The sequence below is a fragment of the Arvicanthis niloticus genome, chromosome 11, assembly GCF_011762505.2.
Source record: "Arvicanthis niloticus isolate mArvNil1 chromosome 11, mArvNil1.pat.X, whole genome shotgun sequence".
NCBI classification, from domain to species: domain Eukaryota; kingdom Metazoa; phylum Chordata; class Mammalia; order Rodentia; family Muridae; genus Arvicanthis; species Arvicanthis niloticus.
Window position 1 is genome coordinate 69835340 of NC_047668.1, and position 106980 is coordinate 69942319.

The 106980-nt window shown below is 42.3% G+C and overlaps 1 protein-coding gene across 4 annotated transcripts; it reads left to right on the forward strand.

The window, feature by feature from the left end:
• The first annotated feature begins 9735 nt into the window (after window positions 1–9735).
• Window positions 9736–105534, forward strand: Plekhh2 (pleckstrin homology, MyTH4 and FERM domain containing H2). 4 transcript variants are annotated; one of them, XM_034514443.2, is made up of 30 exons: window positions 9736–10014; window positions 18265–18394; window positions 36392–36454; window positions 46240–46389; window positions 48534–48617; window positions 49153–49234; window positions 53435–53620; window positions 54990–55948; window positions 58753–58828; window positions 60324–60418; window positions 60947–61091; window positions 63463–63590; window positions 63692–63802; window positions 64241–64327; window positions 65870–66028; window positions 72460–72540; window positions 75175–75354; window positions 78955–79063; window positions 80589–80701; window positions 81674–81853; window positions 83204–83301; window positions 84795–84972; window positions 85761–85916; window positions 87282–87379; window positions 91250–91391; window positions 97274–97419; window positions 98256–98385; window positions 100615–100698; window positions 102463–102597; window positions 105155–105534. In XM_034514443.2, the coding sequence occupies exons 1-30, from the start codon at window positions 9842–9844 to the stop codon at window positions 105338–105340; spliced, it is 4644 nt and encodes a 1547-aa protein (XP_034370334.2). In that variant the 5' UTR covers window positions 9736–9841; the 3' UTR covers window positions 105341–105534. The 4 variants fall into 4 exon arrangements, with proteins under 4 accessions (XP_034370334.2, XP_076798506.1, XP_076798505.1 ...); XM_076942390.1 differs by having other exon boundaries at window positions 9926–10476; XM_076942391.1 differs by lacking the exon at window positions 58753–58828 and having other exon boundaries at window positions 9742–10014; window positions 54990–55121.
• Window positions 105535–106980: the final 1446 nt, after the last annotated feature.

Sequence of the window (106980 nt, forward strand, 5' to 3'; positions counted from 1 at the left end):
AAAGCGTTTACAAGGAAATGATTGGATAGAAGAAAAGAGGAAACAATGTAATTATATTTTTTGAAATGTCTATTTCTTGTATGTTTTCTTTGGTTAGCTGGTTTTTAGAGAGAGTCTTTCTGTGTAGCCCTGCTTGTCCTGGAACCCATTAGTAGAGCAGGCTGACTGTGAACTCAGAGATCAGCCTGCCTTTGCCTCCTGAGCACTGGACTAAAGGTGTGCACCACCATCGTTTGGCTAAATGTGTACTTTTTTTTTTTTTTAAAGTAAAGCTGGGCTGTGGTGGTGCACACATTTAATCAGCAATTAGGACTCAGAGGCAGGCAGGTGGATCTCTATGAGTTTAAGACCAGCCTGCTCTACAAAGTGAGTTCAAGGATAGTCAAGGCTACACAGAGAAATTCTGACTCAAAAAAACCCAAAATAAATAAATAAATAAATTTTTAATAATCTCTCAAAAAGAGAAGTGGAGTTAGTCAGGCACTATAACATGACCCTGGAATCCCAGCCAGTAGGGAGGTTAAGGCAGGAGTTTAAGATTAGCCTGGATAACATATCATTTTCTGTCTCAAAAAAAAAAAAAAAGACAAAAAAAGAAAGCACAGATAGTTCTCTGATTAGATACTACAGGACTTGTTACTGGAAAGAACAGAAGACTAGAGGATTGACAAAGTGGGGCCTGATTAAGAGGCAGTAGTCAAGTTGGTAGCCAGGAAAGGTGGGACATCTGAGGCATTGTTTTATGGTTTGTATTGTGCTTGTCAAAATTGTGAGATAATGTTTTCATTTGTTTTGTTGTGTAGGTTTCGGTTTCATTTTATCTAACAAACATAGCAATCTTGCCTGGTTTGTGGTTTTGTAAGATGGTTACTGTCCAGCAGGCCACTCAGGACTGCCTGTGATACATTGTACCCTTTCCTTAACACCCTGACGGAATTGTAGTGTCAGACTCACATGGAGATCTTAAAATATGATTTTTCTTTGAAAATTTCACACACATATATAATGTATTTTTATCATATACACAAATGGTTCTCCACCTGTGGATGGTGATCCCCACAGGGGTTGCATTTCAGATATCCCGCATACCTGCTATTTACATTGCTATTTATAACAGTAGCAACATTGCAGTTATGAAGTAGTAATGAAATAATTTTATTGTTAGGGGTCACCACAAACACAAGGAACTATATTAAGGGGTCATAGCACTAGGAAGGCTGACAAAGGCTGATACACACCTTCCCTGCTCCCTTCAGTTCTTCCTGGACTGCCTCAGCACATTCCTTTCCCAGTGTCACACCACCTCTTCCTCCTCCTCTTCTTCCTCCCCCTCCTCTTCCTCCTCTTCCTCCTCCTTCTCCTTCTCCTCTTCTTCCTCCTCCTCTTACTCTTCCTCCTTTCCCTCCTCTTCCTTTTCTTCCTCCTCCTCCAACTCTTCCTCCTCCTTCTCTTCCTCCTCCTCCTCCTTCCTGTAACCCAATTCATGCTTTCAATATGTGGATAAATGTTCGGAAATTTATTGGAATGTGGGCAAGCTGCCAGGAATCACATTCCCATGGGAAAATGATTCTCAGGAGCGCCAAAACCAATACCTTCTCATCTAAGGAGCAGAGCCTTGTGTGTCCCTCTCCCATTCGTGAAGTTTTGACTGGCTTGATCTTGTGTAGGTCTTGAGCAAGCAGCCAGAGCTTGTGACATAATGGCCATGTCAGATGCAGAAGACAGCATTTCACAGCACTGCCCCCGTCCTCTGGCTCCTATGTTCTCTCTGCCTCCTTTTCCAAGATGTTCCCTGAGCCTTTCACGGGTAGACTCGCTACAGACATTTAGAGTTGACCAGACACCTATTCTCAGCACTGTTGTGGGGCTGGAGGAGCCATAGGGAGAAGGCCTAGAGAAGAGTGGGGTCAGGAAGTGTCCAAACTCCAGCATGTATCTGGTCATGAATTTAGCAGGAGTAGGATTACCACACATTCCCAACCCCAGGCCTGCATGTCCCAGTGTACATAGACCTGTGCCCCCACCTTTGTCCCACTGAAGGAGATCATATAGCCCAGTAGCCAGGATAGACTTCTTCATCCCTCATAAGGTCAAGTCCAGCAAGCACCTGGAATTCCTTCTTATGCAAATGAGGCATCCCCAGCACTCTGCTTCAGAGCAAAGAGGTACACTCTCCCTGATAGTCCCTACTCACCCTTCAAAGGTTTAAATAGTCTTTGTTCCTCCCAAATAAACCAGCTGCTCAATGAAGCTTTCTCGAATTAAGTCTGTTTCTGGTCCAGCTCACTCATGGCCTGCTGTTTCCATCACTCCGGCCTGTGTTCCAGTCTCGGTTTCCCTCTCAACCAGAGCAGAGAAGGAATGGTACCAGACATGAGTTTCTGCATTAACCTCTGCCCAACTGCTTCTCTGACCAAGGCTGAGGGCAGCACATCTATGTGATTAAACAAAAATCCTGAGAAGGCAGTGTGACAGGGAGGCCATTTAGCAAAACAACGTCCACAAGTTCCTTTCCCCCTCCCCCATCATTATCAGATTTCCAGAGCTGTCTCTGTCTTTTTTAATTGAGGATGCTCAGGCCAAAAGATGCTACTTCTGCAACTAAGAACAAACGGCAGCCCTGGATCCTAAGCATGTAGCTGGAGGTTGAATAGATAGAAGTCATGTTCACAGCCATCCGGGTGAGTCTGGGTCAGCTTGGGCTATATGAGGCTTTAAGAAGAACTTAAAACTTCTGTTTGGTTTTGTTTTGGTTTTGCCTGCACTGGCAGCACACACTATGATCCCACTTGTCCTGTGGAGGAGGAGGGTTTGGAGTTTCAAATAGAATTCTCTCCTCTAACAGATGTGTCCATCCTTTTGGCACAGCAAAATAACATTTTCATCTACAAGGTTCATTGTCAAGTACTACACGACAGAATTGCAGAAATCTGTAAAAACTCCTATTGTATTTTAAGTAAGTTTGCAGTTTTGTGTTATGCCCTAGTCATAGCTATCGTGTGGTGAAATGTGGCCTGCTGGCTACAGACTGGATGAGCCTGCCAGTTTCCAATCCAGTTAGACTTAGAACCAAAATGAATGATCTTCTATTTAAATTAGGGTTTTTCTTTTCAATAGCATTAATACAAAAGGCAAATAAGTGCTTCTTAACATGATAACATAACAGTAGAGTTACGACAGAAATGCTAAATCTAGTAGTGTAGAACCCTATGGTAGACAATTAACAAGCCACTAAAATGCTTTCAAATAATACTTCAAGACAAGGAAAATTCTTACAATAATGTGTAAAAGCAAGACAAATATGTCAATTTAGCCTAATTTCATATTAAGAGAAAACATAATGTATGTGTAGAGAAAAAGACTTAGAGGCTAAGACACAGCTCAGTCAGTAACGTGCTTACTATGTAACCACAAGGACCTAGGTTCTGACCCTAGACACCCACATAAAAAATGGGATGTGTGGGTACACATGCCTCAACTCCGGAAATGGGAAGGCAGAGGCAGGGCAGGACTAGAGTTTGTTAGCCAGCCAATCTAGCCAAATTGGTAAGCTCCAGGGATACAGCCTCAAAAGACAGGGTAGAGAGACTGAAGAAGACACTGTTGCTTGGCCTCCAGGTATGTGTATACACGCATGTACACACCAAGTATGTCTCACACACACATACATACACACACACACTCATGTCAAACACACACATGAACATCAAACACACATCCAAACATGTTAAACACACACGTATACACAAACACACACACACACACACACACACACACACACACTAACGCACGCACGCATGCACGCACGCACTCTTTACAAATGATGGATTTAAAGAAATTTTAGTTTTCTTTATTTCCTATAGTTTTTACGTCCCAATGAAAACACATTAATATTATTTTTATAAACAGGAAATAAAATGTTAACAAAATGTCAGTGATCACTTTAAAATATTTTTATACCAATTTAGTATGTAACAGAGTCTTAGCACTGAAGTTCAAAGTGGCACTATGAATATTGTTAACTAAAGGAAAAGGCATTAAAAACAAGATGCAAGCCAGGCAGTGGTGGTGCACACCTTTAATCCCAGCACTTGGGAGGCAGAGGCAGGTGGATTTCTGAGTTGGAGGCCAGCCTGGTCTACAGAGTGAGTTCCTGGATAGCCAGGGCTACACAGAGAAACCCTGTCTCGAAACCCCCCCCCCAAAAAAAAAATCCCACCAAGATACAAATAATTACTTTTTCACTTTAGTTGTTATTTCAAAATGTGGTTGCCAAGTCGTCTAGAGTTACTTTGCAGAGAATTTGGCGTGTTGTGTTCAGTCACTGTGTTCCTCTGTGGTCCTTTCTCATGTTTTTTTTTTTTTTCCTCTCTCTTTATCCACCTATCCCTCTGAGATTTTCCCACTGTGTATCTGCTACTTTTCAGATAATGTTTCCTGCAGGTTTCTATCAAATTTCTAACTTCTATCAAGCACACTAGTACCATACTTGAATCTGATTGGTAGAACCAAATACCTTTTTATTCAACTTGCAAGTTACTAAAAGCTTCCATTGTACAGGCACTAGGGTAGAAGAAACTTTAGACAGACATCCCTAGTTATGTTGAGGTGGATCTTGCTCAACACCCATGTTAGCTGTTAGGTTTGAGACTCTCAGTGGAAGCTACATCTCAGAACCTATGACTGCCGGGAAGGTTCAATCTCCTTTACAGACATTACTACAATCATCACTGGCTCATTCACATACTCATGCTCACAGGTGCATGCCTGCTGAGTCTACCCCTGCCTCTGATACTGTAGTAATAGGGTCCTTTGATAAACTCTGACACTGTAGTAACAGGTTCTTTGGTGAACTCTGATACTGTAGTAACAGGGTCCTTTTGATTAACTAAACCTTGTTCCAGTTCAGGTCCCAGCTCTTCCCTTGTTAACGTTTCCCCATGTGTTTTAAAGATCCTGCCCACTTTGTAGTTACCACACAACCCACAATAATGTTCTTTTAACATGTCCCTTTCTGTTAGTCTTTGGGGATGCCATGGTCAGTTTTGCTCTGTTTTCTGTTCTTTTTCTTCTGGCATAAGCTGTCATGTTATGCAACCCAAAACCAAAGGGAAGACTTTTGTCAGCTAGAATAAAAATGTCTGCAGTAGAATGGCAGTGGTATGTACATGACATCTGTGTGTAAAACAGACACGTATAGAGGTCAGAGGACGACACCTTTGTGGAGTTGGTTCTCTCATTCTATCTTTACATGGGTTCCAGAATTAAGCTCAGCTCACCAGGATTGTACTGCAACTACAGGTAAAGTGCCTTTACCACTGTGCTATCTTCTCAGTCCCATATCTGTTACTATACCACGGGACACTGGTTTCTAACATGACTTTCATAAGCAATATCTTAAACAAAAAATAAACTGCACAAAACAAACAACAAAGCACCTTTATGAGGTTTTACTAATGCCCACTAAACTCTCATGAGCTCTGAAAGCTTTGAGCTTAGCCTGTCACGACCGATGGGTGCTGCCCACAGACACAGTGATAATGGGGATACAAATCATCCTATGGGGTGAGGTCAGAGTGTTTGGTCTCCATCAAAACCAAGGATTGAGAAAGTCATCATGCCCCAGGCACTGGGGTATACTGCTATACTTTGGTTACACTTGTCCTAGAGTTCATGAGATAGAAACTTGGTAACCAGTGGAGTAGTGTTGGTGTGCTGAGATCCTTAGGATGTGGGCCTGGGCGAAGGTCATGGGTCATGGAGGTTGTTCCATCATGAATGAATTTGTACTGTCTAAAAGAGGGACAGGTTTGTCATGTGTGCATTTGTTCCCTTGAGGCAAGTCAGTTTTTAGACTCTGACCTTTGCTGTTCTAATGCCTTCTGTCTTATGGAACTTCTGTCTGCGTCACACATTTCGCCATGACGTCGTCTGCCATGTTTTGATGCTGCAGCAGTTCTTAGTAACATCAGAAATGTTTGCATGATGCACAGATATTTTATCACCAAAGTCCAAAATGGAGTAAGACACCAAGCAAGCTGTCTTCCTTGGCCACCATACCACTGGGAGAGCCCCGTTGGTTGTCTGGAACCCTTTTATCCAGAAGCTTCTTTTTATTTTAGGATAGCTCATAACAAACAGTATTTTGGACTCTGAGATGAGGGGTTTGAGGAAGCGTTCACTGGTGCTATGTGGGCCGAGTGGCACAGTGTAAAGCACAAATGTGGGTTCGGAGTCAAAGCAGCAGTGAGGCTGAGAAGTGCCACCCAGGTGAGCACACCCAGGAGTACCTCGAATTCCTTCTGCTTTTGATCTTGACTGAATTTCTGATAACTATACTTTCAGAAATCTTTCACTGTTGCCAATTTATCTCCACTTCCACATTTAATTACATGAACCCGTATCAGGCGTAGCCCATAGTGTAAGAGCTATCGTATGGCTAAAATGTAGTTACGTTCCCGTCCTATGTGCATCCTGTGGGCTTCCTAGTCCCCACAACAGACCATGGGATCCCGACTTCCTTTTAACCCGAATCCCGTTATAGTGTGAGAAGCCCTTTCTTCACAGCCTCCGATGGGGCTGGCTCACTTTCCTTCCAGCGCTCTCTGGTATTCTCCATTCACGTGCTCCTGGTGCCGTGTCTGTGTCCTTCATTCAGTCCCCCTGGTATATTAGTTTCCTCTTAACCACAAAGCCTGGCACCTGCTGTTCTTCCTACCCACAATGTTCTTCTTATCATCCCTTGATTGTTCCTCAAGATGAGGTTTTTCAGACCTCATCTCAAAAAAAAAAAAAAAAAAAAGTCAAAAAAGTTGTTCTTGACCTCTGAACCATGGTCATTTCCCTCACGGCACTTAGTGGTGTATATGTTTAGTGAGCATTCATCTTTCTTCCTACAGAGGATCCAGACTGATGGATTTTGCTCCCCTTTGTATTCCTCATAACTTAACACAGAGCCTGGAATATCTCAAGTAGCTAATAAAATGCATCCCCGCTGCCTTCGTCTATCTTTCAACAAATATTTGTGGTGTATTTGCTATGTGCCAGGCACTGTGTTACAAGCTGGGCACACACTAAGATGAGGACCAGTGTTTCTGCTCATACATCTCTTACAGTGTAGATGAGGAAGTGGATATGACACTACCACAGAAAACATACTGTAACTACTGAGGCACATAGGCGACTAAGACACACAGGCCTAGGAGCAGTTAAGAGGGCTGATCAGGGATTTCTTTTTATATTCTACTTAATATAGAATACCATAATGAGAAGCCACGTTTTCTTTACAGTGGTGGTATGTGTGTATGATATATCCATGTGGGCCTGTGGGTGTGTGTGAAAATGTATACATGCTTGCATGGAGGCCAGAGGTCAAGAGCAGGTATCTTTTGAGACTGAGTCTTTCACTGGACCTGGAGTTCACTGATTTGGCTGGGTACCCACTGAGCTCCAGGAGTGTGCCTCATGTCCCCGGAGTTGGGGACCACCTGCCCAGCTTGTACATGTCAGCTGGGGACCCCAATCCAGGCACTCTTGCTGTGTGGCAGGCACTTTATCACTAAGTCATCTCTCCTGCCCCTAAAACTACCTTTGAATTGTATCTCATAAAACACTCAACTCACCCATTTAAGTTATACATGGTCATGGCTTTTAGTGTATGCAGAGATGGATAGTTATGGAACGTTCCAAAGACAGTTTCATTACTCCCCTCCAAAACATTTCACTTCCCTATACCAGTGGTTCCCAACCTCCTGTGAGCCTTTAATATAGTTCTCATGTGGTGACCCCAACCATAAAAGTATTTTAGTTGCTACTTCATAACTGCAATTTTGCTAGTTATGAATTGCAATGTAAACATCTGTGTTTTCCAATGGTCATAGGTGACCCCTGTGAAGGGTTGTTTGAGAACTACTGCCCTAGACTAACACCTAGACTAACATCTTTCTCAGCCCAGGGTAACCATGGATGTACTTTCCATCTCTGTGGATTCATTTCTTCTGAGCATCCCATATTTATGGAATTATACAATATTTCCAATTTTGTGATTGGATCCTTTTATTTAGTGTATTTTCAAAGGCTTATTCAACATGTGGCTTGATTTCTCTCTCCATCACCGTGTCTCTTCAGTCTGGAGTAGCCCAGGCTGGCCTCAGATTCACTACGGAGACGACAATAATCTTGATCCTTCTCCGTCCAGCTCCCAAGTGCTGAGATTACAGGCTTCCCAGCTTCCACTTCTTTTTAGTGCTGAATAATATTCCATTATATCATGTGGAGCTTGGGGTTTTTGGTTGTTTGCTTTTGTTTTGTTTTCCACAGCCAGAAACAGGAAGCTATTGCACTTAAAAAAAAAAAATCTATAGCCAAATTCAATTTGTCATGTTTCTAGAAAAAGGTGACTGTAGGTAAATGTTGACTGAGCCTTACAAGGTTGGCAGTCACGTTGAGAAAGCTGCTTTTTATGAGTGAATGTATTCACTCGGCTCACTAGTCGATTTAGTATTTCTGACTCACAGACGGAAGTGAGTCTATTTTGGCATCCTCTGTCTTTCCTCTTGTTGGGTCTCTACTGACTTGCTGTGCTAAATTATGCAAGTTACTTTAACTGTTGATTTAACTCCCGCATGCTCTGTGAAATGAGCCCAGTCCAGCCTGCTTGTTTGCCAAGGCTGTTTGGAGACAATTTTTCATATGATATGCATCATCAGCTCCCACAGAAGGCAGAAAGAATTTGCCGTGTGGGGGTTGTCTGGGATCTAGTCCAAAATTAGCGCTCATCTGGAAGAAACATGGACGCCTGGTGCTTGCTTGCTGGCCTTATTTGTTTTCACATATGGCTTTCCCTCTAAGGAACTTTACAAAATTTATCACTTTAGTGAATTTTTTTCTATATAAGGTTGGCTTTTTCTTTTGGAAAAAGACTGAAGTGGAAAAAGCGTTCTGATGCCTTCTATTAGTTAACTGTGTATCAAAGAGAGTAATTTGTCTGACCTAGTTTAGTGACCTGGGGAAGGATTACTTCTAACATCCAGAATTTGTCCCTCCCCTCCTCTGTGTTCCCCTCCCCTCCCCTTCATTCCCCTCTCCTCCTCCCTGGTCCCTTCACTTCTCCCAAGACAGGCCTCTCTAGGCCCCTGCTTGGGATGTGAAATCCAACTAGATTTATCATTCATATGCTCATGCAATATACTTTTGTGCGGTTTGCAAAAGAACATCACAGATTCTCCCTTTCAAACGCTCGCTGGCTGATGGTTGCAATAGCAGATCAGGAGAATGTGTGCATGCCAAGAGCGCCAAAACAGGGACGTTCTGAGGGCAAAAACAGGAGCAGAGGTTTCCACTCTGTGGGGCAACAGTCTGGAGACTGTCACTGGGCTGAGAGGAGAGATAGAACTTTTAAAGGTGGAGCAGGAAACAGCATGTCAACCTTCCCAGCTGGATTCCTCAGGCCTCAGACCACAATCACCCGAGGTGTGAGGAGCAGCTGTAAAAACTAAACTTACACAAGCACGAGGGAGGTTTTGCAGGCTACACATGGAATCCGTTCCTGGCTATTTAAGCACCTGGAAGACAACACAGGCCCTAGGCAAAGTGCACACTTAACACTAGTAAATATAGAAAGACGAAGGATTGGCAAGAGGAGAGGGTTCATGCCTAGAGACTATGCAAGAGGATGGTCTACAGGTCCAATCGAGGCGAAGGGAATGGAAAAAGAGGTGACCAAACGCATCATCAGGCCTTATAGTCTAGGTGTGGGGAAGGCAGTGGGAACACCTCTTGGGTCAGAGCTCCTAACTCCGAGGGGCACCGGGAGGAGCCAAAGTTATAAACACCTCCTCCAATGACGCCAGGTGGTCGGCTGCGCCTTCCGATTAGCTATTCCAGCCGCCAATCCCGCAGGAGGCGGCGCTGTCCTGGTCTCTCTGGGCTCCAAGTGCGGCCGGCGCGGGCTGAGAGCCTGGAAAGCCGGTGGAGGGTGGCAGGCGAGCCGGGACATCGGGCACCGCCGCAGAGGTAGGCAGGTGGGCAGAGCGCGGGGCCAGCGGCCTCGGGGACCGAGCCTCCCGGGTCCCTGATCCCGGGGACCACGCTGTCCCGGGTCTCCGGCGAGGAAGGGGGCGGCGGGGCCGGCGGAATGGGACAAGGATGCAGCGCAGGACGCCGCGAGCCCCTGCTCGGCCCGGGTCCCGGGTCGCCCGCACGAGCCGTCTGGGCACTGCTCTACGTACCCTGGGCTCCTGTGACGTTCTGTTAGAAAAGCGGGGTCCGGGCTTGTGGCACGGCCGGGGGTCGTCGGGCAGGGGAGCTGCGGGGCAGCCCCGCGTCCCCGCGCGCCTTTGGTTCCATCGGCGATGCTACAGTTTGGCCTGCGCTTCTGAAGAGCTTTGCTGCCAGGGGACCCGGGACCACAGTTCTCCAGCATTTCATCTTTAACACCTCCGCTTGCCCGACCGCCCGACGCCAGAGCGCCCTAAGGTGACATACCCCGAAATGAAGCCGCTCCCGGGAGGAGGAGTTGAGGCATTCTGCCTTGCGGAAACTCTCCTCTGGCCGGGCTACCTGCGGGTCATTGGCTTCTGAGTGTGTGTCCAGGAGAAGTGTGGAGGAATAGGCTGCTCTGGGGCAGTGCCACCGAAGGGCTGGCGTGGCCCAAGCAGGGCTAGGTGGTGGTAAGGTTCTTTAAACAAGGCATGCTGTAGTCTAGTTAAGAAAGACATCTTTTCTGCATTGGGGGCTGGGGGGGGGGGGGACATAACCCACAGCCCAAACTGTTCTAGAGAATATATGGGGTTTAGGCGTTTATCCAATTTTCATGAGTGTGAGCCTAGGTAGTATCCTTCCTTCCTCCCTCCTTCCCTTTCTTTCTTCCTCCCTCCCTCTCTCCCACGGACTTTCGTCTTTTTAAACCTCCCCCCCCCCCAACCTCCTTTTAGGATTTGGAAAAGAAACAGGAAGTCAGCGATTCAGAGAAAAGAGCGTTCACTCCACAACTATAAACAGTTTATTTTGTGCCAGTAAATATTTCCAAAGTCACTGAAGGTCTTTAGAAAACCTCAGCTTTTGTCTGCCCCCCGCAGAGCAGGTAGATCCCCTTAGAGTTCAAAACAGACAGGGCATTTTTAGAAATGGATTATGGCCCCCAGAGCCATACAGTTAAGTCACTAGCGACAAGGAAACTTGAGAATTCACATTCGTTACCAGCCAAGGTGGCGCTCTGCTGAGTTACAGCTTCCTTCTCCTTAGTTACAGAATTGCAGAGTTACCCAGGAAATCTCATGTCTAGACCTGGAGACATCACAAAACCAAACTGAAGTCTTGAATTTCTTTTATTATGACTTAATTATTGGGCACCAAAGATGTCAAATGCATGTTTGGTAATCTTAACGCTTTTCTACAACACCATATAAATGTATAATTACCACAACTAATGACAAATAGATATATTTATCTTTGAATTTTCTTGTATCATTACCTGGGTATCTTTACCTAGCCAAGTTCTAGGTAAGAGATATGTACTGTACTTTTCATAGTCGAGGTTACAGTTCTCTGTATTGTTATTGGTGAGTTATTGGTGAGATTCCTGGCAGGGATAATAACTAATAATAAATGGTTACATCTGTAAATGTGGTCTTAGTATATACCCATTCTTTGTTTGTGTATGTTCTTTTTAATTGAGATACAATTCACAAACCATAAATTCAACCTTTGACATTGTATAGCTTAGGGGACTGGGGCATATTTGTGCAGTCACCACTATCCGGTTCTAGAATAATAGAATAGTTTTCTTCATCCCCACTAAGAAACTGTAGGCCAGTGCTTCTCAACTTGTGAGTCGAGACCCCTTTGGGGTGGAATGACCCTTTCACAGGGTTCACCTAAGACAATCAGAAAACACAGATTACGATTCATAACAGTAGCAAAAAATGTAATTATAAGTAGCAACAGAAACAATTTTACGGTTGGGAGTCACCACAACAGGAGGAATTACATTAAAGGGGCAAAGCTTTAGGAAGGCCGAGAACCACTGCTCTAGGCCTGTTCGTAGTTAGTCACAATTGCCTTCTCATCTCCTTGGCAACCATTGACCTGTTTTCTGTCTTCAGATTTGTCTGTTGTGGACATTTCATACACTATGTTACCTGGAGTTCTGAACCATAGAATAACTTGAAACATCATGTGTGTGTATGTGCGTGTGCGTGTGTATATGCATGTATGTATTTGTACTAGTTAGTTTTCTATCGCTGTGACAGTTACTGTGACTAAAAACAACTTGGGGAGGAAAGGGTTTATTCTAGCTTACAGTGTATGGCTCATCTGTGAAGATAAGTCAGGACAGGAACTCAAGTAGGGCAGGAAGCCGTGGGGCAGGAACTAAAGCAGAGAACATGGAGGAAAGCTGCTTCCTGGCCTTCGCATCCCATGCTCAGCCTGCTTTCTTGTACAGTCCAGGAACTGTCCAGAGGTGGCACCACTCCCTGTGGGCTGGGCACACACTTCTTTTTTGTTTTTTGTTTTTTTGTCACTCCAACACAAAAACACATCATTATAAAACCCTAACCTTTCCTCTCTTGCCTACGTCAACCATTAATAAAGACAATGCCCTACAGACTTGCCTCCAGGCATCTGGATGGGGACAGTTTTCTCAGTCGAAGTTCCTCTTCCCGATGACTCTAGCTTGTGTCAACTTGACAAAACCCAAGGACCAAAATAATTAACACCTTGTCGAATGGACACAAAACACACCACTATTAAACCACAACCGTTCCTCTCTTGTTGTTCCCAAGACGTCATGCTAATATTAAAATAACAATTATAAAACATTCCAACTTCTAAAGATCCCATAGTCTTTAAAAAATTTCAACACTTAAAATTCCAAAGTCTCTTTAAAATATTCAGTCACTCAAAAAAATTCAAAGTCTTTTAACTGTGGGTATATGTAAAAAAAAAAAAAATGTTACATACTTTTTTACTCCAAGAGGGAAGAACTAGAGCACAGTCACATTCAGTTCACACAAAACCAAAGTCACCAGTGTAATGCTCAGTGTGTGGCACTCACCATCCTCTGGGCTCCAGGGGGCGTCAGCAGCTCTGCCTGCCTCTGTGGCACATGAGGCCATTTCACTCCATAGTTTCTGCTGTTCCCTGGTGGTTGCCCCTTCGTACCGCTATCTCCAATATTCCGCTGTAACAAGCGCATGGTGCCAAGCCTCACCCAACTTGTCTCCATGATCACTTGAAGCTTGGTGCTTCTACTGCAACCGAGGCTGCACCTTCAACAGTGACCTCTCCTGTCCTCTCACAGTGCCAGGGCTCAGCTGCTTGATCCCTTCATGCTTTCAAAACAAGTTCTATCTGGGTGACCCTTTATACATTACCAAGTGTGTCTGCCAGCATGAGATGCAGCCTTGGCCTTCTCTGGACCACAGCTTCTGTGTGCTGACCCTGAGGAAATACTCCCAGGAAAATTTACCTCAGTAATGCGGTCTCTTAATCACTGGTAAAATCTCAGCTCCAGCTAACCAGCATTGAATGTCCAAGTGAAGCGAAGGTTTAACTTCAGTGGTTCTGGTCCCTTCTATCACCGCTGATTCTTTAACCCCAGCTGCCCAGATTCTTAATCCAAAGTATTGAATGACCCCAATAAAGTTTTTAAGGTTTAAAACTAACTCTGTTAGTGGCAATTCATAAATGTTTGTTGCAATTTTCCTCTTCACCCAGCTAGCTCCCAAATACTTGAGACTGGACCATTATATTTATATGACAAGCTGTAAGGGCACACCGACTGAGCAGGGTTTTTCTGGTTGAATCCTCTAAACTAATCTGGCTCCTCCCAGTCAAAATCCCAGTGATACTTGCATTTTGGTACGAAGCTGGCTCTCTGGGCTCTAGGTGTTTTCTCATGATGTCTCCCCATGGCAAATCCCACTTTCTCTCTTGCCTTCCCTCCTACCCTCGCTGGGAAGAAGTCCAGCCCTATTCTCTCCCCTGCTCAGTCATTGGCTGATCATCCTTTCCATTGACCAATCAGGGAACAAATGGGAAGCAATGCTTACACAACCTTGAGGCAAGAGATACTTAGAGTAAGGACTGCAGCCAGATATGGGGGGCACAGAAATGAGCACTTGAGAAATACAAGGATACTTTGTACACGTGTAACTTTTACACGATGCACAATAATGTTATGCCTACTGTACTCTCAAACTTCCTTCTTGAACGTAACAAGCCACGCCTCCATCGTCTTCACTACTTGTAACAGTGTCATCTTCCAGTCTCAAGAAAGGCTCGCTGAGCTCTGAGCGCTCAATGGCTTTTCCAAACTCCTTGCACGACCCTCTTTAAAACAAACAAGAACAAAAACAAAACAACAACAACAACATAGCATGGGAGCAGATGCAGAGAACCATTAGGCCAAACTCGGAGAACCCCAGAGAAGAGGGGTCAGAAGGTTTATAGGAGACAGAGGGGTCAAGAACACCACAAGAACATAGCCCACAGAATCAACCAAGCAGGGCTTTTAGAGGCTCACAGAAACTGAACTAACAACCAGGGAGCCTGCATGGGTCTGAGCTAGGTCCTCTGCATATATGTTACAGTTGTGTAGTTTGGTCTTGCAGAACTCCTAACAGTGGGAGCAGGAGGGTGTCTCTGTCTCTTTCAGCAGCTCTTAGGATCTCCTACTGGGTTGCCTTGTCCAGCCTTTACACGAGAGTATGTACCCAGTCTTATTGTAACTTGTTAAGCCATGTTCCATTGATGTCTCTGAGAGGCCTGCTCTTTTCTGAAGGGAAACGGAGGAGGGTCAAGCCTTTCTTCTGCAACTGGATATCCAGTGTTCTACATCATATGTTGAAAAAACTATTGTCTTTCCTGTTCAATGGTCTTGGTACTCTTTCAGAAACAAATTGATTGTAATCACAAGGTTGTATTTCTGGCTCAACCTTATTCTGCTACTGTCTCTCTTAACTATCTTGAGTACTGTAGCTTTGTATCAAGTTTTGAAGTTTGAGTATGTGACTCTTTAAGCCCTTCAAGCTTGTTTTGGTCCCTTAAATTTCTAGGTGAATTTTAGGATAACTTACCAACCCCTTCCCCCAAATCAGTTGGAATATTCACAGTTATTGCATTGCTCAACCATTTCCAAGTCTTGTCATCTGCAGAGTGGTATCCATAAACACTCCATTTCTTTATTTCTTTAGACCCGATATTGTCCCTTGATGACATGTAGTTTTCAAAGTACAAATCTTGCCCTTGTTTCATTGAGTTCATTCCCAAGTGTCTTATTCATTGTCATGCTAGCATAAATGGAATATTCTATTAATTTGGGGGTTTTTTCTTTGCTAGAGTATAGAACTTGATTTTTGCATATTGATGTTCTCTGAAACATTACTCAGTAGTTCTAATAGGTTGTGTCTGTATATGTGTTTTTCTTAGAATTTTCTAAGTACGTGACCTGCATCTACGCACATCCTCTGAAAATAGTTTTACTTCCTTTTAAAAATCTAAATCTAGAAACTGTTTGTTTGTTTGTTTGTTTGTTTTCCTTACCTGGTCCAGACAGGTTTGTCTGTGTGTAGCCCTGACTGTCTTGGAACCCAGGGATCTGCTGCTCTTAAAGGCACCACCACCACTTAACTGAAACATTCTATTTTACTCTTGCCTTGGCTACATCTCTCATATAACGGAGGGCAGAAGTAGTGAGGACAGGCACCTTTGTCTTTTGTTGAGTTTCAGGAGGAAGCTTTCAGTCTCTGTTGAGTGTATACGCTGTGAGCTATGGGCTTTTGGAGATTCCCTTACCAAGGGGAAGACTTCGCTTTCTATTGCAAGAGTGTTGAATGCTTATGAAGGGATTTTGGATTTTATCAAACTCTTTTTCTGTGTTGTTGAAATGATCATGTACATTTTGTCCTTTATTCTAATCATATGACACGTTGCCTTGTTTTGTTTTGTTTTTTTCATTTGTTGAAAAGTATTTATATTCTGTTGATGCTATTTTTTTTTTTTTGGTTTTTTAAAGACAGGGTTTCTCTGTGTAGCCCTGGCTGTCCTGGAACTCACTCTGTAGACCAGGCTGGCCTCGAACTCAGAAATCCGCCTGCCTCTGCCTCCCAAGTGCTGGGATTAAAGGCGTGCGCCACCACCGCCCAGTGATGCTATTTTTTAAACTATAGGTCAAGAATGTAAGTTATTGGCAAAGAACTGGTCTACCCTCAAGAGGGTTCAGATCTCAGCAAATCAAGACAAACTCTTTACACTGGGACATAAGCAAGTTATTCTAACCATAGAGGAAAACTTACCCAGCGTGAAGTAGATTATGTTGCGTGAGATAGAACAGTCTCCATACTTTTCTGCATAGTCGTTTGAATGGTTTAAGAATTAAGAGTGTCTCTTTTCTTACAGCTTTTTATTGTTTAATATTTCATCTGTGTTTTTCCCCCTGATCCTCTATAAAGCTAATGGAAAGATGAAGTCACAATAGAATGTACAAATTTGCGATACCAAGATGAAACATTAATAGTAAATGTGAATATGGTAAATGAAAATGTCGTTCACAAAGCTAATATTTAAAAAAAAACTCAGAATAGAAATCCACAGGGGTGGGATTTTATAAAAGCTGGAGAATTTTCTCCAGCTCTTCATGTTTCTGTAGTCTGTGGCCAGGATGCGGAGGTGTCTAAAAGTTTACCGTGGTTACAGGTGATTTTAACAAAAATTGCTGCCTTTGTAGAACAATTCATTTGTATTTGTTTGTTTCTAAATTATGGAATGATAATTTCATTATTTAAGTGAAAGCTATCTCAAGCACAAATCATTTATTTTTGTGCTTAAAAAAATTGTCAAGCTAGTCTTTGGTAACTTGAAGGATTTTTGTTTGTTAGCTTGGTTTTCTTTTGCTAATTATGTAGTCTTGTCTGGCCTGGAACCCGGAACTTACAGAGGAGCCCAGGAGGGCCTTGAGTATACCATAATCTTCCTCGGAGATTATTATAATCTGCCTCGGCCTGTCTCCTGCTAGGATTTCCAAGGGAGCTTGCAATGCAGTTTTTACGATTTGGCATATGTTTAGGGAACAGGATATGTTACAGTCAATACTAGGGAATTCAGAGTATTTGTCATCATGTGTTCTCTTAGACTGGGGGCTTGGTTCCTTTGGGAAATCCATTCCTAATGCATATTTCATGAATTCATGGCAAAGGTCACTTAGAAATACAATCAGTCCCCAAACCATTAATAAACGTTCAGAATTACTTTTATGAATCCCAGAGCTAGAAGCATCCAGGCTGCTGAAATCAGTAGTCCTTTAGACTTGCAGGACAGCCTCCCTGGTCTAGATCTTCCTCCATCCGGTGAAGCTTTCCCCTGGAATTAATTTTCTTCAAAAGGACAGTTGATATTATAGAAAACACCGAGTTGCCAGGCAGTTCAGTGGTGGTGCATGCCTTTAATCCCAGCACTCAGGAGGCAGAGGCAAGTGGATGTTTGAGTTTGAGGCCAGCTTTGTCCAGAGAGTGAGTTCCAGGACAGCTAAGGCTACACAAAGAAACTCTGTCTTGAAAAAATACAAAACAAAAATCAAATCAAAACATGTCCAGATTTACTAAATGCAGATGATTCTAATTTCCATCTTTATCCGTTTCCTCTTTCTCCCTGAGATGAAAATGTATTTGTCAGATCTCTAATAACTTCCCTGGTTAGATAAGCAAGAGGCTTTCTGGCCTGAGAGACTTAGCTTGGACCCAGATGAACCCAAAATGGTATCAAGTCATCACTCTAGTGCAAATCTAAACCGTAATTCTAGTGCAGGTGTGGTATTTCCATAGGTTATTTTGTCATATTATCAACACATTGTGGTATGTCTGCAAATCCGAGAGTGAGTGTGAATTATTGAGTGGCTATTTTAAAGACTTACCTGTTAATACACAATAGTCTGCGTCTGGGTTGTGCTATCGAAGGTCAAAGTTCTATGAAAGCAACGCTGGCTCATTTGCGCCTCACAGCTGGTCCTCAAAGCTTGTGATTGTTAGCACCCTCTGTCCTTCAGCATGGGTAAACCGAGACAGAAAATTAAGCACCCCAGTGTGGCTTCCGGCCTTGACTTCTCATCTGTCATTTAATTCTTCAAATCTAGCTAGTGCTGTCTTGATCTCAGAATCTTAGACTTGTGTAGAGATGGCATTCAGTACATTGTCTCATTTCTTGAATCATCGTCAAGGCTAATGTATGTATTGACCTCTCTCCCACTCCCCCTCCCACCTCCCCCAGAACAACTATGGAGGAGCTTTCTGAGCCAGAAGGACCAATCGATTGGAAAGAGCGCTGTGTAGCTCTGGAGGCTCAGCTCATGAAATTCCGAGTTCAAGCAAGCAAGATCCGCGAGCTCCTAGCAGACAAAGTAAGTCTTCCCCAAAACTTTCATTACTGTTGGTTATCAGATCCTTCTTAATATACATTAAGTGACCTCATTACTCCTGGGGGAACAACAATTTTAAAAATAATAAATATAGTTTAACTTTTTATGAAGTATTTGATATAGTCTTTCACCAAATATGGGACAAAAAATTTATTTGTGAGCACCAATTGAATATGGGAATATTAACATGTTTGATGAATATAGATTTGATGTACATAAAGTTTATTCATTCCAGAGAGAAAGCTATAATTTATCTCATTTTAAAAAGAAATGTAATAGTATTTTGATTTGCTTTCTGTTGAAGAATATAATTTTAAACCTGGTACAGTGCCGCAAGCTTAAGGCCAGCCTGAGCCACACAGAAAAATCCCATCTCAGTAAACAAAAAAGTAAGCAAACAAAAAAATAATTTAAAAGTAATTATAGAAGAAAATGCTCTACTGATAGTAAAATGTGCTTATAATACACTTGAAAGAATTTGTCTGCTTAGGAATTTCTAATTAAATGTTATAAAATTATTGTTGAGGCTTGAATTGAGTTCAGTATAGTCATATTCTTCTATTAATAGTAATATAATTAGATTTTTTGTTACTGGATTGTACACACACACACACACACACACACACACACACACAAATGTCTCTGATTCCTGGGAACGTGGCCTCTAGACTTAGCTGTCTTTTATAATATTGTGTTGTTTTTTTTCTAATGCTATGATGAATACCATTGCCAAGAGGAAATTGTGGAGGAAAGGGTTCATTTGTCTTATGTTTCTGGTTCAAGTCCATCATTGAGGGAAGTCAGGGCATGAATTCAAGCAGGAACAGAGGCAGGGACCATGGAAGAATGCGGCTTCTTGGCTTGCTTCAGGCTCTTGTTCAGTCAGCTACCTTTCTTATTTCTCAGGGCTACCTGACCAAGGTGGCACTGCCCACAGTTGGCTTGGGCCCCCACATTAATCAACATGCCCACAGGCCAGTCTGATGGGGGCAGTTCCTCACCTGAGAGTCCGGGTTCTCAGAACACAGTTTGTGTCAAGTTGACAAAACAAATCAGCACAGATACCTACATGCCACATGTGACCATGGAACATTTCGACTAGGCTTGTTCAAACTCAAGTGTGTTGCAAATGTAAAATATACCCTGGGTTTCAGAGATTTTACATGAAAAAAATAAAACAGTTCAGCAATAATGATTATATTGACTGTGTTGAAAGTATTTTGAATATTGAGTTAATTGAGCAATATTATATTTTTTTGCTCTGTATTGCATGTTCTAGAGAATTTAAAATCAATATGTGGTTCTCATATTTCTAGATAATGTTATCTAGATAGATAATATCTATCTATCTATCTATCTATCTATCTATCTATCTATCTCTGGGTAGATAGATATTCCTAGTAACTGATTAGATCTATCTATCTATCTATCTATCTATCTAGATATCTCTGGGTAGATAGATATTCCTATAGGTATATATATATATACCTATTTATAGGTAGTTTTTGTTTATTTGTTTGTTTTTAAGATTTTTAAATTTTATGTATGTGGATGTGTTGTCTGCATGTACATCTATCTGTACACCAGAAGAGGACATCTGACCCCATGAGACTAGTTACAGATGGTTGTGAGCCACCATGTGGGTGCTGGGAATTGAACTCAGGACTTCTGAAAGAGCAGCTAGTGCTCTTAACCGCTGAGCCATCTCTCCAGCCCCACAGTGTTGTTTTAAACTTGAGTTCACATTCTTTTGGGACAGAGACTGGCACATGTGTCACTTCTCCATAGAAACCTTAAGTCTTTGTTTCCTGCTAGGCAAACATCAAAAAAAAAAAAAAAAAAAAAAAAAAAAAACCCCAGTAAAGCATCATTTTGTTGAAACCTTTGCATTTCTCATCCTTAGCATCTTTTAGGTGGAAAGACTAAAGTGGCCCCCCTCAGCCCAGTTAATTTTAGGGTAAAAATTAAGGCTTGAAAAGATTCCAGTTTGAATATCTGTAGCTAAGGGAGATGTAACTCAAAGTCGATTATCATTCATGGGCTGTTATTTTTTTCTTTTTTCAATATAAGAGTCATTTCTCATGTTGAAAGATGATTTATCTAGTATTCTTCACAAGCCCAACTATCTAGACAGTGATTTTATTTACCTCATCAGTGATTTCCTGTGGCTAACCCTTGTCGACCCAGTTGTTGCCTTTGTTTCTCGACAGCTGACCCTGTTAACCAATGGACTAAATAAAAGTTCTGTTTGTTGGTTCCAATTAGTTAATTTTATATTTTAATTTGTATAGCACCGTTTTTAACCCCCCTCCACCCACCGTATGTGGGTGTGTGTGCACGCATGTGCATGTGCATGTGCATGGAGGCCACAGAACAACTTCAGGTAGTGGTTCACAACCTGTGGAGTATGACCCCATTGAGGTTGCATATCAGATATCCTGCATATCCGGTATCATATCATAAATCATATTATGATTTATAACAGCAGCAAAATTACAGTTTTGAAGTAGCTTTGAAATACTTTTGGGACTCACAACATGAGGAACTGTATTAAAGGGTTGCAGCATTAAGAAGGTTGAGAACACATATGAGCCTTGTTTTTCTGAAACAGGATCTCTTCACTGGGATCTGGGGCTTATTGGCTACTTTGGTGGGATGGCCATCGAACCCCAGGGGTCTTTTGGTCCCTCCCTCCCCACTGCTGGGGTGATAGATCACACCAGCATACTTAGCTTTTTACATGGATTTGTGGGACCAAATTCAGGTCTTCATGATTTCATAGCAAGCATTTTACTGGCTGAGCCATCTCCCCAGCCCCTATTTTGTTCTTTTAAAAGTCATTACAGTAAGGTCCTTATGAAGATATTTTTTAATTGTATAAAAGTTTTGTTTTCTCTGTAAGTACAATTATAAGTTGTCCTTTTGATTATCGATCTATATACTATTGTATTTACTTTTTTACTGAATGATTATTTAAAGGAGCATTAGTTCAACATCACAGTGTTTTAAAAATGTCTAATTTATAACTCCGGCTTGAGGTCTAGGCGATGGATTCATTCCCATGTGTTTTACACACTGCAAATGACTACGAGTGCCAGTTCCTCATGGTTCCCAGTAAACACACTCAACACTACAGTGAGATGAAAGATTCCATTATGAAATATTATTCTCAGGTTTAAAAATTGTTTTTGGTATCCATCTACATTTTAATGAAAATGCCAACTATTGACTCATCATGTGTTGAATATTTTATAGGTAAAGTGTACTAAGTTCATCTAGCAACTTGTGTAGGTTTAAATCTTGTCTCTGTTTTATGAATTAGACAACTGATAGTTAATGTGGCCAGTATTTATCCTAAGTGATTTGTATATTTAATCTTCCCAATAATTTTATGAAATAGGTATTAATATTATCCACATTTGTACAAGGGGATAATTAGATATAAAAAGCTATTTACCTTGCCTAGGTTTATACCAAAAAGAAAGTGATAAAGCCAACACTTAAACCCAGATTCTCTGTCTTTTAAAGCCTAAAGTGATTTGTCGTCAACTCAGGTTGCTTTCTGGTCTGTCTGCCAACATACAACAGATAATATCCATCTCTCAGTGTTAGATGTATATATGTTTGGAGCATTAGCCGTTTATGTAACAGTACATATTTCCAAAGTAAGCCCTGTGGCATCATGGGTAAGTGCCAGAGGGAGTCAAATGCTTCGTTCCTGAAGTCTAGTCGGCTCCGCCTACAACTTTAGCTTTGTGTTGGGGCCAGTATGCTCAGAGGTCCTCCCTCATAGTCCTCCACACCTTCTCCCCACATGGAGGTAGCCCGAAGGCTGAAGATTCCCGAGAGAATACTAATTTGATTCTTTAGATCTTTGCCAGAAATTGTAGGCAACTACTTCCTCCTGTAACAGTGCTGGTCCTTAGCTTTGTTTCATTCTCTGTGGCATACAAGCAGCTAACTCCGAGCACCAGCCTTGGCTCCCCAGCTTTGACTATGGCCATCAGCTAGTTTAAACTCTACAGGAACTCTATGGAGGTGATTGCCATTGTCTCTAATCTCTGGATGGAAACATTAGGGCTTGAAATAAATGGTTGGCATGTTCACTAGCACACAGCTAACAAATGGTGAGCTGCTGTGGAATCACACTTTTCAGACTTGTCATGATACAACTCAGAGAGTGTTTGGTGCATGGAACTAACCCACTGTTGCTTTCTCCCGTCCTCCCCTCTCTCCCCTCCCTTGTTATATTGAGGATTGATTTCAGTGTCTTGCAATGTTAGTCAGGAGCTCTGCCACCACACTAAGCCCTAGCCTCCCGTAGTCTCCATGAACAGATTATACTTGTGACATACAGAAAGACTTGAAGGTAAACACAGATCAATACCAAACATATTTCTGAATTTTTTAAAGGAATAGTATGAGATAATGGCAGAGTGTTTTTATAATTAAATATGGATTTCAGATAAGTAAGTGAATAGAATACAGTATGTGAGGCCTTTTTTAAAAGAAGGACTTTATGCACCTATTTTTTAAATCACAATTTTCAAGTAACTTAGAATATTGAAGCATGAGAAGAAAAAGGGCCTCATTGAAGTCTCGGGCAAGTGCTGCTGGAAATGGGAGAGGTCTCTGGAGGAATTTAAGGAATGGTGTTGGAAATATCCTTAGTATGCCAAATATAAACTCTTCAGAGAAGCTGAGACGGAACTAGTCTCCCCATTTACAAGTTAGTTTTCTGAGGCAGGGAGGGAAGGTGGACAAGTTTGTCTTTGAATTAAAGTGAAATGTTACTTTCTATGAATTAGTTTCCCAGTGAAAAGGGAGGAGAGACTATGAAGCGGGTCCCCTTTAGACATCACCGTGGTGACTGACTCTTGCTCTAACCTGATGTAGCCTCAGCATCTGGTCTCTCCTGATGATGGCCTTCTTTTCATGAATGTGATCCCCCTGAAGCAGTTTAGGACCTTCTCCTAGGATCGAGGAGTCACTGGACATCAGAGCACATCCAGGACAGTACTGCTAGAAACCACTTAAATCAGACACTCATTCCCTTATGTGTTCAGTGCATCTAATGATGCACAATGCTGACTGGAAATTCCATGTATAATAGTGAGATCTTGTAGGCTATTTTAAATATCACGTTGGGGGGTTGTTGGATGAAGATACTATAAGAAATAAAAATGTTTAATGATAAGAGTCTTTAATGAATTTTATAGGAAAAAAACCAGAAAAGCCCTTCTGAGAAATTGTGTCCACATCACTAAGTGCAGACTTCCTAAAGTATTCTGCCTGAATTAGTTTGTGGGACAATTTATCTGTTCACAGGGCCCACTATTTGTGTGGTGCTGATATGATCCAAGTTTAATGGCAAAATTCTTGTCTGCTACTTGTTGCTAAGATCACTGTGGCTACAGAGAACAGTTTTTGAGTAATAAATCAAGCACAAAGCTTAGAATTTGATGCCAGTTTATAAAATGTTTAACCGTATTTTCACTAAAACTTTATATGGGGAAATTGATCATTTCAAATTGGCTTGGTATATGTTGAGTAGACTTGGACTAAGGATTACATTATAATTTACACCATGAAAGTAAAATATGATGTGAATATGCCCCATGGGTTTTAAGTGTTCTGCAAAGTTGTTATTTAGCTCAAATGATTATAAAACAGAAATACGCAACACAAAAGTATTACCTGTCAGTTTATCACCGTGTTTGAACTGGCTTTGAATATATATTATTGTCTGTAATTTAAGTTCTGATTCCCTTTGTTTATTACATTTATTTAGCAAACACTTCTTAAATTTATAACACTCATCATCTTTGTCTCAGCAATCATTGTTTAAATATTTGCAGTAGAGAGGGGCAGGAAGAAGAGAGAGAGAGAGAAAGAGAGAGAGAGAGAGAGAGAGAGAGAGAGAGAGAGAGACTCTATTAGATTATAAATGTAGGCTTGAGTTCCAAGACAGCTAGGGTACACAGAGAAAACTTGTCTCAGAAAAAAAAAAGTAGTCTTTTTGGGCTGTATCACTATCCCTCTGTTCTTTCTGTGATAGGTTCCCTGATATATAACTTAAAATTCTTTCTATTGGGAAAAGGCTCTCAGTAAAGTTACTTGCTGTGCAAGTGTTAAGAGCAGAATTTGGATTCCCTATCACTCATGTACAAGTTGGGGGTGGGGAAATCAGAGGCAGACACATCCCTAGGTTTCACTGACCCGCCCTCCTAGCCATTCAGTTAAGGGACCATGACCCAAAAGATAAGGAGAACAAATGAGAGAGATGTCTGTTTATTTCTGGCCTTCACACACACATGTGCACACATGCGTGCACACACACAACTATGCCAACAAGTATGTATAGCACACACACTTAATTCTCCCTTTTACGACTATTCACCAGACTGAAGGTTACTTTGTTACTTTCTGTCGCTGTGATAAAACACCATGACCAAAGACAACTAGGGAGGAGAGTTTGTTTGGCTTGTGGTTCCAGTGGTATAAGACCATGAGGATGGGGTGAAGCACTAGCGCTCATGGTGGAGCACTAGCGCTCATGGTGGAGCACTAGTGACAGGTAGCAGGCGTGGTGGAAGGGACAGGAAGTTCAGTACTCACATCTCGGACTGCAAACATGAAGGAGAGACTGCACTGCAGTGGGGATAGCTTTCTGCTTTCCAAGCCTGACCCCGGTGGTGCTTTCTTCAGCATGGTCACACCTCCTAAACCGCCCCACCCCAAACAACAGCACCAACTGGGAACCAAGTGTTCAGTGTCCGAGATTATGAGGGACATTTCTCAAACCAACACAGTTTACCAAGGAAGCATTCCTAGGCTCAGAGAGTAGTGCAGGATAGAAGTGAGTGCTGATGATTCAGTTATGATCTTTATGGGTGTATGTGTGGGATAGTTTTCCTGTGGTTCTGTGTTACCCTACGCTGTGTGGGTAGTTGATGTGCAGCTGCGGTTCACTGAGAAGAGCACCAGGGAGAAGGAATATCAAAGCTGAACTCCAACACCATTACTGGCTAGCACACAATTCCGCACAGAGCAAACTCAGTGTAGATGCAGTTTCCTGTATTCTGATGGGAATACTTGCTACTTTGCACAGTGACCGTGAAATCGTGTATTTGAAAGTTCTTGGTTCTCCAACACTATTAACATTTCTAAAACGCTTGCTCCATTCCCTGATCTGTCTTTCCTCTGAGATTATTTTCCTCTTTCTGTGGTGGTTTCTTTTCTGAGAGGCAAGCTCTTCCCACATGCTAGCTGATCGCTGGTGGTCTGTTTACATTTAAGTGTGGGACATCTGCGAACTTCCCTGGCAGCTGTGTAGACATGGCTGTTGCTGGCCCACTGCCGACTTTATTTTCTGGTAAGTGTGCAGGATACTGCTGTGAGCTCGTAAATGTGACAGTTGTTGCATGAACACACTCCAAACAATTTATTCAACTTTTTAAGAGAAGAAAGTTTTAGTTTTTTTTAAAACAGGAAATGAATGCTTAGTTGATGGATGTTTGGTATATGAGGATCAGGGAGACAGTCACAGGTCTTCATTAATATAATACACCCTAGTTCTCAGCATGATGCATATTTTTCTGCTAGTCGTTGCAGGGTTCTAAGGAGCTGATGGCCTTCAGGAGGCTCAGGACCCTCAAATATAGGCTGTGTTTTTCCATCATTCTGCTTCATACATTCAGGGAAACAAAGGGGTTACCCACAGAGCACCAGGAACTGGAAGCCTTAATGCTTCTTGGAGGCAGCATTACAAGATTTTTTAAAAAGAGGGAACAGAATTCTCTTCTAAAGCCCACCATGACTTTTTCAGTGCACGCGCGCACACACACACACACACACACACACACACACACGGCACATGTTCTGCATGTATCATGGTACATGTGTAGAGGTCAGCAATCAAATGGTTACAGCAATCACTCAGTGCTCTCCAACCATGTGGGAGCTGGGAGAGATTTAACTTAAAGTTCTGAGCCATGTTCCCCCCAATATGAATTTTGTTTGAGAGGTCATAAGGATAGTTTTATTGCATGCTACATCTCATGTAACCTTTCTGAGGGATTTCAGCAGGCTGTGTTCCATTAAAAGGAGGGGGCAAGCTCAGGCTCCGGAAGACAGAGTACAGGGAGCAGGTGGCCCAGGGCAGAAGAAAGTGGACGGCTCTTCCAAGATGACAGATGGGCTGTGGCAGAGGGTGACAGTTTACACTAGCACGTCAGAGGCTCTGGGTGAGCTCCTTGAGAGATAGCCGAGACAGTGGCAGGAATTTGGAATAACAGTGTGGTTATTGGAAATTTCATTTTAAGAACTATATAAAGAAAAAAAACCCATTGAATTCTAGGAGAAAAGCTATGTAGCAAAAGTGAAAACCTCAGTTGACACATGGCTGAATGTCACATCAGTCGTGTGTGTTGTGGCTCTCATACACAGTAACGGTGACAAGATCCCAGAGTACGTTTTAAATAAGGGACTGTTTGAAGAAACCGAGGCAATAGGAGATGTGACTTGTATCTAGATTGATGGCAAGGAAACAAAGGGCTAAATCTTCATTTTTCCGTTAAGGAAATAAGTAGGAAATTATTTTCTAAAAGGAAGGTCAACAGAAATAGAAGCATGCTATTTAGAACATGAGGCAAATATGAAAAGAATTGGCTAAAAATGTCCATTGTACTTATTAATAAGTCTTGGAATTAGTTGATGAATTTGTATATTTATAGCTTTGAAAAACATAGAAGTAAACAGAAAAACCAATTTGTGAAGTAAATAGATTTGTTTAGTCTTTTGATAGGAAATCTGAATATTTCCAAGGATATTTCTTTGGTAATTATTTAAACACAATCATTTTTGCTGACTTCTCAAAATATTTGAACAAAAATAAAACCTTGTATGACATAGTTTTATACATCATACATAGTATATACAACACACACACACACACACACACACACACACACACACATGCACAGCTTTCCCCTAGGGCTGGGATGGAACCTACCTACAGCCTCACACTTCATAAACATTTGCTTTCCCATTAAATTCCACTCCAACTCTTCCATTTATGTTTTGATGTTGGCACACTTAGAATTATGATTGTTTTGTTTTCTTGATGAATCATTCCATTTATAATTGATCCTATTACTCATAAAGCATTGGCACAGAAGTCTCCATTGTTTTTTTTTAATATTCTTGGTATGTTTAGCATCCTTTTACTTTCAATATCTTTATAACATTTTATTTGTTTGTTTAAGACAGGATTTCTCTATATTCTGGCTATTCTGGAGCTCACTCTGTAGACCAGGCTTGCCCCAAATTCATAGAGACCTGCCTGCCTCTGCCTTCTGAGTGCTAGGATTAAAGGCAAGTGCCACCATGCCTGGCCCATGATACTTACTTGAGGTATTATCTTTAAGTATCTCTTTAAATATATCTGAAATTGTGCCTTGTTTTTCTTTATTCCCCTTTGCTTTTGACAACTGCCAGCCTATGTAATGGATGAGGAACTGGTCTGACAAGGGGACATGGGGAGTTGGCCTATGATTAAGAACTTGGCAGAGCAACACATTAGGATGTTGATGGTGGGATCTGAAGAGCTGCTGGAACCATAAGCATGGTCCGTAGCTATTGTCTGTCAGAAAGCGCTCTTCAGGAACTGAATGGATTTCCAAAACAAAGACTTGTTCTCAGAATTTAGGTAATGCTGTGCCTTTGTTGGGAACTAGGAGACACTGAATGTTTAAACCCACTCAAAGTATAGAATGGAAAGATGGCAGGCAACAAGAGTTACTTTAGCTGTCTTGTCTTCAGGAAAATGAGTAGTTTTTTCCAGTGTTACCACAAAACCATGGGCTTTGAAAGGTTGTGGGGTGTGGGATGGGCTGAAATAGGCATGGGTAAGATGAGTAAATACAACTGAATCTCTCTCCTTTGGAGAATAATTCACTCACAACTCTGCGGGCTACCAAGGCTTTGCAACAGCAAGGCTGAGGGTGTGTGGGTGTGCACGGATGTGTGGATGCCACCGATCAACAGCAGGTTCTCTCTCGCCCTCTGAAGTGGAAACTTAGGGATTCTTTGGAAAGTCAGTTGTGTTGGGTGGTGTTTTGATAAGACAAATTCGAGAAGTAACGTTTCATTGAAGCGAACACAGGTGAAAGACTAGGGCAGATTGGTGAGGGAACGTTTCGCTGAAGTAGACGCCGGAAGGAGAGAGGATGTTCTGCTAAAGCAAACAGGTGAAAGGACGAGTGATAAAGGAGTCTTTCCTAACAACACAATGGATTAGTCTACCTTACGCTGTGTAATTGAGCTCTTTGTCGGGACTCCATAAAAAGAAACGCACCAAAAAAACTTTTTGCTGGCATGTTACAGTTTCTTGTCACTTCCTCGGACTCAGGCTGATTGGCAGAGTGATGTCAGCTGAGATAGACGCACATGCTGAGGCAAGACCTGTGGAGGACACATGATGTTTGGAGGGATATAAAAAGGACTGGACGGACAGTGACAGAGACTGAACTTGTCTTGCATATAGAGCTAGCTGTGCTGTGTTTGCTGGTCTTGCTTCTTCGTTGATCTTTGTTTCTCTGAGAGAGGCACAGCTGAGAACTTTTTCTGGGCTTCCAGTCGGCCCTGGTCCCTCTGTTGACTCACGCTGAGGCTGAGGCCTGACTGTCTCTGCTAGGTAGTGCTACTGCTGTTGATTTGTGTTTGCTATCTCATCTCTACCGAACTACACTGTTGCTATATCTGTCTATAAAGTGGTTGCGAGTGGATTGAACTATCGCTGCTGACCTGTGAACAGAACTTTCATTTTTCAGAAAACACAGATGGGAATTGCTCTAAAGAACCATTTCTAAACAGGTCTTCTTCCCCCATAGCCTTTCTTTTCCACTAGTCTGGTTGGGTGGTGAGCTAAGAGGGAGGTTAAAATGTTTAAGAACCATCGGTAAAAATAGACTTAAAAAAATTAAAGTTCCAACCCTCCATCTTCTTTCTTTGAACTGGCCTCTTCTTTCAACCTAGGACTCACCAGTTCTGTTACTGTCCATCTATTGAGGTCTAGGAAGCCTCCTGTCTCCACCCGACCCCAGGCACGGGAGCTACATTCATAGTCACACCTCCACATCTCTGCTCTTAATCTTAAGTGGGTGCTCAGGGTCCGCACTTAGGCCCTCAGACTTGCACGGCAAACACTCCACTCACTGAGTCATCGCTCAGCATTTGCACGAAAAGAAAACATATAGATTGTCTTTCCAGAAAAGTCTTTAGGGCTGGAGAGTGGTAAAGAACACTCACTCGACTTGCAGAGGATTCTGGGTTGTTTCCCAGCTCTCCCACACTACACAGCTACAACCTCCTGTAACTCCAGTTACAGGATTTCCAACACCCTCTGACCTGTGTGAACACCTACATGCACGTACGTAGTACATGTGTCCTCACACAGCCACACATACATATACATATCAAGCAAGCAAGTAATAAAATTCTTTTTAAAAAGAAAACTCTGTTGACATTAACCTGCCATTGTATCATCAATAGTTTATCATATGTTTAGCCTGGAATGCATCCTAATGACTTAAAATAACATTTTTAAACTTCAAAAAGCATTAGTTTGAGAGGAGCAAAGCAGACAAGGGGTCGCACCCCTTACCAAAAAGCTATCTACCCACTGGCAAAGGAAAATACATTTTCTCCAACGGAGTGCTATTAGATCTGGCCTGTGTCCAGTAGTCACTGACCAACACAAAATGAGCTCCACTTTTCTTGAACTTTTATTTTTTGCCTTTCTTTTTTCTTTTTCTTTTTTTGTCTCATTCGTCTTTTGTTTGTTTGTATTTTTGTTGTTTGATTGTTTTAGTTCTTGGGTTTTTGGTTTTTTGGTTTTTTTTTTTTTTTTTTTTTTTTTTGAGACACAACACACACACAGTTGGGTGCGTAGGGGGTTGAGTAAAATTCTGGAGGAGTTGGAAGAGGGCAAAGATCGTGATGAGAATGAATTGTATGAGGTAATTTTAAATAAAAAATTCAAAACAGGAGAAAAACAGCACCTGCGACTATTTTTAATACATTTATTTGGTGCCTATGTGTATGTAACACTTTATGGATTGGAGAGTCGCAAAAGCTCTGCAATTTTCATGAATGTACTTGCAGGTGAGCCACTGGTTTCTTTATACAACACATATGGACTGGGAGCTAAGAGAGAACAGCCTTCCTGTAGCTGGTCTTATAAAGCGCACTGGGAAACACTATCATCTTGAAGAAGGTTGTTTATTTTTTGAGTTTGTTTTCATTCTTACACACATCTTTAGCTGACTTCACCAGCAAAGCTATGACATCTTTTCCTTTTGTAAGGTTTTAAATAGTATGATGCATTTCTTAGATCCAAGGTCATTAAGCTAACATTTCTCAGTGACTAATCTTTGCTATTTTATGTCCTTAAAAGAAATTGCATATTTTATCCAAGTTGTCCAATTATTTTTGCTCATGATACTCTGTTTTCCCCCAAGTTCTGTGAGTCCACATTTGGGCCCTCTGTAGGCTTAGATGTTTTAAAACCTACTTTTAATAAAGGCTTTCAAACGCTTTGACCATTCCCCCTTCTAGCCCACCAGCCAAAGGTAGGGGAGAAAGGATGGTAAGTAGGACAGGGGGATGTGGACCTGTTTAGAATGAGTTCCTTGGTGGGTGATTCTAACCTCCGTTGTCAGGATACCAACAGTCCAGTTCAGTAGTGTCAGGATACCTGACAGTAATCAGCAGCAGTGGCTCAATCCAGCAGGAACAGCCAGGCCTCTGCCAAATCCGCATGAGTCAGCGGGAGCAACCAGAACTAGCCAGGACACCAGGAGAAGTTCTCTACGGTGCCTCTCTCAATGAAGTGAAGATCATCGAATACTCGAGACCAATGAAGAGTTGCAAGGCTAGTTATGCAAGCACCCCATCACTGTCCATTGAGTCCTGTTTATCTCTCCAAACATCACATGTCCTTCCACGGGTCTGCTTCAGCAAAACACCATGCGAGTCTGTATCTCATGACACAACCGAAAACTTAGACCTGAGCCCTCCTTGAATTACTGACATTGATCATTTGTGGTTTTGATGTTTGCTTTATCAGTTGTATTGCTCTTTTATTGAACAGTTCTTGAATGTATTATTTTTGCCTTTTCTCCTCCCACTGTAATCTTTATCAGCTTCCTCTGTTTTGTTGGCCTTAGAGCTTATTTTGCTCTTCTTCCTGGTTAGTTTAGCTTGTGAAGACTCTTGGCTGTAAACAGTTATCTCGCTGTGTGATCTCACAGTGATTACATGATCCTCAGTGGCGTATCCCACAAAACCAGTTTAGAATCTTCTTTAATTGTCTGCTTTCACTGAAGCAGCCAAATTTCCTTTGACTATTACAACCATAACAAGTGACTGTTGTGTCTAATGCAAGAAACTTCGATCTTTTCTCTTCCATTATACTTTTTTTTTTTTTTTTTTGGTCTTTAGTAATAAACTTTACTATGTAAAAATAGCTGAAAACCATGTCCGTCCTACATTACGATGTTTGTGCGGCTGCATACTCAACCCAGCAAAAGGTGCCCTGGCAATCCTCCTCCAAATCTCTGTCCCGTGTCCATCAGCAATGGTAGAGTGGTCTTGAGTAGAGTATTATTATTATTACTATTTTAACACCCCCACCACAGTTTCCCCTCCCTCTTCTCCTCCTGATTAATCATCATCAGAGAGGCTTCATCCAGCAACTGATGGAAACAGATTCAGAGATCCACAGGGGGAGGAGCTGCATGGGGAAAGTGGGATTAGAACACACACACAGAGAGCAGAGGGCCCACACCCTCTGCAGGTGGCCGCCTTAGCTGCTGTGCCACCACTACTGCTGGTTTGCTAGTGACTCCTAACAATGGAAGCAGGGCCTGCCTTTCACTCTTTTGCTGGCTTTAGGGACCCATAGTGAGTTGTCTTCTCCAGCCTTACTATGAGGGGAGGTGCCTAGTTTTACTGCAACTTGATATGCTGTGTTTGATTGATGTCCTGGGAGGCCTGCCCTTTTCTGAAGAGAAATGGAGGAGTGGATGGGAATGGCATTATACTCTTTTAAAATGAAATCAACTCTCCCATTACTTATCACTTAAGATACAAATTACATGACTCAAAATTTAATTATATAAATATAGACAACTAGACAGCTCCTTGGTATATATATATATATATATATATATATATATATATATATATATCTTATTCCATAAAAACAAATACACAATTTTTTCTGTATAAATAAAATTAAAATATTCATTAACTTTTTTTTACAAACTTTTCTGGTAACATTATTTACATGTCATTCCATATATAATTTATATTTGTCTATTTTTTTGTGGCTGGGAATCAAATCCAAACCTTTCAGTATGCTAGCAGGACACTCTATCACAGAGACACACACTCAGCTCCTGCTTTGTCTTTAAATATGTCATTGATACCTTTTCACACATATGTTTAAAAGTTCTTATTGGAGATATATTTTTCAACTCATGGAAGTGTGCCTCATGTGTGTATCATCTAGATTAATGCTTATCAGCTCAGGACCAGTCAGCCCATCTGGACACAGATCTGTAGCTCCCAGAGTTATAAAGTTTCATCCATCTACACAATTTATAATAACTATAGAGTATCTAACTGTGTGAATGTGTTACTATTTATATATATATTTAGAGAAAATATTTTGTTTTTAGGCAGTTCTCTTTTCTCTTTTCTCCTTTCTCTGTTCCCCTTGCCTTGGTGAGTGGTGTGTGTGTGTGTGTGTGTGTGTGTGTGTGTGTGTGTGTGTGTGACTGGAAGTTAAATCTAAGGCCTATGCACGCTAGATAAATGTTCTGTCATTGAGCTGTACCCTCAAGCCAGACACTGTCATTTTTGCCTTCCAAATTATAACACTGCTAATCCTATAATCATGGCTTATTAGTTTACTTTTTAAATGGGGGTTAGTTTTTTGAGATACAGTTTCTCTGTGTAGCTTTGGTTGTCTTAGAACTCACTCTGTTGACCAGGCTGGCCTCAAACTCAGAGATCTGCCTGTCTCTGCCTCCCAAGTGCTGGGATTGAAGGTGTGCACCACCACTGCCTGACAACCATGTTTTTAGTTACTGAAAACCTAAACCCTTTCACATCGAGGTCCCCTCCTCTCTCATTTTCATCCTCTCATTTTGAAATAGAGAAGGTTGTACTATCCCCATTTTATACACAGGAATTACAGAACCCAGTGGAAAACTCTTGGTAAAGTAGTATGGTAAGAACCAAAACCCAAACCACTTGTGTGTACTTAGTGCATTTGAACATGAACCATCTCAACTTGTAATTCATAAAGCAATGCTTGTGTATGATAGAAATACACTGCTATAAAAGGTATTGTGTAAAAGTTGAGCACTTATTAATACATGTAGCAAAATCTCTTCTCCCCCCCCCCCCCCGTTTTCCAATAAACTCAGTAATTTGGGAGGAGCTAAGGTGGGAGGAGCGAAGGAGAAGGGAGAGGAGTGAGGGAAGAGACATAGGAGCCATGGAGAGCCACGCATGTATCGAGGGTGGTGCTGGGTAACAACTTACATCTAGGTTAGTTAATTGGGTAACACCTCCAATTTTGTGGGCAACTTGTTAATTGAGCGTTTCTAATTATATAAAGCCTTTGAATAATAATTAAGCATTAGAGTCTCATTTCTACTGGGTACCGTGTGGATGGCGGGATGGTCTGGGCTCAGCCAAGCATTGTGGAGACAGCATGGTAGATTGGCAGAGCCATCTCCCACACTGGAGTCTCGTGGGTACAAGGCCTGGTGCTTTGGCCAGCATGAGCCGCGGTCAGAGTTGAGCAGTGGAGGGAGTACTCCACCTCTCATGGCCTCAAGACTTGCCTAGTCAGAAAGATGGCGCCCTGTAACAAAAAGCAAAATTGGGTGACAATGTTTAAATTTTAACTGGAACAAATACAATTCAATGTTATGCTAGATGTCTTACTACTCAATTTTAATGTAAATATACAAGGATAAAAGTTATTCCTTTTTACTGACAACAAATGGAAACTTGCTGTATTAAAGAAATTATCTGCCATTACACCTTCTTAACCAGTGGAGTCTGGGTTCTAATTTAGATCTTGCTTCCAAATTCATGGCTTTCCCTCTTTTCCTTCCTACTTTTTTCTTAATATTTCATAGACCACGTTTTGTTTAATTAAAAATAACAAAAGTTATGATTTTAATTAATTCATTTAAAGATACAGGCACACATACATCTTTTCACACCTAGCAACAAATTTTGCCTACTTGTATATCAAAGTATATCAAACACATAGCTAGAGTGCTATGTGTTTGTATGGAAGGGCATGTGATCTAACCATCTCTGGAAATAACTTCTCAGACACAAGTATGCTTTACTAGTCTCCTATCTAGTCACACTGACAATCAGAACTAACCATCACGGCCATTCTTTGACTACACAGACTTACAGACCTTTGTCATTTCATCAATAGTCTATGACACTCAATCTACCATGTATGAAGACTTGTACTAGGTTCACAACAATAGAGACTGAATTATGCCCTTCCTGTTAGCACTAGAAACAAAACATTTTAGTGAATCTTTGTGGGGGTATTTGTATGTATGTGATGCACGCGTGTGTGTGTATCTGTATGATGTATGTGTGCATGTTTGTGTAAGTGCAGATATATGTGGTTGGGTTTGAGGTGGAGTCTTTTGTTCACTTCAGGATATACCAGACTAGCCAGTTCAAAAGCCTATGTAGAGTCTCATTCTGTCTCGCATCTCCCCGTAGGAGCACTGTGCCAGCTTTACATGGGTATCAGGATCCCTTTTGAAATGTTGAGGCCTTGGCTGGGAAGTGGGCGAAGGTCTTGTGTGAGACCTTGTGTTAAATGTGAATCTGGACAAAGCCCAGAAAATGGTCCCAGTCAACGAACCCTTTAAGAATGAAGCGTCGCTGGCTCGAGCCGTGCTCCTGAGGTTGAGAATCTGTAGTGGGGTGGATAGGAAGCATGGGATGTCCACTGGTTGGGGCTGGCTTGCCCCTCTAGCCAGTGAGGCACAGCGCTTCTCAGTGGTCGCTCTGGGAGAGGGCGGGGCTGACCGGTTGGTCCTCCAGGGGTGGGGGCGGGGACTGCCCTGGGGTGTGGAGAGTGGGAAGTTAACCATGAGTTCTGGACATCCGAACCAAGAGTCCTGGAAAAGAGTGAAAGTGAGCACAGAGCTGACAGAAGACCACTCTTTAACTTGGTCAAACTACAGCCTCAAGAGAAAAGGACTTGAATTTCACCTCATGGCTGTGTATTCAACACCTGGCACACATTCCTTAATCACTACTGGATCTTTGAAAGACTTTTGTATTGTACTTTCTGTATTTATTTAGGTATTTGTGTTTAATACTCTTTCTATTCATTTATCTATAAGACTACATCCAGGCTGCCACAGCTTTGACTCACTGGATAACCATCCAGTGAGTTTGTGAGAATACATGCTTCCCTGGTTTAATTATGGCTTTTTTTAAACCAAAAAACAAACAAACAAACAAACAAAAAACTCCAAACCCTGCCTAATAAGGTATTCTGTCTTTTTATTGTTCTTAATATGTATTGACCAGTAATTTCTAATCAATTGATGAACACTCGTGTAGTATATGAAATACCGTATTGAAGAAGGAAAACATGAATGATAACAATTCTGTGAACTACCAAACAAACCTTACCAAGTCGCCAGTTAATGGACTACAATGTTCAAAGTATCAAGACTGGCATTTCATCAACTTTTAATATCAAGTGCTTTTGAATGTTGCTAATTGTAATTCATATACAATGGACTACTTCATTTATTTTTAAGAATTGTTGACATTGTGGGATTTAAAGTCTTTTCCAAAAAGGTAAACATAAATATTTGTGTATTTTCTATCCCCCCTCACCTACAGATGCAACAGTTGGAGAGACAAGTTATCGATGCAGAGCGTCAAGCAGAAAAGGCCTTTCAGGAGGTAGAGTATGCTTCAGTCTTCCCCTGCCTCGATGCAGACAGAGAGTGTTTCGCTCAAAATAGGATGGCTATCAGCCTTCTTGGATATTTTATAATTTTGTTCAAGAGCTCAATTCATAGAATGGGAAAATGTACTCTATTTTGTTCCTATATAGATTTTCCAAGAGGGAAAAAGGATTTTGATAGACTATTTAAGCTTTTTAGAAAGTCAAATGTGACTTTGGATGGAATCCTAAGAGCAATTAGATTTTCTATGTAACCTGCATATCCACTTTATGCATACTAGTAAAGTGTTGAAAATTATGTGAATCGAGATTGGAGAAAAAGGGTAAATGTAAGGCCATGAACAACAGTCCTCAAAAAAAAAAAAACCCCAACTATTTTAAATCATTTTACTGAAAATTAATAGAGAAACTTGCTTACAATTAGTAAAAATGTACAAAATTCATATTTTATTTACTAATGTTTACTGGTAAGGAAAGTCAAATCCCTAAGTTTAAGATTAGTCTGAGAGGAAACTAGAAATCTGCTTGAATTGTGGTATTAAGATGATAATTTTTTCTGTAATTTCATTTTTTTAAAATATCACTCTGAGTCTTTGGATAATGATTTAGTGAGTCATGTGACCCTCTCTGGGCCTTGAGAACAATGAAGCGGACAGCTTGCATGTGCACACCCAGCCTGGACATTCTTTAATAATATTCAATCTAGGGGCTGGAGAGATGGCTCAGCTGTTAAGAGCACTGACTGCTCTTCCAGAGGTCCTGAGTTCAAGACTTAGCAACCACATGGTGGCTCACAGCCATCTGTAAAGGGATTTGATGCCCTCTTCTGCTGCGTATGAAGACAGTGTGACAGTGCACTCGCACACATGAAATAGCTTAATCTAAAGCTTCTCATTTTATGAAAAGAGCCGTATCACAGTTGTTCAAAGCCAGTTTCCAAAAGCCAAAAACTCCAATACAAAATTCTTTCTCAGAAATGCATAGTATAGCCGAGAAGATGGCTCAGCAGCTAAGAGCACTGGCTGCTCTTCCAAAGGACTCAGGTTCAATCCCCAGTGCCCACATGGCAGCTCACAATTGTCTGTAAACCCGGTTTCACAGGATCCCGTACCCTCACAGACAAACATGCAGACAAAACACTAATTCACATAAGTCACACACATACACATTCACACACAGAGTGAAAGAGAGGAGGGTGAGGGAGAGAGAGAGAGAGAGAGAGAGAGAGAGAGAGAGAGAGAGAGAGAGAGGAGAGAGGAGAGAGGAGAGAGGAGAGAGGAGAGGGAGGAGGGGGAGAGAAGAAGAAGGGGAGAGAGAGGAAGAAGGGGAGAGGAGAGGAGAGAGAAAGGAGAGAGAGGAGAGGGAAAGAGGAGGGGGGAGAGAGAAGGAAAGAGAGGAGAGAGGGAAATGGAGAAGAGAGAGAGGAGCTGGAGAGAGGGAGAAGGATAGAAAGGGGGAGAGGGGAGAGAGACAGGAGAGGGAGAGGAGAGGAAGAGAGGAGAGGGAAAGAAAGGGGAGAGAAAGGAAGGAGAGAGAGGAGAGGGAGAAAGAGGAAGGGGGAGAGAGGAGAGAGAGAGGGAGAGGGAGGAGAGAGGGAAAGGGAGAGGAGAGGGAGAGAGAAGAGGGGCAGAGAGAGAAATGCATAGTACACCAGTGGTGGGGGACTTTAGCTCCACCATCTGTCTTCAGTGTCTTTTGTTTGTTTGCTTCAGTGGTACCAAGCATGTTTCTTCCTTTAAACTTGAGACTAGACTAGATTTTACATAGCAAGTTGTCAAGAGTGGCCTAACAGATTTCTAAGCAATACCAATTCAACCTAACTCTTGATTTCTTATTTATATTTGAAGAGAAATCTCAAAATTGCATTACATGAAACCTCAACCACATATAAGAGTAGAGAAAATAGTGAAATGGAGTCTCTTGGGCGTTTGTTAACTTGCGGGTTGTCTTATCAGTAGTCACTTGATCCCTCCACTTGCCCCTACACTGGATTACTTTGAGGAAGCCAATACCAGACATTACAATTGCACCCATGAGTTGAGTAAAATCAAGGCAACCAATCTAGGACTCTTACAGATCCCAACAAGTGTCATTGCCATGTCAAAAACACTAGCAGAAGTTTCTCAGTATGCCAAAGACCTAGATACCACTCAAAATTCCCCCAAACATCTCATTATTGCTTCTGGTTTTGTTTTTTTAATATTAATTTTATTTTTGAGTGTGCGTGTATGTATATGTGTGTTTGCGTGCGTGTGTGTGCATGTGCGTGTGCTTGTGCGTGTGTGTGTGTGTGTGTGTGCTGGTGCCCACGAAGACCAGAGCTGTTAGAGCTGGCTGTTGTGAGTGCTGCAGACTGAACTTGAGTTCTCTGGAAAAACAATATTATTTATTAACTGCTACCATCTTGCTAGCCCTGCTTTTTTTGGTTTTTAATTTCATGAAGTTCATATAACATAAGATTATTATTTAGAACAGATAATTACAATTATCATTTAATCAGCATCTCTGTTTAGCTCTATTAATTATTGCCACCTTTCACGATGAAACCTGTCACTCCCTCTGCCCTCCACCCTGGCAGTCACAGACTGCACTCTGAATTTGTGAATTTACTGACCCTGCATAGAAAAGTGGGGCCTTGCTATGTGGTCCAGGCTGGCCTTAAACTTATAATCCTGCCTCAGTCTCCCCAGTGTGGGGTTACAGGTATGTATCACCACACCTAGATTGTCTATTTCTTACATAATTGTTCTTATAATATGTGATCTTTGTGTCTGGCTTCTCTTATTTAGTAGGATAATTTTGATCAATTTTCATATATATGTCACATTTTGTTTATTCAACTATTGATGGGCATTTCAGTTGCTTCTGCCTTTTGATTAGTATGACAAGGGGGCATGCACATGCATTTATTTGAGTATCTGTTTTTATTTCTTACTATATTACTTATAATACGATATATTTATGTGTAATGAATATTATAATACAATAAATGATAATATTTATTATTAAAGCAGCATATGTGTATATGCTGTTTTCCTCACTTTAAATGACTGGCTTATTCAAGTTGAGATCAGAACTAGACTGACATATTTTGTTTCAGTCTTAGACTTTATTCGGTGTGGTTCTTTTTCTCTCCTTTGTCTCAGTATTTGTTGGAGAGATTTGTTGGTTTACTTTTTCCTCTCAAGCTTTCTCCATCCTAAATTTTACTTATACTTTCCCACAGTGCTATTAAACATGCTCTTCTGTGTCGTCTACTTTCAAATATAATGAAATCTAAACATTTCCCCCCACTTTTGTCTCGCCTTTTTCTTTCTTCCTCTCTTTTTTCCAATACTGCCTCTTAGGTGGTAGCGTACACCCATGTCAGGACACATGATTAGCTAGCTCTCTTTTTCTGATATTGGCAGCCATCGATGATTTGCATAAACTTCTGTGGATATTTGTTCTTATTTTTCTTGTTTATGCCTTGAAATTCCTATGTCATCAGTTGGCAAGTAGTTTCTTTAGTAAAGGGTGGCAAAGGAAGACAAGTAAATGTGTCGGATAGCATGCCCACTGGCAGTGGATGGGAATTGTAAATGCCAGCAACGCCATCTTTGCTATTCGTTTTAACTTAAGCTACCCCTGCTCTGTTAATTTGAAAATTGTAATCTAAATTCTCATCATTGGCTTAGTAAATAGCTAATCATAAACCACTCCAGTTCCATAAGTCAAATCCATTTCATTTAGAAGTTCATCTCTTGATATCTTGTAATCAACCTTGCCTATAAAGTAAATTTATCTTATGAAGATGGCCCATTGACTCTCTCAAGGTAGGAGAAGATGAGGATGGGCCATCCCATGAGAAAGACCAGTGTGGCACAATTGTAGACACTCCTGTAAAACTGTGGTCCAGGTAGATACAGAGGCTAGTTCTAACTCAGTTGTTTTTCATGATTCTTGGAGAACAGTTACTCCAATTTACATACATGTAAACACTTAAAATGAAAACTCAGGGTTTGAGGTGAGCAATTTCCCTCTCCTCCCCCATCCCTCCCTGTTCCCAGAGACAGTGAGAAGAGATGGGGGAATATGAGACCAGATGTTGCCAAAGAGAATCTGAAATATAGATGGAGTTCGTGGTTGTCTACCTTGGGATCAGCTGACAGCTTTTCATCTCTGACTGCTTGCTTCAGCTTTCTACCTATGAGCTATGGTCCAGTCTTGTGCCTGTCTCATAGGAGTCTGTAGAAATTGAGTAGGTTGCTGGAGTAAAGTACCTGGAATGTTTCAGAGCACATATTAGTGCTAAGTAGGAGTTAGCTATTGTGAGGATTGAAGCTGATTTAAGTGAAGTGCCTGGCACACAGTCAGCCCACAGTGGATGGTAGTGGCAGAAACAGTATTAGCAGTGTATGGGTTTGTGTGGCTTCCATATGTGCAGGACAAGAAAAAATAGCACTGGGAGTTATGGGTGGCTCCTCAAACTTCCCTGGAGTTCAATGAATTATTGGAAACATTTACAGGACACAAAAAACTACTTCACACTCATGATTGTGGTTACATACAGGGAAAGGAAACATTTAAAATCTATAAAAGAAAAGGGCATCATAGGCAGTGTCCAGGAACACTGAGGTCCACGTTGCTAGTTGCTGTCTTCCAAGGAAATCATGTAGGGCTGCACTTGCTCCTCCCATCAACGTTTCATGAGAAAGATTTGCAAAGCATTGCCAATGTGAAAACCACAAAGCTTGGTGTACAGGGCATCAGCCTGAAATACTCATGTGGTGGATCCTAGTTACTAAGACTCTAGCTTTCCCCATCCCTCTATCCCCTGCCAGAGTCACACTGGTACGGTATGGCCAAGACCGTGGGCGAACAGCAATAGATATTCACCATGGTAATGATTTGAGTGAGAATACACACCCACAGGCTGTGTATTTGAACAGTTGGTTCCTGGTTGGTGAAGTTGTTTCTGGAGGTTTAGGAAGTATGTCCTCCCTACAGGAGATACGTCACTGGCAGTGGGCATTGGGATATTAAGACCTCAGCCTACCCCTAGTTTGCTCTCTCTGCTTCATGCCTTCAGTTCAAGACGTGAGCTCTCAACTTGCTGCTCAAGTCACCATTCGTGGCTGCTATCATACCTCCCTGTTGTCATGGTGAGGGACTCTTATGCCCTTTGGAACCAAGTAAGCTCTTCTTTCTTTTAAGTTGTGGATATGGAGTTTATCACAGCAATAGAAAAGTAACCGGTAACACCCATTAAGCATGTTGTTAGCACTGATGTTCTGATGTGCCCCAGATGGCAGAAGCTTTTATTTATAAGGTGCTTTTATTTATAAGGATGTCCAAGGGCTCAGAGGTTTCCTTTGCCTCAGACCAGTTAGAGCCCTGCCCTTTATTTGGGATCTGAGTAGTCCCAAGTCTGCTTGAGCTAGTTTTTTGATGAAGAGTAGCTTAGGGATTTCAGGATCTAAGAGGTTTAGGGGAAGGTTGAACTGTATAATGAGAGGAAGCAAAGAGGAACTTACCAAAAGGAAAAGAGAAAAGCCCCCAGAAAGCAGGGTATATGTGTAGATGCTTGTGAGAGTTTGTTTAAGCCAATTTGAATTTGTTGGGTTTTTTTTAACTATTTATTTATGCATGCATGCATGCATTGGTGTTTGCCTGCATGTCTCTGTGAGGTATGTGTGTCAGATCCCCTAGAACTGCAGTTACAGACAGTTGTGAGCTTCCATGTGTGTGCTGGGAGTTGAACCGTCCTCTGGAAGAGCATTCAGTGCTCTTAACCGCTGAGCTCTGTCTGTGGTTCCTCTGTCGGTGTTTGTTACTGGTCAGTCTGAGGAGTTAAAATTCCTGTATGGCTAAGGTTAAATGAATGGAAAAAAGAACTGGGCTGTTTTCTGTGTGCTTGTGGTAGGATATTTTAAAAAGGCGTCTTGTTTCTTCTGTAAACTCTTAGCATTCCTGTAGACATCTTATTCATAGTGATTACCAAGGAAGGCTGGGAGTCCTGGTTATAACAGGGCCAACTGGCAAGCAGGATGCCGGTGACTATTTTGTGATTCTTTAAGAGACTTTGCACACATTTGCCAATATTTTTCTTGCTTCAGAAAGTTGTTTATCCAGAAGTAATAGTCACCTGAAAAGAGTTTCCGATGACAGTGGTTCATCCAAGGATCTTTGTCATGTTCATGCATAACACAAGAACACGTTCCTTGGTTCCAGGCGCTAGCTGTCCAGAGCTATAGCAATATAGTAATTAACCTTCGCTAAGTAATGAAAGGGCTGTTTCATGTGACATCTAAGTGTGATTGCTCTGACTTAATAAAAGCCTGTCTCTGGTCTCATATGGTTCTGGGTACTCAGACCTTGCATTACTGTGACAGAAAACTTGAGAGCAACTGTTTTCAAGAGAAAGGTCATTTTTTGGCTCATGGTTTCAGTCTGTGGTCAGCTGGCTCCCACAATGAGGCAAACAGTATGGTGAAAAGAGTGGGTGACAAACAGAGACATTTATAGTATAGCCAGGAAGGGGCTGAGTGCGGGGCAGAGACAGAGACAGACAGACACACATGGAATATATAAGAATGCCACCAGGGAACAAGAGCTTCAGATTCTAGCTCTCAGATGATCCTGCCTCCAGCCCACCTTTCCACAACAATGCCATCAGATTCCTCTCCCACCAGTGGCTTAATTCATTACTGAAGTCAGAGCTCTCAGGACCGACCACGTAGCAATGGCTGGGTCTACAGGGTTAGACTAAGCCTTCTATATGAACACTTTGGGAGATACTTTATATCTAAACTGTAACTGTCTTCACATTTCCCTCTCTCTGGCGTATGTACATCGTGTGTGTGTGTGTGTGTGTGTGTGTGTGTGTGTGTGTGTGTGTGTGTACCTGCTCATGCGCATGTGGCAACAAAAGGTCAATGTCAAGTGTCTTCTTCAATTACTCTCTTCCTTTAAATTCTTTAAAAATGTATTCTTCGGTAATTGTACAGATGAATTCCTGTAGTTAGATCATATCCACCCATGCCAACTTCCCGACTCCAGTGTCTCCTGTGCCTCTCTTTAACAATCCCGTCCCCTAACTCCATCGTGTCATCTTCTCCCCCACCTTCTTTTCCTTCTTCCACTCTTTGTCCAGTTAATCCAATTACACATACGGACCACGAGCGTCTACCTATGGAATCCACACATGACTAAAGAAAACTGACTTTCTGGCTCCTAGTGATCATCAACTGTCAGTAGTCACTCAGCTAAAGGCGGGGCCTAGCATAGCAATCATTTTCCATGTTGGATGATTGGCTTGATTGTGTGGCAGCAGCCACAGAGGCTATGGCAGGAGTTAATGAGTTCAAGGGCCTTGTCCTGCCCAGAGGACATATGTCACATGCCTCAGCAGTCTTCCAGGACCTCTGTTCTTGCCATACCACCCACCCTCCGACCTCGGTGGGAGGAAGAGCTGTGTGTAAACATCCTGCTTAGGGCTGCACACTCTACAGTTACTCACTGCAGAGCTGTGAGTCTCTTAACCTCAGACCACTGCATAGAGAGGCTTCTTTGATTGGGTTGACCTTGTTTTTGGAGAGTCTCTCACTGAATCCACAGCTCATGGATTTGGCTACACTGGTGGGCAGTGAGCACTAGGAGCTGCTACGCCCAGCTTCTATGTGGGTGCTGGGGATCCGAACTCGAGTCTTCATGCTTGGGCAGCAGACACTTAGCTGACTGAAGCTCTAACCCACGGTCTTTCTTGAGGTCTACCTTCTATTTATTCTCAGAGAGAGGCTGACATTTTTGGTGCTACTCTCTTCAACTTCTATAGCTACAGAATATCCTGCGTATAACTGGAAAAACTGTTTGGAGATTGGGTATTTGCTATTTTTCTCCTGCTGGGCTATTTTTCATGGCAGATCTCTTAGGGTAAACCTTTGTCTTTAGTATGAATTTTTATGGCTTATCCAAAACAAAAACAACAACAACAAAAGAAAATTATTACTTTATGTTAATTATGTTTAAAGCATCTAAACCTAAGGCCACTTAAATTATTTAAAAAGCAGAATGTGTTTTCTTCCTCTGCTTTTGCTTTCAAAGTTTCCAGCTGTGTATGTATGTGTGAGTATGTATATGTGTGTGTGTGTGTGTGTGTGACAGTGTATGAGTATGTGTGTGTGTATGTATGTGGTGTATGTATATATGTATGTGGTATGTGTGTATGTGAGTGTGTGTATGTGTGTGTATGTATGTCTTTCTCTGTGCATTTGTGCTCTATGTGTTTCTTCTGTATGCATGTATATGTAAATGAGTGTCTGAGAGTGTTTGCATATATGTGTGTGTTGTATGTGTATGTGTCTGTGTGAATGTATTGTGTGTGTGTGTGTATGTGTACTGTATGTGTGCATGTGTTATTTAATTAGAACAATTTTGGCATTTGAATCCTAATTACATTTACAGTGAACCCACAGATGAAACCTGGTATTCATGTTTAAAAAATAAAACCAAACTTACCTTTACGACTTTCCCCTAAAAATATCCTGTAGTCACACAAGTCCAAATTTCAGCTGACTTTAAGATTCATTACATTTCCCCCTGATATTATTAAAATGATGGAAAATTTGTTTTGTTTGAATTATCATCTACAATTTCTCAAATACATTCATGTTATTTTTCTTTATGTCTATAATCATTGAGCTTCTGATAAAATTACTTCTTACCTATTTAGAATATTATGATATATATTTATGGAATATTGTATAAATTCCTTTCTTATTTAGACCTTCCCATGAAGTCTTGGGTGAGGCTTCTAATACATTAGGCTCTTGACCGTGTAGGGATTAGGTTTGTGATCTGCAGAAAGAGGACAGGGACAGAAGGTGGTAACAGTAAGTCGACTTCACTGAGCTGGGTAGATTCACAGTGTGTGGGGGTGAGCAGATGCTGCACACGTGTCCTTTGAAGATTCCTTATGCCTCAGTGTTCTTTGCAGAAGATGCAAGCAGAGTCTGTTTTAGACATTAAAAATGCATCGCTCACCCTCCTGGCTCACACGTGTTACAGTTACTAACTGTATATGTACTGTTGGGTCACATGGTGTGCTACACTTATAGTCTCTTGTTTCCACTAGACTGTAACTTGTATGCAGGAAGGGATTTGAGTGTCTGTTTTATGCACTGATGCTTCCCTGGCCTGGAACTGGAAAATATTAGCAAATAACCTGAGGAGCACGTATTGAATTCCTTCTAATGCTTGTATCTGGTTTGGACTTACTTTTTTGTTTTTTGTTGTTTTTTGTTTTTGTTTTATTTGTTTTCTTTTAATGGTTTTGCTATTTGGGCTTTAAGTTTCTTTGGTTTTCTTTTTTCTTTTTTTCTACTGTTTCTTTTTTTTTTTTTTTTAACCTAAGTTCAGTTTTCTACCCCAAATGTGTTAATATCCAGGCCATCTAATTGGAAACTTATCTTACATATCACTCTTTCTTTGTATTCTTTCCTTGCCTACATATGGGAAACATTTGCTTCCATATGGACACTTTGCATACTATTGTTCCTCTAGTAGACATGTGCTACCCTGTATTCACAGCAGTCTGATGAGCTCTTGTACCTACCCTGAAGGTCACACCACTTGTCAAATAGTCTTCAGATTTTGTAATCGCCACAATATGTTATACCTTACTGTTTCATATTTTTAGTTTGTGATACGGTTTAAGAACCTAATGTTAAAGTGCAGTTTTAAGCTTAAAACTCTGACAAATTAAGTTCTGACAATGGCATAATTTACCCTCTGAATTAAGGTACAAGTTATGGAAGAGAAACTAAAAGCAGCTAATATTCAGACCAGTGAGTCAGAGACACGACTATATAAGAAGTGTCAAGACCTGGAGTCCGTGATGCAGGAGAAGGATGACATCATTCAGAACTTGGCGCTGCGGCTTGAAGAGCAGGTTAGGAAGACTGGATGTCAATTGTATTAATGTGTGTTCATTGATACGCGGTTAAAACAAGATACGATACTATGGAGAATCTTACTCATAGGATTATGTCACGTGTTGGTAATAGGTCGTTCCATTATTGTCTTGGGTGACTCAAGGCCTCAGGCAAAAACTCGTACTTTTTATTATGTGTGAGCTCGTGCATGTGTATGTGTGCATGTTTAGCATGTATGTGTTCATATGTGAATATTCAGATGTATGTGCATTATGTGTACATGAGTGCACATGTGTGAGTGTTCATATGTGTGCATGTATGTTTGTGCCTGTGTGTTGTATGTGTAGAAGTCAGAGGGCACTTGCAGGAGTTGGTTCTTTCCTTCCACCACTGCAGTCCTGGTGATGGAACCCATGACATCAGTCATGGTGGCACATGCCTTTGCCCATGGGCCATCTCTCTGGCCCCAGATCTAGTAGGGTTTTTTTTTTTTTTTTCTATGTGTCAATATTCTTTAACGTTCAGACTTTAGAGTTTAAACATGATGTTTTTCATTTGGAAATTCTTAGTTTATAGCATTAAATAAACTTAAATATAGCATAAAATAAACTTATTTTATAGCATAAAATAAGCTTACTTTATAGCAGCCAAAGTGGGTACGGTGGTCCATGCCTGTAATCCCAGAATCCTAAAGGCTGACACTGGAGGATCATTAGCGTGAGGTCAGTCTGGACAAAATAATGAGACTATTTAAAGGGAAAAATTTACATTGTACATATTTGCATGTGAACTAACCCTCCTGCTCAGAAGTACAGTTTTCAGCTGCTCCCTATGACCAAGTCCAGTACTTTCAGCTCTATGACAAAAATTCACCAAGAGTTGGGTGTAATCATCCCTGTCATCCCAGCACTTGAGAGACTAGTGCAGGAGGATTGCCATGAGTTTAAGGCTAGTCTGGGCTACATACTGAATTAAAGCCAGCCTGGGTTCAGAGTGAGACCTTGTCTCATTAGGATTAAATGACACTCAGGTGGCCACTTAATGTGACTGCTGTGTGTGTTAAGTGCATTGACATTTTCATTTGTTTTACCCTTCTCCGTGGGCTCAGCACTTTAGGACAGTGGTTTTTCAGAGTCTAAGCAGCTCCATCCACACCCAGTGTGATTTATATGCTGTTCACATTCTCTGGAGTTTTGTGACCAGAGCCATGTTTTAAGGTTGTTAAATGTGACAAACTAGAGTTTCTCTGTGTTTGTTTTTCTGTTTTTTTGTTTTTGTTTTTTTGTTTTGTTTTTTAAATCTACTGTTTGAAGGAGAAAATAACCCTGCTCCTAAGCAGATTCGTGTTCTCCACCGGACTTAGTAGATCCAATTCTACTGGTCTAAATAGCTTGTTTTGTTAATATATTAGAGGACTCACTGCATTGTATGAGTATCTGGGGTGGGGGTGGGGGACCCTGCTGCTCCAATGAGCAACGCTTGCAGTACTAGATAGATACTTTGTGTTGTTTCAACAAAATACCTGACAGAAGAAGCAACATGAGGAAGGAAGGTTTTATTTTACTCAGAGTTTGAGCATACAGCCCACCACTACAGGGAAGACTTGCAGCAGGAGGGAGGCAGCTGCTCACCTTGTGTCCACAGTCAGGAAACACAGAGAGATGAGTGGTGGTCCAAGACCCCAGCCCATGGAAGGACATCATCCGCATTTAACTCAGGTCTGCCCACATCAATGAACACAGTCTAGAAGAAGATCCCTGGGACATGCCCAGTGGAATGTTTTCTTGGAGCTCTTACATCCTGTGAAGTGGTCCGCCAGGTTATCCTCACATCTGCATGTGCCGTTTGGTTTCTTACTCTGCTGAAGTTTTTTTTTTTTTCTTTCCTTCCATCTCCCATCTTTCTCTTTTAACAAGATCTACTGTTCATGCTGGCCCACACCCCATGATCCTCCTACCTCAGACTCCAATGGCTAGGATTACAGGCATGGACCACTATGCCTGGAAATTTGGGCTTTTAAAAATTTGTTTGGTTACTTGGAGGTAAATGTATTAACCTGGAAACAGGTTTTAAGTGGATTTGACTTTCAGATTTTATGATACAATGTCTCCAAGCCAAGGAGCTTATGTTGAAACTAAAACAGTTGTTGATGTTATTTCAGAAACAAGTACGAATACAAGAAGCTAAAATAATAGAAGAAAAAGCAGCTAAGATCAAAGAATGGGTAACAGTTAAGTTAAATGAGGTATTTACTGCTAATTTTTTCTTTATTATTTACTTCTTTTAATTAAAGTCTTTAAAATATACAACCCTGAGTGAGATAATAAGCCTTGACCAGTAGGTTATTGTCCTGTGTTTTGATAAACTTGTGATGAACTGCTTTCCTTTTAATATCCATTATATTTTTAAATTAAAAAAATACTGATATACTCATGATGATGTTTGTAAACAGGCATATTATAATGGGTTGATTTTAAATAATTATGGATATTACATGTGTATGTCATAGGTTTGGTATCTAAGAAGCATAGACTGAATGCCAAAATAGTTTTTTTTTTAAGTTATTTTATAGTGGGAAGTGTGTAGGGATGAAAACTTTTAGCTCTGGACAAATAAATATTGAAGACATGATTGTTAAGTTTGATAGCCAATGCTAATAAGCTCACCAGCTTGCACATAGAGTAATTACACATAGCCATTTTCTAAATTTTATGATTTCTTAATAAATTTAAAATTTGTTATTTTGTTATTAAAGAATATCATTCTGCTCTTTTATTTAGCTAGAAGTAGAGAATCAGAATCTTCGTTTCATCAACCAAAACCAGACTGAAGAGATACGAGCCATACAGACAAAATTGCAAGGTATGGATATTTTCACTAAGACAGGATAGTGGGTGTGTTTGGCTGTATTAGGAGTTCACTATTAGTGTTTTCAGGATCTGATTATGAATATCATGTAAGATGCTGTTGTCAGTAAATAAAAAAGAATTTCTCCATCTAACCAGAAGTTGGACTGAGGAGCCACAGGCAAAAAGAGACAAGCGATGATATATTAATTTATCAAAGTGGCTATTACATAGGTCAGAGAAAGATGACCGCATGATAATTTTGCCTCTCTTTCCTAAAGGCATTTAAAGTTCATTTAAAATCCAGAGAATCAGGCTGGAGAGATGGCTCAGTTGTTAAGAGCACAGACTGCTCTTCCAGAGGTCCTGAGTTCAATTCCCAGCAACCGCATGGTGGCTCACAACCATCTGTAATGAGATCTGATGTCTTCTTCTGGTGTGTCTGAAGACAGCGACAGTGTACTCACATGCATGAAATAAATAAATAAATAAATCTTTAAAAAAAATCTAGAGAATCCAATCTGCTAAAACTACTACATGTTAATGTCAGCCTTGAAGTTCAGGGATCATAGGTAGCGGGTCCAGTCTCCAATGGTAACACCATGTTGGTTCTTCCAAGCAAGGTAGTGTCACATCTCTGTTATCTTGACAGAACAGACAGAGTAGTATGAAGCAAAATGGTAGAGGTATTTGTGCTAGAGGTTTGTTCTTCAGCATTCTGACAGCATTCTGAGACTTGAACTTAGAAAAGAATAGATCCCTTTAGTGGGGGTTAACAAATCAGAAATGTAGATAGTTAGCTGTACCTGTGTCGAGGGCTTTCAAGCTTCCTCAGCTTTATGCATTCTGAGCACCCCCTTGAATTTGGGGTTTCTTGAAGGCAGCTGTGGGATGGTGCTGTGGGTTCCCAAATGCCTCCTCTGGTTGTGGCAAATGCCACAAAATTCAGTTCACCCACACATTGTCAGTGCCCAAACCTTCCCGGGACCAAGTCTCCCAGAAAAGGATGTGAATCTTGCAGGTGGGAGTCTGCAATAGGTCTGACCTATTTTTAAAAAGATTCAGAGGCTGGGGTTTTAGATCAGTGCTCATGCTGCAGACAGCATGTGTGAAAGGCCTAGTCTCAGCCCTAGCACCACAAACATATAAAAAGATGTTTCCTCGGAGTTCTTTATAGACCCTGGCTTCTTTCTGCATTGAAGGAAGTGATGTCTCCAGCCATCGATGACCATTGACACTAGTAGACTGAATTTAAACTGTCTACTCAATAGAATTCACTTTAGTTTTGGCAGGTTTATCATTCGAGAGGTAGTTGAGACTTAGTCTAGCTTGTCCTGCAGACACAACTAAATGTTATTGAACAATCAAAAAAATGGTAACACTGATTTGAACAATTAGTTTCAGATATTTTTGCTTTAGAAACGAAAGTCAGTTGTTATTTTCAATTTTTTGAAATTTGCTTCAAACTACCTTTTCTTTTTTTTTTTTTTCTTTTTTTTGGGGGGGGGTTCGAGACAGGGTTTCTCTGTATAGCCTTGGCTGTCCTGGAACTCACTCTGTAGACCAGGCTGGCCTCGAACTCAGAAATCCACCTGCCTCTGCCTCTCAAGTGCTGGGATTAAAGACGTTCGCCACCACCACCCGGCTAAACTACCTTTTCTCCATCCATTTTGTGTGTGTGTCAGAGCACTCACATGTGCGTGTGGAGTGCAGACAACTTCCTGTCTCTTCTTTTATCACCATTTATCTACCTTATTTTTAAGACAGGGTTTCCCACCAACCCGGGAGCTCACTAATGAGCTTAGCCTGGCTGGCTAAGAGCCTGGATCTACCTGTGTCCGTCCCATCCAGGCCCGGGGCTAAAGGCTTGTGCCACTGTATTTGGCTTTTCTGTGGACACTGGGGATGCACACTCAGGCTCAGTACCACTTTACCCAGTAAGCCAGCTCACCAGCTTCCTGTCTCATGTTTCTTGACTATCGTAGAAACTTACAGCCTGGACATTGTCCTTTGTATTTTTCCATTGTGGAGTTTGCCTTTCTTCTAACCTCAAAGGCTTGTGTAACTGTCGTGTCAGAGAGTTCTGTAGACACCATCCTGGTGGTAACCACTCAGTTGCACACTTCGATGAAGAAGTGACTTCATAGGTGTGTCTGTCTTGTGCTCACATGACTGCACCCATTAGACTAGGTCAAGGCAGTGCTATGTGGCGGGTCCTCGGCTCTGCAGACTCAGCCTTTTTGTACCCTCACCACCATGGATCCCACACGATGCATGAAGAATAAACTGGTGTGGCTGAAAGAACACGATTTTTGGCTTTTTAGAGGCTTTCTCTGTGTAGACCTGGCTGTCCTGGAACTATCTCTGTAGACCAGGCTGGCTTCGAACTCACAGAGATCTTCCTGCCTCTTCCTCCCAACTGATTTTTGTTTCTAAAGCAAAAAATCTGAAACTAAATATTCAAATCAGTGTCACTATTTTTCGATTGTTCAGTAACTAGTTAGTTGTGCCTGTAGGACATGGCAGACTAAGTCTAGGCTACCTCTGGATGATGAACCTAAACTGAAGTAAATTCTATTGAGTAGACAGAGGACTAAAGGCATGTGCCACCACACCCAGCTGAAAGAAAATCAAATTTAAAGACAATGTTAATGCCCTACTACTTAATAATAACTGTGTTATAACGCTAGAATATTTAATATTTTTATACTAATAATGTTGGTATTATGATAGTAGCACTGGTTTCCCAAAGGAATATTTAAAGTTGTTGATTGACAGGATCTCTCTCACTGTATAGAGCAGGCTGTTCCAGAACTCACTGAGTAGCCCAGGTTTACATCTTCCTCCTTGGCCTCTTGAGTGCTGAGATTACAGGTATCAGCCTCTACACCACCTGCTAATACTTGCTTTCATCTGAAATACTCCTCCATCTGAATGATAAAAGACAGACACCTGCCATGACTGAAGATCCAGATGTAGATTTAAGGCTTCCTGTTTTCATGACACTCACCTTCACTGAAGAAGGTTGGATGCACCAATTCTATTTCCAAAAGATTGTCTATTTCCTGGCTATGAAATTCTAGTTTTCATTAACATTTTCTTGGGTGTTAGATGCTAAGATACTTGGATTTTAATCCTTGGGAACTAGGATTAGACTGGAGCAGAGATACCATATATGCTAGATCTAGTGTGCTTACAAAATATATATGATATAATATGAACTATATGTATATTATAGATTGTACACATAATGCAAAATATATGTACATATTACACACTTACATATACACACACCTCCAGACATACATACATATACATGCAGTTGTTTGTCAGTATCCACAGAGAATGTAGTCTAGGATACCCACGAATACCAAGGCCTGAGGGTGCTCTAGTCCTTAAAATGGCCCAGGGATTGCATTTAATGGGCTGCACACAGTCGCCTGTAATCATCTTTAGGTTACTACAATGCCAAGTGAAAGGTAAAAATTGTATAAACATTTGTTACTACAATGCCAAGTGAAAGGTAAAAATTGTATAAACATTTGTTAGACTGTACTTTTTAGAGACTCATAGTAAAATATCTGTATATATTCAGTAGAGACCGTTTTCTTTCTAAGTACTTTTGATTCACCGTTGATTAAACCCACAGATGCAGAATCCGTGGAGTTGAGTACATAATTATGACTATATATTGTGAATTCGTTATGTGACAGATGATCAACATAAAATGTTTAAAGATGTCTCTGAAGGAATATTTGTCTTTATTATCAGTTGCTATTTAGTGTAACCCATCTCATTTCTATTGCTTTTCTAGTGCTCTGAAGTTCATTTCCACAGGAACTTTCTGTCCTAGGACCTTCGTGCTTTTGACCTTACAAGCAACAATGTCAGTTATCCTAAAGATGGGCTAAGCCCATAGTTAGCAATCTGAGGCCTGAACTCAGGTCACTAGGATTGACAGCAGGCACCTTTACCCACTGATCTCCTCCCAACCACCCCCCCCCCCAATACACCTCCAGATTGAGGGTTCTATGCTCTATGTCAGGGTTTTCATTTACTTATGTACAATGTATACTTACGTATAAGAGGAAATTCAGTCTTTTTTGTTTCTTCTGGTATTAAGAATGGTTTATTCTAGTCCTTATATGTTTTCATTCATCAGTTCTAATAAACCACTATAAAAAATTCAACTCCATTTTGCTTAATGACCTTACAGAACTCCAAGAGAAGAAGTTATCCCGTGTCTCCACATCAAAGACCTCAGAAGGGCAGCGCCTGAGCAATTTGTCGTTTGGATGCTTCTTATCCCGAGCAAAGAGTCCTCCTTGTGTAGTAAGATCTCAAGAACTGAGCAAGATGGCCCTAAGTGAACCTGAGATCACCGAAGGAAGATGTGTAGAAGGTACTTACAGTGGGGGACACTTTGATAACTACTTTGATTCTTTGTTACTTCAGAGAAGAAAATACTGCCTCCATGATCTAGCCCTGCTCCTTTGCCCTTCATGTTCAGTCTCCCTCTAAGTTTTGCCTGCTGGTGCAGCCTGGTGGCAACACCTCAAGGGCAACCTTGTTTGTTGACTTTTTCCAAACGTTCTAGGGAAGCTTGAGTTTGCAACTGACCTACATCCCGTTTTAATTTCCCTCTAAGGCCTGAGAAAAATGACCACAGTAAAAGCTGCCTCTCAGATGGGTTTTGACATTTTGAAAATTACACAATGCTTTTTCAGTGGAAGGCTTCCTTGTGACCTGTTTCTTGCTGTTATTCATATTTTGTTACTTTCCCAAAAAACCTTTTCAGTGGTCAGCTCAGCACCACTGAATTTGCCTGTGCAGAAATCTCAGCACTTGAAGATGTAACCAATCCCTGCTACAGAAACCTTGAAAATGTAACCAATCCCTGCTACAGAAACCTTAAAAATGTAACCAATCCCTGCTATAGAAACCTTGAAAATGTAACCAATCCCTGTTACAGAAACCTTGAAAATGTAACCAATCCCTGCTGCAGAACCTGAGCTGGTTTGTTCCGCCTGGTGTTCCTTAGTTGTGAAGTTCATATTTATGTTTTCAGAGTTCCTTTTCTATTCAATCTGGAGTTTTAAGTCATCATTTATAAAGCTGTTGGTGTGTTCCATTTTTCATGGTGCTAATAAGTGGAATCCATATCTAAAGACATTTAAAGAGGTTGTTCTTGTTAAAACACATGGAGTTAGAGTTAAAAAGAGTAGAGGAAAGCTTTTTCTGTGGTTTTTACACATTTCATGTATTGAAGTGCAAACACAAAGTTGGTTTCTAAAATTATGGTTTTGTGTTTATGTTTAGGCTTACATTATGATGATTTTGAAGGTTAGTTGGAAAAGACTTGTCATTTTCTTTCTAAAATGGAAGCAACGGTGTTCATTTTTTTTTTTTTTTTTTGGCAGCTTCTTTCTTTGATGGTCAAATTCATTTTCTTCACACTCTGCTACTTCTCTCTTTAGATGGTTGCCAACTTTTGTTCCCCAACATACTTATTTGTAAGAAGGAATTTACCTTTGAGAGTTAAATTGAAGTTTAAGGATTATGTTTTCATAAACCCTGAAGTTTTTTTTTTTTTTTTTTTTAACCGTACTTAAGAAAGCATAAAACTAACAAAGAATAGAATAAGCTGACCTTATTCACATGACATTGCCAGTCTCTACAGTGTAGTTACGTCAGGCAGCACCAGTGCACACATGCAGCATACTTATGTCATTTTTAAAGGCAATCTGTCAATGTGCTGTGTCTTCCCCTAGAGATGGAAATTGCAGAGAAGCCCGCTGACAACCACGTCCAAGAGAACAGCAGAAGCCAGAGTACATTGCCCGAGACCTCTTGCAGCTCAGAACAGAACCGGAAAACAAGAGCAAGCTTTGCTACAGATGGTGGTACGTCCCAGAATTCTGGGGTTCCAGTGAGTGATTGGAGTTCAGACGAGGACGATGGAAGCAAGGGCAGATCTAAGTCCAGGTGCACGTCCACCCTTTCCAGCCACACGTCTGAGGAGGGTGGCCAGTGCGGCAGGATGGGCAGCGAAGCCTATCTCACAGCGTCTGATGACAGTAGTTCTATATTCGAAGAAGAGACTTTTGACAGTAACAAACCTGAGCACAAGAAACTATATTCTTGGCAGCAGAAGGCACCATGGAAAGCTCAGAGCAACCTTGCAAAGGGGAGTTCTCAGTCAGGAGTAAAGGAGCACGATAGCTCCTCAGATGAACTGAATAAGAGATTTCAGTCCCAGAGACTGGATTATTCATCCTCATCGAGCGAGGCCAACACCCCAAGTCCTATTTTAACCCCAGCTGTAACCCCCAAACACCCTAGCTCACTCCCTGGAAAAGGAACACCAGTAGTGCCTCCACCATGCCAACCACCCCCAAAGCTAAGGATCCCCAATGTTTTCAGTATAAGTGTGGCACTCACCAAAAGGCACCTGAGCCAGCCACAGTTATGTTCGGACCGGATGTTTGGCGTGAACCGGAATGCTATAAGCATGATCCGGCCACTGAGGCCTCAGGAAACGGACCTTGATGTGGTCGATGGCGACGGTGCGGAAGCCGTGAACAGCATGGACACGGGTTGTGATGACGGCTTATTTTCCTATGACTCCCAGGATCCTCCACATGCAGATGACCAGGAAAACTGCGAGGCCGCAAAGAAGGCCTCGTGCAGCAAACCCCCCACTCCTCCTTTGCACCGCTTCCCCTCTTGGGTAATTACATCCGGGTGCAGTACACGCTCAGGGGCCTCTTCTCAGCATGCACTTAGGCTTCACACTACCAATCGTACCCGTTTCTTTTCAAATCTTATCAGCATTGTCCTGACCATTCTGTTTTCAGAATTCAGTTTCCCCTTTTCTTCCCCAACCATGTTCTGAACAACTGAGAAACAAGACAGATGGGAATTCAAAATATGACTTTAGTCACGGATGAGAGCACTGGGGAGGGGGGAGCAGATGAGCTTTTCAATATTAGAATTTAGAATTAGATTTGTTCACTCAGGTCCAAGCTGGAGCTAAATAATTCTGGCTTCCTCCTGAGGGAGGTGAGGCCAGGGTCCCTCTAACTCATACACTATGAAGATGCTTGTTTCCTGTGGGAGCTGTTCCTCTAGAGATAGGAGAGAGGACCGGTGCTGGACTGTGCAGACTAAGGAAGAGAGAGCGTGAGTGGCTGTGGAGAGTAGGATGTCCGGTGCCTGGACGCCCTGACACAGGACACTGGACACCGGACACCAGATGGGGTGGGAGAGAGGGGTCTCCCCTAACTGCTTCCCTGGAGTGCTTAGGAGCAGAACTTAGGTCTTATGGCTCGAGGCTCTGAACTTTGCTTTTCACTTGATTAACCGAGGTTTGGCTTTACTTGTTGTGAACTTACAAATCCATTCCTTCAACTAAATTAGCTTCCTACTAACCTAGAAGAGATGGTTTCTCTTTGGAAACATTGTGACTCCAAAAACCAACCTGTCAAAAAAAAAAAAAAAAAAAAAAAAAAAAAAAAAAAAAACCTGTCAATGATTTGATATTTCTTAGAAATATCTACATTGCTTGATTTAAAAAAAAAAAAAAGTCGATATTTAAGTTCTCAGACTTATGTATTAATGAGAGGGGCGAGCATGCTGTAGTGTCCATGTGGAGGTCAGAGCACAGCCTACAGGAGCTGTCACTCTCTTCCACCAAGCAGGTTCCTAGGCTCAAACTCAATTTGTCACCCTAAACTACCAGCACCCGTAGTCACTAAGTGTCTCACCAGCCCAAACAGTCTACCTTTAAAGTTAAGTGAATTGGTCTGTTTTCTAGACTTTATGCTTTCCTTCCCATATTGGGACAATTTAACCTTTTGCTTCAAAAGAAACATCTGGGTTGCCAGGTATTTTGGGCTTTGGAGTCATGTTTTGTTTTTGTTTTTGTTTTTTTTTTAATTATGGTTATTTTATTTAGTAGCTGCTATAACTGTAAGTAAATTACAACGGCCATGGCTTCCCTGATATAAATTCAGACTTAAAGATATATCTGCTTTTTATTTACTTTCAAGAGAACATTTTTTTTTTCTTTTCAGTATCCACATGAAACCATCTCTTGTTCATTGCTAAATTCGGTACTGCACAAAAAAGTAGAAGCAAAAGGCATGTGGCTTTCTGGAATTCTAGCTATGTTACCCTTAGGCAGTAAGATGCTGATTTGGTTTGTTGTTGTTGTTGTTGTTATGTTGAAGAGATTGATGTTAAGTTTTCAAGTTCATTTTGTTTGGCAGTTTTACCCTTTCCTTCTTTTCCTCTTTTCGAGCTATTTGATCCTTGAAAAGTAGAAATGCTTCTCAGACTCCTAATGTACTGTCCTTGGGAAAAGGTTCAAAGGTTGATAGTTTCAAGTTTTCGGGAGATGTTTTAGCCACCATAGTCAGTAAGATGCTAATTTAAAGCAAGTCTACCCTGGTTGAATTAGAGTATCCTGCAGAATGTAATAGTCACTCAGGTGGGACAAGCTCTGACCCAGCACTACCTCTGATGGCCTGCTTTGTAAGTGACCTGCCTTGTCCTCTCACCTATGGTGACTCTCCGATTTCCTGCTTCCTGCTTCCGGCTCTGTCTTGTGCCCGCACGGACTCCAACGGTCTCGAAGCTCCTGCTTATACTACCTTAGCATTGACCTCTACAGTTCATCTCTCTGTGTAAATCCCTTCAAAGAAAGCACACCCATTCTGTCAGGCCATTTGAACAGGCCCCATCATCAGTGTCATCAGTGATTGTGTGCCCATTACCTGGCCAGCCCAGTAGAAGAGCGTGACATCCTCTGCCTTCCGTATTCTGGTCCAGACAACTGTGTTCAAGTTTAGACCTTTCATAAGAGGCATGGCACTGTGATCTATGCACTAGGAACCCCTGGGCTCCTTCTTGTTAGCAAGTGATGCCAACCTTGAGTACCCATTTCAGAGATCTTTCTTGGAGAAGAGGAACAAAGTAATCATTCCAGTGTAATTCTTGAATCCATTTATTATTTGACCCAAAGTCTTTCATTTTACTGAAATGTGCATTAAAATAAGAAGGCAGTGACATTTAATGCTCTGCTGTCATTCTGAATGTACATTTTTTCATTTTTTTATATCCTAGCCATGATAACTGATATTAAAGATGACATCTGTGTGTAATTAGTGACTGTAAGCAGTTGGCTTCATGCTACAGCTGTCCAGGGTTTCCCCCTTTAACCACATGTAGAATGTTACAATGTTAAAGAAGGGGTTTACCTAAAATCAGTGCTTGCCAGTAAGGTCTCTTATGCTTGTTCTTAAATCTCCTAAAGTCAAGATACCAGGCCAAAGTTTGAGAACAAAATCAAATAATAGACTAACTACCGAATGCGCTATTCACAGTGGTCTGTTCCATCAGCACTGACGAGTTTTGTGCTAACATAATTGTATACTCTAGTGGATGTTATCTGAAGAACAAAGGAAGAATGTTGTGTTCACTGTAACCGTTTCGTGGCTGTAAGCACCTGGTGCAATCTCTCTTTTATATCAGGAGGGCAGGATATATGCTGTAGCCAAATCAGGCATCCGAGTGTCTGAGGTCTTCAACATGGAGAATGCTGATAAACGTAAGTGCTTTCTTTGCATGTTGTGATGCGGGTGAGCCTTGAGGACAGGTACGCTTCCGAGAAAATGGGATGCAGCCACAGAGAGGCAGGAGCTCGTGAATCTGCTAAGGAATTCATCAAAGCAATCAACTACAGAAACAATATCCGATGGTGCTCACCAGGCGCTGGGAGACTGGGGAAGGGAGATGCTCTTTAGTGGGTCTACAATTTCAGAAGAAGAGTTGTAGAGGTCTGTTTTACAATAAGGTGAATAAACTCCACCCTAGCAAATTATACACATAAAATGCTTGAGACGGTAAGTTTTACTGTTTATGATCTTTAAAAACTGTAATAAGAGGGTTTTTTAAACTACATGATTTTGTATTACTCTTTCACTAGGCAAGGCCTTCCCAAATGTCTAATGTTTCTAGAATAATGGAAATATGTAAGTGTTCAGGAAATGCTTGCTGATTTGTGTTCAAACTGATGTTTATTTTATTTAGGATAAAGGCATGAATATATTCAGTCCTGATGTAGAATGTACTTTACTGTTTTTACACCCCTACACACACAAAGCAAAGTAGAAAGACAAGGGCATTTTATCTGTTTTAATCTACAACGATTATAAAAATATTGATTTATATATTATTGTCTCCTTTCCTTCAAAAATTATTATAGAAATAGTCATTCTCACTATAAAAAATATAAGGCCAATGGTTGGTAGGTCGAGGCAAGAGGATCTAGAGCTAAAGGCTAGCCTCAGCTATGTAGTAGGTTAAGGCTAGCCTGGATTACATGAGATCCTGTCTCAAAAATCATAAAACAAAATAACTCACAGAAGTGTCTATAATAAGAAAAGAAATACTCTGGTGGTTCCTTCTACCTCCCACCTGTCTGACTTCCAACCAGTTATCTAGAGAGGTTGCACTGATGTTTTTAGTTGTCTTTTCTTCGTAATATTCAGTAAAATATATTCTAACCTATCAACACTTGGATCTCCTGTCAGGGCTTAAAAATGAGGTTTTAACACCAACTCAGAGACAGGGCTCCAAATCCTCAGAGAACATCTTCAAAGGGACCACTTACTGAATCAGCCAGTGGTCATTGATGCTTAGCTCTGCACGGCTAAGCATAGTGGAAGAGGCTAAAGACGTAAGAAACATGACTATTGTTGTCAAAGAGCTTACAGTTGGGAAGCTGGTGCATATGGGGAAGTAATGACCCATAAAAAAAACAATATCTGTAGCTGGGTATGTTGCCTCTAATGTCAGCAATCAGGGGGCCTAGGCAGGAGGATCACTGTTAGTTTGATGCTAGCCTAGGCTCCACAGAAAGACCCCACCACAAATAAAGAGCTAAAAAAGTGTAGATGTGGATCTAGAAATGTCATATTGTAAAGCAGAGTAATATTAATAACCACCACCTGTCAATCTGATTTCTTTTCAGTATATATTCATAAGAAATAGGCCAGTGTACTAGTTGGAAGGAATCTCTTTAATGTTGTTTTCTGTTTCAGATTCTGCAAACATACTTTCCTACTCTGCAGCAGGCCCTTACACGTCCCTCATATACAGGAATATGACGACCCCAGTGTATACAACGTTGAAGGGGGTAATGACCGCATTTCTTGCTGTTAGACATATGGTTCTCTTCAGGATAGTCAGGGAAGCGTTCTTCAAGCTGCAGATTCCACTCTTGACAGTTTTACACCGATCCCCCCTTTGTAGAGCTTTAAATGGCCACATTACTATATCATAAAAAGAGGGAGAAGATGATTATGATGTGGGTCTCCTCACCCCCACCCCAGGCCATTAGCTTACTAATGATGCAATGGAAACTCCTGATTTAGAAATCTCTTTGTGTTCCTGCCAGGGTCCCCTTCTTTGCCAGGAGAACCTAATTAAAACAAGGACCGTCCGATTTTGACAGTCTTATGTTTTCAGGAATATTTTGTAATTGAGAAATTCCTAGCTAATTAAAATCTAAGGTTTTTGAAGACAGATTTTCATGATATCAAAATAGGCTATTTTCTTTCTTTTAAAATATGTACCAGTGCCCACAGCATTATATGTGTAAAGAGATAAGGAGGACTAGCGACTTTAGAGGCGGATATAGGGGGGCTGTTCTGTTTTTCTTTAGAAGGCGACACAAATAAGTAGCAGCCCTTTCCTGGATGATTCCTCTGGCTCAGACGAAGAGGACGGTTCTAAGACCAGCTCCCGGATTTTGGAGTCAGATATGCGCAGCCGCAGTGGGCCGAGCAGTCCCAGAGCCATGAAGCGAGGTGAGGGAAATGCGCATGTGCATGTGCAGGAGGCCGTGCCAGCACACTGGGAAGTTTGGTTTAGAACTTATCTCAGTAGGATTTCTAAGAATACAAACCGTAATGCAATGGGCATTAGCCTAGGACTGAGCCATTCATATTCTAGTGGTAATTTTTCATTCAGTTCTCTGCGATTTCACACAGACCACTCATTCATTGTAATCTTATTGCGGATGTTGGTGTTATTAGTAGTAGTATATTATATTACTATAAAAAGAAGTGATTGGCCAAAAGGAGGTTTGTTTTTTATAGTTACCTTGTGGCATGTCATCTAATTTGTGGGAAGATTTATTTACAATTCTTAAATGTCAGCAAACACACCTACAATTTGTGTTGGTTAATCCGATATTAATGTGGAAAACGACTGCAAGTTTACTTCACGCATACGTATAGCTTTTAATAAAAATTTAAAAGTTGTATGTGTACATATGTGTTTACCACATGTATGAATCTCAGAGGACAGCTTCAGTATTGCCTCCCACTTTGAGACGAGGTATGTGATTGGTCAGGCTTGACACATGAGCTAGCTGGCCCACATGCTTCTAGGAGCCTCTTGTCTCCATCTCCCATCTTGTGCTGGAATCACAGGTGCCCACTACTGTATCAGGTTTTATATGGGTTTGGGGATCTGAACGCAAGTCTTCATGCTTATGTGTACTTTGACCTTTGAGCTGCCTCTCCAGCCCAGCTATGAGTGAATTGTATGCACAGAGGCTACAGAGAGATCTGATCTCAGTAAGTGGTAGCTATACTTTAGGAAAGCCTTGGTGGATACGTGTTGATTTTCAAACTGCATTGTGTGGGACTGCTGCTGACTTCAAAGCCACGGGCTTCCGCTGGAGCCGGAGCCGCTAAGCTGACCATGGGTCAGTGTTTGGGCTTTCGCCAGTTTTCCTTGCCCTAACTTGGTTATGTCACGTTGTTGCTGAGAACGCAGCTGCTAGTGTCCTTCACAACATCGGTCAGGCCCCCTTTATGTCTTTAATCTCATCCTTTCCCTTCTCTTCCTTTAGTCAAGGCTGCCCTCGATGCCCTCTTGTTTACAGATTTTTTTTTTAATGCCTGTTTTATTTTGAGATAGGGTCTCTTGTAGTCCAGACTAATCTTGAATCTGCTCTGTAGCCCAAATCGACCTTCCGCAGCCTATCCTCCTGCGTTCCCCTCCTCAGCGCTGGGCGCATTTATATCTGTGTACCATCATGCTTGACCCCCATTGTGTAACTGATCCTCCTCATGGCTCTGCTCAAACATGGCTGGGTTCCACACTGACCAAGCTGTTCAGATCGTTGTCCTTGCCATTCTTTGGTGGCCTGGTTGTCCCATACACTTTAATCTGCTCTGTATTTCATTTTTGTTGTTATTGTTGTTGCACTTACTACCTGTTGGGCATCTGTTTTCCTTCACTAGACCTGTTGCAAGAGGACTCAAACATTTCTTTTATTGTACGTCATAGCCTTAGCACCGCGGACAGGGCTTAGCACGTTAGTCCTGGACTTGGAATCTGAGCTTTGCCCTCCAAAATCACTCCCGGCTAGTTACTTGACTCTGCATAAATCCTGCCATCTCTGGATCTTTCACTGCTTAAACAATAAGGACATTAACCAGGATGATCTCTGAGGTTCTTCATTTCTGGTGTCTGTGTCAGACAACCGTTATGTGTCTGAACAAGTAAGCAAAGGCTAATATTCTAGGAGCAGTCCTCCTGTGTGCTCTCTAGTAACCATTGTTTTTAGATGCATCTTGGCCTAAGTTCTTGACTTCACTTAGTATTTGTATGTCTCCACTTGTATTTACCGTCTATATGTGACTTGTAACTCACAGGAAACTTCGTAGAAGGCCAACTCAGCTAGTGTGAAGATTTTCCATTGCGTTTTGCTTCAGAGCTGTTGATGTATGAATAGCATGTTTGTGCCTTAGAGGCTTACGGTGTATCTTTAGCGAAGGGTTTTCAAAGCTAGTAAGCTGGTTAATAGTTTACTGGACCTTCATAAAAAATTCTATTGAGGTTCAACATTAACATATAAATGTCCATATTTTAAACCTTTTAATAAGATGAACTAGTAAACTTGGATGCTGTTTGATAAATGTGAGAAAACTCAGGGTTCCAATAATACCAAAATATTATGTTCTTTTGTGGAAATTTGTGTAACAGTTCCAACCCCTTAGTTCTATTTCCTGCATTAAAAGTTCTCCATGGCCGGAGGACTGGGAATAAATCTTACGTAGGCGGTTTACGATGTAGGAGTTAGTTGCTGTCTGAAGGAGAACTCACAGCTGCTGTTGGCCGCACCGGCATGAAACAGTGACTCAATTTTTATCTCTTTTTTCCTAGGCGTGTCTGACTCTTCTGAAAGTGATTATGCCATTCCTCCGGATGCCTATTCCATAGACACAGAGTGCTTACAGCCCGAGCAGAAACTCCTAAAAACCTGTTTGGCCTCCAGTGACAGTGGGAAAAATGTAAAGTTTGGATCATGCTTTGAAAAACAATTAATGAATCTGTTAGTTTGACTTCCTAGAAGGAAACAAAATCCCATTGTCAAATGTTTTCTTTTCATTAGGAACCATTAGAAAAATCTGGCTACCTACTAAAGATGAGTGGGAAAGTCAAGACTTGGAAGCGGAGATGGTTTGTTCTTAAAGGCGGCGAATTACTTTACTACAAGTCTCCAGTGAGTGGGCCGTGCTCGCTGTTCAGAATGCTCCTGTTGGCAGTGCTCCCGTTGGGGCCTGAATTCCTCACACTATAAAACAGACTCCTGTTTTTTTTTTTTTTTTTTTTTTTCCCTGTAATAAAAAGAATCAATTATGGGGCCTGGAGAGATGGCTCAGCATTGGTTGCTCCTGCACAGCATCCTGGTTTCACTCCAAACACTGACATGGAGGGCTCATGACCATCTGTAACTCCAGTCCCAAGGGATCTGACAGCCCCTCTGGGTGGTACAGCCACTGCATGCTCATGATATGTAGACACACATGCAAGCAAGACATGCATACAAATAAAATAAAAATACAGGTTAAAAAAATTAATGATGGATTAATGACACAAAACATTTCCTGTGGTTGCAAATATAGCTGCTAATTTCTCTATTTTTCCTCCTTTTATACAGAGTGATGTAATTCGGAAACCCCAGGGCCACATTGAACTTAGTGCATCCTGCAATATTTTACGGGGAGACAACAAGCAAACGGTTCAGGTACACACCTTTTCAATTCATAATCAATTCTCCTGATACCGTAAAAACAGTTCTCAGTTGAGATTAGATTGGTACATTTTTATTCATTTTAGAATTCGTTTGATGCAAAAGTTTGTAATAATCCGTTATTTTTTAGCCAGCCCTGTACTTGGAACTAAGTGTGGATGTTTCCCATGACTACCCTGTGCCTTTTCTTCCTGAGTTTTTATTTAATCTCCTGAGCATTCCCAGCTCTCAAAATATCAGGTGGTTAGGGGAGTTTATCCAGTGAATGAATTTCTGAGGTGTTTGTAACATAATATACTATTGGATTCGAGAGCCCTTGTATTTTAGTATCGAATTAGACTGTGGTGATGAACTTCAAAGAGGGGAATCGATTGTTGACCAGAGGCACTGTCCTGCCAAGTGTTAACAAAGGTGACTGATTCCTATCTCACCTACACATAAATTTGCTAAATTTAAAACAGGCTCTGAGATACTCTAAATCCAGACACTTTGCTTCTGAAATGTTGTTTCAATAACATTTGTTGTTGGTGGTGGTGGGATATTTTTGTTTGTTTTTTCAAGACAGGGTTTGTTTCTGAGTGGCCCTGGCAGTCTTGGGACTCACTTTATAGACCAGGGTGGCCTCAAACTCAGATCTGCCTGCTTCTCCCTCAAGTGCAGGCTTTAAAGTTGTGCAGTGCCACTGCCGGGACCCCAGTACCACTGCTGGGCACCCGTTATTTTATTATTGTGGTCAGCATTATTACCATCATTACGATTTTGTCGTTCCTGTGGAGGTAAAAATTTGGCTAGAGCCGGGCAGTGATGGTTTACACCTTTAATCCCAGCACTTGGGAGGCAGAGGCAGGCAGATTTCTGAGTTCGAGGCCAGCCTGGTCTACAGAGTGAGTTCCAGGACAGCCAGGGCTACACAGAGAAACCCTGTCTCGAAAAACCACAAAAAAAAATGGCTAGAAAGGTTTGTGGTTGATGCTCTCACTGGACCAGGATCCCTGAGGTTAAATTGATGTGTCAGGGAAAGCTCTACCATAGAGCATGACTGTAAAGAATTGATTGTAAAGCCCTGGCATTTGGGGGAAATTGACAACACAGTTAATTTGAGACTGGAATGTTGTGAGTTCTTGGTAAATGGTCACGTGTAGCACCAGGAGCTGGTGTAGAATTCTCATTTGTTTCTATTTGGTGCTTCACTCCTCTCCATGAAAATTCCCTCCTGCACTGTTAACTGTGTGTGCACTTAGTCATCTTCAGTCGTTCTGTTCAACAGCCTAGAGCTTCTCACGCTGAGGAGTGAGAAGGAACATGTGACAATTACAGATATAAAACCACAATCCTAGATTTAATAGTATGAACAAGTGTCAGACCCATGGGAAAAGGGATTTAACTCAGTGGCCGCTATTCTCACACAGTGGCTAAAGGATTCTATATTTCCTCAAAACCAGACTCTAGGTGAACCATATGTGCTCCCCTGTTGGTAACACTACTTGACTGGACAGGACTAAGTCATCATTAATGCCTCTTCTTATCCCATTGCAGCTGACCACAGAGAAACACACATACTTTCTGACGGCTGATTCCCCCAATATACTGGAAGAATGGATCAGAGTGTTACAGAATGTACTGCAAGTCCAAGCTGCTAACCCCGTTTGCCTGCAGCCTGAGGGCAAACCCACAGTAAAGGGATTGCTCACCAAGGTAGGACCCCTGTCCTCAGCAGCATCCTAGGCAGCTGCTTTTGTAAGCTCCATGCATCATGAATAGTGAAGTGCAGATAATAACTGTATTTAATATTTTGGTTTGGGGTAAGATAGCTCAACAGATAAAAGTGCTTTCTGCCAAGCCTGAAGGCATGTATATGTGTGTGTATGCATGAGTGTGTGTGTGTGTGTGAGAGAGAGAGAGAGAGAGAGAGAGAGAGAGAGAGAGATTTTGTGTATGAGAGACCTAACAATACATCATGACATACTCCTATTGCACTAAGTACTTACCTGTGGAAGACAGTTCTCTCCTTTAACCTGTGGGTTCTGAGATTAAGTGCAGACACTAGACTTGGTGGCAAGCACCTTTACCCACTGAGCCATAGCGCCATCCCTCAGCTTGTTCTTTGAGACAGGTTTACTAGACTAGCTAGTCAGAGGCCTGTGGGATCCTCTTCCACACACTGGGATTAAAAGCACACACCACAGCACCTGGCTTTTTCTGTGGGTACTGGAATGAACTCGGGTTCTCATATTTAATAGCAGGCACTTCCCCTTCTGAGCATGCCTCCCCAGCCCAAATATCAAAGATTTTAAAAACACAACCATTTGGGGGCTGGTGAGATGATGGCTCAGCTGATAAAGGAGCCAAGCCTGATGCCTTGATGCAATCTCTGGTATGCAGAGAACAGTTCCCACAAATTGTCCTCTGACCTCCACAAATGTCTTGTAGCATGTGCTTATCCATAGATAGATAGATAGATAGGAGATAGATAAATGTGATTTTAAAGCATGTATAAAGCATTTTAAAACATTCCATCTGAGTCCTCTCTGTTGGAAGATTCTATCTTTAGAGGTCTTCATGCAAAGACCTAGGGAACTATAAAGGTTGGAGTCCCATTCTCTTTCAAATGTTTAAAATATCCTGTTGGTCACTTTTGAGAATGCTACAGTAAAATATTTATATTCATAGTGATGTGCTTGAGTCCTGTTAAGAGATGAAGAGTGTACAGAAAATTGTACATATACTACACTGTCACTTGTATCTAATGATAACATGAGAACATAGGTTGGCGCTATTCAGTAATATTTACAAAATCTGACTGACTAGTAACACTCTGCACCAAAAGTAAGAAAGAATTCACCAGTGTATTCTACAGGGACATATGCCAGGGGTGTGTGTCTCTGTTTGTGTGTGTGTATGCTGTGAAGTGTGTGTATGCATATATATCTATATATATACATATATGAGTGTGAGTGTGGTATGTGTGAATGTATATATGAGTGTGTATGTATGTATATTGTGTGGTGTATGAATGTATATATGTATACATGAGTGCGTGTATATGTGAATGTGTGTGAGTGTTGTATGTGTGAGTGTGTGGTGTATAAGAGTGTGTATGCACATGTGTGTGAGTATGTGTGTGTATGTGAGTATTGTGTGAATGTGTGTATGTGTGTGAGTGTGTAAGTTAGAAGTTCAGGTCAAGTGTCTTCTTCAAGCACTTGTTTGTTTCTCTCACTGAGCCTGGAGCCGATAAGAGCCTAGACTGGCTGGCTCAGCAGGCTTTGCGGGTGTTCCTGTGTCTGCACCCAGAGCACGGGGATTTATATAAGTTCTAAGAGTCCCTCATCAGGGTCAGACAAGTGCAGCAAGCACCTTTATTCAGTAAGCTGACTCTCCCGCCCATGCCTGCACTTTAAATGAGCTTAAACTATGTAGTTAAACAACTAAAGCATGTGTGCTTATGGACAGGGTGTTTCTTAGATTTCTCTCCTGGTGCTGATGACTGTTTTCTTAGGCAGGGCCTTACGATGTGGCCCTGGAGAGCCTGTAACTCACTGTGTAGACTGGCTGGCCTTGAACTCATGGAGATCCACCTATCTCTGTCTTCCAAGTGCTCAGAATAGAGGTGTGTGCCATTTCTGGCACTTACTATTTTTATTAAGAATAAAACATAACGATTAACATTATTCATATTAGATGCGTACTATGAAGACGGCTAGGAAGAACTTGACTGATTTAATCCTGGATCTTGTCCTTGGAATTTTCATGCTAGTGCTTAAGAGAATTCCCTCTGCGATTTCTTTAAAAAATAGAGTCCTTTGGGGTTTGTGATGGGGCCATGGACATGGGTGCTGTTAACAGCTCTCTTGCTGAGGTAGATGAATTTGTAGGAGGCATGACAGAGTCTAAGAACAGCTGAAGTCATGGCTCTCCTGGACAGGAGGCTCTGAACTGTTCTGGGAATCGAAACAGAAGGCTGAATTTTAAATGGTGGCCACCAGTAAAACCAGTTTGTTTGGATTGAGTTAGGAAGTAGACAAGATTTTATAAGTACACAGATGGAAGATGGGATCAGGTAAGAACACTTGTGAGAAAGGAACAGCTTCCAGGAGACGGACAGGCTGTTTGGGAACAAATTGCGGTTTTGGGTCCTATAAAGACATCTTTCCTAAGAAGCATCACGGGCCAGCAAGATGGCTCAGCTATGAAGATGCTTGCCACAGGAGCCTAGCTGGCAACCTGAGTTCAATCCCTGGAGCCCAGGTAAAGGTGGAAATTACCCACACAGTTGTCCTGCAGTCTCCACATGCACACCATAGATATCACATACATACACACACACACATGCACACACATGCACACACATGCACACACACACATTAATAATAACAATAACTAGTTTTTAAATAACCTGGTGGGAAGCACAATAGAATGTATGCAGGAGGAGAGAGCTGGCTGAGAAAGGAGGGCTTGGGGACTTGGCATCATTTAAGTGACTGTTAGAACAACAAAGATGAGATAAATCCCCCAGGACAAGGCAGACGGAAGATATTCAGAGCAGGGATGGAGAGTGGAGCACTCTAAAATGGAGGGCGTGTAGGGGCATGGGCGAAAAATCCTGAGGATTTTTTCTCAGAAAAAACTGTTTTCCTGAGACCAAGAAAACCATAGAGTAGACTTGAGCAGGAGGGTGGGGTCTTTGGGTCACACTCTGGGAAGAGAGCACATTGCAGAGGGATGGAGGGGAAGTGGGAGGCCAGTGTAGAGTGTGAGTTTACATGGCTGTCTAGACTCTCCAGGACATCAGGAGGAGTCCAGCTGGGGGGACCTGGAGTCAGAAGAGAATGGGGGAAGACATGTGCCTGGATTTACGGGCTAAGGGAAGATGCCAGGAGACATGGGAGGTTAAAATCCAGAAATGAGTGGGTGGGAATGGGGAAGGGCACAGTGGAAGAGCGTGAGGAGGGCTGCAGATGGACATCTGCATCGGAGAGACGTGGAATGCCGTCACTTCTAATGTCCTTGGTTTTCTTGGTCTCCTTAAGATAAAAGTATTTACTCAAAGTGGGAAAAGGATTGACTCTGATCGCTGGGAATGTGGTGTAGCCTGAGACATGTGGGACTTACATGCATTACTGTGGGCTCACTGAACTGTAATGGTTGGACCTCAGTCAGTTATTTGTCTCTGGTATCTCCAGTCGTGTACATGTTAGAAGCAGAGACGCTATAGTGTAGAGTCAGGAGCATCTTCTTATGTAAAATTTTCAAATGTGCAATAGATTTGGAAGAATTTCTACAGCAAACACCTGTATTTCCATCACCTGAATTCCACAATGCACTTTTTACTTACTTTTCTGCCTGCCTGTCGAGGTGGTTGTTTGAAGTGTGCATTTTTTATTATAAAATTTCAAATATACAAAAGTAAAGGAAGTATAGTCCCGTCACAGACGCACCGTCAGTGTCAACAGTCATCAACCATGGCTAACACTGTTTCCGGATACCCACCTACTCCGGCTTTCTCCTCGTACCCTCCACTGGGCTGTTTAAAGGCCTGCGGAGGTGCAGTATTGTCGGGTGGATTTGTTAGGAGCATAGGAATGTAATTTCATCATGGGCCCTGGAGCAAGGGTTGTTCTGTGATCAAATCCCAGGTTGGCAGAGAAGGAGGCAGGAATGGAGACACTAGAGATGTTCGGATCAGGGAACCTGAGACAGGAAGGTCAAAGAACAGCAGCGGTGTGAGGCAGAGGGCCTCAGAGTGGGTGGCTGTGGAGGTCGGCGACTAAGGGTATAGGTTATAGAAGCGAATTCTTTCCCCATGGAGAAGAAGATAGACACAGGGTGTGAAGACAAGGGCTGGGTGGAAATGTGGGAAATGACAACGTTTACAGGAAGTAGAAAGTGCAGCTGAAGAGATGCATTGGCTGAGACAGCGGGAGGAAGAGCCGGTGAGCCACACTGCCCAGCTACCACCTGTGTGACCCGGATTAAGTTCCTTACAGGCCCTGTGCCTCAGTGTCCATATCTGTGAAATGGGAGATAGTTATAGTGACAACCCCTAGGGGTTAAAAACATGAAAGATATTTCATTTAAACATGTAAAGCATATTCAGACAGTACCCGGCCCATGAGAAGCACTCAAAAGTGTGAGGTTTTGTCATAGTTGTTTCTTGTAGATACTAAAGTCAGCCAGGCTGGTGGCAGGATAGGGATACGGTGACAGGAAGGGAAGGGACCAGGGAAGCTTGTGTTCAGTGGGTTGACAGAGGCGTAGGGTAAAATCTGTTTTAACACCACTGATATGGAAAGCCTTTATTATCAAAGGTCAAATTCAGCTTTTTAAATTATTTGAATTGCCAAGCCTTTGAGATGACCTTTACATCTCCATAAGGATTTGTCTAGTATGCTGTTTTGTTAAAATGCTTTTGAATCCGGAGTTTGAAGGAATCCTTGCATAGGCTGTATGCATAAAGACGGTGTGTGCTTGCATTTGGAAAGCACAGCTTTATCACAGTAATAAAGGTTCCCACTTTGCGTCTAGGTGTAGTCATTGTTCTAGTTTAAAAATAAATCATTTCCAAAGTATAGGAATTATACTCCAGTTTTGAGGAACCTTCTTTCAGAGCTGTTTAAAGAAAGAGGAAACAACCCTGCAGTACACTATTTAAAAGCTCAGGATATTCCTCTGTAAATACATGTTTCCAAATTTAATTAAACTGAGGGGTGTCGTGCCAAATGCAACATTTTGTTGATGCTATTTCTCAAGGAGCATTCTAAAGCCATCAAAACATTAGGCAGAGTTATTTATTTAAACCATAGCTTCAAATGCCGCAAGGCTAGCTGGTTTTATGGTTTTAAGACAGGCCATTTGACTCTTTATATAGTGAGGAAGGAAGCATTTAGTGCAGTTACTATTATATTTTGATTTTATATGTTGTCTCATTTGGTCAAACGATAGCCCAAAAGGTGTACAGTAATCCTACATTGTGACAGGGTCACTAGGTAAGTCACTTGCCTGAGGACACCAGAGTATGAATGTGTGTGTGTGTGTGTGTGTGTGTGTGTGTGTGTGTGTGTGTGTCTGTGTCTGTGTCTTTGTGTATGTCTGTGTCTCTCTGTGTGTCCCTGTGTCTGTGTCTTTGTGTATGTCTGTGTCTCTCTGTGTGTCCCTGTGTCTCTGACTGTGTATGTGTGTGTGTGTGTGTCTCTTTGTATGTGTGTATGTCTGTATGTGTATGTCTGTGTCTGTTTCTGTCTCTGTGTATGTATCTGTGTGTGTGTGTGTTTCTGTGTCTCTATGTGTATGTCTGTGTCTGTTTCTGTCTCTGTCTGTGTATGTGTCTCTCTGTGTGTTTCTGTGTCTCTATGTGTATCTGTGTATGTGTGTGTTTGTATGTGTGTGTTTGTATCTGTGTGTGTCTGTGTCTGTACACAAAATACTCTGGACTGGGAATGACGGGACTTTATCTCAGGCTTGCCCACTGGTGGGACTTTGTGTCTTCATGTCTTTGTAGGGTGGAAGGTGTGGTGGGTGTAGACCTTGAATGCCTGTGCCAAGCAGGACTAGTGCAGGTGGGAACTCACAGTCCAGAGCTACCAAGGCCACCAGGTTCTGACCCTCACGGTATTCATCTGATCTGCCCCTTACCGTAGGTCAGCAGTTCTCAACTTCCCTAACACTGTGACCCTTTAGAACGATTCCTCATGGTGGGGAGACCCCCACCCATAACGCGATTTTCATTGCTACTGCATAATTGTAACTTTGCCACTGTTATGAATCATAATATACATACCTAACATGCAGGATCTCTGATATGCAACCCCTGTGAAAGGGTCTTTTGACCCCCCCCAAAGGAGTCATAACCCACAGGTTGAGAACCTCTGTTCTGGCCTGAAGCTTCACATGTGACGACACACAGCAGACTCTCTGTGGAAGCGTTACACAGTATGCCGGAAAGCTTCCAGTCTGCAGAGTGCTATCAGCCGCTGTCACAGGCAAATCTTGGGCAGCGTTTGAGCAGTCTGCCAGATTATCACTTCAGTCTTGAGCCAGCACCTGTAGAACCTCGCAGAGAATGTATATAATACTGCAATTTTCCAGACTTCTGAACCACATTTTAATCCATTGAAATATAATTTCAGGTAAAACATGGCTACTCTAAGAGAGTCTGGTGCATGCTTGTTGGAAAAGTCTTGTATTATTTTCGTAATCAAGAGGATAAGGTATGTACCCATCTTAATATCCTAATGAGAGGAAGAATTTTGCTTGTGCTGGCTTTAAAAGCTTTTCTCTTTGCCTTTTCTGTTGCTAGGCGAGACTTTAGAGTTTTTGGTAACCTGGTGTCATTCATATTTATTACTGAGGCAATAGCCTGCTTGGCCTTTATTTTAAATTTTAGCTTGGTAGCTTGTACCTGATGTACTTTCTAAGAACTGAAAGAGCAAAGCCTTGATTTACTGCCAATGTTCACTTGGCCACTCTTCCCAGTGTTCTGACCAATTAGGATGTGAGCAGCTTGGAAAGGAGGAAGAGGAATTGGCGCTGTTGGGCCTTGGAGGCCTGAATGCCTCTTACCGGTTCATCCATTGCATGTTACATCTTGTCTACTTGTTTTAAAACTAATATCTGCCTCACTCCCAGGAACAGGAGTAATCTTCACTTTGAAAGTAGAAAGATAGGCCATCTACCAAAGGTGAAATGGTCCCAGGTCGTCATGGACACTCAGTCACCTCGGTGTCACTGCAACTACATGAATTTAGCCAATATCGATAAGCCTTGAGCTTGGGTAAAAGGATGGTGTTGGCAGCCTGAGGCTGGTCAGTTAATGATCCTAGGGTCTGTCCAGTGACCATGTGGGTCAGTTATTTCCCTGGTCCCTTTTCTTGGGCTGTACTCTCAGGTCTACCAGCTGGCTTTAACATTCAGGCCGTTGTTCTCACGTTGCCGGTGGCGTGAGAGTTGACAGAAAGGATGTGTCCAGAGGAGCGAGGAAGGAGCTTGTATCAGAGAGCTGCCTGAAGCTTTAGGTCGAAGCCCAGTGCAGAGCAACACTCAGCATTCCCTGCTACACTGATGCTCTGGAAGACGGCCATTAAAGTTCCAATGTGGAATTGGGGGCACAGTTTTAGAAAGGTTCAGTGAGTGAATTTATCTTTAAGATAAATTGAGGGGAGAGAGGTCAGGGACTGGACGCTCTTCTAGAGGACTGGGTTTGGTTCCCAACACCCACATTGAGACAGATGCTCGCAATCACCTGTAACTCCAGTTCCAGGGAATCTGACAACTTCTTCTGGCCTCTGCTGGAACCACAGACACGTGACACACACAAAGAGAGACAAACACATACATATAAAATAAAAAATAATTTTTAAAAAGTCAAATACATTCCAGTATGTTTAATTAAGTAATCCTTATTATTAGCCAGCCACTAGTTAGATATAGCACAAAATAATCTTTATTTATTAAGGTGTCTTTGGCATGCCATGTTCCTCAGCCTCTAGCTTTTACTCTGAGGGAGACAAGACACACTGGAGAATTTTGAGCAGAGCTACCACAGTCCCACCCTCTTTAACAGGAACAGGCTTCTGTTTAGGAACAGACTGGAGGGAACAGGAAAGATTCTAGTCAGGAGATTGCTAGACTAATCCAGTCCCGAGACAGCTGTGGTTGGTGGAGGCCATGGCGCTAATCAGAAGCGACCATATATTCTGGAGGTCTTGTTGATGGAATTTATGTCAATGAAGTAAGAGGGTCAGCAATGCTGTCAACGTTTTTGGCCCAAACTTTTGGAAAGATGAAGTCACCAAGGGAGGTGGGGACGGCTGGAGGGAGAGGTGGCTGAGGTAGACGTGCTGAAGAGAGCCTGAGATGTTGTTAGACATCTGAGTCCAGATCATGAATCTGGAGTTAGGCATCTGGGAGCAGCTAGCATAGGCTGGGACTAAAGCCATGATCTTGGATGAGATCAGTGTGTGTAGGTGGTCAGGACAGGGCGTCCAAGCACAGCCTTGGAATGCACCAGGAGGATGAATGAGAGTGCATGCCTTTGTGGTTAGGATGGGCTTTTTCAGAAGAATTGCAGCCAGCACTCAGGAAGCTGATGCAGGGGAATGACTGCAGTACCTATGTATATAATGAAACATTGTTTCAATCCTTTCCCCATCAAGAGGGGGAAAAAAGTAATCCCTGCAAACATTTGCAAACCTGACCAAATATTTTACAAGCTATAAATCTGAAGAATGTTCTTAACTAGCATAAAAGTTTAAATACAGATCTATTAAATGACTAACAGGGAAGACATGTTTATGTTGGTAAAAGAATAAACTTTAACTGAGCTATGGGAAGGTTTGCTTACCCTTAATTTGCAATGGAAAGAGCCACCACCTTTCTGAGGGATGTGTGACACACTTTGATAAATGGCCTGAGAACACAGGACATTAATGGGGATCAGAGCTAGCCTTTGTACCAGCTGCCTAGTTATTTTTTTCCCAAGGGACAATATGGACCCTATGTCTACATTGTACCTCTTAATTGACTAGCTTAATCAAACCACTCACCAATCTGAGAGGAAGACAGTCCACTGAGTGTTTTCGCTGAAATAACTATATCCTGAGCGAGGAGTCAGTCACTTGATTTTGCCTCTAATGTTAAATGCCCAGTATTCACTTGGTGTTTTTATGTCACTGTTAAGGTTTCTGCTTGTTGCTGTTATGTTGTAATAACATGAACACTTAGACTTCAGTGAGGTATTCCTTTCTCAAAGCGTGCCTTTTAAAGGGAAAGATGCAAGGGCCACCATAACTTCTAGTAGTAAGAGATGGACAACGCCTTCGCTAGAACACTGGCCTCTGCTTCAGTTCCCTCTAGGTCAGATCAAACTCTGGGAGGCTAAGGTGGAGGAGGTGGACAGGTCCTGTGACTCGGATGAGGATTATGAGACCAGTGGGCGCTTTCTGCTGTCTACTCACTACACCATCATCGTGCACCCCAAGGACCAAGGCCCTACTTACCTGCTCATCGGATCTAAGTATGAAAAGGTATTTAACGTCTTTGTGGTTCGTCTAAAGTGACCCAGACATTATACTTCAGGTACTGAGGGTTTCAGGCCAATTTTATGGAAATAGGAACAGATTTTTAGGAGAAAAAAAGCCTTTTCATTTCTGTTTTCTGGGATTTTTAACCTCTCTGGAAATAAGTGTCATCTAAACATGCTAGTCTTCAGTCTGTTGACAAAAGTTGTGTCCAGATCAAAACTAATGGTGACCATGGGGGACAGAAGCTCCTCCTGTGTGGAAGTGTGAGCCTCCCCAGCTGGGCACACCTGGTGAGCCTAAGGCTTTTAACAGTTTTCATTCTTTGTGGGTTTTATTTTTCCAGTAATAACCTTGGTTTGGAGACAACAAAAAGTGAATAATTATATTTGCTATATGTCTATAACTATATGTCTATAGCTCTATGTCTATAGCTGTATGTCTATAGCTGTCTGTCTATAACTATATGTCTATAACTATATGTCTATAACTGTATGTCTATAACTATATGTCTATAACTGTATGTCTATAGCTCTATGTCTATAGCTGTATGTCTATAGCTATATGTCTATCGCTGTATGTCTATAGCTGTATGTCTGTCTATAGCTGTATGTCTGTCTATAGCTGTATGTCTGTCTATAGCTGTATGTCTATAGCTGTATGTCTATAACTATATGTCTGTAACTATATGTCTATAGCTGTATGTCTGTAACTATATGTTGTCTATAACTGTATGTCTATAGCTATGAATGATAAAGGAAGAATCACAAATAGATGGGGAGTGAACTTGTATTTATTATATGTGCTATTATATTTTTTTGTATTTAGATAAAATTAGCTATTAAGGAAAACATAATTTAACTTCTTTCTTTCTTTCTTTCTTTCTTTCTTTCTTTTTCCCGAGACAGGGTTTCTCTGTGCAGCCCTGGCTGTCCTGGAACTCACTCTGTAGACCAGGCTGGCCTCCAACTCAGAAATCCACCTGCCTCTGCCTCCCAAGTGCTGGGATTAAAGGCGTGGGCCACCACTGCCGGGCTAAAACATAATTTTTCATTTTATACAATTGTCAAAAAACAATTTCCGGATGAATTTAAAGCGATAAAAGATTTAACGATTAAAAAAAAAACAGCTTTTATATCTAAATCGAAAGTGCTTTCTAAGAAAAAGACACAATTTAAGAAAACAGTGGCAGTGGTGGACAAACTAAAAATCTAAAACCCTGGGCTCAGCAGCAAGAGGACCCAGTTTGAGTTCTCAGCACCCACACAGAGCTCACAGCCCCCACAGCTATAGCGGGAGGTATTCGAAAGGACACATCTGGCTGGCTCCTGGCTTAGCGGCCATGTTCCCACACACTTGGTGGCACTGGAGGCCACCTGGCCTCAGCAGGGTGTCCTCATCTCGGCAAGCTCTCCTGAGGGGAGCGCCAGAGCTCTCCTAGCAGCCACCAGCCTCACACCACGGTCGTCCACCCTGCGATCAGCCACCACACCCATCACCTCCGTAAATCAAAACTCTAAAGCTTATAGTTAACCAAACAGATTTATATATCAGCAAATACTCAAATCTCAAGATGTCCACACAGTTTTGACAAGTCATTCCAATTATCCTAACCTTTTGATTTTATATCTACCTACTTCACATGAAACCATGTAGATCCATGTCCGCTGCCATTTCACCTTTCTCACTCTCTGCATCTCTGCCACCCGTAGCTCCCCCTCCCTTTTTCCTATCCAATCACAGGCCTCCCGCTGCAAATAGCTTGAACAAGCAGCCATCTGTAATTCTGGTTTCAGGGGCTCCAGCACTCTCTTCTGGGTTCCAGGAATATGAGGCACCCAAGGGATGCACTTATATACATGCAAGCAAAATGCTTATGCACATAAAATAAACATAAATATTTATTAAAATCCTTTATATTGAATAAGATTGCAAATGCAATTAGAATATATAATAAAAACTCAAAGTATTCCATGTGTGGCTACTGTGTCTTGAACATAAAAACAATAATGTCTTAGTGTTGGTTGTGTTTAAACACATGTATCATGCAAAGTCCTCTGTAGATGTCTTTATCTTTACAGTTACTCTTGCAGGAGATGGTTTTATTTCCACGTACAGAGAAAAAACACAGAAACACTTGCCTCTTGAGATTTAGATCCATTTCTCTGACTCCAGAACCCAGGCTCCTGAACATTTGCGTTTACTGTTTCCTATTTGATTAAAAAAAAAATTACATTTCCAATAAAAATGAGATAAGGCTCACTTAAAAACTTACTAAGGCAGATAATCATAAATAAATAGAACATTGACTTCTATAATCAAAGAGATGGAAAGTGTGAAAAATGACAAATTTTCAAATCATCTAAGATTTAAAAGCTTTTGTGAGACCCCCTGGAGTGGGGAAAGCGCTCACTCAGTATTGGAGAGAGCGTCAGGGCCGGAGAGCACACGGGAAGCTCCAGCAGCAGCCACTGGATGGGATGGGTTTCCGCCAGTCCCTAGAGTCTAGTTCCTCACCGTGACCCTATTTATTTTCCAAGATCATACACTAGGGAGGCCACAGATGCAGCTTGGGGGTAGACTGCTTGTCACACATATGCAAGGTCTTGTATTTGACCCCAAAAGTTTCTTTAAAAGGAATATTATACAAAGAAAATTATCATAAATTAATTGTCTGTATTTATTTAAAATTTTTATTTCAGAAATATTTTAAATATAGAAAAATATAACAAATACCCCTCTTAACTAACAGATGTTAGATGGGACAATATCTTTTATCTGAAAAATTAATAATGATAAGTATTAGTAAAATGCAGAAATTATAACAGTCTGTTTCAGTATAGTATCAACTATTATAAAAATTTAGTCTACATGCCAGGTGGTGGTGCATGCCTTGAATACCAGCACTTGGTAGGCAGAGGCAAGCAGATCTCTGAGTTTGAGGTCAGCCAGGCCTACAGAGTGAATTCCAAAACAGCCAGGACCATATAGAGAAACCCTGTCTCAAGAAGCAAAGATTAAAAAATAAAAAATAGTGTATATATGTATTCCTACAGAGGAAAAACAGAAGTTGAAATTTTGAGTATTACTTTCTTCATTAATTTTTTTCATCTCTTCAGTATTTTGTGTATACTACTTTGGTGGTAAAATTTTAAATTGGATAGATTTTTGTTGTATTTCTTAGACTATAAGAATTGTACATTCTAAAATAACTTTACCTAGCTCTATGTATTTCATGTATTACACTCCTTAATTTTATCATGCTTTTCTAAGAAGCATGTGTAGAACAGTGAAAACTGAGCGTGGCTCAAGAGAGTGAGCCCTCCTCAGAAACCTGCGTTCAATACCTGGAACCCACAGAGTAGAAAGAAAGAGCCAGCTCCCTCAAGTTGTGTGTGACTTCCACATGCACACACACACACACACACACACACACACACACACACTAAAATGTACAAATCAAAATTTAAGAAAGTGGTTTCTTTTCTGCCTGGAGGTTTTTGTTTGTTTGTTTTGTTCCGTTTACTGTTTTTGCAGGTTGTTTCTTCTGGTGAAATGAACAGGATATCTTGGCTAATGTTTCTGTTAACATGTTCCCTTTTGAAGGAAACTTGGCTGTATCACCTCACTGTTGCAGCTGGAAGCAACAATATAAATGTCGGATCTGAATTTGAACAACTGGTTTGCAAGCTGCTAAATATCGAAGGGGAGCCCTGTAAGTTCCTAAGCACACAGGCTTTGGAGTTGATGAAGCTGATCCCAGATCCCAAACCCCTTAGCCTAATGGGGTTCACATTATGGGTTTCTCTTTCCCTGCGCCTCCTCCCTGGCTTTGCTTGTAATGGGCCCGAGTCCTCAGGCTCTGGGACACTGGCAACCTTCATGCTCTGTCCTGTCATGCTCTCTGCCTCTGCCTTCATTGCTCCCCTTGTCTGGGGCACCCCACCTTAGCACCCCTCTCTAACGCGATGAAACACTCCTTAGCCTTAGAAGACCCCTCAGCTAGCCCGCCCAGTGCAGTCGACTGTCACAAGGTGCTTCATCCTTGTTGACGTTAAGCCCCAATTCGCCTTTCCATTTAACCCACTTATAGCATTTGGAGCTTTGCGTTCGCATTACGTTTACAGCTACGGTGTATTATTACATGTGTTACTGCTGTGATGGACTACTTGACAAGCAGCCGAGTGTTTCATTAAGTAGGAAGGTAAGGGAGGGAGAGTTACTTTGTGTCTGCACCTTGAGCTGCAGGACGATGAGGTGATTACCGATTTCCCCCTTTTATTCACTCCAGAACCCCAGCCTGTGGAGTAGTGAGACCCAGTGTTCAGGGTGGGCCTTTCTTCTCTGTTAAGCCATGTGGACGTGCCTCACAGACAAGCCTAGAGGCAGATTTCTGAATCTTGTCCCATTGAGGTTTAAAATTAGCTGTCCTGTAACATTTATAAATATTGAGGTTTAAGATTAGCTGTCCGCCGGGCAGTGGTGGCGCACACCTTTAATCCCAGCACTTGGGAGGCAGAGGCAGGCGGATTTCTGAGTTGGAGGCCAGCCTAGTCTACAGAGTGAGTTCCAGGACAGCCAAGGCTACACAGAGAAACCCTGTCTCGAAAAAAAAAAAAAGAAAGAAAGAAAAAGAGAAAAAGAAAAAAAAAAAGATTAGCTGTCCTATAAGGTTCTCCATTGAGACTCTAGACTGTCCCATGATTTACGCACAGAGACCACATTCCATTCGTACCTACCAGTATTTAGGCAGTGATAGGGTGGAATCTGGGGGCTGCCACACACACAGCACGTACTCTACCACCAAGCTGCACACCCAGCCGCAGAGTAGGGATTTAAGAAGCATTGATTTCAGGAGTGACTTCATGTTCCTCTCTGTCTTTCTGTCTCCTCCTGTTTGGCTTCTCTAGATTTTTCCCAAGATCCTTGTTGTTAAAGTTACTTTCCTAGCCGGCTTACCACCTATTGGCACGTGTAAGCAACACGATGCCGAGTGGAATTATGACAGCTGAGACAGTCAGGGCTTGGCTCTTCTGCGATCACTCTGCTAGAAGAAAGACATGGGGACCTCAGGGGCCTGAGGATGACAGATAACAGCGTTGCTGGGAGGGTGGTTGTTGTTGTTGTTGTTTCTGACCCTTGGGAGAAAGTGAGCCAGGCTGGAAGGAGCTAATGGGTCAGGCCAATGGAACCAAATGACTGAATCCTCTCACTCTGCTCATGTGCTCTTCTGTGTTCAGCCTCCCAGATATGGAGACACCCCACGCTGTGTCACAGCAAAGAAGGAATCCTGTCCCCTCTGACCACACTGCCTTCGGAAGCTCTGCAGACAGAGGCCATTAAGTTATTTAAGGTAAAATTGTTACTTGTTGGCAAATCATGTAATTAATTGAATGTAATCATTTTGTTATAGTGTTTGATGATAACAAAATTCAAGCTGTAATGGTAATGATGATGATAATGATTATGTTGGTGATGGTAAAAGATGATGGTGATGATGGTGGTGGTGATGATGGTGGTGGTGGTGATGATGATGGTGGTGGTGATGATGGTAAGATGGTGGTGGTGGTGATGATGGTAAGATGATGATGGTGATGATGGTGGTGATGATGATGATGGTAAGATGATGATGGTAAGATGATGATGATGGTGGTGATGATGGTGATGATGGTAAGGTGGTGGTGATGATGATGGTGGTAGTGGTGATGATGGTGGTGGTAAGATGATGATGGTAAGATGATGATGATGATGGTAAAATGATGATGGTGATGATGGTGATGGTGATGGTGGTGGTGGTGATGATGGTAAGATGATGATGATGATGATGATGATGGTAAAATGATGATGGTGATGATGGTGATGATGATGGTGGTGATGAGAGAAATGAGCACTCTTTCCACTGAGCTATACCCCCCCAGCCTCACTGTCTTCTGGAGAACATGTAGGATGATGCTTCATCAGGAGGCTATTATATTTTGTGTGATAAAGAAAAACATTTTAAGGAGGGCAATGGAAAGTATTTAACGTGAGAATGTGAATGTTAACATGGATGGCTGACCAGTGAGGTGGACGTGTTTCAAAGCTCTTATTAGAGAACACAGTGTGATCATTGTGTCTTCCAAACAAAGGGACCCCTCTTTGTCTTTGGCAAAATCCTTTTGCTCTGAGGTCTGCTTGGTCGGTAGCCACTCCAGATTTCTTCTGATTGTAGTTATCATAATATATCCTTTTTCATCGTGTTAGACAAACAACTATTGGTAAAAGATAGACTGGCTATGATCTGTCAGCTGGCCCGTTCCTCACCCGTGTGTTCTTTCCCATTCAGACTTGCCAGCTCTTTATAAACGCCGCGGTCGACTCCCCTGCAATTGACTACCATATCTCTCTAGCTCAGAGCGCTTTGCAGGTCTGCCTGACACATCCCGAGCTACAGAATGAAATTTGCTGCCAGCTGATTAAGCAGACGAGACGGAGACAGCCACAGAGTCAGCCAGGACCACTGCAGGTGTGTATTGATACATGTGCGTTGCAATTTGGAGTGATTTCTTCTGATCGAAAGAATGGTGTGCATTCAGTACAGACATCTGAGATACACACAGCATGAATGGAAGATGGCTATTGATATTTTGATGTATATCCTTTGGGTTCACTTGTCTACAGTATCTTCTATAGAAGTGTATGTCCATTATAAACTCCCTCGGTATTTACACTGGAGCGTATTATGCATATTGCCCTTCTAAAACCACAGAATATAATCACTTCTCCTGTATCATTAAACATGCTTCAGAAACTAAAGGTTAAGTTCTTACTGGTCACATCACAGGTTAGAGAGGTGGTTCAGAGTACGTACTGCTCTTCCAGAGGACCAGAGTTCAGTTCCCAGCACCCGCCACAGGCAGCTCACAACTGCCCACAGTGGCTTTGGAAGCCAGAGGACAGAATCTGACGCCAGGAGCTTTTCTTTCCCTGCTCCCTGAGCAGTGAACAAATGACTTGCCCTTGATCAGCAGTGGGTGAGCCCCAGCCCACGCTGCCTTCCGGGGCTCTCTGTCGTCCCTGGCATGTCCCAGTCCCTCTTGGACCCCTCTCTTCCGTTCCCATGTTCTAGTTTACAATCCATCCCAAAGTATATCCTCCCAGGAGATCTCTCCTAGCACCCCCAGCCATTGCCTCCGTGTTATAAAAAATTAATTCATGATGTTATCTTTTATTATAATTTTGTGTTTATATAAGCTCTTCCCACTAGATTAGACTTCTCAAGGACAAGATCCATCTTTCTCACCTTCTTATTGTAAGCTTCCTAAAAATACTGGCGTTATACTTGTTTAATGAGGAAAGTTACATAGAGAAGTGAGCAAACGGAGAAAACATAACACACGACCCTGTTACCCAAATCAGTCTGTCAGTATTTTATACTTTGCCCTTATATGTGTATATATAATGAATAGAAGCGAGTCGGAGTGTACAGGTTTTAGTCTTTGACTATTTTGTAATGCACTTTCCCCAAAGTTATGTTTAAATGGATAAGTAAAAACATGAAGGAGTAACAGAGAGTGAGGTCCCCAATCATTGTGTGTGACGTCAAAGAGAGATGTTCAGCCTATCGGTAAGCTTTGGTGCTGCCATTGGAGACCGTAGGAAGGATTAGGTGCATCCTGGGTCTGACACACTGGTGAATTGTTCCACCTTTAATGTAATGTAAATGCTCTGAAGAGATCATGGGTATGTAGACGAGTCAAGGGTTAAGAGAGCCGTTCATCAGTTCCTCCCCTTCCCGCCCTCTGTCAGGCACATGGCTCTGATGTGTCTGTGTAGCTGGCATGGTCTCTAACGAACGACACTTCTCCTTACCCAGGGCTGGCAGCTCTTGGCACTCTGCGTCGGACTCTTCCTTCCCCAACACCCTTTCCTGTGGCTCCTCCAGATCCACCTACAAAGGAATGCAGATTGCAGGTGTGCAGAGCACTAGGCAGCTGAACTACTTATGTGGCCTCGAAAGTCTACGATAAATCATAAGTATTTAATAACCTGCCAGGTATATTCTCAAAAGAACGCGTGAAGCAAATATTGGGACAGGAAGCCTTTTACTCTGATTTTTTGTAGAGCCTGGGAAACATTCCCTTTGTTATGATAAATACCTTATACAAGATTACTAGGAAAGCATAAAGATCTGACAAAGACCATTCTTAAATGAAAAGACGGTGTCCATTGCAAGTGTGAATGTCTCACATTCCTGGGTACAAGCAACCGTTTGCTTTCTGAGTTTCCCCTTTCACCGATTTATCCGAATTGGACTCTTTTTGTGGAAGTCTTCCCTCACAGTCTTCTTTTGTTTTGAAATTGTATTCAAATTGCTTCTGTTTTTGTTTTGTTGTTGTTATTGTTGTTTTATTCTCTTGAAAAAGATATTCAAAATCCATTATTAGAATGATCTTTTTAGTCTAGGGGCTAAGGCAGTTAGCCAAGGCTTTTCCAGGTTCATCTTGTCATCTGAGAGAGGTTTTGGGGAGGTGTTTTTATTTGTTCCATTGGTGGTGCTGGGAGTCTAACCCAGGGCCTTGTTGAATGCCTCGTGAGCACTTTATCAACTGAAGCCCACTCTAGCCTGAGAGGTTCATGTTAGTGTGAGAATAAACATGGGGAACAGCACAAACACACACATACAAGGGAACAAAAGCAGCTTGGAACAAGAGAAAAATACCCCTTAGTCCATAATACATTCTAGAGAAGCTGTGACTTCTCTAGAGAGAAAAGCTGTGACCAAGGTCATGTGACTATGGTGACTGCCCAGCCGCTGACAAAGAGTGGCACCATTGAGTCTGTCTCTCAAAAGCACTTGACTATAAGTGTATTTAGAAATGCCATTTTTTTTGGAACACAATAAAACTTGTGTTTAATTTTATGCTGTATATAAATAAATAAGGGCAGATAAAATCTTGATCCCACTTATCCGTTTGTGTCCTTGAATGTTTTTCTCTTCGGACTGTTTATGGGATATGAGTTTTTGCCTGAAGGCATTTACTTACCTTGTTTAACAGTGAAACAATCTGCATGCTCTTCAAGAGATTGCTGGGACACCAGTGGGTGGCACTTAAAGGTAGAGTTCCTGCCTACTGTGCCTGGGGCCTGGGGTCAGTGTGGAGAACTCTGCCCTGTAGTTTTATTATATCGTATTATTGGTTATGCATTATCTTCTTTCAATTTGTTAGCACCATGATTATATATATTGACCGTATAATTGCTGGTGATTTAAAATTCAGCTTGTGATTATAGCAATGTAGAGAGATTGAGAAAAAAAAAAAAAAAAACTTCATGAGAATGTCTGAGTCTGTTGCAAAATTAAAGAAACTGGAGTCCAGTAAGCATTAACACTATGAAAGCTGTATTCATTAGTGTCTTAATTAAATTCATTCTTAGATTTTTTTATCTGAAGTTTTGCATTACAGGACAGAGTTTGGGAAATATGCCATTTACTGCCAACGATGTGTAGAAAGGACACAGCAAAACGGAGACCGAGAGGCCAGACCGTCCAGAATGGAGATCCTCTCCACTCTTCTTCGAAACCCCTACCATCACTCTCGGCCCTTCAGCATACCCGTGCACTTCATGAATGGGATCTACCAGGTGAGCACGCCTGCAAAGAGACCAGGTCTCTGAAACAGAATGGCTGGAGAAACAATGTTACACACTATTATACAAATCCGAACGCTTTGGTGAAGTTTTCCCCGTCTGTGGGCCTGCAGTGAGCGAGCGCAGTGAACCCTTCAGTGACAAGACACAGGCCAGCTTCTCCTCTTAGAGTCTTCAAATCTCAGGAATTACCTGGTAATACATTCATTCTAAGGCTCTCCAAGTTCTCTGGCCCAGATGTTCATTTGTTACCATACATGTTACAAAGTTAGCAATTACTTTTCCTACCCCTAAGCCTTTCATCCCTACACCACACAAGTTATCCTGTTATAGCCACACAACTTGGCATGCCACCGGCCAGATACACACACACACATACACACGCACCAAATAAAAATTTAAATGTTTTTTTAAGAATAAACATCAGATACACAAAGGTCCTCATTGATTTAAACAAATGTATTTTCCGTCATATACTTATGGACTGTACTGTATTTCATAACTTACTTCCAATGGGTAAGCCTAATTAATGTCTCTACACTGTATTTGGCGCTGTCAAATTCAGCTTTGAATTTCTGTTGCCTGCAGCTGAAATTTCTGAACTCTTATAGCAAGCTGACTATCTAAGTCGCCTTCTTTGTTTTCTCCAGCAAAGCGCTGGACCAAACGTTAAAGCGCCTACAGAACACACTACTGTTAGTCACGCATCGCTCATGCCCCGCTTCCCCAAGGCCTGCTCAGTGTGTATGGTTTTCATTAAGAGTCTTGCTCCCTTTGGCTAGGTAGTTGGGTTCGACGCGTCCACCACAGTAGACGAATTTTTGAACACTTTGAACCAGGACACAGGAATGAGGAAGCCAGCGCAGTCTGGATTTGCACTGTTCACGGATGATCCTTCTGGCAGAGACCTGGAGCACTGTCTTCAGGGAAACATCAAGGTGAAACTTAGTTCTTCAAAGGCGCTTCACTGAGCAAACAGCTAAAAGACTCACTAGTCTGTGCAAGTTTAGTGCAGGAATTTTCCAGAAATGTTAAGAAACCTGATCAGCACATTTTTAAAAAATTGCCAAACTTTGGCAAAGCTGATGAATTCTTTTCTTTTCTTTTCTTTTTTTTTTTTTCCCTTTCTGGGGTTGGGGGGGGGGCATAGAATTCTTAATATGCCACCTGTGCACACAAACTCTGCATTAATAGAAGAAAAAGAGCTACAATTGTTAGGATAATCTAAATATTAGGGAACTAGGACTAGTGGGCAGGCAAGATGGCTCAGTGGGGGAAGGTGTTTGCAGCCAAGCCTGTCAAACCCTGAGGTGGATCCCTGGAACCCACAAGGTGGAAGGAGAGAATTGACTCCCACAAGATGCCCTTTGACCTCCATGCATGTATACGCAAATAAACGAATACAAAACAAACAAAAAGAAATTTTGGGAGGCCCATCCCCCTTCGTTCATCACTGGTCACAGTGGGGTTTCGGTATCCTGAGGGCTAAGTGGGATCCTGGGGGTGGAGGTGAGGGTGGGGGGCATGACACTAATAAGGCTTTTTCTCTGGGGATCTTGAGTTGCTTAGAAAAGAACATTTATATTCTGATAATCTTACCATAAATTGAAGGTGGTAAGTGTTGTAAGAGGGTTGTGGCCCTTTGCAGAGGGGAATTTCAACGTTAGGCCTATGGGGAGATCTGAACTGCAGTCGGGTAAGAAAAGAACCAATGAAAATAAATAGATACTTTAAACATCTTTTCTGGTTCATGCTATAAAAACAACAAAACCCACAAGGTTTTCATGGGCTGATGGCAACAGTTAGAAATATGGAATTACTCAACTGAGGGGGGCTCAGAGACATCATTCATTTATCTTAGAAGTGAGGAAACAGGGAGAAAGGTCTTCACTGCACCAAGCAGCTAGCACCGAGTGGCGAGCACTCTTGTCTCAGACTTCTTTGGGGTACCTTGTTATCCCAATCTTGATAAATTCACAAGGTGGAAAAATTGCTTCTTCAGAGACCAAATCATGAAAAAAATCCCTGGAATCTCTTTGTTTCCAGCCCCATGCAGTCCTGCCTTAAGATTCCTTTCTGGGTAAAAATGCGTGGCCACAGTCCAAAGTTAATGTGTGTCGGGCTTGACAAGAGGACCAAAGGAACAGTGTATAATTAAATCCTAAATTCAGAGCTCTATGAAGCTAAAACTGAAAACACTGGAGCGAGTGTGGTTGGTTTGTATAGACCCACAGGTGCTCTAGTCTTTTTAAAGTGTTGATTTTAAAATTTCCATGGATCTCAGTTTTCTATTTCTTTTCTAGATCTGTGACATCATTTCTAAATGGGAACAGGCGTCCAAAGAGCAGCAGTCCGGGAAGTGTGAGGGCAGCAGAACTGTCCGTCTGACTTACAAAAACAGGTGTGCAACGCTGAATCTGAACACCAGAGCTGAGCGTGCAGCCGTGTCCAGACCACGGGCCCTCGGGCTAGTCTCCTACTCACTGGCCTTGAAGGCACAATGTTTGCATGTCTGCTTACTTTTCTATAATAACTTAGTTCTGGGAGAAACTACTACATGAGATTTTTCTCATTTTGTCCCTCTCCCCCTCCCCCTCCCCCTCCCCCTCCCCCCTCCCCCCCTCCCCCTCCCCCTCTCCCTCTCCCTCCCCCTCCCCCTCCCCCTCCCCCTCTCTCCCCCTCTCCCCCTCTCCCCCTCTCCCCCTCCCTCTCCCCCTCTCCCCCTCTCCCCCTCTCCCCCTCTCCCCCTCTCCCCCTCTCCCCCTCTCCCCCTCTCACTCTCCCCCTCCCCCTCTCCCTCTCCCCCTCTCCCCCTCTCCCTCTCCCTCTCCCTCTCCCCCTCCCCGTCCCCCTCCCCCTCCCCCTCCCCCTCCCCCTCGAAGCATAGACAGTCACACCTAGGCTAGAGATGTCCGCAGTGTTGATGCTAAGTTCAGGAAGCGGCTGACAGTGGAAACTTTAAAAACTATATCGGGAAGAGTGGTTAGCACCCGTGGAGGGAGGCTCATGGTCTGGGTCAAAAAAGCATGAGCCTTCTTAGCAGATGAAATTATAACACACTTTGGCATGTGGCCAGAAACCCCATTTTCTTTCTTTTTCAAATACTTTTCCTTAGCTGTTTTTGGCAGAAGATGGCATTGAACTGTCCACCTTACATTATATGGACGTCCAAAAAAGATGTTTTTCTATTTTTTTTAATCTCATAGCTCATAAATTAATCTATAAAATATCAGGCCAAGAACCTGGTGGAGTTACTGGCATAATGTTGAATTCTTTTAGAATTGCCTTTGGAAGGTCTTCAGAGACTCGGCATCGGAATGTAAGAAGCGGAGGCATTATATAATATAGAAAGAACATAACAACCTTTCATCTAGTTCAATATTTCTTTTTCTGATAATTTATCCTACAGAAATACCCACATAAATGGACGGAATATTCCAGTGTGGCCCAGGATCTTCTTTCCATAATTTTAGAATAGTAAAAAATAATGGGAGGGCTTGAATATTCATCAGTAAGAACAGGGTTGGATTGAGGTGATAAATTCATATTGTAGACTGCACCTTGCACACTCAGCCTCCGAGGGCTGGTGATGGCGACCTTCGATTGCACAGGTGCCTTTTATACGAGCACTGCTAGTTGTCATTTGTCAGAGACTCTTCATTCAGGAGCTTGTGAGCAGGGATGATTGCCCATCTTGTGGACAGCTAGGTGACCATGACAGTTTGCTGTCTGTTGCTCTGATAAATATCACAATTGAGAGCATCTTGAGGAGGAAGGGATTTATTTTTATCCTATAGGTTATAGTTTATCATCAAGGGAAGTCAGGCAGGAACTCAGTGCAAAGAGCTTGACTTTGGTCACTGGCCCCTCTCAGCCAACTTTCTTATGGGGCCCGAGCTCATCTGCCCAGGGTTGACACCATCAGAGGCCCGAGCCCCCACCCCCCCAGCAATTAGCATCAAGAAAAATGCCCCATGGCCATGCTCAGACTAGGTTTTCTCCGTTGTGTTTGACAACCGAGATTAGCCATCGCGGTTGGGATCCATAGTCTTAGGTCATCCATTCCTCAAGATTTGCAGCACCCTTTAAATAATGGAGCGTAAACAGGTTTTTGTTGAGATCAAGCTATGCCTGCTCTGAATGACTCCATATTGTGTAAGATGGTTTTCCAGGCGGTCCCTTGTCCATTTTGCAAGTAGCTATTGACTATCCTTTGAGGGTGTAAGATGATTGCACCCTGAGTGGATCCTCAGACGTCATCCACCCAGCCCCACCCACACAGCACAGGCCGATAAATGACTTTTCCCCTGGAATAGGAAGTGTACCTCTGAGAATTTACTGAAGTGAACTGAGACTTTTGGGTATATTAGAATCATATCACGATAATTCTACTGATGTTTCTATGGCTGGCAGCCTTCATATGTGGCTGTTTGCTGACTGGCAAAGGCAGCAGGCTAGATGCCTGCTAAAGCCTCCGGAAGTCTGCAGTTTAGCAGCATCCGAAGCCTGAGAAGAACCGATCTGAAAGGTCACATTTTGCCATCTCCATCTGTTGATCTCTTTGTGGTTATGTTGAAATTCAGTTTGACTTTGTTGGAACAAAATGGGAAGACCACCATGTCTAAGGCAGTTGTAATAATTAATACCTTAGGCTTGATTAACACATTCCAATTCTGGTTTCAAGGGCTACAGCTGGAATTAAAATGAAATTTAGGTGAAATGAACAAAGGCCATTTGAAATACCTACAAATAAGGAGAATGCCTTTAAGGCTTCGCCGATAGAAAAGACGAAGACCAAGGTGGTAGTGTGATGAAACCACATTGTTTAAACAACAGACATCTCTAAACAAGAGGATTGGTGTTTACTCAGTCCGCAAAGCCCAGAGAGTCATGGCTATGAGAAAGAATGCTTCCTCTAAACATGGCCACACTTTGGCATGTCTATAAATAGGTTACACAATGAGCCCTAATTTCCAGGGACACAATCGGGAGGGAACTAGCTGTGACCTGTCGTGCTGCCAGGGATCTATCTGATTCTTCCTCTGCCAACTTGCCTTGTAATGACTAAAATACTGATTTTTCTTCATCATGGAATCTTGTTTATATTTAGCAAGTTATGGAATTTTAATTATTTGGACTCAGGGATCAAAGGTCTAATTAATTGCCTTTGAACATACTCTCAGACACAATCACTTGGGAACTAGTATGTGAACTCTAACTTGCATGAAAAGGTTCTTAGTTGATTTGCTTTATTGCTGTGTGCTTGCAAAAGTCAAGGTGTGGCTTTAACAAAGCAAACTGGCAAGGGTCCTTCCTGAGGAGAACTCTCTTCCTCCTCCTCCTTGAAATCAAAGCTTATTTTTGGTAGACCTTTGTAGTTGCTGTTTTCTGCCCCATGGCTATGGTCTGACATTTCCCCCTTCCACGGTGAGCTAACCATTAGAGCACGTGCATCCATTGGCCTCTAAGGTGAAAGGATCTTGAGAGACCATTTAGTTTATCCTGTTTCACATGTTAAAGATTCCAGAATCAAAACTTTTTTCTTAACAATGAGATCTCAATGTATAACCCAGGTTGGCCCTGATGAATGTGCACACGTCTGCTGAGTGCAGGGATTGCAGGTGTGCACCCGCATGCCTGGCTGGCCTTCCTGCCGTGGCATGCAGACTTCTTGCTCACCTTTGCAATGCTTTCCTTATTCTCCAAAGCTCTGTCTAGCTCTTGAGGCCCAAGCTGTTTCTTGTAGGAGGCTGAGCCTCCCCTTCCTACTCGCTGCATTCCCAGACTGTGTGGGTCTGGGATTGGTTTCCCTGCTTTGCTAAAGCATTTCGATTTTCTTTCCCAGGCTGAACCTGGTGGGCATGCTGGAAACTAGAACACGCTAGAAAATGCACTGGTCCTTTTCTCCCTGTAGACATAACACATTCCTATTGTATCATGTAGTGATATGTTACAACTGTGGTGTATCGTCACTGACTTCCATGCGATGGTATAACTCAATGGCTCAGCACCTGCCCAGCTTGTGCCTGGTTCTATCTCTGTCATGGAAAAAGAGGTACAGTGAGATAGCACACACGCATACACACACACTCACATACATACACTTACACACTCACACACATACACTCACACACATACACACATTCATACACATATAATCACATACATATACATACATACATACATACTTATTAATACACAAAATAAATGTAGAATTGTTAATCAAAAATTAAAATATCATGAGAAATTTTCTTTTCTTTTTTTTCCCCAGACTGTATTTCTCAATGCAAGCTCGTGGAGAGACCGATCGAGAGAAGCTGCTGTTGTTGTATCAGACAAATGATCAAATCATAAATGGCCTTTTCCCTCTGAACAAGGATCTGGCGTTAGAAATGGCAGCGCTCTTAGCTCAGGTAACTTTCATGTTGTCTAAATTAGCTCGAGGAGAGGGAACGGTGCTGGTTTCCTCAGTTAAATGCAGTAAAGCAGGACACCTTCAGCAAGCCTTAGGATTCACTTTGCTGTAATTAAGAAGCCGTTGGAAACTGCAGGCGTTAGCACTAACTACATCATTGTTCTCTGACCCTGACAAACCTCTGGCCTAGAGTGAGACTGACATTCCATAAAGGGGAACGCATTTCCTAGTTCTTTTGAAAGTGTTGCCTGAGGCTTTGCAGTGTTCCGTGGTGGCACCAAAGACGCTGTCAATCGAAGGAGGGTGGGGAGGGCACACTTGGATAAAGCCGAAGCACCTGCTTTATATACCTACCTATCAGTTAGGAGCAAGTTTGGACTTCAACACGTACACACAAATTAATAATAGTGAATTAACCAAACAGAAGTGTAGTGACTATATACCTGTATCTCAGCACTTGGGAGACTGAAGCAGGAAGGTCATGTGTTGAAGGCCAGCCTGGGCTACCTTATCAAGAGCCTACCCCAAAAGGAAAAGGGAAAAAAGTTTGATTCCCACAAGGTAAACATCACATACTGATGTCTCTGCAGAGCTGTCAGGACTTTGTCCTTGTACCCATTCTACTACCCATGGGTGTCATCCTCACTGTCCTAGGGTCTGCTAGAGTCCCAGCGTGTTCCAGGAATCAGGAAGGCAGGCTGAGCAGAGCATGCCTTCCTGGCTTTGGGAAAAGTCTCATAACTTACACAGCCCAGATTTTAATGGAGACCCATGGTCTTGCCTGCCTATGCAGGAGGCCAGGAAGTCATCCCTGCCAGCCAGCAATGTGCCTAGACCATTAAAGTCTTCATCCTCAAGAAGGGGTTGTAAAATACACACCCAAGTCTACTGAGGGGAGCATATAAGCTTCCCCCCTTTTTTTTTCAGAGCTGAGGACCAAACCCAGGGCCTTGCGCTTGCTAGGCAAGCGCTCTACCACTGAGCTAAATCCCCAACCCCACATCATTCATTCTTTACCTCATCCACCACCCAGGGTGATGATTCCCACATCTCTGCACTCCAGTCCACACCTGTCTAATGGGTACTGGAAACTGTCCGTTACCTCCCTTTCACTACCTTCTACACCTTCATCATGTCTCCCCAGTCCTCTGGGGGATCCCCACCGCCTTTCCCTGTTCTCCCTCCCTTACCTCATCTTTTCACTTTGAGCTCATACTTCTTCCTCTGCTCACCCCTCTCTATTGGAACTCCATTGCTGTGCTTCAGACCTGCCTCAAGTCCTTTGCTGCCCAACACAGTTCCTCCCTCCAATGTGGTCCTCCACAAAGTTATCCTTCACACAGATGCTAGAGGGATTTTCCCAGTTATCCACTGATGTCTAACAAGTGATTTGAAGTTGAATGTGGTGATGAATGCCTGTAGCTGATAATCCTAGCTCTTGAGAGGCAGAGGCAGAAAGATCACAAGTTCAGGGCAAGCCTGGACTACATAGCAAGTTTTAGGACAACCTGGGATACATACTGAGACCTTACCACAAAAACAAACAAAGCAGAAAAGCACAGCCAACAATAATCAAAAGCTCTAAAAGTAATTCGAGCAGATATGCAAAAGGAATTTGGTCTGTTTTCTGTGGCTTCAGTTAGCTTAGCCTGGGGGGACAGCTGTGACACAAGGGTGAGGGCTGGAGTCACTGGCAGGCTCATTTGCATGTCTGCCTGTAATGCTGGCTCACCTCTGAGACTTCTGCAAGGACTGTCCTCTCTACAGTGTTATACACGATAAACATTACATGTAGTGTCTTTGAGGGACTCTTCGAGCTTCCAACCAGGATGGTGATTGAAGAGACAAGAAGGAAAATCTGTCCTTTTCCTCAGGCCTGAGACCAGAAGCTGGCACGGTGACACTTTACACAGCGTTAGTACCTGACAAAGAAAGCAAAGACAGATGTCATCTCATTCACACCTAAGATCATTCATGATCTGCCCTGGCAGCTGCCTCTACAGTCCCAGCATCCATAACTATCCCTACCTGGAGCTTGGGTCTGTGCAAAATCCTACACTTGTTTATGGCATCTGCTTCCTTCAGACTTTACTGATCTTCCTGGTTTTTCTCAGGTGTCTGGAATGGCTCTGCCTCTGCTCTGTCACTTGCTAATTTCGTCTTGACCTTTAGCTTCCCTTGTAGGTGTGTTTATACCAGGGATCCTTTCTGAATCCCTCCTGGTGGCTCCACTGGGCCTCTGGGGAATCTCTGTGATGTGTCACATATGTGTGTCCTGACGATGACTCATGACTCGTGGTTCTGCTTTGCTCCCCCCCCCCCCCACGGGCCACCGCGCCTGCCCCTCCTACTTAGCAGTCCTTCCCATGAGCAGTTTCCCTCACTGTTCTAGGAAGAATGGATACTTGGTAACTGAGTATACTCTTAGAATTTTTTTTTACTTTTAGAATTTTTAAAATCATCTGTACTTTAAAGCTTGCTTGCTGTACTCAGTGTTCTTTTGATACAAATGGTAAAGATAAGGGAAGGGACAGGCCCTTACTTTCTAGACAGTCAGAGAGATTCCATGCTGCTGGCTGATCTAGGGGTCACCTTTCCAGAGGCATAAATTCTCCATGAAAATCACTCTTGTCTTACTAACATTTAAGTTATCTTCTTTCCTTAGCTTTTAATTTTGTTAAAAAAAAAAAAAAACTTCTCTAAGAAAAATTAAATACAAATTTTTTAAGATTTTGTTTTTTAATTTCATGTGTATGAGGTTCTGTCTGAATGTTATGTCTATGTGCACCACATACATGCCATGTCCCAGGAGACCCCAAGAGGTCATCAGACCTTCTGGGGGTGGAGTTCCAGATCGCCGTAAGCCACCATGTGGGTGCTTGGAATCGAACCCAGGATCTCTGGAAGAGCAGTCAAAGAATGCTTTTAAATTCTGAGCTGTCTCTCCAGCCCTGAATTCACCTCTTAAGGATATGTATTTTTGACATTTTTGAAATGGGTCAGAAAGATGAGACCATACACCAAGAACATTTGGAGCATATGAATGCACTAAAAAGTATAATGTATATAAGGATAAAATTCATTTTTTCCTCAGAGCATTGTTTTTGGAAGAAGATGGGTTTATTGAGTACACATAAGGGTGGTGGCTGGACAGCTACCTGCAGTCACCTCCAAATTTTTTGGAAGATTAAATCATAATAAAGGGGGCTGGAGAGATGGCTCAGTGGTTAAGAGCACTGACTGCTCTTCCAGAGGTCCTGAGTTCAATTCCCAGCAACCACATGGTGGCTCACAACCATCTGTAATGGGATCTGATGCTCTGTTCTAGTGTGTGTCTGAAGAGAGTGACAGTGTACTCATATACATAAAATTTAAAAATGAATTAAAACATAATAACCCTGCTAAGCAATGTAGGTAAGTTATTTATTCTTTGGCAGATTGAACCTGTGGAGGCCTTATTGATGTTGCATGGCTTTTAAAAAAATAATAATAATAATAATAAAACACTGAGTGAGTGAATGAGTGAGTCAGAAGACGCTTCACAGGAGTTAGTTCTCTCCTACCAGTGGGGCCAGGTGATAGCAAAGGCAAATGCCCTTACCCACTGAGCCATCTTGCCAGCACAATGCTGTAGCTTAGTGATGGCGGAGTGCTTGGGGTCCATCTCTGTGTTGGCTGGTTTTAGGTCAACTTGACACAAGCTATAGTCATCAGAGAGGAGGGAACCTCAGCTGAGAAAACGCCTCCGGAAAGTCCAGCTGTACGGCATTGTTTTAGATTAGTGCTCAATGGGGGAGGGCCCAACCTATTGTGGGTGGTGCCATCCCTGAGCTGTGGTCCTGGGTTCTAATAAGAAAGCAGGCTAAACAAGCCAGTAAGCCACACCTCACCTTGGCCTCTGTATCTGCTCCTGCCTCCAGGATCTTGTCCTGACTTCTTTTGGTGATGAACAGTGATGTGGAAGTGTAAGCTAAACCCTTTCCTCTCCAACTTGCTTTTTGGCCATGGCGTTTCATTGAAGCAACAGCAATCCTAAGGCAATCTCTCATTTGTTGAGTGTCTAGTCAAGCACTTGTTTTGTGTGGGCATGTAGGGGTTATCTGAGCTGACTGGCTGCAAACACTGATTGTGTTTGTTCTATGCTAATGGTATGTCAGACACTAGATAGGGAGACACTGAACTTGAACAAGCCACAAAAGGTCCCCAAGAGGTAGGTTGCCTTGAATGGTGTACTGCTGCTGGTAGCTATTGTCAGAGGCCATGGGGCTGGTCTAGGTTTTGCAGGTAACTGTGTGAACGCTCCCTGCAGATAGGCAGGGACAATGTATGACTTGCCCTTTGGGAAGGATTTTGGTATGGTTGGGTGGACAGCTTTTATATTCTGTGAGGACACCATGGTTGTGAAGATGGAAATCATTAGGAACCAGGAACAGCAAGAAACTGTAGAGCAGAGCCACACTCAACCAACAAGTGTAAACGGAGTTACAGAACCTAGAAACCTACAAGTATAGGCTGGAAGGGCAAAGTGGGTGAAGGGTCAGACCCCTCAGTTTATGAATTAGAACAGAGGAGGCGTAGAGGGAGCTCCTCAGAACCTCTGGTTGTGTCACAGCCTCAACTGAGGGGGGCAACATTTAAAACAGAACACGAGCGCTCTGTGAGACTGCTGGGGCCTGACGGACCTCCAGCTGCTTGTTGGGGAGGTACTGTGGGTAGGCACTTAGTAGGGCATCATCTAAATGATCCCCATCCGGTCTTCCTCCTTGAGCACCCTTTGGTTCCCCGTATGAGGCATTCGTTATGGTTTATGAGAGTATTTGATTATGCCTCTGTCTCTCCTCCCTGATGGTAAAGTCATTGCAGGTGGACTGGACGCTCAGCTTTTCCTCAATTGCAGCTTTTACTGTAGCACCCGACTCTCGGTGGAGTCTGAATACGGTCTCGGGTGCAGGGATTGGTAGGTAGTTGGAGGAATGACAGTCAGATAAGTAGGTGTCAGAGATGGCTGTTGTGTGATCTATAGTGGCTAAACATTCTGTCATCAGGGGAGAGCAGGGTATGAAGGGCTGTATTCTTAAGAATATTCAGCTAATAGGAAGTGCTGGTGAGTTCAGAAACATTGACAGAAAAACTAGGAGGAGTAGAGTGAGACTGTGTCTCACTGCCATTATATGAAAGAGACCCTTACAAAGCCCAACTGATATTGTTGCAAATTTTCTTAGTCTTTTCTTCCCCTTTTGTTTGAACTATTATTTCACCAGATTTACCAGTGCTTAGAGTAGCCCTTTACAAGACAAGACTGCCCTATGTTATACTCAGTAATAGGCTTGCTTTCTCTTAGTGATTACTACGGAGGTTTTTAGTTTCTTTTCTATTGCTGCGATAGAATATTCTGATAAAAGTGGCTTAAGGGAGCTCACAGATCACATGACTGGTCACACTCCACCCACAGTCAAAGAAATACAGGTATTCATCCGTTGTTCTCTGTCCCTGATTATGGATATCATGTGACCACTGTGGCTTCCCTACTATGGTGGACTGTAAAATGGAACTAACCAAGAGCCAAACTAAACCTTTCTCAAGTGGCCATCACCAGAGTGCCCTCTCATGACAACAGGAAAAGAGACTCAGAACAGGAGTTCCAAATGGAAATGGGGCAGAAGTATTTGTCACAGAATTCCTCGTAGGGTAGATTTCAAGGGAAATATATGTTTAAGACAACAGCTCATACCTACGATTATAAATTTTACCGTCACACAATCATGACACATAGACTTGTGTTTTACACACACAAAAGATGTCTCAAAGAACAAAAGTAACTTGCTTTCTGAAAGCTGTTCTCACTGTCCTGTGTTTTCTCTTCCGGGGATTTCCTCCCAGGTGGATCTTGGGGATTTTGAAAGACCTTTCTCAACTCCAGCTGGGCATGTGACTAACCAGTGCAAAGCAAGTCAAACCCTCAAACAAGTCATAGAGAAATTTTACCCTAAACGGTACCGAGAAGGATGCTCTGAGGAACAGTTAAGGTAAGATGGTGTTTTCAGCTTTGTAGAGGGGTGGGGTTGTACTAGGAATTTAACAATAATTTCTGTATGGATCTTTTCTTAGAACATTTAATTCCAATGTATCCCAAGAGGTTTTACCTATTTTATGGTGACATAAATAAGTTTATATGGGTTGGGTTTTTGTTTTGTTTGTTTTTTGTTTTGTTTTGTTTTGTTTTTTGGAGGCAGTCTGATGTAGCCCAGGCTAGCCTCATACTTGGTATGAGCTGAAGATCACCCTAAATTCCTGATCCTCCAGCTTTTCTCTCCAAAATGTTGAAATTACAGGTGTGTACCAGTAATTGTCCAGTTTTGGAACAACTTTTTAAGTAAAAATTACCATAATTAAGACCATCGTTCTGTTTAATCTCAATCCCTGATTAATTCTGATCATAAAGAAGGTTTTAGCTACACAGTGGAGGTAGCTGGCCCTGGGTTCAGTCTGAGAATAACTGCAGTCAGCATTCCTCCAAACTGTACCATTTGGACACCACTGCTAGTGTTGAATTTTGAAAAATGAAAATATTGTCTGGAGAAATTACCTGGCACCCTGACTCATGCTAGACTGGTGTTAGCTGTGTAGGTGATAAAGACTCCTTACTAGATTGTGTTGAGCACTTCAGTATCAGAATTTGGTGGAAGTTTTTAGGAAAGGTGAGGAGTGCATCAAAGGGGGTTGGGGGTGGCGCTGAACAGGCCTTCGGAAGGATGACACTACTCATTACTCATGGTTTTGCTTTTGTCTCTTGTTTTTGTTCTTTTTTTTTTCTTTTTTCTTTTTTCTTTCTTTCTTTCTTTTTTTTTTTTTTTCTGTTTAGGCAGCTTTACCAGCGACTCTCGACCAGATGGATGGCCCTCCGGGGACACAGTGCGGCTGACTGCGTGCGCATTTACTTGACAGTAGCCAGGAAGTGGCCATTCTTTGGCGCCAAGTTGTTCTTTGCAAAAGTAAGAAAGAATGGGAAGAGGACTCATAATACTCTCCCCCCCCTCCTCCCCCCCCCTTCCCCCTCCCGCCCAGTATACACATCTGGCCACATTTACCCTGATATACCATATTTGGTTTCATTAAAAAAAAAAAAAAATGAGGAAATTCTCAGCAATTTAAGCAAGTGAGGAATGCTGGGAAATGGAGAACAGTCCCTTTCTCTTCTCCCCCTCTTCATCTCCCACCCCAACCCACCCCCACACTGAACCATTTGGGGAGTTATAGGCCACTCCATCAGGTGAGCTAGCTGAACCTCCTTCTCTCCACTCACCCCCATCACTCACTAGCTGTATCACTCATTGGCCTTATTACTTAATGAGTGTTTACTGAGTCCTGTTTGGTAACCATTGAGATAAGCTCCAGGGACCCATAAAGCACAGGGTTTGCAGTGCTATGTACCAGACTTCAGGGCAGTTCTCAGCATGGCCCGATGTTGCCCTGTGTGGGAAGTACCCTTTGAGGAGAACAGACCGAGCGCTGTAGAAACACTGGGCAGGGGACAGCCCTGCCTGGGAGGCAGCTGGCCAGTTCGAGGGAAGGCCTACGCCTTTTCTTTTGGGAACATTTGGTTTTCAGTTTTGGTGCTGGGCACTGAAGCCAGATCCTCTAGCACACGGAGGACAGGCTCTCCCCTGGAGCCATACCACCAGCCCCGAACTGTGACTTGTACTTCTCTTTCTTAAATGACTTGGGATGCTTTGATTTCAAAGATGTATCATCCTGTCTTGCATTCTTTCCCTCTAGTGTGTGTGTACTCTAGAGAGTGAGCCCACAATCCTCCTCTGGTGCCCTCTACCAGGGTTTGGAAGTAATTATCACTTAATAAATACTTGCTAAAGAGCGGGCTACTCTGGGCAGATTGGTCAGACTATCTGATCTAAGTTTTCTCATCCTTTGATAAACAGTGTGGACTAGAAAAGTCAAATCCCAGGAATCTTCTGTCCCTGGCCCTTAAGGGTAGAAATTGGTTTTGCTACCAGAACTAAAAGCCACTCACCAAGATATCAGAAAAATCATACCTGTTATATACTGTAAACATCTATACAGTATATGTGCAGGGAATTCAAGGGGTGTTCTTATTGTTACTTTTCAACATAAAGAATAGCGTGGCGGTACATTCCTTAGTCCCAGCTACTCAGGAGCCTGATGCAGGATTAATTGAGAATAGTAATAAGAGACCAGCCTAGGTAATATAATGAGACCATGTCTAAAAACAGATGGATAATTAATTAATAGACTTGAAATGTGGACTGTTTTACAATGAATTTTAACCCTAACTTCAGCATGGGAAGTGCTGCTAACATGCACACACACACACCCGCACACACACACATACACACACTGCTCTCTCCTGGGGCCATCATTAGCTATGACGCTGTGTTTGATGTTACAGGACCAGCGTTTGTCTATCTTTAGAACAGGGAGGCACTTCCCTTGTCAGCTTCATGGTACCCCTCCCCGAATTTCCATAATTGTGGGAAAAATACACATGACAAATAATAATCTACTGATATGGCAGTTTTAAAAGGATGTACTCAGGTGTTGAGTACATCGCACTGCATCACAGCTGTCCTGCCTCTGTAGCCCAGGCTGGCCTGGAAATCACTCTGTAGACCAGGCTGGCCTCTCACTCAGAGATCCACCTGCCTCTGCCTCCCCAGTGCTGGGATTAAAGGTGTGCACCACCACCACCCGGCTCTTCTTTTTTCTTTCTTCTATTTCTGTTAGACATTGAATATCAGGAAAAGTATGCACATGTCACCACAATCCTTCACGCCTCCTAGTGTGAGCACCTTAGAAATAATGGTGCTGGGTTTCTGGGTTTTTTTTTTTTTTTTTTTTTTTTTTTTTTGTAACAAGACCCTAAAACTTTTGACAGCTGTGTAATTTGTGAAACAAAAAGATGTAAAAATTAGTGTTCTTGTGTGGAAGATGAGAAAACTGAGCCCTCGTGGTATAAGAGGTTTGTCCAAATGCACACATTACTAGACAAAGATTCGAGCCCGCAAGCCAGATGGCCTAAACCGAATCACTGCAGAACTTCAGGGCGCCACACTGCCCTCGCTCCAGGAGAGACTTCCAGTGTCTTTGCTAGGTTTGAAAAAGGCAGATCTTACATTCATATAGACTTAAAAAAATACAGCTGTAATTATGCATGTATAAAGCAGAATATTTTCACTTCTCTGTAGCCCATAACACCATCAACACTTGGCAATTTCGTGTGGCTGGCTGTCCATGAAAATGGGTTGAGCATCCTAGAATACTCCTCCATGGTAAGATCAAACCTGATATCTGTAATTGAATCTTTGATTTCTACTGCTCAGGGTACAGTAAGCAGAAGGCAAAGCTATTCTGAACTGCTATATTCTGATTTTCCTCTGAGCTTAAAAAATACTTTTCCTAATACTCTCTAATAAAGTCACTTTGCAAATAAAATTATGTTACAGTCTAGTATTTCAAAATAATATGAGACAGGCTGAGCTGAGTATGGAAAAATATTAAGATGCTAAGATTAAGTTGCAGTCATGGTTCGTGTGTGTGTGTGTGTGTGTGTGTGTGTGTGTGTGTGTAAACTCGAGGGTAGGTCAGAGGACAACTTGCTGGAGTCAGTTCTCTCCTTCCAGTGTATGGGTCCCAAGATCAAACTCAGGTGGCCAGCCTTGGCAGCAAGCACCTTGCACCCTTATGGCCATATAACTGGCCCCCTACAGGGTTTTTTTTTCTGTATAAAATAGGAATGTTTAAGTTATTAGAAAGTAGAAACTTGTCAAAGTTTAAATTTTCAGTTTGTCTAGTTTTCAGTAATGCCATCAACTTCACACATATCAAGGTTGCATAGCTACTAAAACCAGCTTTAAGCGTACATAATTTAAAATGGACTCAAACTGGACATTGTGGCACATTCTGGTAGTTCCCAAGTTGAAGACACTGAGACAGGAAGGTCTGGGCTACATAGTAAGATCTTGTCTCATTTTTTCAACATAGAAAAAAGAAAAAAAAAATCAACCATTCCTTTTATGTGTTCATTTATTTATGTGAAGTTATCATGGTCTATCATATTGTGTGGACTATTTGGTAATTTTTGTTGTACTGGGACCTCACAAATGTTTGTGTCCTCCCACTGAGCTACCCCAGTCTGGTGGGTGGTAATTGAGGCTTTAAAGATAGTGTGCGAACTCTGCCCTGCAACAGTCAGAGAGCACTGGAAAATTCTTGTTTTTATTTTTGAAATGCAAATATAATTACATCATATCCCTCTTTTCTTTCCTTCTTACAGCCCCTCCCATGGAACCTCACCAATTCTCACTCAAATTCATGGCCTCTTTTTCTTCAATTGCTGTTACACACCCATCTGTACACACACACACACACACACACACACACCCCACATTACTTAAGATAGTAACAGAATGGTTTTGCTCTTGAGCAGCCAGCCGGGCAACCGTGTAAGATGGTGTGCCACGTGTCCATTTGTTGTCCCAGGAAGACGGTCTAGGAGAAATTTGAAGCACAATGCTGAGTAGTGTGGATGATGCTGTTTCTGTTTATATAAAAGTCTGCCTAGCAAGGGAAACATGGATCTGTCAATACAGTGTTTGATCATTGGGCCTTAAAATGATCAATTTTATGTGGATCAACCTTACAAAGAAGTCTAAGTGAATATATAAAAATATATTAACAATGATTTTCTACTGGGTGCTGTGAATGAGTGTTGATAGTTTTCTAATTTCAGTTTCTCATGGTCAAATGCATAGATTGATGACCCCTAAATAAACTTAATATGACTATTACTTACATTCATCAAAATAGACTTGATTTTAGAGAAATTATGTTTGCTGTAATGTATCAGTATCTGTGTCATCATAATGTGTCAGTATCTATGTCTTGTTTGCATTTGCTCTAATATATCAGTATCTGCTGGTAATGTATCAGTACCCAAGTCTTGTTTGCATTTGCTATAATGTATCAGTATCTGAGTCACTTCCTCTTTTTTAGTGTGAGCAGCACATAATAGTTTCTCTCCCTTCTCTTTGAAGAGGTTGGTGATCAGCTATGTGTACAAGGGTCTGATGACCTTTGGGGGCTACCAAGAGGATTTTATGGTAGTCATTAGTACACAGTCAAAAGAGCGGCCAACAGAGAAGCTACTGTTTGCCATGGCAAAACCCAAGGTGAGTGGAAGCCTTTCTGCCAGCTTGCCAGCTGGCTGCTTTTTCATGGGAACACACGTTCTTGCACATAGAGCATCCCAGGTTGAAACAGGCATTGCTTAACCAATCCTGAGTTCAAATCCTGGCTTGCTTAATCTAAGTTCTGTTTTCTTTCTCTAACATGGCCTGATACTACCTGCTTCTTTTAGCTTAAGAACTAAGTGAAAGCCAGGCATGGTGGTGCACGCCTTTAACTCCAGCACTTGAGAGACAGAGACAGGCAATCTCTGTGAGTTCGAAGCCAGCCTGCTGTACATAGTAAGTTCTAGGACAGGCAGGGCTACAGAAAGACCCTGTCTCAAAACAAGACAAAACAAAAATAACAAGTTGAAATTTTCCAAGTGGGCCAGTGCCTGGTGATGGAAGTTTTAAAAGCAGTGGTTGCTAGCGTTCAGGAGTGGGATCGGGAGGGGTTGGAGTTAAAAGGCAGTGAGGTTACTTTAGATCACTGTCTCAAAAGAGCATGCGTGGAAAGTGGAGGTATTGTGGGTAGGTCCGGTGGCTTATCTACTTGTGGCTATTTGTTTTACCAACTCATCACGGTATAGCAGAGTTGTATAGTTAAGATGTCCTTGTTCCTTTGTTATATGTAACACTGTAGTTTCAATGTCTCTAAGTAAAGCAGCTTTTTAAAAGTCTGCATCCTAAAATGTCACTCAGCTCTGAGGGGGAGCTCAGTGGAGGAGTCCTGGAATTCAAGCCCTAGTTTTGGGGGGGAAAACATCTAATTCCAGTAAAAGAGAATAAGAAATTGCTTTTCCTAGAACTTTCAACTTTAAAAAATATTGTATGACATTTATTTATGTTACATGTGTGTTTATGTGCACAGCACATGTAAGGAAGGATGACTTGGGGGGTTGGGTTCCCCTCCCACCACCAAGAGGATACTAGCATCCAAGCCAAAGGGTCCAGCTGCAAGTACCTTTACCCACTCAGCCACTTCTCAAGCCTATTTGTCTGTTTTCATGGTAGCTATCTTGGCTGGCTAGGTCTGTGTTGTAAGTTAGAGCAGTTAACTACGGAGTGCAAAAGACCACGGTACCTTCACTGTTTTCACTTTAATAGAATTGGTATGACACTTTCTTAATGCCAGCTGTCGCATTCCCTAGCATGGTCACTAAGCTTGACTGGACTTTGAGAGTCATTCTCACTGCCAGCTGGAGTAACAGGAGACGGTCATGGTGTCTTCATGGTACTAGGCTCTTTAACCTTTGTTTGATCTGGAGCAGTGGTTCTCAACCTTCCTAATGCTGTGGCCCTTTAATACGGTTCCTCATGTTGTGGTGACCTCCAGTTATCCAAACCCCAGGAACATCACCCCCCCCCCCCCCCCCCCCCCCGTATCAAGGAGTGAGAGGGGGGGGCCTTAGGTTTTAACAGCCCCTTCCCATAACCCAACCCCCCAAACCACAGGAGTAATCCCCCACCCAAGACGACACCTGATTTTCAGACACCCCACTCCCCTCAATTAGAGAGCCAGGGACCCCACCCAATGAGCCATTGCCACCCCTTCCCCACAGACCAGACAATGACGAGACTTACATACTCACCGTAATAGCCCCAGACCCTTAACAGTTTTGATGTTTGTGTCCCCCCAGCTACCCCAGACCTGAACACACCCCGTACACACCCACCACATACAAATTGTTCATCATAGTGTGTTATCCAGTTTCTCATGTACATAACATACACACAAAGTCAAACACCACAGCACCTTTCCCACAATACCTGCTTCTTTTATCTCCCCTCCCCCACCCTGGGCCCACACCCCACCCCACCCCCCCAGCTAAACCTTCCAACCCTGTAAGTTGCCGGGCCCCCCAGTTTTAAAAAGAACAGCGTCAGAAAGGTCAAAAAAAGAGGATGCCAGGTTGAAGGTCCCCCCCCCCCCCCCACCAAATGTCACCCATGTGCCCTTATATCACCAGTTCAAATGTCCATGTTGCAAAGTGGCTAAAGTATCCCCATAAACATGGAAGTTAAGAGGTCTTACAGCCAAATTCCCGCCCCAGCCACTGCCCCCCAACCCCCTGAGGCCCCCTTTTATGGAGGAAGAAGACACCCCACCACCCAACCACACCTGCCCCTATTCCATTAGCAACTACGGAGTGCAAAAGACCACCTACCCACCAGCCCTTCCCCATTCCCAACACCACAAGCTTTTCTGACCCAGCCAGTCTCCCTCCTGCCATTCCTGGCCTCCCCCCCCAGCCACACCTTTGTTTTGACTGCTGGATCTGGAGCACCCCCAATGAATACGGTTCCCCATCCAGTTAAAAATTACTTCCTTTCCACTTCCTAACTGTAATTTTGCTACTGTTATGAGTCATAATGTAAGTATCTAATATACAGGATATCTGACATGTGACCCCTCCAAAGGAGTCAGGACCCTCAGGCTGAGAACCTCTGCCCTAGAGAGAAAGGCAGGGAGCTAGACTGGCCAAATGCAAATGAGATCGCCCAAGGACAGAGGAGAGCACTTCTCAGGAGCCTGACAGGGTGGGTTTTCTCGTTTTAGATTCTTGAAATTACCCTTCTGATGGCCAGTTACATCAACAACTTCTATCAGCAAAAGACAGCGTTTCACCACCTCTCCGCTCCAGCACTGCTGTCACCCAGGACCCAGGGACCCCAAGCCAGAGCCATGGGCAGCCAGCCCCTTCCGTCCAACAGCAGATCTACCAAAGGCCCAACCTTACTCTGAAGCTCCTGAGACTGAACCTTCACTCCTCCACTACGTGGCTGCATCCGCTGCAAGCAAGCGTTTACACCCTGCCGACATGGCGCCCACACCAACACTCCAGACTGTAGCAGTAATGGGTTACTCTCTTACCTGACTATTAATATTTAGATAACAATAAACACAAAATGTGTCAACACACTCATTGTGTCTTAGGCAAAGTAGGTTAGAACTTGTCTTTTTTTCCTTTCCCCGTCTCCCTTCTTGGCCATCAGACATTGTGCAATGATGCTTCCCAGTTTGCTTTTAAATATCCTGGCAATCTTTTGAAAGGGAGATTCCAAACTCTCATTTGGTAAAACCAGTTGACTATCTGGAAAAGCTCACTGCCAAAGAATGCAAGTACTGGAATCAAATCTGCCTTTAGCTAATAACGCGGTCTTTGAGGAGTGAGGTTTAGTGTAGAATTCAGCTGTGGGAACATATACAGGGGGGCAAGTTCTTAGAGCAAGTGCAGTAAATTGTCTGAGGCTGGGCGTCATTACATGAGACGACAGACCACTAACCAGAGCTGCCTCTGTGAGGTTAGGAAGTGTGTACCCTGCCACCTCTGTGGATCACTAGAGTGTGTAAAATGAGGTAGCGCGTCCAGGCATCCCTGCCTGTCAGCATAGCCTAAGATCACTGAACAGTGTACCACATTCAAATGTGTTTAATGCTAGCTTAGCTTGATCTTGCTTTGTTATAAATAGTGTCTTTGGAAACAAAGATGATCCTTAAAGCTTTGTCCTTCACACAGTCTTTTCTAATTCGAGTTTAAAAATATATTCCAAAGTAAATTCTAATAGAAAATACTTCGGCTGAAGGAAGTACATTTTGAGTTGAACTTGTCTCGAGATGCTGTAGTTATCCCATAGCTGTGGCAGAATGCTTGGCAAAAAAACAGTCTAAGTGAGACATGATTGTTTCTGCAGTTTCAGAGAGTTCTATCCCTGTGGCTTCGTCCTGTGCAGTCAGTGGCAGGAGCATGTGGCATAAGAGGTCTCTTCAAACTCATGGTAGACAGAAGCAGAGAGCAAGGAAGGGGCCAGAGAAAGGTGCAACTTCAAAACCATGTCCCCAGTGACTCACTTTCTCTAAGTTTCAACTCTCAAAATTTCTACCACCTTTCAAACCAGCACAAAGTCTGCAGTCCAAGTGTTCAACACACGAGCCTCTGGGAACATTTCATAGTGAAATCGTAACATTTACATTAAGTGGCCAATACATTTCAAGCTGGGCCAAGGTGATGTAATTAGTATTCCTGATAAGATGAAACTGTGATAAGATATGAAAATTCTATTATAAAGATGTTTAACCACAAGTCTACCTAATTTTATTTATGTGTAGAATGCTTGTATTTATTTTTAAACATATATTTATCATTTTGTGTGCCGTATTTTTTTTAAGCCGATTTGAGAAAGTGCTAGGTGCCCAATGAATTTGTTGGCAGAGCCTCTGTGTCCCCCTCTTTGCTGTGGCAGTGTCCTGTTCTCACACTAAGCCTTTTAAACACTCTCTACCCTTAGGAGTAAAGTCAGGAGACATGTCGCTCCCATCATATTCTACTGTCTTGGTAATGACAGATTTTTTTCAAGCCCCATAGACATGGCCTTCAAGTGTCT

Bases quoted from the DNA above. Each gene is read 5' to 3' on its own strand.
- Plekhh2 (XM_034514443.2), top strand. From the start codon at position 9,842: ATGACGCCAGGTGGTCGGCTGCGCCTTCCGATTAGCTATTCCAGCCGC. The intron at 48,618-49,152 runs GTATTTACTGCT...TCTTTTATTTAG, and splicing joins TAACAGTTAAGTTAAATGAG to CTAGAAGTAGAGAATCAGAA. The intron at 87,380-91,249 runs GTGTGCAACGCT...TTTTTTCCCCAG, and splicing joins CGTCTGACTTACAAAAACAG to ACTGTATTTCTCAATGCAAG.